General features: G+C 41.1%; 34 non-coding genes and 4 pseudogenes across 34 annotated transcripts; 9 read left to right on the top strand and 29 right to left on the bottom strand.

Moving 5' to 3' along the window:
• Positions 1-32346: 32346 nt before the first annotated feature.
• On the top strand, positions 32347-32510 carry LOC135026686 (U1 spliceosomal RNA). The gene has a single exon (XR_010223282.1). It is a non-coding gene; the product is annotated as a U1 spliceosomal RNA (small nuclear RNA).
• A 152-nt stretch (positions 32511-32662) lies between these two features.
• Positions 32663-32825, top strand: LOC135026543 (U1 spliceosomal RNA). Its single transcript, XR_010223158.1, has one exon. It is a non-coding gene; the product is annotated as a U1 spliceosomal RNA (small nuclear RNA).
• Positions 32826-33480: 655 nt separating this feature from the next.
• On the top strand, positions 33481-33643 carry LOC135026471 (U1 spliceosomal RNA). Its single transcript, XR_010223088.1, has one exon. It is a non-coding gene; the product is annotated as a U1 spliceosomal RNA (small nuclear RNA).
• A 9471-nt stretch (positions 33644-43114) lies between these two features.
• On the bottom strand, positions 43115-43277 carry LOC135026516 (U1 spliceosomal RNA). The gene has a single exon (XR_010223133.1). It is a non-coding gene; the product is annotated as a U1 spliceosomal RNA (small nuclear RNA).
• A 152-nt stretch (positions 43278-43429) lies between these two features.
• LOC135026665 (U1 spliceosomal RNA) lies at positions 43430-43593 on the bottom strand. Its single transcript, XR_010223262.1, has one exon. It is a non-coding gene; the product is annotated as a U1 spliceosomal RNA (small nuclear RNA).
• Positions 43594-44267: 674 nt separating this feature from the next.
• LOC135026515 (U1 spliceosomal RNA) lies at positions 44268-44430 on the bottom strand. The gene has a single exon (XR_010223132.1). It is a non-coding gene; the product is annotated as a U1 spliceosomal RNA (small nuclear RNA).
• Positions 44431-44582: 152 nt separating this feature from the next.
• On the bottom strand, positions 44583-44746 carry LOC135026460 (U1 spliceosomal RNA). Its single transcript, XR_010223077.1, has one exon. It is a non-coding gene; the product is annotated as a U1 spliceosomal RNA (small nuclear RNA).
• Positions 44747-45440: 694 nt separating this feature from the next.
• Positions 45441-45581, bottom strand: LOC135026591 (U1 spliceosomal RNA; annotated as a pseudogene).
• Positions 45582-45733: 152 nt separating this feature from the next.
• Positions 45734-45897, bottom strand: LOC135026491 (U1 spliceosomal RNA). The gene has a single exon (XR_010223109.1). It is a non-coding gene; the product is annotated as a U1 spliceosomal RNA (small nuclear RNA).
• A 674-nt stretch (positions 45898-46571) lies between these two features.
• LOC135026537 (U1 spliceosomal RNA) lies at positions 46572-46734 on the bottom strand. Its single transcript, XR_010223152.1, has one exon. It is a non-coding gene; the product is annotated as a U1 spliceosomal RNA (small nuclear RNA).
• A 152-nt stretch (positions 46735-46886) lies between these two features.
• Positions 46887-47050, bottom strand: LOC135026495 (U1 spliceosomal RNA). Its single transcript, XR_010223112.1, has one exon. It is a non-coding gene; the product is annotated as a U1 spliceosomal RNA (small nuclear RNA).
• Positions 47051-47720: 670 nt separating this feature from the next.
• Positions 47721-47883, bottom strand: LOC135026603 (U1 spliceosomal RNA). Its single transcript, XR_010223203.1, has one exon. It is a non-coding gene; the product is annotated as a U1 spliceosomal RNA (small nuclear RNA).
• A 152-nt stretch (positions 47884-48035) lies between these two features.
• On the bottom strand, positions 48036-48199 carry LOC135026604 (U1 spliceosomal RNA). The gene has a single exon (XR_010223204.1). It is a non-coding gene; the product is annotated as a U1 spliceosomal RNA (small nuclear RNA).
• Positions 48200-48870: 671 nt separating this feature from the next.
• On the bottom strand, positions 48871-49034 carry LOC135026541 (U1 spliceosomal RNA). Its single transcript, XR_010223156.1, has one exon. It is a non-coding gene; the product is annotated as a U1 spliceosomal RNA (small nuclear RNA).
• A 152-nt stretch (positions 49035-49186) lies between these two features.
• LOC135026489 (U1 spliceosomal RNA) lies at positions 49187-49350 on the bottom strand. Its single transcript, XR_010223107.1, has one exon. It is a non-coding gene; the product is annotated as a U1 spliceosomal RNA (small nuclear RNA).
• A 694-nt stretch (positions 49351-50044) lies between these two features.
• LOC135026559 (U1 spliceosomal RNA) lies at positions 50045-50186 on the bottom strand (annotated as a pseudogene).
• Positions 50187-50338: 152 nt separating this feature from the next.
• Positions 50339-50502, bottom strand: LOC135026545 (U1 spliceosomal RNA). Its single transcript, XR_010223160.1, has one exon. It is a non-coding gene; the product is annotated as a U1 spliceosomal RNA (small nuclear RNA).
• A 615-nt stretch (positions 50503-51117) lies between these two features.
• Positions 51118-51280, bottom strand: LOC135026546 (U1 spliceosomal RNA). Its single transcript, XR_010223161.1, has one exon. It is a non-coding gene; the product is annotated as a U1 spliceosomal RNA (small nuclear RNA).
• A 153-nt stretch (positions 51281-51433) lies between these two features.
• Positions 51434-51597, bottom strand: LOC135026503 (U1 spliceosomal RNA). Its single transcript, XR_010223120.1, has one exon. It is a non-coding gene; the product is annotated as a U1 spliceosomal RNA (small nuclear RNA).
• A 683-nt stretch (positions 51598-52280) lies between these two features.
• On the bottom strand, positions 52281-52432 carry LOC135026576 (U1 spliceosomal RNA; annotated as a pseudogene).
• Positions 52433-52584: 152 nt separating this feature from the next.
• Positions 52585-52748, bottom strand: LOC135026659 (U1 spliceosomal RNA). The gene has a single exon (XR_010223256.1). It is a non-coding gene; the product is annotated as a U1 spliceosomal RNA (small nuclear RNA).
• A 669-nt stretch (positions 52749-53417) lies between these two features.
• On the bottom strand, positions 53418-53580 carry LOC135026557 (U1 spliceosomal RNA). Its single transcript, XR_010223172.1, has one exon. It is a non-coding gene; the product is annotated as a U1 spliceosomal RNA (small nuclear RNA).
• Positions 53581-53732: 152 nt separating this feature from the next.
• On the bottom strand, positions 53733-53896 carry LOC135026687 (U1 spliceosomal RNA). The gene has a single exon (XR_010223283.1). It is a non-coding gene; the product is annotated as a U1 spliceosomal RNA (small nuclear RNA).
• Positions 53897-54511: 615 nt separating this feature from the next.
• Positions 54512-54674, bottom strand: LOC135026544 (U1 spliceosomal RNA). The gene has a single exon (XR_010223159.1). It is a non-coding gene; the product is annotated as a U1 spliceosomal RNA (small nuclear RNA).
• Positions 54675-54826: 152 nt separating this feature from the next.
• Positions 54827-54990, bottom strand: LOC135026492 (U1 spliceosomal RNA). Its single transcript, XR_010223110.1, has one exon. It is a non-coding gene; the product is annotated as a U1 spliceosomal RNA (small nuclear RNA).
• A 672-nt stretch (positions 54991-55662) lies between these two features.
• Positions 55663-55825, bottom strand: LOC135026565 (U1 spliceosomal RNA). The gene has a single exon (XR_010223179.1). It is a non-coding gene; the product is annotated as a U1 spliceosomal RNA (small nuclear RNA).
• A 152-nt stretch (positions 55826-55977) lies between these two features.
• Positions 55978-56141, bottom strand: LOC135026650 (U1 spliceosomal RNA). The gene has a single exon (XR_010223247.1). It is a non-coding gene; the product is annotated as a U1 spliceosomal RNA (small nuclear RNA).
• Positions 56142-56812: 671 nt separating this feature from the next.
• Positions 56813-56975, bottom strand: LOC135026555 (U1 spliceosomal RNA). Its single transcript, XR_010223170.1, has one exon. It is a non-coding gene; the product is annotated as a U1 spliceosomal RNA (small nuclear RNA).
• A 152-nt stretch (positions 56976-57127) lies between these two features.
• On the bottom strand, positions 57128-57291 carry LOC135026682 (U1 spliceosomal RNA). The gene has a single exon (XR_010223278.1). It is a non-coding gene; the product is annotated as a U1 spliceosomal RNA (small nuclear RNA).
• Positions 57292-57962: 671 nt separating this feature from the next.
• Positions 57963-58125, bottom strand: LOC135026575 (U1 spliceosomal RNA). The gene has a single exon (XR_010223186.1). It is a non-coding gene; the product is annotated as a U1 spliceosomal RNA (small nuclear RNA).
• A 144-nt stretch (positions 58126-58269) lies between these two features.
• On the top strand, positions 58270-58385 carry LOC135026613 (U5 spliceosomal RNA). Its single transcript, XR_010223211.1, has one exon. It is a non-coding gene; the product is annotated as a U5 spliceosomal RNA (small nuclear RNA).
• A 270-nt stretch (positions 58386-58655) lies between these two features.
• On the top strand, positions 58656-58771 carry LOC135026611 (U5 spliceosomal RNA). The gene has a single exon (XR_010223209.1). It is a non-coding gene; the product is annotated as a U5 spliceosomal RNA (small nuclear RNA).
• Positions 58772-59057: 286 nt separating this feature from the next.
• Positions 59058-59173, top strand: LOC135026614 (U5 spliceosomal RNA). Its single transcript, XR_010223212.1, has one exon. It is a non-coding gene; the product is annotated as a U5 spliceosomal RNA (small nuclear RNA).
• Positions 59174-59451: 278 nt separating this feature from the next.
• On the top strand, positions 59452-59567 carry LOC135026624 (U5 spliceosomal RNA). Its single transcript, XR_010223221.1, has one exon. It is a non-coding gene; the product is annotated as a U5 spliceosomal RNA (small nuclear RNA).
• Positions 59568-59842: 275 nt separating this feature from the next.
• LOC135026644 (U5 spliceosomal RNA) lies at positions 59843-59958 on the top strand. Its single transcript, XR_010223240.1, has one exon. It is a non-coding gene; the product is annotated as a U5 spliceosomal RNA (small nuclear RNA).
• Positions 59959-65322: 5364 nt separating this feature from the next.
• On the bottom strand, positions 65323-65396 carry TRNAN-AUU (transfer RNA asparagine (anticodon AUU)). The gene has a single exon. It is a non-coding gene; the product is annotated as a tRNA-Asn (tRNA).
• Positions 65397-87488: 22092 nt separating this feature from the next.
• Positions 87489-87667, top strand: LOC135026599 (U1 spliceosomal RNA; annotated as a pseudogene).
• Positions 87668-89748: 2081 nt separating this feature from the next.
• On the bottom strand, positions 89749-89911 carry LOC135026529 (U1 spliceosomal RNA). Its single transcript, XR_010223146.1, has one exon. It is a non-coding gene; the product is annotated as a U1 spliceosomal RNA (small nuclear RNA).
• Positions 89912-104109: the final 14198 nt, after the last annotated feature.

Here is a 104109-nt window from a genome sequence, read left to right as displayed (position 1 = left end):
CTTCATTGGTTGCTGGAAGAAACATCTTACAAAAACTCTCCAGATTATTGACTTTTTAAAGTTTTTCTAGGAAACGTTCTAGATGAATGCTTATTAGTCTTTGTCAGTATGGACTTTTTGCAAAGTGTCTCTGTGGCGCAATCGGTTAGTGTGTTCAGCTATTAGTCAAAAGGTTGGTGGTTCAATCCCACCCAGGGACGTAATTGACCTTGTGATCAGATTTTGGTGATATTTAAGTAGACAAGTCAAAATTTCGAAAACCCCTGTTATGGTGTAGGGTACCTGGCCTTCTCTGATGTAATCAGAGTTAGATTTGATTAAGTGATTTTATAAAAAATCAGCTAGGAAGCACAATTTAGCAGTGGGTTGCAGAGAAAAAGAAAAATGCTGGCAGAAAAATCCAATTGAGTGATTAAACAGCTCTTCATTTTCTGGCTTTATTTTTATGATAACAAATTTGTTCTCTGAAAAGTGTCCACAAAGCCAAGTATCTGATTAACATCTTTGTAGGGATGGTTTTTCACCTATTACTAAATTAAACTTGCTTCATTGGAAAGGCAGCAAGATGCATCCTCATTTCAATATCTACGGAAATAATACAGGTTGACACCAGGAAACATTAACGCCACTGCATCTTTGCTGTTTTCTCATGTGGAAGTCTGTTTAATGTGAAAACAAGGTGATATCTAATTAGCACACAGGTAAGGAATTAAGAAAATCTTTATTTAAGGGTGAAGATGTTTCTCACAAAATCGTTGCCCCAATGCATCATTGAAATTCAAGCTGGAAAGATGATTTTAATATATCACTTGTACATTTTGTATTGCTCTTCTGGTGACAATGTAGTTTGTTTTTGTCAATTACCATTTTAATAATCGGGTAAAGAAAATTAATTGGATTTTTGAAAGAAAACAATACTGTCAATATACTATTAAAACAAATTAAAATGGTAAAAGTTATTGTACTTTAAGTAAAAATAAAAGAGCAAAAATATCAATCCCAGTTTTGGATTACTTTAATTAACAAAAAAAATGCATATAGCAGAGGATAGTTTCAATCTGCCTACCTCTGGGTTATGGACCCAGCATGCTTCCATTACAGTACTCTGCTGCACATGTAAGTGCAAGAGATCCTGAAGCACTCACTCATCATGGGAAAGTACCAATGTGTTTCTTCATTGGTTGATGGAAGAAACATCTTACAAAAACTCTCCACATTATTGACTTTTTAAAATGTTTCTAGGAATCGTTCTAGATGAATGCTTATTAGCCTTTGTCAGTATATAGTTTTGCAAAGTGTCGCTGTGGCGCAATCAGTTAGTGTGTAAGGCTATTAACCAAAAGGTTGGTGGTTCAATCCCACCCAGGGACTTAATTGACCTTGTTATCAGATTTTGGTGATCTTTAAGTAGACAAGTCAAAATTTCAAACCCCCTGTTATGGTGTAGGGTACCTGGCCTTCTCTGATGTAATCAGAGTTAGATTTGATTCAGTGATTTTATAAAAACAGCTAGGAAGCACAATTTAGCAGTGGGTTGCAGAGAAAAAGAAATATGCTGGCAGAAAAATCCAATTGAGTGATTAAACAGCTCTTCATTTTCTGGCTTTATTTTTATGCTAACTAATTTGTTCTCTGAAAAGTGTCCACAAAGCCAAGTATCTGATTAACATATTTGTAGTGATGGTTTTTCACCTATTACTAAATTAAACTTGCTTCATTGGAAAGGCAGCAAGATGCATCCTCATTTCAATATCTACTGAAATAATACAGGTTGACACCAGGAAACATTAACGCCACTGCATCCTTGCTGCTTTCTCATGTGGAAGTCTGTTTAATGTGAAAACAAGGTGATATCTAATTAGCACACAGGTAAGGAATTAAGAAAATCTTTATTTAAGGGTGAAGATGTTTCTCACAAAATCGTTGCCCCAATGCATCATTGAAATTCAAGCTGGAAAGATGATTTTAATATATCACTTGTACATTTTGTATTGCTCTTCTGGTGACAATGTAGTTTGTTTTTGTCAATTACCATTTTAATAATCGGGTAAAGAAAATTAATTGGATTTTTGAAAGAAAACAATACTGTCAATATACTATTAAAACAAATTAAAATGGTAAAAGTTATTGTACTTTAAGTAAAAATAAAAGCTAAAATATCAATCCCAGTTTTGGATTACTTTAATGAACAAAAAAAAAATGCATATAGCAAAGGATAGTTTCAATCTGCCTACCTCTGGGTTATGGGCCCAGCATGCTTCCAGTGCAGTACTCTGCTGCACATGTAAGTGCAAGAGATCCTGAAGCACTCACTCATCATGCGAAAGTACCAATGTGTTTCTTCATTGGTTGCTGGAAGAAACATCTTACAAAAACTCTCCAGATTATTGACTTTTTAAAGTTTTTCTAGGAAACGTTCTAGATGAATGCTTATTAGTCTTTGTCAGTATGTACTTTTTGCAAAGTGTCTCTGTGGCGCAATCGGTTAGTGTGTTCAGCTATTAATCAAAAGGTTGGTGATTCAATCCCACCCAGGGACGTAATTGACCTTGTGATCAGATTTTGGTGATATTTAAGTAGACAAGTCAAAATTTCGAAAACCCCTGTTATGGTGTAAGGTACCTGGCCTTCTCTGATGTAATCAGAGTTAGATTTGATTCAGTGATTTTATAAAAACAGCTAGGAAGCACAATTTAGCAGTGGGTTGCAGAGAAAAAGAAATATGCTGGCAAAAAAATCCAATTGACTGATTAAACAGCTCTTCATTTTCTGGCTTTATTTTTATGCTAACAAATTTGTTCTCTGAAAAGTGTCCACAAAGCCAAGTATCTGATTAACATATTTGTAGTGATGGTTTTTCACCTATTACTAAATTAAACTTGCTTCATTGGAAAGGCAGCAAGATGCATCCTCATTTCAATATCTACTGAAATAATACAGGTTGACACCAGGAAACATTAACGCCACTGCATCCTTGCTGCTTTCTCATGTGGAAGTCTGTTTAATGTGAAAACAAGGTGATATCTAATTAGCACACAGGTAAGGAATTAAGAAAATCTTTATTTAAGGGTGAAGATGTTTCTCACAAAATCGTTGCCCCAATGCATCATTGAAATTCAAGCTGGAAAGATGATTTTAATATATCACTTGTACATTTTGTATTGCTCTTCTGGTGACAATGTAGTTTGTTTTTGTCAATTACCATTTTAATAATCGGGTAAAGAAAATTAATTGGATTTTTGAAAGAAAACAATACTGTCAATATACTATTAAAACAAATTAAAATGGTAAAAGTTATTGTACTTTAAGTAAAAATAAAAGAGCAAAAATATCAATCCCAGTTTTGGATTACTTTAATTAACAAAAAAAAAATGCATATAGCAGAGGATAGTTTCAATCTGCCTACCTCTGGGTTATGGACCCAGCATGCTTCCATTACAGTACTCTGCTGCACATGTAAGTGCAAGAGATCCTGAAGCACTCACTCATCATGGGAAAGTACCAATGTGTTTCTTCATTGGTTGATGGAAGAAACATCATACAAAAACTCTCCACATTATTGACTTTTTAAAATGTTTCTAGGAATCGTTCTAGATGAATGCTTATTAGCCTTTGTCAGTAAGTACTTTTGCAAAGTGTCGCGGTGGCGCAATCAGTTAGTGTGTAAGGCTATTAACCAAAAGGTTGGTGGTTCAATCCCACCCAGGGACTTAATTGACCTTGTTATCAGATTTTGGTGATCTTTAAGTAGACAAGTCAAAATTTCAAACCCCCTGTTATGGTGTAGGGTACCTGGCCTTCTCTGATGTAATCAGAGTTAGATTTGATTCAGTGATTTTATAAAAACAGCTAGGAAGCACAATTTAGCAGTGGGTTGCAGAGAAAAAGAAATATGCTGGCAGAAAAATCCAATTGAGTGATTAAACAGCTCTTCATTTTCTGGCTTTATTTTTATGCTAACTAATTTGTTCTCTGAAAAGTGTCCACAAAGCCAAGTATCTGATTAACATATTTGTAGTGATGGTTTTTCACCTATTACTAAATTAAACTTGCTTCATTGGAAAGGCAGCAAGATGCATCCTCATTTCAATATCTACTGAAATAATACAGGTTGACACCAGGAAACATTAACGCCACTGCATCCTTGCTGCTTTCTCATGTGGAAGTCTGTTTAATGTGAAAACAAGGTGATATCTAATTAGCACACAGGTAAGGAATTAAGAAAATCTTTATTTAAGGGTGAAGATGTTTCTCACAAAATCGTTGCCCCAATGCATCATTGAAATTCAAGCTGGAAAGATGATTTTAATATATCACTTGTACATTTTGTATTGCTCTTCTGGTGACAATGTAGTTTGTTTTTGTCAATTACCATTTTAATAATCGGGTAAAGAAAATTAATTGGATTTTTGAAAGAAAACAATACTGTCAATATACTATTAAAACAAATTAAAATGGTAAAAGTTATTGTACTTTAAGTAAAAATAAAAGCTAAAATATCAATCCCAGTTTTGGATTACTTTAATGAACAAAAAAAAAATGCATATAGCAAAGGATAGTTTCAATCTGCCTACCTCTGGGTTATGGGCCCAGCATGCTTCCAGTGCAGTACTCTGCTGCACATGTAAGTGCAAGAGATCCTGAAGCACTCACTCATCATGCGAAAGTACCAATGTGTTTCTTCATTGGTTGCTGGAAGAAACATCTTACAAAAACTCTCCAGATTATTGACTTTTTAAAGTTTTTCTAGGAAACGTTCTAGATGAATGCTTATTAGTCTTTGTCAGTATGTACTTTTTGCAAAGTGTCTCTGTGGCGCAATCGGTTAGTGTGTTCAGCTATTGATCAAAAGGTTGGTGGTTCAATCCCACCCAGGGACGTAATTGACCTTGTGATCAGATTTTGGTGATATTTAAGTAGACAAGTCAAAATTTCGAAAACCCCTGTTATGGTGTAGGGTACCTGGCCTTCTCTGATGTAATCAGAGTTAGATTTGATTCAGTGATTTTATAAAAACAGCTAGGAAGCACAATTTAGCAGTGGGTTGCAGAGAAAAAGAAATATGCTGGCAAAAAAATCCAATTGACTGATTAAACAGCTCTTCATTTTCTGGCTTTATTTTTATGCTAACAAATTTGTTCTCTGAAAAGTGTCCACAAAGCCAAGTATCTGATTAACATCTTTGTAGGGATGGTTTTTCACCTATTACTAAATTAAACTTTCTTCATTGGAAAGGCAGCAAGATGCATCCTCATTTCAATATCTACTGAAATAATACAGGTTGACACCAGGAAACATTAACGCCACTGCATCCTTGCTGCTTTCTCATGTGGAAGTCTGTTTAATGTGAAAACAAGGTGATATCTAATTAGCACACAGGTAAGGAATTAAGAAAATCTTTATTTAAGGGTGAAGATGTTTCTCACAAAATCGTTGCCCCAATGCATCATTGAAATTCAAGCTGGAAAGATGATTTTAATATATCACTTGTACATTTTGTATTGCTCTTCTGGTGACAATGTAGTTTGTTTTTGTCAATTACCATTTTAATAATCGGGTAAAGAAAATTAATTGGATTTTTGAAAGAAAACAATACTGTCAATATACTATTAAAACAAATTAAAATGGTAAAAGTTATTGTACTTTAAGTAAAAATAAAAGAGCAAAAATATCAATCCCAGTTTTGGATTACTTTAATTAACAAAAAAAAAATGCATATAGCAGAGGATAGTTTCAATCTGCCTACCTCTGGGTTATGGACCCAGCATGCTTCCATTACAGTACTCTGCTGCACATGTAAGTGCAAGAGATCCTGAAGCACTCACTCATCATGGGAAAGTACCAATGTGTTTCTTCATTGGTTGATGGAAGAAACATCATACAAAAACTCTCCACATTATTGACTTTTTAAAATGTTTCTAGGAATCGTTCTAGATGAATGCTTATTAGCCTTTGTCAGTATGTACTTTTGCAAAGTGTCGCGGTGGCGCAATCAGTTAGTGTGTAAGGCTATTAACCAAAAGGTTGGTGGTTCAATCCCACCCAGGGACTTAATTGACCTTGTTATCAGATTTTGGTGATCTTTAAGTAGACAAGTCAAAATTTCAAACCCCCTGTTATGGTGTAGGGTACCTGGCCTTCTCTGATGTAATCAGAGTTAGATTTGATTCAGTGATTTTATAAAAACAGCTAGGAAGCACAATTTAGCAGTGGGTTGCAGAGAAAAAGAAAAATGCTGGCAGAAAAATCCAATTGAGTGATTAAACAGCTCTTCATTTTCTGGCTTTATTTTTATGCTAACTAATTTGTTCTCTGAAAAGTGTCCACAAAGCCAAGTATCTGATTAACATATTTGTAGTGATGGTTTTTCACCTATTACTAAATTAAACTTGCTTCATTGGAAAGGCAGCAAGATGCATCCTCATTTCAATATCTACTGAAATAATACAGGTTGACACCAGGAAACATTAACGCCACTGCATCCTTGCTGCTTTCTCATGTGGAAGTCTGTTTAATGTGAAAACAAGGTGATATCTAATTAGCACACAGGTAAGGAATTAAGAAAATCTTTATTTAAGGGTGAAGATGTTTCTCACAAAATCGTTGCCCCAATGCATCATTGAAATTCAAGCTGGAAAGATGATTTTAATATATCACTTGTACATTTTGTATTGCTCTTCTGGTGACAATGTAGTTTGTTTTTGTCAATTACCATTTTAATAATAGGGTAAAGAAAATTAAGTGGATTTTTGAAAGAAAACAATACTGTCAATATACTATTAAAACAAATTAAAATGGTAAAAGTTATTGTACTTTAAGTAAAAATAAAAGCTAAAATATCAATCCCAGTTTTGGATTACTTTAATGAACAAAAAAAAATGCATATAGCAAAGGATAGTTTCAATCTGCCTACCTCTGGGTTATGGACCCAGCATGCTTCCATTGCAGTACTCTGCTGCACATGTAAGTGCAAGAGATCCTGAAGCACTCACTCATCATGCGAAAGTGCCAATGTGTTTCTTCATTGGTTGCTGGAAGAAACATCTTACAAACACTCTCCAGATTATTGACTTTTTAAAGTTTTTCTAGGAAACGTTCTAGATGAATGCTTATTAGTCTTTGTCAGTATATACTTTTTGCAAAGTGTCTCTGTGGCGCAATCGGTTAGTGTGTTCAGCTATTAATCAAAAGGTTGGTGGTTCAATCCCACCCAGGGACGTAATTGACCTTGTGATCAGATTTTGGTGATATTTAAGTAGACAAGTCAAAATTGCAAACCCCCTCTTATGGTGTAGGGTACCTGGCCTTCTCTGATGTAATCAGAGTTAGATTTGATTCAGTGATTTTATAAAAACAGCTAGGAAGCACAATTTAGCAGTGGGTTGCAAAGAAAAAGAAATATGCTGGCAGAAAAATCCAATTGAGTGATTAAACAGCTCTTCATTTTCTGGCTTTATTTTTATGCTAACTAATTTGTTCTCTGAAAAGTGTCCACAAAGCCAAGTATCTGATTAACATATTTGTAGTGATGGTTTTTCACCTATTACTAAATTAAACTTGCTTCATTGGAAAGGCAGCAAGATGCATCCTCATTTCAATATCTACTGAAATAATACAGGTTGACACCAGGAAACATTAACGCCACTGCATCCTTGCTGCTTTCTCATGTGGAAGTCTGTTTAATGTGAAAACAAGGTGATATCTAATTAGCACACAGGTAAGGAATTAAGAAAATCTTTATTTAAGGGTGAAGATGTTTCTCACAAAATCGTTGCCCCAATGCATCATTGAAATTCAAGCTGGAAAGATGATTTTAATATATCACTTGTACATTTTGTATTGCTCTTCTGGTGACAATGTAGTTTGTTTTTGTCAATTACCATTTTAATAATCGGGTAAAGAAAATTAATTGGATTTTTGAAAGAAAACAATACTGTCAATATACTATTAAAACAAATTAAAATGGTAAAAGTTATTGTACTTTAAGTAAAAATAAAAGCTAAAATATCAATCCCAGTTTTGGATTACTTTAATGAACAAAAAAAAAATGCATATAGCAAAGGATAGTTTCAATCTGCCTACCTCTGGGTTATGGGCCCAGCATGCTTCCAGTGCAGTACTCTGCTGCACATGTAAGTGCAAGAGATCCTGAAGCACTCACTCATCATGCGAAAGTACCAATGTGTTTCTTCATTGGTTGCTGGAAGAAACATCTTACAAAAACTCTCCAGATTATTGACTTTTTAAAGTTTTTCTAGGAAACGTTCTAGATGAATGCTTATTAGTCTTTGTCAGTATGGACTTTTTGCAAAGTGTCTCTGTGGCGCAATCGGTTAGTGTGTTCAGCTATTAATCAAAAGGTTGGTGGTTCAATCCCACCCAGGGACGTAATTGACCTTGTGATCAGATTTTGGTGATATTTAAGTAGACAAGTCAAAATTTCGAAAACCCCTGTTATGGTGTAGGGTACCTGGCCTTCTCTGATGTAATCAGAGTTAGATTTGATTCAGTGATTTTATAAAAACAGCTAGGAAGCACAATTTAGCAGTGGGTTGCAGAGAAAAAGAAATATGCTGGCAAAAAAATCCAATTGACTGATTAAACAGCTCTTCATTTTCTGGCTTTATTTTTATGCTAACAAATTTGTTCTCTGAAAAGTGTCCACAAAGCCAAGTATCTGATTAACATCTTTGTAGGGATGGTTTTTCACCTATTACTAAATTAAACTTGCTTCATTGGAAAGGCAGCAAGATGCATCCTCATTTCAATATCTACTGAAATAATACAGGTTGACACCAGGAAACATTAACGCCACTGCATCCTTGCTGCTTTCTCATGTGGAAGTCTGTTTAATGTGAAAACAAGGTGATATCTAATTAGCACACAGGTAAGGAATTAAGAAAATCTTTATTTAAGGGTGAAGATGTTTCTCACAAAATCGTTGCCCCAATGCATCATTGAAATTCAAGCTGGAAAGATGATTTTAATATATCACTTGTACATTTTGTATTGCTCTTCTGGTGACAATGTAGTTTGCTTTTGTCAATTACCATTTTAATAATCGGGTAAAGAAAATTAATTGGATTTTTGAAAGAAAACAATACTGTCAATATACTATTAAAACAAATTAAAATGGTAAAAGTTATTGTACTTTAAGTAAAAATAAAAGCTAAAATATCAATCCCAGTTTTGGATTACTTTAATGAACAAAAAAAAATGCATATAGCAAAGGATAGTTTCAATCTGCCTACCTCTGGGTTATGGGCCCAGCATGCTTCCAGTGCAGTACTCTGCTGCACATGTAAGTGCAAGAGATCCTGAAGCACTCACTCATCATGCGAAAGTACCAATGTGTTTCTTCATTGGTTGCTGGAAGAAACATCTTACAAAAACTCTCCAGATTATTGACTTTTTAAAGTTTTTCTAGGAAACGTTCTAGATGAATGCTTATTAGTCTTTGTCAGTATGTACTTTTTGCAAAGTGTCTCTGTGGCGCAATCGGTTAGTGTGTTCAGCTATTAATCAAAAGGTTGGTGGTTCAATCCCACCCAGTGATGTAATTGACCTTGTGATCAGATTTTGGTGATATTTAAGTAGACAAGTCAAAATTTCGAAAACCCCTGTTATGGTGTAGGGTACCTGGCCTTCTCTGATGTAATCAGAGTTAGATTTGATTCAGTGATTTTATAAAAACAGCTAGGAAGCACAATTTAGCAGTGGGTTGCAGAGAAAAAGAAATATGCTGGCAAAAAAATCCAATTGACTGATTAAACAGCTCTTCATTTTCTGGCTTTATTTTTATGCTAACAAATTTGTTCTCTGAAAAGTGTCCACAAAGCCAAGTATCTGATTAACATCTTTGTAGGGATGGTTTTTCACCTATTACTAAATTAAACTTGCTTCATTGGAAAGGCAGCAAGATGCATCCTCATTTCAATATCTACTGAAATAATACAGGTTGACACCAGGAAACATTAACGCCACTGCATCCTTGCTGCTTTCTCATGTGGAAGTCTGTTTAATGTGAAAACAAGGTGATATCTAATTAGCACACAGGTAAGGAATTAAGAAAATCTTTATTTAAGGGTGAAGATGTTTCTCACAAAATCGTTGCCCCAATGCATCATTGAAATTCAAGCTGGAAAGATGATTTTAATATATCACTTGTACATTTTGTATTGCTCTTCTGGTGACAATGTAGTTTGCTTTTGTCAATTACCATTTTAATAATCGGGTAAAGAAAATTAATTGGATTTTTGAAAGAAAACAATACTGTCAATATACTATTAAAACAAATTAAAATGGTAAAAGTTATTGTACTTTAAGTAAAAATAAAAGAGCAAAAATATCAATCCCAGTTTTGGATTACTTTAATTAACAAAAAAAAAATGCATATAGCAGAGGATAGTTTCAATCTGCCTACCTCTGGGTTATGGACCCAGCATGCTTCCATTACAGTACTCTGCTGCACATGTAAGTGCAAGAGATCCTGAAGCACTCACTCATCATGGGAAAGTACCAATGTGTTTCTTCATTGGTTGCTGGAAGAAACATCTTACAAAAACTCTCCAGATTATTGACTTTTTAAAGTTTTTCTAGGAAACGTTCTAGATGAATGCTTATTAGTCTTTGTCAGTATGGACTTTTTGCAAAGTGTCTCTGTGGCGCAATTGGTTAGTGTGTTCAGCTATTAGTCAAAAGTTTGGTGGTTCAGTCCCACCCAGGGACGTAATTGACCTTGTGATCAGATTTTGGTGATATTTAAGTAGACAAGTCAAAATTGCAAACCCCCTCTTATGGTGTAGGGTACCTGGCCTTCTCTGATGTAATCAGAGTTAGATTTGATTAAGTGATTTTATAAAAAATCAGCTAGGAAGCACAATTTAGCAGTGGGTTGCAGAGAAAAAGAAAAATGCTGGCAGAAAAATCCAATTGAGTGATTAAACAGCTCTTCATTTTCTGGCTTTATTTTTATGATAACAAATTTGTTCTCTGAAAAGTGTCCACAAAGCCAAGTATCTGATTAACATCTTTGTAGGGATGGTTTTTCACCTATTACTAAATTAAACTTGCTTCATTGGAAAGGCAGCAAGATGCATCCTCATTTCAATATCTACGGAAATAATACAGGTTGACACCAGGAAACATTAACGCCACTGCATCTTTGCTGTTTTCTCATGTGGAAGTCTGTTTAATGTGAAAACAAGGTGATATCTAATTAGCACACAGGTAAGGAATTAAGAAAATCTTTATTTAAGGGTGAAGATGTTTCTCACAAAATCGTTGCCCCAATGCATCATTGAAATTCAAGCTGGAAAGATGATTTTAATATATCACTTGTACATTTTGTATTGCTCTTCTGGTGACAATGTAGTTTGTTTTTGTCAATTACCATTTTAATAATCGGGTAAAGAAAATTAATTGGATTTTTGAAAGAAAACAATACTGTCAATATACTATTAAAACAAATTAAAATGGTAAAAGTTATTGTACTTTAAGTAAAAATAAAAGAGCAAAAATATCAATCCCAGTTTTGGATTACTTTAATTAACAAAAAAAATGCATATAGCAGAGGATAGTTTCAATCTGCCTACCTCTGGGTTATGGACCCAGCATGCTTCCATTACAGTACTCTGCTGCACATGTAAGTGCAAGAGATCCTGAAGCACTCACTCATCATGGGAAAGTACCAATGTGTTTCTTCATTGGTTGATGGAAGAAACATCTTACAAAAACTCTCCACATTATTGACTTTTTAAAATGTTTCTAGGAATCGTTCTAGATGAATGCTTATTAGCCTTTGTCAGTATATAGTTTTGCAAAGTGTCGCTGTGGCGCAATCAGTTAGTGTGTAAGGCTATTAACCAAAAGGTTGGTGGTTCAATCCCACCCAGGGACTTAATTGACCTTGTTATCAGATTTTGGTGATCTTTAAGTAGACAAGTCAAAATTTCGAAAACCCCTGTTATGGTGTAGGGTACCTGGCCTTCTCTGATGTAATCAGAGTTAGATTTGATTCAGTGATTTTATAAAAACAGCTAGGAAGCACAATTTAGCAGTGGGTTGCAGAGAAAAAGAAATATGCTGGCAGAAAAATCCAATTGAGTGATTAAACAGCTCTTCATTTTCTGGCTTTATTTTTATGCTAACTAATTTGTTCTCTGAAAAGTGTCCACAAAGCCAAGTATCTGATTAACATATTTGTAGTGATGGTTTTTCACCTATTACTAAATTAAACTTGCTTCATTGGAAAGGCAGCAAGATGCATCCTCATTTCAATATCTACTGAAATAATACAGGTTGACACCAGGAAACATTAACGCCACTGCATCCTTGCTGCTTTCTCATGTGGAAGTCTGTTTAATGTGAAAACAAGGTGATATCTAATTAGCACACAGGTAAGGAATTAAGAAAATCTTTATTTAAGGGTGAAGATGTTTCTCACAAAATCGTTGCCCCAATGCATCATTGAAATTCAAGCTGGAAAGATGATTTTAATATATCACTTGTACATTTTGTATTGCTCTTCTGGTGACAATGTAGTTTGTTTTTGTCAATTACCATTTTAATAATCGGGTAAAGAAAATTAATTGGATTTTTGAAAGAAAACAATACTGTCAATATACTATTAAAACAAATTAAAATGGTAAAAGTTATTGTACTTTAAGTAAAAATAAAAGCTAAAATATCAATCCCAGTTTTGGATTACTTTAATGAACAAAAAAAAAATGCATATAGCAAAGGATAGTTTCAATCTGCCTACCTCTGGGTTATGGGCCCAGCATGCTTCCAGTGCAGTACTCTGCTGCACATGTAAGTGCAAGAGATCCTGAAGCACTCACTCATCATGCGAAAGTACCAATATGTTTCTTCATTGGTTGCTGGAAGAAACATCTTACAAAAACTCTCCAGATTATTGACTTTTTAAAGTTTTTCTAGGAAACGTTCTAGATGAATGCTTATTAGTCTTTGTCAGTATGTACTTTTTGCAAAGTGTCTCTGTGGCGCAATCGGTTAGTGTGTTCAGCTATTAATCAAAAGGTTGGTGGTTCAATCCCACCCAGGGACGTAATTGACCTTGTGATCAGATTTTGGTGATATTTAAGTAGACAAGTCAAAATTTCGAAAACCCCTGTTATGGTGTAGGGTACCTGGCCTTCTCTGATGTAATCAGAGTTAGATTTGATTCAGTGATTTTATAAAAACAGCTAGGAAGCACAATTTAGCAGTGGGTTGCAGAGAAAAAGAAATATGCTGGCAAAAAAATCCAATTGACTGATTAAACAGCTCTTCATTTTCTGGCTTTATTTTTATGCTAACAAATTTGTTCTCTGAAAAGTGTCCACAAAGCCAAGTATCTGATTAACATCTTTGTAGGGATGGTTTTTCACCTATTACTAAATTAAACTTGCTTCATTGGAAAGGCAGCAAGATGCATCCTCATTTCAATATCTACTGAAATAATACAGGTTGACACCAGGAAACATTAACGCCACTGCATCCTTGCTGCTTTCTCATGTGGAAGTCTGTTTAATGTGAAAACAAGGTGATATCTAATTAGCACACAGGTAAGGAATTAAGAAAATCTTTATTTAAGGGTGAAGATGTTTCTCACAAAATCGTTGCCCCAATGCATCATTGAAATTCAAGCTGGAAAGATGATTTTAATATATCACTTGTACATTTTGTATTGCTCTTCTGGTGACAATGTAGTTTGCTTTTGTCAATTACCATTTTAATAATCGGGTAAAGAAAATTAATTGGATTTTTGAAAGAAAACAATACTGTCAATATACTATTAAAACAAATTAAAATGGTAAAAGTTATTGTACTTTAAGTAAAAATAAAAGCTAAAATATCAATCCCAGTTTTGGATTACTTTAATGAACAAAAAAAAAATGCATATAGCAAAGGATAGTTTCAATCTGCCTACCTCTGGGTTATGGGCCCAGCATGCTTCCAGTGCAGTACTCTGCTGCACATGTAAGTGCAAGAGATCCTGAAGCACTCACTCATCATGCGAAAGTACCAATGTGTTTCTTCATTGGTTGCTGGAAGAAACATCTTACAAAAACTCTCCAGATTATTGACTTTTTAAAGTTTTTCTAGGAAACGTTCTAGATGAATGCTTATTAGTCTTTGTCAGTATGTACTTTTTGCAAAGTGTCTCTGTGGCGCAATCGGTTAGTGTGTTCAGCTATTAGTCAAAAGTTTGGTGGTTCAGTCCCACCCAGGGACGTAATTGACCTTGTGATCAGATTTTGGTGATATTTAAGTAGACAAGTCAAAATTGCAAACCCCCTCTTATGGTGTAGGGTACCTGGCCTTCTCTGATGTAATCAGAGTTAGATTTGATTAAGTGATTTTATAAAAAATCAGCTAGGAAGCACAATTTAGCAGTGGGTTGCAGAGAAAAAGAAAAATGCTGGCAGAAAAATCCAATTGAGTGATTAAACAGCTCTTCATTTTCTGGCTTTATTTTTATGATAACAAATTTGTTCTCTGAAAAGTGTCCACAAAGCCAAGTATCTGATTAACATCTTTGTAGGGATGGTTTTTCACCTATTACTAAATTAAACTTGCTTCATTGGAAAGGCAGCAAGATGCATCCTCATTTCAATATCTACGGAAATAATACAGGTTGACACCAGGAAACATTAACGCCACTGCATCTTTGCTGTTTTCTCATGTGGAAGTCTGTTTAATGTGAAAACAAGGTGATATCTAATTAGCACACAGGTAAGGAATTAAGAAAATCTTTATTTAAGGGTGAAGATGTTTCTCACAAAATCGTTGCCCCAATGCATCATTGAAATTCAAGCTGGAAAGATGATTTTAATATATCACTTGTACATTTTGTATTGCTCTTCTGGTGACAATGTAGTTTGTTTTTGTCAATTACCATTTTAATAATCGGGTAAAGAAAATTAATTGGATTTTTGAAAGAAAACAATACTGTCAATATACTATTAAAACAAATTAAAATGGTAAAAGTTATTGTACTTTAAGTAAAAATAAAAGAGCAAAAATATCAATCCCAGTTTTGGATTACTTTAATTAACAAAAAAAATGCATATAGCAGAGGATAGTTTCAATCTGCCTACCTCTGGGTTATGGACCCAGCATGCTTCCATTACAGTACTCTGCTGCACATGTAAGTGCAAGAGATCCTGAAGCACTCACTCATCATGGGAAAGTACCAATGTGTTTCTTCATTGGTTGATGGAAGAAACATCTTACAAAAACTCTCCACATTATTGACTTTTTAAAATGTTTCTAGGAATCGTTCTAGATGAATGCTTATTAGCCTTTGTCAGTATATAGTTTTGCAAAGTGTCGCTGTGGCGCAATCAGTTAGTGTGTAAGGCTATTAACCAAAAGGTTGGTGGTTCAATCCCACCCAGGGACTTAATTGACCTTGTTATCAGATTTTGGTGATCTTTAAGTAGACAAGTCAAAATTTCAAACCCCCTGTTATGGTGTAGGGTACCTGGCCTTCTCTGATGTAATCAGAGTTAGATTTGATTCAGTGATTTTATAAAAACAGCTAGGAAGCACAATTTAGCAGTGGGTTGCAGAGAAAAAGAAATATGCTGGCAGAAAAATCCAATTGAGTGATTAAACAGCTCTTCATTTTCTGGCTTTATTTTTATGCTAACTAATTTGTTCTCTGAAAAGTGTCCACAAAGCCAAGTATCTGATTAACATATTTGTAGTGATGGTTTTTCACCTATTACTAAATTAAACTTGCTTCATTGGAAAGGCAGCAAGATGCATCCTCATTTCAATATCTACTGAAATAATACAGGTTGACACCAGGAAACATTAACGCCACTGCATCCTTGCTGCTTTCTCATGTGGAAGTCTGTTTAATGTGAAAACAAGGTGATATCTAATTAGCACACAGGTAAGGAATTAAGAAAATCTTTATTTAAGGCTGAAGATGTTTCTCACAAAATCGTTGCCCCAATGCATCATTGAAATTCAAGCTGGAAAGATGATTTTAATATATCACTTGTACATTTTGTATTGCTCTTCTGGTGACAATGTAGTTTGTTTTTGTCAATTACCATTTTAATAATCGGGTAAAGAAAATTAATTGGATTTTTGAAAGAAAACAATACTGTCAATATACTATTAAAACAAATTAAAATGGTAAAAGTTATTGTACTTTAAGTAAAAATAAAAGCTAAAATATCAATCCCAGTTTTGGATTACTTTAATGAACAAAAAAAAAATGCATATAGCAAAGGATAGTTTCAATCTGCCTACCTCTGGGTTATGGGCCCAGCATGCTTCCAGTGCAGTACTCTGCTGCACATGTAAGTGCAAGAGATCCTGAAGCACTCACTCATCATGCGAAAGTACCAATGTGTTTCTTCATTGGTTGCTGGAAGAAACATCTTACAAAAACTCTCCAGATTATTGACTTTTTAAAGTTTTTCTAGGAAACGTTCTAGATGAATGCTTATTAGTCTTTGTCAGTATGTACTTTTTGCAAAGTGTCTCTGTGGCGCAATCGGTTAGTGTGTTCAGCTATTAATCAAAAGGTTGGTGGTTCAATCCCACCCAGGGACGTAATTGACCTTGTGATCAGATTTTGGTGATATTTAAGTAGACAAGTCAAAATTTCGAAAACCCCTGTTATGGTGTAGGGTACCTGGCCTTCTCTGATGTAATCAGAGTTAGATTTGATTCAGTGATTTTATAAAAACAGCTAGGAAGCACAATTTAGCAGTGGGTTGCAGAGAAAAAGAAATATGCTGGCAAAAAAATCCAATTGACTGATTAAACAGCTCTTCATTTTCTGGCTTTATTTTTATGCTAACAAATTTGTTCTCTGAAAAGTGTCCACAAAGCCAAGTATCTGATTAACATCTTTGTAGGGATGGTTTTTCACCTATTACTAAATTAAACTTGCTTCATTGGAAAGGCAGCAAGATGCATCCTCATTTCAATATCTACTGAAATAATACAGGTTGACACCAGGAAACATTAACGCCACTGCATCCTTGCTGCTTTCTCATGTGGAAGTCTGTTTAATGTGAAAACAAGGTGATATCTAATTAGCACACAGGTAAGGAATTAAGAAAATCTTTATTTAAGGGTGAAGATGTTTCTCACAAAATCGTTGCCCCAATGCATCATTGAAATTCAAGCTGGAAAGATGATTTTAATATATCACTTGTACATTTTGTATTGCTCTTCTGGTGACAATGTAGTTTGCTTTTGTCAATTACCATTTTAATAATCGGGTAAAGAAAATTAATTGGATTTTTGAAAGAAAACAATACTGTCAATATACTATTAAAACAAATTAAAATGGTAAAAGTTATTGTACTTTAAGTAAAAATAAAAGCTAAAATATCAATCCCAGTTTTGGATTACTTTAATGAACAAAAAAAAAATGCATATAGCAAAGGATAGTTTCAATCTGCCTACCTCTGGGTTATGGGCCCAGCATGCTTCCAGTGCAGTACTCTGCTGCACATGTAAGTGCAAGAGATCCTGAAGCACTCACTCATCATGCGAAAGTACCAATGTGTTTCTTCATTGGTTGCTGGAAGAAACATCTTACAAAAACTCTCCAGATTATTGACTTTTTAAAGTTTTTCTAGGAAACGTTCTAGATGAATGCTTATTAGTCTTTGTCAGTATGTACTTTTTGCAAAGTGTCTCTGTGGCGCAATCGGTTAGTGTGTTCAGCTATTAATCAAAAGGTTGGTGGTTCAATCCCACCCAGGGATGTAATTGACCTTGTGATCAGATTTTGGTGATATTTAAGTAGACAAGTCAAAATTTCGAAAACCCCTGTTTTGGTGTAGGGTACCTGGCCTTCTCTGATGTAATCAGAGTTAGATTTGATTCAGTGATTTTATAAAAACAGCTAGGAAGCACAATTTAGCAGTGGGTTGCAGAGAAAAAGAAATATGCTGGCAAAAAAATCCAATTGACTGATTAAACAGCTCTTCATTTTCTGGCTTTATTTTTATGCTAACAAATTTGTTCTCTGAAAAGTGTCCACAAAGCCAAGTATCTGATTAACATCTTTGTAGGGATGGTTTTTCACCTATTACTAAATTAAACTTGCTTCATTGGAAAGGCAGCAAGATGCATCCTCATTTCAATATCTACTGAAATAATACAGGTTGACACCAGGAAACATTAACGCCACTGCATCCTTGCTGCTTTCTCATGTGGAAGTCTGTTTAATGTGAAAACAAGGTGATATCTAATTAGCACACAGGTAAGGAATTAAGAAAATCTTTATTTAAGGGTGAAGATGTTTCTCACAAAATCGTTGCCCCAATGCATCATTGAAATTCAAGCTGGAAAGATGATTTTAATATATCACTTGTACATTTTGTATTGCTCTTCTGGTGACAATGTAGTTTGCTTTTGTCAATTACCATTTTAATAATCGGGTAAAGAAAATTAATTGGATTTTTGAAAGAAAACAATACTGTCAATATACTATTAAAACAAATTAAAATGGTAAAAGTTATTGTACTTTAAGTAAAAATAAAAGAGCAAAAATATCAATCCCAGTTTTGGATTACTTTAATTAACAAAAAAAAAATGCATATAGCAGAGGATAGTTTCAATCTGCCTACCTCTGGGTTATGGACCCAGCATGCTTCCATTACAGTACTCTGCTGCACATGTAAGTGCAAGAGATCCTGAAGCACTCACTCATCATGGGAAAGTACCAATGTGTTTCTTCATTGGTTGCTGGAAGAAACATCTTACAAAAACTCTCCAGATTATTGACTTTTTAAAGTTTTTCTAGGAAACGTTCTAGATGAATGCTTATTAGTCTTTGTCAGTATGGACTTTTTGCAAAGTGTCTCTGTGGCGCAATTGGTTAGTGTGTTCAGCTATTAGTCAAAAGTTTGGTGGTTCAGTCCCACCCAGGGACGTAATTGACCTTGTGATCAGATTTTGGTGATATTTAAGTAGACAAGTCAAAATTGCAAACCCCCTCTTATGGTGTAGGGTACCTGGCCTTCTCTGATGTAATCAGAGTTAGATTTGATTAAGTGATTTTATAAAAAATCAGCTAGGAAGCACAATTTAGCAGTGGGTTGCAGAGAAAAAGAAAAATGCTGGCAGAAAAATCCAATTGAGTGATTAAACAGCTCTTCATTTTCTGGCTTTATTTTTATGATAACAAATTTGTTCTCTGAAAAGTGTCCACAAAGCCAAGTATCTGATTAACATCTTTGTAGGGATGGTTTTTCACCTATTACTAAATTAAACTTGCTTCATTGGAAAGGCAGCAAGATGCATCCTCATTTCAATATCTACGGAAATAATACAGGTTGACACCAGGAAACATTAACGCCACTGCATCTTTGCTGTTTTCTCATGTGGAAGTCTGTTTAATGTGAAAACAAGGTGATATCTAATTAGCACACAGGTAAGGAATTAAGAAAATCTTTATTTAAGGGTGAAGATGTTTCTCACAAAATCGTTGCCCCAATGCATCATTGAAATTCAAGCTGGAAAGATGATTTTAATATATCACTTGTACATTTTGTATTGCTCTTCTGGTGACAATGTAGTTTGTTTTTGTCAATTACCATTTTAATAATCGGGTAAAGAAAATTAATTGGATTTTTGAAAGAAAACAATACTGTCAATATACTATTAAAACAAATTAAAATGGTAAAAGTTATTGTACTTTAAGTAAAAATAAAAGAGCAAAAATATCAATCCCAGTTTTGGATTACTTTAATTAACAAAAAAAATGCATATAGCAGAGGATAGTTTCAATCTGCCTACCTCTGGGTTATGGACCCAGCATGCTTCCATTACAGTACTCTGCTGCACATGTAAGTGCAAGAGATCCTGAAGCACTCACTCATCATGGGAAAGTACCAATGTGTTTCTTCATTGGTTGATGGAAGAAACATCTTACAAAAACTCTCCACATTATTGACTTTTTAAAATGTTTCTAGGAATCGTTCTAGATGAATGCTTATTAGCCTTTGTCAGTATATAGTTTTGCAAAGTGTCGCTGTGGCGCAATCAGTTAGTGTGTAAGGCTATTAACCAAAAGGTTGGTGGTTCAATCCCACCCAGGGACTTAATTGACCTTGTTATCAGATTTTGGTGATCTTTAAGTAGACAAGTCAAAATTTCAAACCCCCTGTTATGGTGTAGGGTACCTGGCCTTCTCTGATGTAATCAGAGTTAGATTTGATTCAGTGATTTTATAAAAACAGCTAGGAAGCACAATTTAGCAGTGGGTTGCAGAGAAAAAGAAATATGCTGGCAGAAAAATCCAATTGAGTGATTAAACAGCTCTTCATTTTCTGGCTTTATTTTTATGCTAACTAATTTGTTCTCTGAAAAGTGTCCACAAAGCCAAGTATCTGATTAACATATTTGTAGTGATGGTTTTTCACCTATTACTAAATTAAACTTGCTTCATTGGAAAGGCAGCAAGATGCATCCTCATTTCAATATCTACTGAAATAATACAGGTTGACACCAGGAAACATTAACGCCACTGCATCCTTGCTGCTTTCTCATGTGGAAGTCTGTTTAATGTGAAAACAAGGTGATATCTAATTAGCACACAGGTAAGGAATTAAGAAAATCTTTATTTAAGGGTGAAGATGTTTCTCACAAAATCGTTGCCCCAATGCATCATTGAAATTCAAGCTGGAAAGATGATTTTAATATATCACTTGTACATTTTGTATTGCTCTTCTGGTGACAATGTAGTTTGTTTTTGTCAATTACCATTTTAATAATCGGGTAAAGAAAATTAATTGGATTTTTGAAAGAAAACAATACTGTCAATATACTATTAAAACAAATTAAAATGGTAAAAGTTATTGTACTTTAAGTAAAAATAAAAGCTAAAATATCAATCCCAGTTTTGGATTACTTTAATGAACAAAAAAAAAATGCATATAGCAAAGGATAGTTTCAATCTGCCTACCTCTGGGTTATGGGCCCAGCATGCTTCCAGTGCAGTACTCTGCTGCACATGTAAGTGCAAGAGATCCTGAAGCACTCACTCATCATGCGAAAGTACCAATGTGTTTCTTCATTGGTTGCTGGAAGAAACATCTTACAAAAACTCTCCAGATTATTGACTTTTTAAAGTTTTTCTAGGAAACGTTCTAGATGAATGCTTATTAGTCTTTGTCAGTATGTACTTTTTGCAAAGTGTCTCTGTGGCGCAATCGGTTAGTGTGTTCAGCTATTAATCAAAAGGTTGGTGGTTCAATCCCACCCAGGGACGTAATTGACCTTGTGATCAAATTTTGGTGATATTTAAGTAGACAAGTCAAAATTTCGAAAACCCCTGTTATGGTGTAGGGTACCTGGCCTTCTCTGATGTAATCAGAGTTAGATTTGATTCAGTGATTTTATAAAAACAGCTAGGAAGCACAATTTAGCAGTGGGTTGCAGAGAAAAAGAAATATGCTGGCAAAAAAATCCAATTGACTGATTAAACAGCTCTTCATTTTCTGGCTTTATTTTTATGCTAACAAATTTGTTCTCTGAAAAGTGTCCACAAAGCCAAGTATCTGATTAACATCTTTGTAGGGATGGTTTTTCACCTATTACTAAATTAAACTTGCTTCATTGGAAAGGCAGCAAGATGCATCCTCATTTCAATATCTACTGAAATAATACAGGTTGACACCAGGAAACATTAACGCCACTGCATCCTTGCTGCTTTCTCATGTGGAAGTCTGTTTAATGTGAAAACAAGGTGATATCTAATTAGCACACAGGTAAGGAATTAAGAAAATCTTTATTTAAGGGTGAAGATGTTTCTCACAAAATCGTTGCCCCAATGCATCATTGAAATTCAAGCTGGAAAGATGATTTTAATATATCACTTGTACATTTTGTATTGCTCTTCTGGTGACAATGTAGTTTGCTTTTGTCAATTACCATTTTAATAATCGGGTAAAGAAAATTAATTGGATTTTTGAAAGAAAACAATACTGTCAATATACTATTAAAACAAATTAAAATGGTAAAAGTTATTGTACTTTAAGTAAAAATAAAAGCTAAAATATCAATCCCAGTTTTGGATTACTTTAATGAACAAAAAAAAAAATGCATATAGCAAAGGATAGTTTCAATCTGCCTACCTCTGGGTTATGGGCCCAGCATGCTTCCAGTGCAGTACTCTGCTGCACATGTAAGTGCAAGAGATCCTGAAGCACTCACTCATCATGCGAAAGTACCAATGTGTTTCTTCATTGGTTGCTGGAAGAAACATCTTACAAAAACTCTCCAGATTATTGACTTTTTAAAGTTTTTCTAGGAAACGTTCTAGATGAATGCTTATTAGTCTTTGTCAGTATGTACTTTTTGCAAAGTGTCTCTGTGGCGCAATCGGTTAGTGTGTTCAGCTATTAATCAAAAGGTTGGTGGTTCAATCCCACCCAGGGATGTAATTGACCTTGTGATCAGATTTTGGTGATATTTAAGTAGACAAGTCAAAATTTCGAAAACCCCTGTTATGGTGTAGGGTACCTGGCCTTCTCTGATGTAATCAGAGTTAGATTTGATTCAGTGATTTTATAAAAACAGCTAGGAAGCACAATTTAGCAGTGGGTTGCAGAGAAAAAGAAATATGCTGGCAAAAAAATCCAATTGACTGATTAAACAGCTCTTCATTTTCTGGCTTTATTTTTATGCTAACAAATTTGTTCTCTGAAAAGTGTCCACAAAGCCAAGTATCTGATTAACATCTTTGTAGGGATGGTTTTTCACCTATTACTAAATTAAACTTGCTTCATTGGAAAGGCAGCAAGATGCATCCTCATTTCAATATCTACTGAAATAATACAGGTTGACACCAGGAAACATTAACGCCACTGCATCCTTGCTGCTTTCTCATGTGGAAGTCTGTTTAATGTGAAAACAAGGTGATATCTAATTAGCACACAGGTAAGGAATTAAGAAAATCTTTATTTAAGGGTGAAGATGTTTCTCACAAAATCGTTGCCCCAATGCATCATTGAAATTCAAGCTGGAAAGATGATTTTAATATATCACTTGTACATTTTGTATTGCTCTTCTGGTGACAATGTAGTTTGCTTTTGTCAATAACCATTTTAATAATCGGGTAAAGAAAATTAATTGGATTTTTGAAAGAAAACAATACTGTCAATATACTATTAAAACAAATTAAAATGGTAAAAGTTATTGTACTTTAAGTAAAAATAAAAGAGCAAAAATATCAATCCCAGTTTTGGATTACTTTAATTAACAAAAAAAAAATGCATATAGCAGAGGATAGTTTCAATCTGCCTACCTCTGGGTTATGGACCCAGCATGCTTCCATTACAGTACTCTGCTGCACATGTAAGTGCAAGAGATCCTGAAGCACTCACTCATCATGGGAAAGTACCAATGTGTTTCTTCATTGGTTGATGGAAGAAACATCATACAAAAACTCTCCACATTATTGACTTTTTAAAATGTTTCTAGGAATCGTTCTAGATGAATGCTTATTAGCCTTTGTCAGTATGTACTTTTGCAAAGTGTCGCGGTGGCGCAATCAGTTAGTGTGTAAGGCTATTAACCAAAAGGTTGGTGGTTCAATCCCACCCAGGGACTTAATTGACCTTGTTATCAGATTTTGGTGATCTTTAAGTAGACAAGTCAAAATTTCAAACCCCCTGTTATGGTATAGGGTACCTGGCCTTCTCTGATGTAATCAGAGTTAGATTTGATTCAGTGATTTTATAAAAACAGCTAGGAAGCACAATTTAGCAGTGGGTTGCAGAGAAAAAGAAAAATGCTGGCAGAAAAATCCAATTGAGTGATTAAACAGCTCTTCATTTTCTGGCTTTATTTTTATGCTAACTAATTTGTTCTCTGAAAAGTGTCCACAAAGCCAAGTATCTGATTAACATATTTGTAGGGATGGTTTTTCACCTATTACTAAATTAAACTTGCTTCATTGGAAAGGCAGCAAGATGCATCCTCATTTCAATATCTACTGAAATAATACAGGTTGACACCAGGAAACATTAACGCCACTGCATCCTTGCTGCTTTCTCATGTGGAAGTCTGTTTAATGTGAAAACAAGGTGATATCTAATTAGCACACAGGTAAGGAATTAAGAAAATCTTTATTTAAGGGTGAAGATGTTTCTCACAAAATCGTTGCCCCAATGCATCATTGAAATTCAAGCTGGAAAGATGATTTTAATATATCACTTGTACATTTTGTATTGCTCTTCTGGTGACAATGTAGTTTGTTTTTGTCAATTACCATTTTAATAATAGGGTAAAGAAAATTAATTGGATTTTTGAAAGAAAACAATACTGTCAATATACTATTAAAACAAATTAAAATGGTAAAAGTTATTGTACTTTAAGTAAAAATAAAAGCTAAAATATCAATCCCAGTTTTGGATTACTTTAATGAACAAAAAAAAATGCATATAGCAAAGGATAGTTTCAATCTGCCTACCTCTGGGTTATGGACCCAGCATGCTTCCATTGCAGTACTCTGCTGCACATGTAAGTGCAAGAGATCCTGAAGCACTCACTCATCATGCGAAAGTACCAATGTGTTTCTTCATTGGTTGCTGGAAGAAACATCTTACAAACACTCTCCAGATTATTGACTTTTTAAAGTTTTTCTAGGAAACGTTCTAGATGAATGCTTATTAGTCTTTGTCAGTATATACTTTTCGCAAAGTGTCTCTGTGGCGCAATCGGTTAGTGTGTTCAGCTATTAATCAAAAGGTTGGTGGTTCAATCCCACCCAGGGACGTAATTGACCTTGTGATCAGATTTTGGTGATATTTAAGTAGACAAGTCAAAATTGCAAACCCCCTCTTATGGTGTAGGGTACCTGGCCTTCTCTGATGTAATCAGAGTTAGATTTGATTCAGTGATTTTATAAAAACAGCTAGGAAGCACAATTTAGCAGTGGGTTGCAGAGAAAAAGAAATATGCTGGCAGAAAAATCCAATTGAATGATTAAACAGCTCTTCATTTTCTGGCTTTATTTTTATGCTAACTAATTTGTTCTCTGAAAAGTGTCCACAAAGCCAAGTATCTGATTAACATATTTGTAGTGATGGTTTTTCACCTATTACTAAATTAAACTTGCTTCATTGGAAAGGCAGCAAGATGCATCCTCATTTCAATATCTACTGAAATAATACAGGTTGACACCAGGAAACATTAACGCCACTGCATCCTTGCTGCTTTCTCATGTGGAAGTCTGTTTAATGTGAAAACAAGGTGATATCTAATTAGCACACAGGTAAGGAATTAAGAAAATCTTTATTTAAGGGTGAAGATGTTTCTCACAAAATCGTTGCCCCAATGCATCATTGAAATTCAAGCTGAAAAGATGATTTTAATATATCACTTGTACATTTTGTATTGCTCTTCTGGTGACAATGTAGTTTGTTTTTGTCAATTACCATTTTAATAATCGGGTAAAGAAAATTAATTGGATTTTTGAAAGAAAACAATACTGTCAATATACTATTAAAAAAAATTAAAATGGTAAAAGTTATTGTACTTTAAGTAAAAATAAAAGCTAAAATATCAATCCCAGTTTTGGATTACTTTAATGAACAAAAAAAAAATGCATATAGCAAAGGATAGTTTCAATCTGCCTACCTCTGGGTTATGGGCCCAGCATGCTTCCAGTGCAGTACTCTGCTGCACATGTAAGTGCAAGAGATCCTGAAGCACTCACTCATCATGCGAAAGTACCAATGTGTTTCTTCATTGGTTGCTGGAAGAAACATCTTACAAAAACTCTCCAGATTATTGACTTTTTAAAGTTTTTCTAGGAAACGTTCTAGATGAATGCTTATTAGTCTTTGTCAGTATGTACTTTTTGCAAAGTGTCTCTGTGGCGCAATCGGTTAGTGTGTTCAGCTATTAATCAAAAGGTTGGTGGTTCAATCCCACCCAGGGACGTAATTGACCTTGTGATCAGATTTTGGTGATATTTAAGTAGACAAGTCAAAATTTCGAAAACCCCTGTTATGGTGTAGGGTACCCGGCCTTCTCTGATGTAATCAGAGTTAGATTTGATTCAGTGATTTTATAAAAACAGCTAGGAAGCACAATTTAGCAGTGGGTTGCAGAGAAAAAGAAATATGCTGGCAAAAAAATCCAATTGACTGATTAAACAGCTCTTCATTTTCTGGCTTTATTTTTATGCTAACAAATTTGTTCTCTGAAAAGTGTCCACAAAGCCAAGTATCTGATTAACATCTTTGTAGGGATGGTTTTTCACCTATTACTAAATTAAACTTGCTTCATTGGAAAGGCAGCAAGATGCATCCTCATTTCAATATCTACTGAAATAATACAGGTTGACACCAGGAAACATTAACGCCACTGCATCCTTGCTGCTTTCTCATGTGGAAGTCTGTTTAATGTGAAAACAAGGTGATATCTAATTAGCACACAGGTAAGGAATTAAGAAAATCTTTATTTAAGGGTGAAGATGTTTCTCACAAAATCGTTGCCCCAATGCATCATTGAAATTCAAGCTGGAAAGATGATTTTAATATATCACTTGTACATTTTGTATTGCTCTTCTGGTGACAATGTAGTTTGCTTTTGTCAATTACCATTTTAATAATCGGGTAAAGAAAATTAATTGGATTTTTGAAAGAAAACAATACTGTCAATATACTATTAAAACAAATTAAAATGGTAAAAGTTATTGTACTTTAAGTAAAAATAAAAGAGCAAAAATATCAATCCCAGTTTTGGATTACTTTAATTAACAAAAAAAAAATGCATATAGCAGAGGATAGTTTCAATCTGCCTACCTCTGGGTTATGGACCCAGCATGCTTCCATTACAGTACTCTGCTGCACATGTAAGTGCAAGAGATCCTGAAGCACTCACTCATCATGGGAAAGTACCAATGTGTTTCTTCATTGGTTGATGGAAGAAACATCATACAAAAACTCTCCACATTATTGACTTTTTAAAATGTTTCTAGGAATCGTTCTAGATGAATGCTTATTAGCCTTTGTCAGTATGTACTTTTGCAAAGTGTCGCGGTGGCGCAATCAGTTAGTGTGTAAGGCTATTAACCAAAAGGTTGGTGGTTCAATCCCACCCAGGGACTTAATTGACCTTGTTATCAGATTTTGGTGATCTTTAAGTAGACAAGTCAAAATTTCAAACCCCCTGTTATGGTGTAGGGTACCTGGCCTTCTCTGATGTAATCAGAGTTAGATTTGATTCAGTGATTTTATAAAAACAGCTAGGAAGCACAATTTAGCAGTGGGTTGCAGAGAAAAAGAAAAATGCTGGCAGAAAAATCCAATTGAGTGATTAAACAGCTCTTCATTTTCTGGCTTTATTTTTATGCTAACTAATTTGTTCTCTGAAAAGTGTCCACAAAGCCAAGTATCTGATTAACATATTTGTAGGGATGGTTTTTCACCTATTACTAAATTAAACTTGCTTCATTGGAAAGGCAGCAAGATGCATCCTCATTTCAATATCTACTGAAATAATACAGGTTGACACCAGGAAACATTAACGCCACTGCATCCTTGCTGCTTTCTCATGTGGAAGTCTGTTTAATGTGAAAACAAGGTGATATCTAATTAGCACACAGGTAAGGAATTAAGAAAATCTTTATTTAAGGGTGAAGATGTTTCTCACAAAATCGTTGCCCCAATGCATCATTGAAATTCAAGCTGGAAAGATGATTTTAATATATCACTTGTACATTTTGTATTGCTCTTCTGGTGACAATGTAGTTTGTTTTTGTCAATTACCATTTTAATAATCGGGTAAAGAAAATTAATTGGATTTTTGAAAGAAAACAATACTGTCAATATACTATTAAAAAAATTAAAATGGTAAAAGTTATTGTACTTTAAGTAAAAATAAAAGCTAAAATATCAATCCCAGTTTTGGATTACTTTAATGAACAAAAAAAAAATGCATATAGCAAAGGATAGTTTCAATCTGCCTACCTCTGGGTTATGGGCCCAGCATGCTTCCAGTGCAGTACTCTGCTGCACATGTAAGTGCAAGAGATCCTGAAGCACTCACTCATCATGCGAAAGTACCAATGTGTTTCTTCATTGGTTGCTGGAAGAAACATCTTACAAAAACTCTCCAGATTATTGACTTTTTAAAGTTTTTCTAGGAAACGTTCTAGATGAATGCTTATTAGTCTTTGTCAGTATGTACTTTTTGCAAAGTGTCTCTGTGGCGCAATCGGTTAGTGTGTTCAGCTATTAATCAAAAGGTTGGTGGTTCAATCCCACCCAGGGATGTAATTGACCTTGTGATCAGATTTTGGTGATATTTAAGTAGACAAGTCAAAATTTCGAAAACCCCTGTTATGGTGTAGGGTACCTGGCCTTCTCTGATGTAATCAGAGTTAGATTTGATTCAGTGATTTTATAAAAACAGCTAGGAAGCACAATTTAGCAGTGGGTTGCAGAGAAAAAGAAATATGCTGGCAAAAAAATCCAATTGACTGATTAAACAGCTCTTCATTTTCTGGCTTTATTTTTATGCTAACAAATTTGTTCTCTGAAAAGTGTCCACAAAGCCAAGTATCTGATTAACATCTTTGTAGGGATGGTTTTTCACCTATTACTAAATTAAACTTGCTTCATTGGAAAGGCAGCAAGATGCATCCTCATTTCAATATCTACTGAAATAATACAGGTTGACACCAGGAAACATTAACGCCACTGCATCCTTGCTGCTTTCTCATGTGGAAGTCTGTTTAATGTGAAAACAAGGTGATATCTAATTAGCACACAGGTAAGGAATTAAGAAAATCTTTATTTAAGGCTGAAGATGTTTCTCACAAAATCGTTGCCCCAATGCATCATTGAAATTCAAGCTGGAAAGATGATTTTAATATATCACTTGTACATTTTGTATTGCTCTTCTGGTGACAATGTAGTTTGCTTTTGTCAATTACCATTTTAATAATCGGGTAAAGAAAATTAATTGGATTTTTGAAAGAAAACAATACTGTCAATATACTATTAAAACAAATTAAAATGGTAAAAGTTATTGTACTTTAAGTAAAAATAAAAGAGCAAAAATATCAATCCCAGTTTTGGATTACTTTAATTAACAAAAAAAAAATGCATATAGCAGAGGATAGTTTCAATCTGCCTACCTCTGGGTTATGGACCCAGCATGCTTCCATTACAGTACTCTGCTGCACATGTAAGTGCAAGAGATCCTGAAGCACTCACTCATCATGGGAAAGTACCAATGTGTTTCTTCATTGGTTGATGGAAGAAACATCATACAAAAACTCTCCACATTATTGACTTTTTAAAATGTTTCTAGGAATCGTTCTAGATGAATGCTTATTAGCCTTTGTCAGTATGTACTTTCGCAAAGTGTCGTGGTGGCGCAATCAGTTAGTGTGTAAGGCTATTAACCAAAAGGTTGGTGGTTCAATCCCACCCAGGGACTTAATTGACCTTGTTATCAGATTTTGGTGATCTTTAAGTAGACAAGTCAAAATTTCGAAAACCCCTGTTATGGTGTAGGGTACCTGGCCTTCTCTGATGTAATCAGAGTTAGATTTGATTCAGTGATTTTATAAAAACAGCTAGGAAGCACAATTTAGCAGTGGGTTGCAGAGAAAAAGAAATATGCTGGCAAAAAAATCCAATTGACTGATTAAACAGCTCTTCATTTTCTGGCTTTATTTTTATGCTAACAAATTTGTTCTCTGAAAAGTGTCCACAAAGCCAAGTATCTGATTAACATCTTTGTAGGGATGGTTTTTCACCTATTACTAAATTAAACTTGCTTCATTGGAAAGGCAGCAAGATGCATCCTCATTTCAATATCTACTGAAATAATACAGGTTGACACCAGGAAACATTAACGCCACTGCATCCTTGCTGCTTTCTCATGTGGAAGTCTGTTTAATGTGAAAACAAGGTGATATCTAATTAGCACACAGGTAAGGAATTAAGAAAATCTTTATTTAAGGGTGAAGATGTTTCTCACAAAATCGTTGCCCCAATGCATCATTGAAATTCAAGCTGGAAAGATGATTTTAATATATCACTTGTACATTTTGTATTGCTCTTCTGGTGACAATGTAGTTTGCTTTTGTCAATTACCATTTTAATAATCGGGTAAAGAAAATTAATTGGATTTTTGAAAGAAAACAATACTGTCAATATACTATTAAAACAAATTAAAATGGTAAAAGTTATTGTACTTTAAGTAAAAATAAAAGAGCAAAAATATCAATCCCAGTTTTGGATTACTTTAATTAACAAAAAAAAAATGCATATAGCAGAGGATAGTTTCAATCTGCCTACCTCTGGGTTATGGACCCAGCATGCTTCCATTACAGTACTCTGCTGCACATGTAAGTGCAAGAGATCCTGAAGCACTCACTCATCATGGGAAAGTACCAATGTGTTTCTTCATTGGTTGATGGAAGAAACATCATACAAAAACTCTCCACATTATTGACTTTTTAAAATGTTTCTAGGAATCGTTCTAGATGAATGCTTATTAGCCTTTGTCAGTATGTACTTTTGCAAAGTGTCGCGGTGGCGCAATCAGTTAGTGTGTAAGGCTATTAACCAAAAGGTTGGTGGTTCAATCCCACCCAGGGACTTAATTGACCTTGTTATCAGATTTTGGTGATCTTTAAGTAGACAAGTCAAAATTTCAAACCCCCTGTTATGGTGTAGGGTACCTGGCCTTCTCTGATGTAATCAGAGTTAGATTTGATTCAGTGATTTTATAAAAACAGCTAGGAAGCACAATTTAGCAGTGGGTTGCAGAGAAAAAGAAAAATGCTGGCAGAAAAATCCAATTGAGTGATTAAACAGCTCTTCATTTTCTGGCTTTATTTTTATGCTAACTAATTTGTTCTCTGAAAAGTGTCCACAAAGCCAAGTATCTGATTAACATATTTGTAGGGATGGTTTTTCACCTATTACTAAATTAAACTTGCTTCATTGGAAAGGCAGCAAGATGCATCCTCATTTCAATATCTACTGAAATAATACAGGTTGACACCAGGAAACATTAACGCCACTGCATCCTTGCTGCTTTCTCATGTGGAAGTCTGTTTAATGTGAAAACAAGGTGATATCTAATTAGCACACAGGTAAGGAATTAAGAAAATCTTTATTTAAGGGTGAAGATGTTTCTCACAAAATCGTTGCCCCAATGCATCATTGAAATTCAAGCTGGAAAGATGATTTTAATATATCACTTGTACATTTTGTATTGCCCTTCTGGTGACAATGTAGTTTGTTTTTGTCAATTACCATTTTAATAATAGGGTAAAGAAAATTAAGTGGATTTTTGAAAGAAAACAATACTGTCAATATACTATTAAAACAAATTAAAATGGTAAAAGTTATTGTACTTTAAGTAAAAATAAAAGCTAAAATATCAATCCCAGTTTTGGATTACTTTAATGAACAACAAAAAAATGCATATAGCAAAGGATAGTTTCAATCTGCCTACCTCTGGGTTATGGACCCAGCATGCTTCCATTGCAGTACTCTGCTGCACATGTAAGTGCAAGAGATCCTGAAGCACTCACTCATCATGCGAAAGTACCAATGTGTTTCTTCATTGGTTGCTGGAAGAAACATCTTACAAACACTCTCCAGATTATTGACTTTTTAAAGTTTTTCTAGGAAACATTCTAGATGAATGCTTATTAGTCTTTGTCAGTATATACTTTTTGCAAAGTGTCTCTGTGGCGCAATCGGTTAGTGTGTTCAGCTAACCCTTGTGCACTATCCTGACTTCTCCTCCTGTCTGCTTACTTTGTGCCTTCCAATGCACAATGCAAACTACAGGTAGTGCTGCAGGGCCCACACCCTTTTACTTGCCTTACGGAGCAGCTCTGGAGCTGTTTCAGTGCCAAGCTGCTGTAAGAAATAAGCTTGAATGCTTCAGAGGCTGGGGCATTGTCAACATGAGCCCCACACCAAAGGAGGGTGGAGGTGTTTAATGCGAACTAGGGGTCATCCAAGCGCCGCAAAAGGCCGCCATACCCTGCACGCCCCTTTTCTCTTTTCATATGCAGATGAGGATTGAAGCCAACTTTGACCCACTGCTTGGATGACATCACCATATGCAAATCCATCTGCTGCAGGCCTTCCCCCCGGAATGCTTGCACTAGTTGTTGCATTTGGTTTGTTGTTTGGGGGTGCTTCAGTATTAGGCAGCCTTCTGCCCTCCCATGTTCATCTGAAAATATGTGTTCTCCCTGCAGTTGTTGTCCCCAGATGAGAGTTCCCTTGTGCTGCCTCAGTTGAATCTCCTTTACTTGACAGAGATGTGCCTGAGCAGCGGCCCTCCCCAGCCCTATCCCAAATCATACTTATTTTGCATAGGAGATACCATGGTCATGAAGATTGTTCTCCCAGGGTGAGGTTCATTCATTGCATTTTGGGTATGCTGACCCCTGTGATTTCCCCAAATGTGGGTAACTCGACTGCATTATTTGTGGTAGTGGGGGACTGTGTTTGTGTTTTCCTCTGGTCAGCTCTGGTAAAAGTCAGATTTCTTTGTTTCAGATCTTCCTCTAGCCTTGTTCTTCTTTCGAGAGTTCCCTTGTGCTTCCTCAGTTGGATCTCCTTCAGTTGACAGGGCGGTGCCCGAGCAGCGACCCTCCCCAGCTCAAGCCCAACTCCTACTTACCTGCCAGGTGAGATACTATGATCATGAAGGTGCTTCTTCCAGGGCAAGGCTTACCCATTGCACTCTGGGTGTGCTGCCCCTGCGATTTCCCCAAATGTGGGAAACTTGACTGCATAATTTGTGTTTCCCCTGGTCGGCTCTCGTATAATTCAGATCTCTTTGTCTCAGGTCTCTCTCCAGCCTAGTTTGCTGTCTGTTTCCACTTCTTTTTTCTTGAGCCCCTCCCTTTTATACCCTTGTGCACTATCCTGACTTCTCCTCCTGTCTGCTTACTTTGTGCCTTCCAATGCACAATGCAAACTACACACCCTTTTACTTGCCTTACAGAGCAGCTCTGGAGCTGTTACAGTGCCAAGCTGCTGTAAGAAATCAGCTTGAATGCTTCAGGGGCTGGGGCATTGTCAACATGAGCCCCACACCGAAGGAGGGTGGGGGTGTTTAATGCGAACTAAGGGTCATCCAAGCGCCGCAAAAGGCCGCCATGCCCTGCATGCCCCTTTTCTCTTTTCATATGCAGATGAGGGTTCCAGCCAACTTTGGCCCACTGCTTGGATGACATCACCGTATGCAAATCCGTCTTCTGCAGAACTTCCCCCAGGAATGCTTGTACTAGTTGTTGCATTTGGTTTGTTGTTTGGGGGTGCTTCAGTATTAGGCAGCCTTCTGCCCTCCCATGTTCATCTGAAAATATGTGTTCTCCCTGCAGTTGTTGTCCCCAGATGAGAGTTCCCTTGTGCTGCCTCAGTTGAATCTCCTATACTTGACAGAGATGTGCCTGAGCAGCGGCCCTCCCCAGCCCTATCCCAAATCATACTTATTTTGCATAGGCGATACCATGGTCATGAAGATTGTTCTCCCAGGGTGAGGTTCATTCATTGCATTCTGGGTATGCTGACCCCTGTGATTTCCAAAATGTGGGAAACTCGACTGCATTATTTGTGGTAGTGGGGGACTGTGTTTGTGCTTTCCTCTGGTCAGCTCTGGTAAAAGTCAGATTTCTTTGTCTCAGATCTTCCTCTAGCCTTGTTCTTCTTTCGAGAGTTCCCTTGTGCTGCCTCAGTTGGATCTCCTTCACTTCACAGGGGGTGCCCGAGCAGCAATCCTCCACAGCTCTGGCCCAACTCCTACTTACCTGCCAGGTGAGATACTATGATCTTCACTGTTAGGGCAATCAGGATGTGGAATTCCCTGCCAGGGAAGGTGGTAATGGCGGACTCTGTAATTGGATTTAAAAAAGGAATGGATACATTTCTGAATGAAAAAGCTATCCAAGTTTATAATACTTAAAATATCAACATGGTTAATCCGGGGGTAACATGAGTTGTAGTAGCTAACTAGTCATAATACATTATTAAGCAAGTATGTAGAATCATCACAACTTAAAACAGGTTGAACACGATGGGCAATTTGCCTCTATTCAACCTCAAAAACTATGTTACTATATGTTACTATATTACTATGTTACTGTAGTATACAGAACACCACAATGCAATGAGCAGTGATAGTGAGCACTGATGAGGATACTAGAACTGACACTGAGCAGCAAGATGCAGCACTGGACTATTAGTAATGTACTGTAGTATGCTGAGCACAACAATGCAGCACAAGACAATGAGCAGTGATACTGAGCACTGATGAGGATACTACTGAGAACTGACACTGAGCAGGAGAGACACACTACTAGTATTACTGAGCAGCAATAAGTATCCACTGATACTGAGCACTGATATTGAGATTTCCACTGAGAGAACATAGCCACGTCCTCTCCGCTCTCTCTTCAATGCACGAGTAAAAATGGCGGCAACGCGCAGCTCTTTATATGGAATCCGAATCTCGCGAGAATCCGACAGCGGGATGATGACATTTTCCCTTGTTCATAGAATTTGGGAGTCATTTTGATCCCAAAGTATTATTAACCTCAATAACCATAATTTCCACTCATTTTCAGTCTATTCTTAACACCTTACACCTCACAATATTATTTTTAGTCCTAAAATTTGCACCGAGGTCGCTGGATGACTAAGCTCAGCGACCCAAGTGGCCGACACAAACACCTGGCCCATCTAGGAGTGGCACTGCAGTGTCACGCAGGATAGCCCTTCCAAAAAACACTCCCCAAACAGCACATGACGCAAAGAAAAAAAGAGGCGCAATGAGGTAGCTGTGTGACTAAGCTCAGCGACCCAAGTGGCCGACACAAACACCTGGCCCATCTAGGAGTGGCACTGCAGTGTCACGCAGGATGGCCCTTCCAAAAAACACTCCCCAAACAGCACATGACGCAAAGAAAAAAAGAGGCGCAATGAGGTAGCTGTGTGACTAAGCTCAGCGACCCAAGTGGCCGACACAAACACCTGGCCCATCTAGGAGTGGCACTGCAGTGTCACGCAGGATGGCCCTTCCAAAAACACTCCCCAAACAGCACATGACGCAAAGAAAAAAAGAGGCGCAATGAGGTAGCTGTGTGACTAAGCTCAGCGACCCAAGTGGCCGACACAAACACCTGGCCCATCTAGGAGTGGCACTGCAGTGTCACGCAGGATGGCCCTTCCAAAAAACACTCCCCAAACAGCACATGACGCAAAGAAAAAAAGAGGCGCAATGAGGTAGCTGTGTGACTAAGCTCAGCGACCCAAGTGGCCGACACAAACACCTGGCCCATCTAGGAGTGTCACTGCAGTGTCACGCAGGATGGCCCTTCCAAAAAACACTCCCCAAACAGCACATGACGCAAAGAAAAAAAGAGGCGCAATGAGGTAGCTGTGTGACTAAGCTCAGCGACCCAAGTGGCCGACACAAACACCTGGCCCATCTAGGAGTGGCACTGCAGTGTCACGCAGGATGGCCCTTCCAAAAAACACTCCCCAAACAGCACATGACGCAAAGAAAAATGAAAGAAAAAAGAGGTGCAAGATGGAATTGTCCTTGGGCACTCCCACCCACCCTTATGTTGTATAAACAGGACATGCACACTTTAACCAACCCATCATTTCAGTGACAGGGTCTGCCACACGACTGTGACTGAAATGACGGGTTGGTTTGGACCCCCACCAAAAAAGAAGCAATTAATCTCTCCTTGCACAAACTGGCTCTACAGAGGCAAGATGTCCACCTCATCATCATCCTCCGATTCATCACCGTGTACATCCCCCTCCTCACAGATTATCAATTCGTCCCCACTGGAATCTACCATCTCAGCTCCCTGTGTACTTTGTGGAGGCAATTGCTGCTGGTCAATGTCTCCACGGAGCAATTGATTATAATTCATTTTAATGAACATCATCTTCTCCACATTTTCTGGAAGTAACCTCGTACGCCGATTGCTGACAAGGTGAGCGGCGGCACTAAACACTCTTTCGGAGTACTACTTGTGGGAGGGCAACTTAGGTAGAATAAAGCCAGTTTGTCCAAGGGCCTCCAAATTGCCTCTTTTTCCTGCCAGTATACGTACGGACTGTCTGACGTGCCTACTTGGATGCGGTCACTCATATAATCCTCCACCATTCTTTCAATGGTGAGAGAATCATATGCAGTGACAGTAGACGTCATGTCCGTAATCGTTGGCAGGTCCTTCAGTCCGGACCAGATGTCAGCATCAGCAGTCGCTCCAGACTGCCCTGCATCACCGCCAGCGGGTGGGCTCGGAATTCTGAGCCTTTTCCTCGCACCCCCAATTGCGGGAGAATGTGAAGGAGGAGCTGTTGACCGATCAAGTTCCACTTGACTTGATAATTTTCTCACCAGCAGGTCTTTGAACCCCTGCAGACTTGTGTCTGCCGGAAAGAGAGATACAACGTAGGTTTTAAATCTAGGATCGAGCACGGTGGCCAAAATGTAGTGCTCTGATTTCAACAGATTGACCACCCGTGAATCCTGGTTAAGCGAATGAAGGGCTCCATCCACAAGTCCCACATGCCTAGCGGAATCGCTCTGTCTTAGCTCCTCCTTCAATGTCTCCAGCTTCTTCTGCAAAAGCCTGATGACGGGAATGACCTGACTCAGGCTGGCAGTGTCTGAACTGACTTCACGTGTGGCAAGTTCAAAAGGTTGCAGAACCTTGCACAACGTTGAAATCATTCTCCACTGCGCTTGAGACAGGTGCATTCCACCTCCTATATCGTGGTCAGATGTATAGGCTTGAATGGCCTTTTGCTGCTCCTCCATCCTCTGAAGCATATAGAGGGTTGAATTCCACCTCGTTACCACTTCTTGCTTCAGATGATGGCAGGGCAGGTTCAGGCGTTTTTGGTGTTGCTCCAGTCTTCTGTACGTGGTGCCTGTACGCCGAAAGTGTCCCGCAATTCTTCTGGCCACCGACAGCATCTCTTGCACACCCCTGTCGTTTTTTAAATAATTCTGCACCACCAAATTCAAGGTATGTGCAAAACATGGGACGTGCTGGAATTTGCCCAGATATAATGCACGCACAATATTGCTGGCGTTGTCCGATGCCACAAATCCACAGGAGAGTCCAATTGGGGTAAGCCATTCTGCGATGATCTTCCTCAGTTGCCGTAAGAGGTTTTCAGCTGTGTGCGTATTCTGGAAAGCGGTGATACAAAGCGTAGCCTGCCTAGGAAAGAGTTGGCGTTTGCGAGATGCTGCTACTGGTGCCGCCGCTGCTGTTCTTGCGGCGGGAGTCAATACATCTACCCAGTGGGCTGTCACAGTCATATAGTCCTGAGTCTGCCCTGCCCCATTTGTCCACATGTCCGTGGTTAAGTGGACATTGGGTACAACTGCATTTTTTAGGACACTGGTGAGTCTTTTTCTGAGGTCTGTGTACATTTTCGGTATCGCCTGCCTAGAGAAATGGAACCTAGATGGTATTTGGTACCGGGGACACAGTACCTCAATCAAGTCTATAGTTGGCTCTGAAGTAATGATGGATACCGGAACCACGTTTCTCACCGCCCAGGATGCCAAGGCCTCAGTTATCCGCTTTGCAGCAGGATGACTGCTGTGATATTTCATCTTCCTTGCAAAGGACTGTTGGACAGTCAATTGCTTGGTGGAAGTAGTAAAAGTGGTCTTACGACTTCCCCTCTGGGATGACCATCGACTCCCAGCAGCAACAACAGCAGCGCCAGCAGCAGTAGGCGTTACACTCAAGGATGCATCGGAGGAATCCCAGGCAGGAGAGAACTCGTCAGAATTGCCAGTGACATGGCCTGCAGGACTATTGGCATTCCTGGGGAAGGAGGAAATTGACACTGAGGGAGTTGGTGGGGTGGTTTGCGTGAGCTTGGTTACAAGAGGAAGGGATTTACTGGTCAGTGGACTGCTTCCGCTGTCGCCCAAAGTTTTTGAACTTGTCACTGACTTATGATGAATGCGCTGCAGGTGACGTATAAGGGAGGATGTTCCGAGGTGGTTAACGTCCTTACCCCTACTTATTACAGCTTGACAAAGGCAACACACGGCTTGACACCTGTTGTTCGCATTTCTGTTGAAATACTTCCACACCGAAGAGCAGTTTTTTTTGGTATTTTCACCAGGCATGTCAATGGCCATATTCCTCCCACGGACAACAGGTGTCTCCCCGGGTGCCTGACTTAAACAAACCACCTCACCTCCCCAGCGCCAGCAACACCCATATCCTCCTCATCCTGGTGTACTTCAACACTGACATCTTCAATCTGACTATCAGGAACTGGACTGCGGGTGCTCCTTCCAGCACTTGCAGGGGGTGTGCAAATGGTGGAAGGTGCATGCTCTTCACGTCCAGTGTTGGGAAGGTCAGGCATCGCAACCGACACAATTGGACTCTCCTTGTGGATTTGTGATTTTGAAGAACGCACAGTTCTTTGCTGTGCTTTTGCCAGCTTAAGTCTTTTCATTTTTCTAGCGAGAGGCTGAGTGCTTCCATCCTCATGTGAAGCTGAACCACTAGCCATGAACATAGGCCAGGGCCTCAGCCGTTCCTTGCCACTCCGTGTGGTAAATGGCATATTGGCAAGTTTACGCTTCTCCTCCGACGATTTTTATTTAGATTTTTGAGTCCTTTTTTTTACTGATCTTTTGTGTTTTGAATTTTACATGCTCTGTACTATGACATTGGGCATCGGCCTCGGCAGACGACGTTGATGGAATTTCATCGTCTCGGCCATGACTAGTGGCAGCAGCTTCAGCACGAGGTGGAAGTGGATCTTGATCTTTCCCTATTTTTGGAACCTCAACATTTTTGTTCTCCATATTTTAATAGGCACAACTAAAAGGCACCTCAGGTAAACAATGGAGATGGATGGATACTAGTATACTTATGGATGACGAGTGACTGACGACACAGAGGTAGCTACAGCCGTGGACTACCGTACTGCGTCTGCTAGTATAGAGATGATAATTAATGATATAAAAAAAATATATATATAACTACTGTAGGTATATATTATATAATGACGGACCTGGTGGACACTGTCAGCAGACTGCTAAACTACTAGTATGATGAAGATAGAAAAAAAAACCCCACCACAGGTAGGTAGGTATACAATTATGGACGAGCACTGACGACACAGAGATAGCCACAGCCGTGGCCTACCGTACTGCGTCTGCTAGTATAGAGATGATAATTAATGATATAAAAAAAATATATATAACTACTGTAGGTATATATAATGTAATGACGGACCTGGTGGACACTGTCAGCAGACTGCTAAACTACTAGTATGAAGAAGATAGAAAAAAAACTTCACCACAGGTAGGTATACAATTATGGACGAGTGACGACACAGAGGTAGGTACAGCCGTGGACTACCGTACTGCGTCTGCTAGTATAGATAATATACTAAATATATTACTACTGTAGGTATATAATATAATGACGGACCTGGTGGACACTGTCAGCAGACTCCTAAACTACTAGTATGAAGAAGATAGAAAAAAAAACCCACCACAGGTAGGTAGGTATACAATTATGGACGAGCACTGACGACACAGAGATAGCCACAGCCGTGGCCTACCGTACTGTGTCTGCTAGCATAGATAATATACTAAATATATTACTACTGTAGGTATATAATATAATGACGGACCTGGTGGACACTGTCAGCAGACTGCTAAACTACTAGTATGAAGAAGATAGAAAAAAAAACCCCACCACAGGTAGGTATACAATTATGGACGAGTGACGACACAGAGGTAGGTACAGCCGTGGACTACAGTACTGCGTCTGCTAGTATAGATAATATACTAAATATATTACTACTGTAGGTATATAATATAATGACGGACCTGGTGGACACTGTCAGCAGACTCCTAAACTACTAGTATGAAGAAGATAGAAAAAAAAACCCCACCACAGTTAGGTATACAATTATGGACGAGTGACGACACAGAGGTAGGTACAGCCGTGGACTACCGTACTGCGTCTGCTAGTATAGATAATATACTAAATATATTACTACTGTAGGTATATAATATAATGACGGACCTGGTGGACACTGTCAGCAGACTCCTAAACTACTAGTATGAAGAAGATAGAAAAAAAACACCCCACCACAGGTAGGTATACAATTATGGACGAGCACTGACGACACAGAGATAGCCACAGCCGTGGACTACCGTACTGCGTCTGCTAGTATAGATAATATAATAAATATATTACTACTGTAGGTATATAATATAATGATGGACCTGGTGGACACTGTCAGCAGACTCCTAAACTACTAGTATGAAGAAGATAGAAAAAAAAAAACCACCACAGGTAGGTAGGTATACAATTATGGACGAGCACTGACGACACAGAGATAGCCACAGCCGTGGACTACCGTACTGCGTCTGCTAATATAGAGATGATAAAGATGATAGAGATGAAAAAAAAATATAACACTACTGCAGGTAAATATTTATATAATATAATGTATGACCGACCTGCTGGACACTGTCAGCAGAATGCGTTTATAGAATAAAAAAAAAAAAACACCACAGGAGTGTTTAACTTTTTCAGGCAGACAATATACTGGTGGTCACACTGGCAGCAAAAGTGTGCACTGTACTCCTGCTATAACTGCTCCCCAGTCTCCCCCACAATTAAGCTGTGTGAGCAGTGAGCACTCAGCACAGTCAGATATACATAGATGATATATCATGCAGCACACTGAGGCTGAGCACATATATGGTATGTGTATCGTTTTTTTTCAGGCAGAGAACGGATTATAAATAATAAAACTGGTGGTCACTATCAGCAAAACTCTGCACTACTGAGTACTCCTGACAAGTTCAACTGCTCCCCAAATTAGTAGTAAATCAAATGTCACTCGTCTCTATCTTCTAATCTAAACGGAGAGGACGCCAGCCACGTCCTCTCCCTATCAATCTCAATGCACGTGTGAAAATGGCGGCGACGCGCGGCTCCTTATATAGAATCCGAGTCTCGTGAGAATCCGACAGCGGGATGATGACGTTCGGGCGCGCTCGGGATAACCGAGCAAGGCGGGAGGATCCGAGTCTGCTCGGACCCGTGCAAAAAAGGGTGAAGTTCGGGCGGGTTCGGATTCCGAGGAACCGAACCCGCTCATCTCTAATGGCCACCCAGCATGACGCCTCCCTTCTTGACCATGCTGTAATTGCAGTCGCACTGCAGTTCAGCGTGATCATAAAAAATGGTGTAGCCTCCTGCTGGTGCAGACTGTATGTGCGCGCAGGAAGCCGCCTCCATTTTTGTGATCACAGCGGCTGAATGTGATGTAATACAGCCGCTGTGACCACGCCCCCTGTGTCTCCTCCATTGCAGACCCCATTTTGAAGCATTGCCCCCGCACCGCTCCATCCCTGACTTGGAAATGGAGTGTTGCTGACCCCCCTCTCCCCCCCTGCCCCGATTGACAGGCAGAGGCGATCGCATTCTCTGCGGGGTGCCGCAGAAAATGCAGGCACATGCGTATGCTCTTAGCAATTTTTGCAGTTGGATCGCTTATTGTGATTGCAATCCAACCTGAATCAGGCCCTATTACCTATCACAATGCGCTGCGGGCAGTACAAAATTGGTTTAATATAGGAGAAAAACCCCCAGACCTGTGCTCCTTAACTGTACCTGGTGGCTAGTGGAGCGGCTGCCCAGTAATCAGTGTCCACGCCAGTGCGCACACGGTCCACCCCCTACGGCCACGCTCCCCTTCATCAGCGGCCTTGTGATCCGGAAGGGCGGTGTGTGTGTGACTGACCTTAGGAAGAAACCGGAGCCTCCGCTGCAGTGACCCAGCAACCAGGGCACGGGAGTATACAGCGCCGCTGGGAGTGATGAAGCTGCAGTAAAGATGTCTATTAGACCTAGCCTGCTGCAGCCCTTGTAGATTCTCATAAAACAAGTTCTTCTTTTCTTGTCAAAATTAATAGCTAAGAATAGGCTGCCTGAGGCAGGCCCCTGTTAAGTGGCCTGCTACTGAAGGCACCAACTGCAAACTGAGCTCCCTGTTCATGGAAGCGGGGTTATAGAGGAGAATGCACTGAGCTTCTTGGGAACAGTCAAAAGCTTTGAGCCGGTTGGTGCCTCAGATCAAGATCCTACTCTACACCCCAATGTGAATCCTTGTGGAGTCCAGTGTACCCCACAGAAGAAATTAATGTGTCACACCCATTGGCAGCAACCTTAGAATAGCTGCTGACGGGCACAATTGAGAAAGGAAGGGGGGGGGGGACATTTGAATCCAACACATAGATGCAATTCAAATATGTAATTTGTACCTTCCTATTTTAAAATATAATGGATGAACCTCACCCTGTGAGAACAATCTTCATGATCAAGAGATCTCATATGCAAAATAAGTATGAGTTGGGATAGGGCTGGGGAGGGTGGCTGCTCGGGCAGCCCCTCCCCCGTCAAGTTAAGGAGATTCAACTGAGGAAGCACAAGGGAACTTTCGTCTGGGGACAACAACTGCAGGGAGACCACATCTTTTCAGATGAACATGGGAGGGCGGAAGGCTGCCTAATACTGAAGCACCATCAAATATCAAACCATATGCAACAACTAGTACAAGCATTCCTGGGGGAAGGTATGCAGAAGACGGATTTGCATACGGTGATGTCATCCAAGCAGTGGGCCAAAGTTGGCTGGAACCCTCATCTGCATATGAAAAGAGAAAAGGGGCATGCAGGGCATGGCGGCCTTTTGCGGTGCTTGGATGACCCTTAGTTCGCATTAAACACCCCCACCCTCCTTTTGTGTGGGGCTCATGTTGGCTCTGCCCCAGCCCCTGAAGCATTCAAGCTGATTTCTTGCAGCAGCTGGGCACTGTAACAGCTCCAGAGCTGCTCTGTAAGGCAACTAAAAGGGTGTGGGCCCTGCAGCACTACCTGTAGTTCGCATTGTGCGTTTGAAGGCACAAAGTAAGCAGACAGGAGGATAAGTCAGGATAGTGCGCAAGGGCATAGAAGGGAGCGGCTCAAGAAAAGAGAAGTGGAAACAGACAGCAAACTAGGCTGGAGAGAGACCTGAGACAAAGAGATCTGAATTATACGAGAGCCGACCAGGGGAAACACAAATTATGCAGTCAAGTTTCCCACATTTGGGGAAATCGCAGGGGCAGCACACCCAGAGTGCAATGGGTGAGCCTTGCCCTGGGAGAAGCACCTTCATGATCATAGTATCTCACCTGGCAGGTAAGTAGGAGTTGGGCTAGAGCTGGGGAGGGTCGCTGCTCGGGTACCCCCCTGTAAAGTGAAGGAGATCCAACTGAGGCAGCACAAGGGAACTCTCGAAAGAAGAACAAGGCTAGAGGAAAATCTGAGACAAAGAAATCTGACTTTTACCAGAGCTGACCAGAGGAAAGCACAAACACAGTCCCCCACTACCAAAAATAATGCAGTCAAGTTTCCCACATTTGGGGAAATCACAGGGGTCAGCATACCCAAAATGCAATGAATGAACCTCACCCTGGGAGAACAATCTTCATGACCATGGTATCTCCTATGCAAAATAAGTATGATTTGGAATAGGGCTGGGGAGGGCCGCTGCTCAGGCACATCTCTGTCAAGTAAAGGAGATTCAACTGAGGCAGCACAAGGGAACTCTCATCTGGGGACAACAACTGCAGGGAGAACACATATTTTCAGATGAACATGGGAGGGCAGAAGGCTGCCTAATACTGAAGCACCCCCAAACAACAAACCAAATGCAACAACTAGTGCAAGCATTCCTGGGGGAAGTTCTGCAGAAGACGGATTTGCATACGGTGATGTCATCCAAGCAGTGGGTCAAAGTTGGCTTCAACCCTCATCTGCATATGAAAAGAGAAAAGGGGCGTGCAGGGCTTGGCGGCCTTTTGCGGTGCTTGGATGACCCCTAGTTCGCATTAAACTCCTCCACCCTCCTTTGGTGTGGGGCTCATGTTGGCCATGCCCCATCCCCTGAAGCATTCAAGCTGATTTCTTGCAGCAGCTGGGCACTGTAACAGCTCCAGAGCTGCTCTGTAAGGCAAGTAAAAGGGTGTGGGCCCTGCAGCACTACCTGTAGTTTGCATTGTGCATTGGAAGGCACAAAGTAAGCAGACGGGAGGAGAAGTCAGGATAGTGCACAAGGGTATAGAAGGGAGCGGCTAAAGAAAAGAGAAGTGGAAACAGACAGCAAACTAGGCTGGAGAGAGACCTGAGACAAAGAGATCTGAATTATACGAGAGCCGACCAGGGGAAACACAAATTATGCAGTCAAGTTTCCCACATTTGGGGAAATCGCAGGGGCAGCACACCCAGAGTGCAATGGGTGAGCCTTGCCCTGGGAGAAGCACCTTCATGATCATAGTATCTCACCTGGCAGGTAAGTAGGAGTTGGGCTAGAGCTGGGGAGGGTCGCTGCTCGGGCACCCCCCTGTCAAGTGAAGGAGATCCAACTGAGGCAGCACAAGGGAACTCTTGAAAGAAGAACAAGGCTAGAGGAAGATCTGAAACAAAGAAATCTGACTTTTACCAGAGCTGACCAGAGGAAAACACAAACACAGTCCCCCACTACCACAAATAAAGCAGTCGAGTTTCCCACATTTGGGGAAATCACAGGGGTCAGCATACCCAGAATGCAATGAATGAACCTCACCCTGGGAGAATAATCTTCATGACCATGGTATCTCCTATGCAAAATAAGTATGATTTGGGATAGAGCTGGGGAGGGCCGCTGCTCAGGCACATCTCTGTCAAGTAAAGGAGATTCAACTGAGGCAGCACAAGGGAACTCTCATCTGGGGATAACAACTGCAGGGAGAACACATATTTTCAGATGAACATGGAGGGCAGAAGGCTGCCTAATACTGAAGCACCCCCAAACAACAAACCAAATGCAACAACTAGTGCAAGCATTCCTGGGGGAAGGCCTGCCGCAGATGGATTTGCATATGGTGATGTCATCCAAGCAGTGGGTCAAAGTTGGCTTCAACCCTCGTCTGCATATGAAAAGAGAAAAGGGGCGTGCAGGGCATGGTGGCCTTTTGCGGCGCTTGGCTGACCCCTAGTTTGCATTAAACACCTCCACCCTCCTTCGGTGTGGGGCTCATGTTGGCTATGCCCCAGCCCCTGAAGCATTCAAGCTGATTTCTTGCAGCAGCTGGGCACTGTAACAGCTCCAGAGCTGCTCTGTAAGGCAAGTAAAAGGGTGTGGGCCCTGCAGCACTACCTGTAGTTTGCATTGTGCATTGGAAGGCACAAAGTAAGCAGACGGGAGGAGAAGTCAGGATAGTGCACAAGGGTATAGATGGGAGGGGCTCAAGAAAAAAGAAGTGGAAACAGACAGCAAACTAGGCTGGAGAGAGACCTGAGACAAAGAGATCTAAATTATACGAGAGCCGACCAGGGGAAACACAAATTATGCAGTCAAGTTTCCCACATTTCGGGAAATCGCAGGGGCAGCACACCCAGAGTGCAATGGTGGGCCTTGCCCTGGGAGAAGCACCTTCATGATCATAGTATCTCACCTGGCAGGTAAGTAGGAGTTGGGCTAGAGCTGGGGAGGGTCGCTGCTCGGGCACCCCCCTGTCAAGTGAAGGAGATCCAACTGAGGCAGCACAAGGGAACTCTCGAAAGAAGAACAAGGCTAGAGGAAGATCTGAAACAAAGAAATCTGACTTTTACCAGAGCTGACCAGAGGAAAATACAAACACAGTCCCCCACTACCACAAATAAAGCAGTCGCGTTTCCCACATTTGGGGAAATCACAGAGGTCAGCATACCCAGAATGCAATGAATGAACCTCACCCTGGGAGAATAATCTTCATGACCATGGTATCTCCTATGCAAAATAAGTATGATTTGGGATAGAGCTGGGGAGGGCCGCTGCTCAGGCACATCTCTGTATAGTTAAGGAGATTCAACTGAGGCAGCACAAGGGAACTCTCATCTGGGGACAACAACTGCAGGGAGAACACATATTTTCAGATGAACATGGGAGGGCAGAAGGCTGCCTAATACTGAAGCACCCCCAAACAACAAACCAAATGCAACAACTAGTGCAAGCATTCCTGGGGGAAGGCCTGCCGCAGATGGATTTGCATATGGTGATGTCATCCAAGCAGTGGGTCAAAGTTGGCTTCAACCCTCGTCTGCATATGAAAACAGAAAAGGGGCGTGCAGGGCATGGTGGCCTTTTGCGGCGCTTGTCTGACCCCTTGTTTGCATTAAACACCTCCACCCTCCTTCGGTGTGGGGCTCATGTTGGCTATGCCCCAGCCCTTGAAGCATTCAAGCTGATTTCTTGCAGGAGCTGGGCACTGTAACAGCTCCAGAGCTGCTCTGTAAGGCAAGTAAAAGGGTGTGGGCCCTGCAGCACTACCTGTAGTTTGCATTGTGCATTGGAAGGCACAAAGTAAGCAGACGGGAGGAGAAGTCAGGATAGTGCACAAGGGTATAGAAGGGAGCGGCTGAAGAAAAGAGAAGTGGAAACAGACAGCAAACTAGGCTGGAGAGAGACCTGAGACAAAGAGATCTGAATTATACGAGAGCCGACCAGGGGAAACACAAATTATGCAGTCAAGTTTCCCACATTTGGGGAAATCGCAGGAGCAGCACACCCAGAGTACAATGGGTGAGCCTTGCCCTGGGAGAAGCACCTTCATGATCATAGTATCTCACCTGGCAGGTAAGTAGGAGTTGGGCTAGAGCTGGGGAGGGTCGCTGCTCGTGTACCCCCCTGTAAAGTGAAGGAGATCAAACTGAGGCAGCACAAGGGAACTCTCGAAAGAAGAACAAGGCTAAAGGAAAATCTGAGACAAAGAAATCTGACTTTTACCAGAGCTGACCAGAGGAAAGCACAAACACAGTCTCCCACTACCACAAATAATGCAGTCAAGTTTCCCACATTTGGGGAAATCACAGCGGTCAGCATACCCAAAATGCAATGAATGAACCTCACCCTGGGAGAAAAATCTTCATGACCATGGTATCTCCTATGCAAAATAAGTATGATTTGGAATAGGGCTGGGGAGGGCCGCTGCTCATGCACATCTCTGTCAAGTAAAGGAGATTCAACTGAGGCAGCACAAGGGAACTCTCATCTTGGGACAACAACTGCAGGGAGAACATATATTTTCAGATGAACATGGGAGGGCAGAAGGCTGCCTAATACTGAAGCACCCCCAAACAACAAACCAAATGCAACAATTAGTGCAAGCATTCCTGGGGGAAGGCCTGCCACAGATGGATTTGCATATGGTGATGTCATCCAAGCAGTGGGTCAAAGTTGGCTTCAACCCTCGTCTGCATATGAAAATAAAAAAGGGGTGTGCAGGGCATGGCGGCCTTTTGCGGCGCTTGGATGACCCCTAGTTCGCATTAAACACCTCCACCCTCCTTCGGTGTGGGGCTCATGTTGGCTATGCCCCAGCCCCTGAAGCATTCAAGCTGATTTCTTGCAGCAGCTGGGCACTGTAACAGCTCCAGAGCTGCTCTGTAAAGCAAGTAAAAGGGTGTGGGCCCTGCAGCACTACCTGTAGTTTGCATTGTGCGTTGGAAGGCACAAAGTAAGCAGACGGGGAAGTCAGGATAGTGCACAAGGGCATAGAAGGGAGCGGCTCAAGAAAAGAGAAGTGGAAACAGACAGCAAACTAGGCTGGAGAGAGACCTGAGACAAAGAGATCTGAATTATACGAGAGCCGACCAGAGGAAACACAAATTATGTAATCAAGTGTCCCACATTTGGGGAAATCTTAGGAGCAGCACACCCAGAGTGCATTGGGTGAGCCTTGCCCTGGGAGAAGCACCTTCCTGATCATAGTATCTCACCTGGCAGGTAAGTAGGAGTTGGGCTAGAGCTGGGGAGGGTCGCTGTTCGGGCACCCCCCTGCCAAGTGAAGGAGATCCATCTGAGGCAGCACAAGGAAACTCTCGAAAAAAGAACAAGGCTAGAGGAAGATCTGAGACAAAGAAATCTGACTTTTACCAGAGCTGACCAGAGGAAAGCACAAACACAGTCCCCCACTACCACAAATAATGCAGTCGAGTTTCCCACATTTGGGGAAATCACAGGGGTCAGCATACCCAGAATGCAATGAATGAACCTCACCCTGGGAGAACAATCTTCATGATAATGGTATCTCCTATGCAAAATAAGTATGATTTGGGATAGGGCTGGGGAGGGCCGCTGCTCAGGCACATCTCTGTCAAGTAAAGGAGATTCAACTGAGGCAGCACAAGGGAACTCTCATCTGGGGACAACAACAGCAGGGAGAACACATATTTTCAGATGAAAATGGGAGAGCAGAAGGCTGCCTAATACTGAAGCACCCCCAAACAACAAACCAAATGCAACAACTAGTACAAGCATTCCTGGGAAAAGGTCTGCAGAAGACGGATTTGCATACGGTGATGTCATCCAAGCAGTGGGCCAAGGTTGGCTGGAACCCTCATCTGCATATGAAAAGAGAAAAGGGTTATGCAGGGCATGGCGGCCTTTTGCGGTGCTTGGATGACCCTTAGTTCGCATTAAACACCTCCACCCTCCGTCGGTGTGGGGCTCATGTTGGCTATGCCCCAGCCCCTGAAGCATTCAAGCTGATTTCTTGCAGCAGCTGGGCACTGTAACAGCTCCAGAGCTGCTCTGTAAGGCAAGTAAAAGGGTGTTGGCCCTGCAGCACTACCTGTAGTTTGCATTGTGCGTTGGAAGGCACAAAATAAGCAGACAGGAGAAGTCAGGAGAGTGCACAAGGGCATAGAAGGCAGGGGCTCAAGAAAAGAGAAGTGGAAACAGACAGCAAACTAGGCTAAAGAGAGACCTGAGACAAAGAGATCTGAATTATACGAGTAGCCGACCAGAGGAAACACAAATTATGCAATCAAGTGTCCCACATTTGGGGAAATCGTAGGAGCAGCACACCCAGAGTGCAATGGGTGAGCCTTGCCCTGGGAGAAGCACCTTCCTGATCATAGTATCTCACCTGGCAGGTAAGTAGGAGTTGGGCTTGAGCTGGGGAGGGTCGCTGCTCGGGCACCCCCCTGTCAAGTGAAGGAGATCCAACTGAAGCAGCACAAGGAAACTCTCAAAAAGAGAACAAGGCTAGAGGAAGATCTGAGACAAAGAAATCTGACTTTTACCAGAGCTGACCAGAGGAAAGCACAAACACAGTCCCCCACTACCACAAATAATGCAGTCGAGTTTCCCACATTTGGGGAAATCACAGGGGTCAGCATACCCAGAATGCAATGAATGAACCTCACCCTGGGAGAACAATCTTCATGACCATGGTATCTCCTATGCAAAATAAGTATGATTTGGGATAGGGCTGGGGAGGGCCGCTGCTCAGGCACATCTCTGTCAAGTAAAGGAGATTCAACTGAGGCAGCACAAGGGAACTCTCATCTGGGGACAACAACTGCAGGGAGAACACATATTTTCAGATGAACATGGGAGAGCAGAAGGCTGCCTAATACTGAAGCACCCCAAACAACAAACCAAATGCAACAAATAGTACAAGCATTCCTGGGGGAAGGTCTGCAGAAGACGGATTTGCATACGGTGATGTCATCCAAGCAGTGGGCCAAAGTTGGCTGGAACCCTCATCTGCATATGAAAAGAGAAAAGGGGTATGCAGGGCATGGCGGCCTTTTGCGGCGCTTGGATGACCCTTAGTTCGCATTAAACACCTCCACCCTCCGTCGGTGTGGGGCTCATGTTGGCTATGCCCCAGCCCCTGAAGCATTCAAGCTGATTTCTTGCAGCAGCTGGGCACTGTAACAGCTCCAGAGCTGCTCTGAAAGGCAAGTAAAAGGGTGTGGGCCCTGCAGCACTACCTGTAGTTTGCATTGTGCGTTGGAAGGCACAAAGTAAGCAGACAGGAGGAGAAGTCAAGAGAGTCCACAAGGGTATAGAAGGGAGGGGCTCAAGAAAAAAGAAGTGGAAACAGACAGCAAACTAGGCTGGAGAGAGACCTGAGACAAAGAGATCTGAATTATATGAGAGCCGACCAGGGGAAACACAAATTATGCAGTCAAGTTTCCCACATTTGGGGAAATCGCAGGGGCAGCACACCCAGAGTGCAATGGGTGAGCCTTGCCCTGGGAGAAGCACCTACATGATCATAGTATCTCACCTGGCAGGTAAGTAGGAGTTGGGCTAGAGCTGGGGAGGGTCGCTGCTCGGGCACCCCCCTGTCAAGTGAAGGAGATCCAACTGAGGCAACACAAGGGAACTCTCGAAAGAAGAACAAGGCTAGAGGAAGATCTGAGACAAAGAAATCTGACTTTTACCAGAGCTGACCAGAGGAAAGCACAAACACAGTCCCCCACTACCACAAATAATGCAGTTGAGTTTCCCACATTTGGGGAAATCACAGGGGTCAGCATACCCAGAATGCAATGAATGAACCTAACCCTGGGAGAACAATCTTCATGACCATGGTATCTCCTATGCAAAATAAGTATGATTTGGGATAGGGCTGGGGAGGGCCGCTGCTCAGGCACATCTCTGTCAAGTAAAGGAGATTCAACTGAGGCAGCACAAGGGAACTCTCATCTGGGGACAACAACTGCAGGGAGAACACATATTTTCAGATGAACATGGGAGGGCAGAAGGCTGCCTAATACTGAAGCACCCCCAAACAACAAACCAAATGCAACAACTAGTAAAAGCATTCCTGGGAGAAGGTCTGCAGAAGACGGATTTGCATACGGTGATGTCATCCAAGCAGTGGGCCAAAGTTGGCTGGAACCCTCATCTGCATATGCAAAGAAAAAAGGGTTATGCAGGGCATGGCGGCCTTTTGCGGTGCTTGGATGACCCCTAGTTCGCATTAAACACCTCCATTCTCCTTCGGTGTGGGGCTCATGTTGGCTATGCCCCAGCCCCTGAAGTATTCAAGCTGATTTCTTGCAGCAGCTGGGCACTGTAACAGCTCCAGAGCTGCTCTGTAAGGCAAGTAAAAGGGTGTGGGCCCTGCAGCACTACCTGTAGTTTGCATTGTGCATTGGAAGGCACTTAAGAAAAGAGAAGTGGAAACAGACAGCAAACTAGGCTGGAGAGAGACCTGAGACAAAGAGATCTGAATTATACGAGAGCCGACCAGGGGAAACACAAATTATGCAGTCAAGTTTCCCACATTTGGGGAAATCGCAGGAGCAGCACACCCAGAGTGCAATGGGTGAGCCTTGCCCTGGGAGAAGCACCTACGTGATCATAGTATCTCACCTGGCAGGTAAGTAGAAGTTGGGCTAGAGCTGGGGAGGGTCGCTGCTCGGGTACCCCCCCTGTCAAGTGAAGGAGATCCAACTGAGGCAGCACAAGGGAATTCTCGAAAGAAGAACAAGGCTAGAGGAAGATCTGAGACAAAGAAATCTGACTTTTACCAGAGCTGACCAGAGGAAAACACAAACACAGTCCCCCACTACCACAAATAATGCTGTCGAGTTTCCCACATTTGGGGAAATCACAGGGGTCAGCATACCCAGAATGCAATGAATGAACCTCATACTGGGAGAATAATCTTCATGACCATGGTCTCTCCTATGCAAAATAAGTATGATTTGGGATAGGGCTGGGGAGGGCCGCTGCTCAGGCACATCTCTGTCAAGTAAAGGAGATTCAACTGAGGCAGCATAAAGGAACTCTCATCTGGGGACAACAACTGCAGGGAGAACACATATTTTCAGATGAACATGGGAGGGCAGAAGGCTGCCTAATACTGAAGCACCCCCAAACAACAAACCAAATGCAACAACTAGTGCAAGCATTCCTGGGGGAAGGCCTGCAGCAGATGGATTTGCATATGGTGATGTCATCCAAAGCAGTGGGTCAAAGTTGGCTTCAACCCTCGTCTTTATATGAAAAGAGAAAAGGGGCGTGCAGGGCATGGCGGCCTTTTGCGGCGCTTGGATGACCCCTAGTTCGCATTAAACACCTCCACCCTCCTTCGGTGTGGGGCTCATGTTGGCTATGCCCCAGCCCCTGAAGCATTCAAGCTGATTTCTTGCATTAGCTGGGCACTGTAACTGCTCCAGAGCTGCTCTGTACGGCAAGTAAAAGGGTGTGGGCCCTGCAGCACTACCTGTAGTTTGCATTGTGCATTGGAAGGCACAAAGTAAGCAGACGGGAGAAGTAAGGATAGTGCGCAAGGCCATAGAATGGAGCGGCTTAAGAAAAGAGAAGTGGAAACAGACAGCAAACTAGGCTGGAGAGAGACCTGAGACAAAGAGATCTGAATTATACCAGAGCCGATCAGGGGAAACACAAATTATGCAGTCAAGTTTCCCACATTTGGGGAAATCGCAGGGGCAGCACATCCAGAGTGCAATGGGTGAGCCTTGCCCTGGGAGAAGCACCTTCATGATTATAGCATCTCACCTGGCAGGTAAGTAGAAGTTGGGCTAGAGCTGGGGAGAGTCGCTGCACGGGCACCCCCCTGTCAAGTGAAGGAGATCCAACTGAGGCAGCACAAGGGAACTCTCGAAAGAAGAACAAGGCTAGAGGAAGATCTGAAACAAAGAAATCTGACTTTTACCAGAGCTGACCAGAGGAAAGCACAAACACAGTCCCCCACTACCACAAATAATGCAGTTGAGTTTCCCACATTTGGGGAAATCACAGGGGTCAGCATACCCAGAATGCAATGAATGAACCTCACCCTGGGAGAACAATCTTCAAGACCATGGTCTCTCCTATGCAAAATAAGTATGATTTGGGATAGGGCTGGGGAGGGCCGCTGCTCAGGCACATCTCTGTCAAGTAAAGGAGATTCAACTGAGGCAGCACAAGGGAACTCTCATCTGGGGACAACAACTGCAGGGAGAACACATATTTTCAGATGAACATGGGAGGGCAGAAGGCTGCCTAATACTGAAGCACCCCCAAACAACAAACCAAATGCAACAACTAGTGCAAGCATTCCTGGGGGAAGGCCTGCAGCAGATAGATTTGCATATGGTGATGCCATCCAAGCAGTGGGTCAGTTGGCTTCAACCCTCGTCTGCATATGAAAAGAGAAAAGGGGCGTGCAGGGCATGGCGGCCTTTTGCGGCGCTTGGATGACCCCTAGTTCGCATTACACACCTCCACCCTCCTTCGGTGTGGGGCTCATGTTGGCTATGCCCCAGCCCCTGAAGCATTCAAGCTGATTTCTTGCAGCAGCTGGGCACTGTAACTGCTCCAGAGCTGCTCTGTAAGGCAAGTAAAAGGGTGTGGGCCCTGCAGCACTACCTGTAGTTTGCATTGTGCGTTGGAAGGCACGAAGTAAGCAGACGGGAGAAGTCAGGATAGTGCGCAAGGGCATAGAACGGAGCGGCTCAAGAAAAGAGAAGTGGAAACAGACAGCAAACTAGGCTGGAGAGAGACCTGAGACAAAGAGATCTGAATTATACGAGAGATGACCAAGGGAAACACAAATTATGCAGTCAAGTTTCCCACATTTGGGGAAATCGCAGGGGCAGCACAACCAGAGTGCAATGGGTGAGCCTTGCCCTGGGAGAAGCACCTTCATGATCATAGTATCTCACCTGGCAGGTAAGTAGGAGTTGGGCTAGAGCTGGGGAGGGTCACTGCTCGGGCACCCCCCTCTCAAGTGAAAGAGATCCAACTGAGGCAGCACAAGGGAACTCTCGAAAGAAGAACAAGGCTAGAGGAAGATCTGATATAAAGAAATCTGATTTTTACCAGAGCTGACCAGAGGAAAGCACAAACACAGTCCCCCACTACCACAAATAATGCAGTCGAGTTTCCCACATTTGGGGAAATCACAGGGGTCAGCATACCCAAAATGCAATGAATGAACCTCACCCTCGGAGAACAATCTTCATGAAAATGGTATCTCCTATGCAAAATAAGTATGATTTGGGATAGGGCTGGGGAGGGCCGCTGCTCAGGCACATCTCTGTCAAGTAAAGGAGATTCAACTGAGGCAGCACAAGGGAACTCCCATCTGGGGACAACAACTGCAGGGAGAACACATATTTTCAGATGAACATGGGAGGGCAGAAGGCTGCCTAATACTGAAGCACCCCCAAACAACAAACCAAATGCAACAACTAGTACAAGCATTCCTGGGGGAAGTTCTGCAGAAGACGGATTTGCATACGGTGATGTCATCCAAGCAGTGGGCCAAAGTTGGCTGGAACCCTCATCTGCATATGAAAAGAGAAAAGGGGTATGCAGGGCATGGCGGCCTTTTGCGGCGCTTGGATGACCCTTAGTTCACATTAAACACCCCCACCCTCCTTCGGTGTGGGGCTCATGTTTGCTATGCCCCAGCCCCTGAAGCATTCAAGCTGATTTCTTGCAGCAGCTGGGCACTGTAACAGCTCCAGAGCTGCTCTGTACGGCAAGTAAAAGGGTGTGGGCCCTGCAGCACTACCTGTAGTTTGCATTGTGCATTGGAAGGCACTTAAGAAAAGAGAAGTGGAAACAGACAGCAAACTAGGCTGGAGAGAGACCTGAGACAAAGAGATCTGAATTATACGAGAGCCGACCAGGGGAAACACAAATTATGCAGTCAAGTTTCCCACATTTGGGGAAATCGCAGGAGCAGCACACCCAGAGTGCAATGGGTGAGCCTTGCCCTGGGAGAAGCACCTACGTGATCATAGTATCTCACCTGGCAGGTAAGTAGGAGTTGGGCTAGAGCTGGGGAGGGTCGCTGCTCGGATACCCCCCTGTCAAGTGAAGGAGATCCAACTGAGGCAGCACAAGGGAATTCTCGAAAGAAGAACAAGGCTAGAGGAAGATCTGAGACAAAGAAATCTGACTTTTACCAGAGCTGACCAGAGGAAAACACAAACACAGTCCCCCACTACCACAAATAATGCTGTCGAGTTTCCCACATTTGGGGAAATCACAGGGGTCAGCATACCCAGAATGCAATGAATGAACCTCACACTGGGAGAATAATCTTCATGACCATGGTATCTCCTATGCAAAATAAGTATGATTTGGGATAGGGCTGCGGAGGGCCGCTGCTCAGGCACATCTCTTTCAAGTAAAGGAGATTCAACTGAGGCAGCATAAGGGAACTCTCATCTGGGGACAACAACTGCAGGGAGAACACATATTTTCAGATGAACATGGGAGGGCAGAAGGCTGCCTAATACTGAAGCACCCCCAAACAACAAACCAAATGCAACAACTAGTGCAAGCATTCCTGGGGGAAGGCCTGCAGCAGATGGATTTGCATATGGTGATGTCATCCAAAGCAGTGGGTCAAAGTTGGCTTCAACCCTCGTCTGCATATGAAAAGAGAAAAGGGGCGTGCAGGGCATGGCGGCCTTTTGCGGCGCTTGGATGACCCCTAGTTCGCATTAAACACCTCCACCCTCCTTCGGTGTGGGGCTCATGTTGGCTATGCCCCAGCCCCTGAAGCATTCAAGCTGATTTCTTGCAGTAGCTGGGCACTGTAACTGCTCCAGAGCTGCTCTGTACGGCAAGTAAAAGGGTGTGGGCCCTGCAGCACTACCTGTAGTTTGCATTGTGCATTGGAAGGCACAAAGTAAGCAGACGGGAGAAGTAAGGATAGTGCGCAAGGCCATAGAATGGAGCGGCTTAAGAAAAGAGAAGTGGAAACAGACAGCAAACTAGGCTGGAGAGAGACCTGAGACAAAGAGATCTGAATTATACGAGAGCCGACCAGGGGAAACACAAATTATGCAGTCAAGTTTCCCACATTTGGGGAAATCGCAGGGGCAGCACATCCAGAGTGCAATGGGTGAGCCTTGCCCTGGGAGAAGCACCTTCATGATTATAGTATCTCACCTGGCAGGTAAGTAGAAGTTGGGCTAGAGCTGGGGAGAGTCGCTGCACGGGCACCCCCCTGTCAAGTGAAGGAGATCCAACTGAGGCAGCACAAGGGAACTCTCGAAAGAAGAACAAGGCTAGAGGAAGATCTGAAACAAAGAAATCTGACTTTTACCAGAGCTGACCAGAGGAAAGCACAAACACAGTCCCCCACTACCACAAATAATGCAGTTGAGTTTCCCACATTTGGGGAAATCACAGGGGTCAGCATACCCAGAATGCAATGAATGAACCTCACCCTGGGAGAACAATCTTCAAGACCATGGTCTCTCCTATGCAAAATAAGTATGATTTGGGATAGGGCTGGGGAGGGCCGCTGCTCAGGCACATCTCTTTCAAGTAAAGGAGATTCAACTGAGGCAGCACAAGGGAACTCTCATCTGGGGACAACAACTGCAGGGAGAACACATATTTTCAGATGAACATGGGAGGGCAGAAGGCTGCCTAATACTGAAGCACCCCCAAACAACTAACCAAATGCAACAACCAGTGCAAGCATTCCTGGGGGAAGGCCTGCAGCAGATGGATTTGCATATGGTGATGCCATCCAAGCAGTGGGTCAAAGTTGGCTTCAACCCTCGTCTGCATATGAAAAGAGAAAAGGGGCGTGCAGGGCATGGCGGCCTTTTGCGGCGCTTGGATGACCCCTAGTTCGCATTACACACCTCCACCCTCCTTCGGTGTGGGGCTCATGTTGGCTATGCCCCAGCCCCTGAAGCATTCAAGCTGATTTCTTGCAGCAGCTGGGCACTGTAACTGCTCCAGAGCTGCTCTGTAAGGCAAGTAAAAGGGTGTGGGCCCTGCAGCACTACCTGTAGTTTGCATTGTGCGTTGGAAGGCACGAAGTAAGCAGACGGGAGAAGTCAGGATAGTGCGCAAGGGCATAGAAGGGAGCGGCTCAAGAAAAGAGAAGTGGAAACAGACAGCAAACTAGGCTGGAGAGAGACCTGAGACAAAGAGATCTGAATTATACGAGAGATGACCAAGGGAAACACAAATTATGCAGTCAAGTTTCCCACATTTGGGGAAATCGCAGGGGCAGCACAACCAGAGTGCAATGGGTGAGCCTTGCCCTGGGAGAAGCACCTTCATGATCATAGTATCTCACCTGGCAGGTAAGTAGGAGTTGGGCTAGAGCTGGGGAGGGTCGCTGCTCGGGCACCCCCCTCTCAAGTGAAAGAGATCCAACTGAGGCAGCACAAGGGAACTCTCGAAAGAAGAACAAGGCTAGAGGAAGATCTGATATAAAGAAATCTGATTTTTACCAGAGCTGACCAGAGGAAAGCACAAACACAGTCCCCCACTACCACAAATAATGCAGTCGAGTTTCCCACATTTGGGGAAATCACAGGGGTCAGCATACCCAGAATGCAATGAATGAACCTCACCCTGGGAGAACAATCTTCATGACCATGGTATCGCCTATGCAAAATAAGTATGATTTGGGATAGGGCTGGGGAGGGCCGCTGCTCAGGCACATCTCTGTCAAGTAAAGGAGATTCAACTGAGGCAGCACAAGGGAACTCTCATCTGGGGACAACAACTGCAGGGAGAACACATATTTTCAGATGAACATGGGAGGGCAGAAGGCTGCCTAATACTGAAGCACCCCCAAACAACAAACCAAATGCAACAACTAGTGCAAGCATTCCTGGGGGAAGGCCTGCAGCAGATGGATTTGCATATGGTGATGTCATCCAAACAGTGGGTCAAAGTTGGCTTCAACCCTCGTCTGCATATGAAAAGAGACAAGGGGCGTGCAGGGCATGGCGGCCTTTTGCGGCGCTTGGATGACCCCTAGTTCGCATTACACACCTCCACCCTCCTTCGGTGTGGGGCTCATGTTGGCTATGCCCCAGCCCCTGAAGCATTCAAGCTGATTTCTTGCAGCAGCTGGGCACTGTAACTGCTCCAGAGACGCTCTGTAAGGCAAGTAAAAGGGTGTGGGCCCTGCAGCACTACCTGTAGTTTGCATTGTGCGTTGGAAGGCACGAAGTAAGCAGACGGTAGAAGTCAGGATAGTGCGCAAGGGCATAGAAGGGAGCGGCTCAAGAAAAGAGAAGTGGAAACAGACAGCAAACTAGGCTGGAGAGAGACCTGAGACAAAGAGATCTGAATTATACGAGAGCCGACCAGGGGAAACACAAATTATGCAGTCAAGTTTCCCACATTTGGGGAAAACGCAGAAGCAGCACACCCAGAGTGCAATGGGTGAGCCTTGCCCTGGGAGAAGCACCTTCATGATCATAGTATCTCACCTGGCAGGTAAGTAGGAGTTGGGCTAGAGCTGGGGAGGGTCGCTGCTCGAGCATCCCCCTGTCAAGTAAAGGAGATTCAACTGAGGCAGCACAAGGGAACTCTCATCTGGGGACAACAACTGCAGGGAGAACACATATTTTCAGATAAAAATCTTGGTCATGCTCTGGTTTCTCTTCAGAACGAACAAATCTTTCGCCTTTTACTAAAGATTTCCGTGGAGAGGAGCAAAACCGAGTTTTATCTCAATTTTTGCATGCCCCATCTTTTTGGGGTTTCTTTTATCGGTTTAAAGATAGAATGAGTGTGCTTTAATGTAAGCTCATTTGCATAGAAATGACAGTAAATGTTTGTTTCTTTTCAAACAGAACTTTCTTGACCATGCTACTTGCTTGAAAGATCTGGGAGCACATGGAATACAGTACAAACCATGCTTATAGCAAGGAGAAGACAGGTGAGAAATCTGCTTTCTTTCAAATTGGGCGCTCACTTTGATCTGAATGAGGACTGCTGGCACGGCACTCAGGCGACAGGTGGAATCTTGGTCATGCTCTGGTTTCTCTTCAGAACGAACAAATCTTTCGCCTTTTACTAAAGATTTCCGTGGAGAGGAGCAAAACTGAGTTTTATCTCAATTTTTGCATGCCCCATATTATTGGGGTTTCTTTTATCGGATTAAAGACAGAACGAGTGTGCTTTCTTGTTAGCTTTAATGTAAGTTTATTTGCATAACAATGACAATAAATGTCTGTTTCTTTTCAAGCAGAACTTTCTTGACCATACTAATTGCTTGAAAGATCTGGGAGCACATGGAAAAGAGTACAAACCATGCTTATAGCAAGGGGAAGCCTGGTGAGAAATCTGCTTTCTTTCTTTCAAATTGGGTGCTCACTTTGAGCTGAATGAGGACTGCTGGCATGGCACTCAGGCGACAGGTGGAATCTTGGTCATGCTCTGGTTTCTCTTCAGAACGAACAAATCTTTCGCCTTTTACTAAAGATTTCCGTGGAGAGTAGCAAAACTGAGTTTTATCTCAATTTTTGCATGCCCCGTCTTATTGGGGTTTCTTTTATCAGTTTAAAGATAGAACGAGTGTGCTTTAATGTAAGCACATTTGCATAGAAATGACAGTAAATGTTTGTTTCTTTTCAAACATAACTTTCTTGACTATACTAATTGCTTGAAAGATGTGGGAGCACATGGAAAAGAGTACAAACCATGTTTATAGCAAGGGGAAGCCTGGTGAGAAATCTGCTTTCTTTCTTTCTTTCAAATTGGGTGCTCACTTTGAGCTGAATGAGGACTGCTGGCATGGCACTCAGGCGACAGGTAGAATCTTGGTCATGCTGTGGTTTCTCTTCAGAACGAACAAATCTTTCGCCTTTTACTAAAGATTTCCGTGAAGAGGAGCAAAACTGAGTTTTATCTCAATTTTTGCATGCCCCATCTTATTGGGGTTTTATTTTATCGGTTTAAAGATAGAACGAGTGTGCTTTAATGTAAGCTCATTTGCATAGAAATGACAGTCAATGTTTGTTTCTTTTCAAACAGAACTTTCTTGACCACACTAATTGTTTGAAAGATCTGGGAGCACATGGAAAAGAGTACAAACCATGTTTATAGCAAGTGGAAGCCTGGTGAGAAATCTGCTTTCTTTCATTCAAATTGGGTGCTCACTTTGAGCTGAATGAGAACTGCTGGCATGGCACTCAGGCGACAGGTGGAATCTTGGTCATGCTCTGGTTTCTCTTCAGAACTAACAAATATTTCGCCTTTTATTAAAGATTTCCGTGGAGAGGAGCAAAACTGAGTTTTATCTCAATTTTTGCATGCCCCATATTATTGGGGTTTCTTTTATCAGTTTAAAGACAGAACGAGTGTGCTTTCTTGTTAGCTTTAATGTAAGTTTATTTGCATAACAATGACAGTAAATGTTTGTTTCTTTTCAAACAGAACTTTCTTGACCATGCTACTTGCTTGAAAGATCTGGGAGCACATGGAAAACAGTACAAACCATGCAGTATCACAAGAGCCTTTATTTGATCTTTCATGAAGATAGAGCAGAATTGAGGACACGTCAACAATTTCTGCCAAAGGTGGTTCATCTTTCCACATGGTGCCTTTGGCCACTGACACCTTCGTTGAGTCAAAGTCTCTGGCTGTGGTCAGAACTTTGAAAATTTATGTCACCAGAACGGTTCAGATTAGGAAAACAGAGGCTCTGTTTGTCCTGTATGCTCCCAACAGGATTGGGTGTCCTGCTTCCATGCAGACCATTATGCGCTGAATCTGTGGTAAGATTCAGCATGCTCATTCCACGGCAGGATTGCCGTTACTGAATTAGGTGAAGACCCATTCTACTAGAAAGGTGGGTTCATCCTGGGCAGCTGGTCGGGGAGTCTCAGCATTGCAACTTTGCCGAGCAGCTATTTAGTAAACACTTTTGCTAAGTTTTACAAGTTTGATACCTTGGCTGATGATAACCTCAAGTTGGGTCATTCGGTGCTGCAGAGTCGTACGCACTCTCCCACCCGTTCAAGAGCTTTGGTATAACCCCATGGTTCTTAATGTGACCCCAGCATCCTCTAGGTCGTATGAGAAAATAGGATTTTAATACCTACCGGTAAATCCTTTTCTCTTAGTACGTAGAGGATGCTGGGCACCCGTCCCAGTCCATACTGTGTCTGCAGTTATTACTTGTGGTTATACACATGTTGTGTTACGGTTCTGGTCAGCTTTTTGCTGCAATTGTTCATGCCGTTGGCTTGTGTTCTGTTGAATGCCACGTTCTGCGGCATGCTTAAGGTGTGAGCTGGTAAGATGCTCACCTTAGTTTAACAATAAATCCTTTCCTCGAAATGTCCGTCTCCCTGGGCACAGTTCCTATAACTGGAGTCTGGAGGAGGGGCATAGAGGGAGGAGCCAGTTCACACCCTTTGAAAGTCTTAAAGTGCCCATGTCTCTTGCGGATCCCGTCTATACCCCATGGTTCTTAATGTGACCCCAGCATCCTTTACGGACTAAGAGAAAAGGATGCCCTTGTGTACTATCCTGACTTCTCCTCCCGTCTGCTTACTTTGTGCCTTCCAACGCACAATGCGAACTACAGGTGGTGCTGCAGGGCCCACACCCTTTTACTTGCCTTACAGAGCAGCTCTGGAGCTGTTACAGTGCCCAGCTGCTGCAAGAAATCAGCATGAATGCTTCAGGGGATGGGGCATGGCCAACATGAGCCCCACACCAAAGGAGGGTGGGGGTGTTTAATGCAAACTAGGGGTCATCCAAGCACTGCAAAAGGCCGCCATGCCCTGCATGCCCCTTTTCTCTTTTTATATGCAGATGAGGGTTCCAGCCAACTTTGGCCCACTGCTTGGATGACATCACCGTATGCAAATCCGTCTGCTGCAGACCTTCCCCCAGGAATGCTTGTACTAGTTGTTGGATATGGTTTGATATTTGATGGTGCTTCAGTATTAGGCAGCCTTCCGCCCTCCCATGTTCATCTGAAAAGATGTGGTCTCCCTGCAGTTGTTGTCCCCAGACGAGAGTTCCCTTGTGCTTCCTCAGTTGAATCTCCTTAACTTGACGGGGGAGGGGCTGCCCGAGCTGCCACCCTCCCCAGCCCTATCCCAACTCATACTTATTTTACATATTAGATCTCTTGATCATGAAGATTGTTCTCACAGGGTGAGGTTCATCCATTATATTTTAAAATAGGAAGGTACAAATTACATATTTGAATTGCATCTATGTGCTGGATTCAAATGCCCCCCCCCCCCTTCCTTTCTCAATTGTGCCCGTCAGCAGCTATTCTAAGGTTGCTGCCAATGGGTGTGACACATTAATTTCTTCTGTGGGGTACACTGGACTCCACAAGGATTCACATTGGGGTGTAGAGTAGGATCTTGATCTGAGGCACCAACCGGCTCAAAGCTTTTGACTGTTCCCAAGATGCTCAGCGCATCCTCCTCTATAACCCCGCTTCCATGAACAGGGAGCTCAGTTTGTAGTTGGTGCCTTCAGTAGCAGGCCACTTAACAGGGGCCTGCCTCAGGCAGCCTATTCTTAGCTATTAATTTTGACAAGAAAAGAAGAACTTGTTTTATGAGAATCTACAAGGGCTGCAGCAGGCTAGGTCTAAAAGACATCTTTACTGCAGCTTCATCACTCCCAGCGGCGCTGTATACTCCCGTGCCCTGGTTGCTGGGTCACTGCAGCGGAGGCTCCGGTTTCTTCCTAAGGTCAGTCACACACACACACCGCCCTTCCGGATCACGAGGCCGCTGATTAAGGGGAGCGTGGCCGTAGGGGGTGGGCCGTGTGCGCACTGGGGTGGACACTGATTACTGGGCAGCCGCTCCACTAGCCACCAGGTACAGTTAAGGAGCACAGGTCTGGGGGTTTTTCTCCTATATTAACCCAATTTTGTACTGCCCGCAGCGCATTGTGATAGGTAATAGGGCCTGATTCAGGTTGGATTGCAATCACAATAAGCGATCCAACTGCAAAAATTGCTAAGAGCATACGCATGTGCCTGCATGCGATCGCCTCTGCCTGTCAATCGGGGCAGGGGGGGAGAGTGGGGTCAGCAACACTCCATTTCCAAGTCAGGGATGGAGCAGTGCGGGGGCAAGGCTTCAAAATGGGGTCTGCAATGGAGGAGACACAGGGGGCGTGGTCACAGCGGCTGTATGACATCACATTCAGCCGCTGTGATCACAAAAATGGTGGCGGCTTCCTGCGCGCACATACAGTCTGCACCAGCAGGAGGCTACACCATTGTTTATGATCACGCTGAACTGCAGTGCGACTGCAATTACAGCATGGTCAAGAAGGGAGGTGTCATACTGGGTGGCCATGCCCTGTCACTGTGCAGGAGCCAGCACCGCTTACACACTAGTCCCCGGGTGCAGCACCCAACCCCCGGGACACCCGGAGCAACAAAATGTAGATTCAGGCCACCAGGCCACGCCCCTACCTATGAAATCATGCCTCCTTTTTACCATTGCGCTGCTTATTTGCACGCACTGCATTACAATCTCCCTCGACACCTCTCTGGGTGTCACCAGTGATAGTGACACCTCTGCCATGCTTGTAGCAGCTAGTCCAAAGATCTATGCCTCAAGCCCTGAGTGTTTGCCCTTGTGACTTGTTGATCATCATAGCGAAGCAGATGCTTACAGAAAACTGCAGGGGCTTAGATTGAAAATAAAAAAAATTGATGGGTATAAGGTAGAGAGGAGCGGGTTCGGTTCTCCGAGAACCGAATTCCCCACGAACTCCACGTGGTTTACACTGGTCTGAGGCAGGCTCGGTTGTTCCCGCCTGACTCGGAAAACCTGAACAAGGGAAAATGTCATCATCCCGCTGTCGGATTCTCGCGAGATTCGGATATTATATATAGAGCTGCGCGTTGCCGCCATTTTTACTCGTGCATTGAAGAGAGAGCGGAGAGGACGTGGCTATGTTCTCTCAGTGGAAATCTCAATATCAGTGCTCAGTATCAGTGGTTACTTATTGCTGCTCAGTAATACTAGTAGTGTGTCTCTCCTGCTCAGTGTCAGTTCTCAGTAGTATCCTCATCAGTGCTCAGTATCACTGCTCATTGTCTTGTGCTGCATTGTGGTGCTCAGCATACTACAGTACATTACTAATAGTCCAGTGCTGCATCTTGCTGCTCAGTGTCAGTTCTAGTATCCTCATCAGTGCTCACTATCACTGCTCATTGCATTGTGGTGTTCTGTATACTACAGTAATATAGTAACATATAGTAACATAGTTTTTGAGGTTGAATAGAGGCAAATTGCCCATCGTGTTCAACCTGTTTTAAGTTGTGATGATTCTACATACTTGCTGAATAATGTTTTATGACTAGTTAGCTACTATAACTCATGTTACCCCCGGATTAACCATGTTGATATTTTAAGTATTATAACCTTGGATAGCTTTTTCATTCAGAAATGTATCCATTCCTTTTTTAAATCCAATTACAGAGTCCGCCATTACCACCTTCCCTGGCAGGGAATTCCACATCCTGATTGCCCTAACAGTGAAGAAACCTTTCCTCCATTGCGTTCTGAACTTTCCTCCAGTCGCAGCGAGTGACCACGTGTTCTTTTAATAAATAATTCCTCTGATAACTCTTTGTTATGTATCTTTACATATTTGAAGATATTAATAATATCTCCTCTTAGGCACCTCTTTTCTAGTGTATACATATTCAGCCTAGTAAGTCTTTCCTTATAGTCCAGTACTTTTAGGCCTTTAATCAATTTAGTCTTCAGGATCTCTCGGACTTCCATGAGCAGCAGAGTAGTGCAATGGAAGGATGCTGGGCGCATAACCCAGAGGTCGATTAATCGAAACTATCCTCTGCTATGTGCATTTTTTTTTATAATTAAAGTAATCAAAAACTGGGATTGATATTTTGGCTCTTTTATTTTTACTTAAAGTACAATAACTTTTATCATTTTAATTTGTTTTAATAGTATATTGACAGCATTGTTTTCTTTAAAAAATCCACTTAATTTTCTTTACCCTATTACTGAAATGGTAATTGACAAAAACAAACTACATTGTCACCAGAAGAGCAATGCAAAATGTACAAGTGATATATTAAAATCATCTTCCATCTTGAATTTCAATGATGCATTGGGACAACAATTTTGTGAGAAACATCTTCACCCATAAAGAAAGATTTTCTTAATTCCTTATCTGTGTGCTGATTAGATATTACCTTGTTTTCACATTAAACAGACTTCCACATGAGAAAGCAGCAAGGATGCAGTAACGTTTATGTTTCCTGGTGTCAACCTGTATTATTTCAGTAGACATTGAAATGAGGATGCATCTTGCTGCCTTTCCAATGTAGCAAGTTTAATTCAGTAATAGGTGAAAAAACATTCCTACAAAGGTGTTAATCAGAGACTTGGCTTTGTGGACACTTTTCAGAGAGCAAATTTGTTAGCATAAAAATAAAGTCAGAAAATGAAGAGCTGTTTAATCACTCAATTGGACTTTTCTGCCAGCATAATTTTTTTTTCTCTGCAACCCACTGCTAAATTGTGCTTCCTAGCTGTTTTTTATAAAATCACTTAATCAAATCTAACTCTGATTACATCAGAGAAGGCCAGGTACCCTACACCATAAGAGGGGGTTTGAAATTTTGACTTGTCTATTTAAAGATCACCAAAATCTGATCACAAGGTCAATTACATCCCTGGGTGGGATTGAACCACCAACCTTTTGGTTAATAGCCAAACATGCTAACCGATTGCACCACAGAGACACCTTGTAAAAGTCCATTCTGACAAAGGCTAATAAGCATTCATCTAGAACGTTTCCTAGAAAAACTTTAAAAAGTCAATAATCTGGAGAGTTTTTGTAAGAAACACATTGCTACTTTCCCATGATGAGTGAGTGCTTCAGGATCTCTTGCACTTACATGAGCAGCAGAGTACTGCAACGGAAGCATGCTGGGCCCATAACCCAGATGTAGGCAGATTGAAACTATCTTCTGCTATATGCATTGTTTTTTGTTAATTAAAGTAATCCAAAACTGGGATTGATATTTTGGCTCTTTTATTTTTACTTAAAGTACAATAACTTTTACCATTTTAATTTGTTTTAATAGTAAATTGACAGTATTGTTTTCTTTCAAAAATCCACTTAATTTTCTTTACCCTATTATTAAAATGGTAATTGACAAAAACAAACTACATTGTCACCAGAAGAGCAGTATAAAATGTACAAGTGATATATTAAAATCATCATTCCAGCTTGAATTTCAATGATGCTTTGGTGCAACAATTTTGTGAGAAACATCTTCACCCATAAAGAAAGATTTTCTTAATTCCTTACCTGTGTGCTGATTAGATATCACCTTGTTTTCACATTAAACAGACTTCCCCATGAGGAAGCAGCAAGGATGCAGTGACGTTTATGTTTCCTGGTGTCAACCTGTATTATTTCAGTAGACATTGAAATGAGGATGCATCTTGCTGCCTTTCCAATGAAGCAAGTTTAATTCAGTAATAGGTGAAAAACCATTCCTACAAAGGTGTTAATCAGAGACTTTACTTTGTGGACACTTTTCAGAGAGCAAATTTGTTAGCATAAACATAAAATCAGAAAATGAAGAGCTGTTTAATCACTCAATTGGACTTTTCTGCCAGCATAGTTTTTTTTCTCTGCAACCCACTGCTAAATTGTGCTTCCTAGCTGTTTTTTATAAAATCACTTAATCAAATCTAACTCTGATTACATCAGAGAAGGCCAGGTACCCTACACCATAAGAGGGAGTTTGACATTTTGACTTGTCTACTTAAAGATTACCAAAATCTAATCACAAGGTCAATTACATCCATGGGTGGGATTGAACCACCAACCTTTTGGTTAATAGCCAAACATGCTAACCGATTGCACCACAGAGACACCTCGTAAAAGTATATACTGACAAAGGCTAATAAGCATTCATCTAGAACGTTTCCTAGAAAAACTTTAAAAAGTCAATAATCTGGAGAGTTTTTGTAAGAAACACATTGGTACTTTCCCATGATGAGTGAGTGCTTCAGGATCTCTTGCACTTACATGAGCAGCAGAGTACTGCAACGGAAGCATGCTGGGCCCATAACCCAGAGGTAGGCAGATTGAAACTATCCTCTGCTATATGCATTGTTTTTTGTTAATTAAAGTAATCCAAAACTGGGATTGATATTTTGGCTCTTTTATTTTTACTTAAAGTACAATAACTTTTACCATTTTAATTTGTTTTAATAGTATATTGACAGTATTGTTTTCTTTCAAAAATCCACTTAATTTTCTTTACCCTATTATTAAAATGGTAATTGACAAAAACAAACTACATTGTCACCAGAAGAGCAGTACAAAATGTACAAGTGATATATTAAAATCATCTTTCCAGCTTGAATTTCAATGATGCTTTGGTGCAACAATTTTGTGAGAAACATCTTCACCCATAAAGAAAGATTTTCTTAATTACTTACCTGTGTGCTGATTAGATATCACCTTGTTTTCACATTAAACAGACTTCCCCATGAGGAAGCAGCAAGGATGCAGTGACGTTTATGTTTCCTGGTGTCAACCTGTATTATTTCAGTAGACATTGAAATGAGGATGCATCTTGCTGCCTTTCCAATGAAGCAAGTTTAATTCAGTAATAGGTGAAAAACCATCCCTACAAAGGTGTTAATCAGAGACTTGGCTTTGTGGACACTTTTCAGAGAGCAAATTTGTTAGCATAAACATAAAATCAGAAAATGAAGAGCTGTTTCGTCACTAAATTGGACTTTTCTGCCAGCATAATTTTTTTTCTCTGCAACCCACTGCTAAATTGTGCTTCCTAGCTGTTTTTTTATAAAATCACTTAATCAAATCTAACTCTGATTACATCAGAGAAGGCCAGGTACCCTACACCATAAGAGGGGGTTTGAAATTTTGACTTGTCTATTTAAAGATCACCAAAATCTGATTACAAGGTTATTTACATCCCTGGGTGGGATTGAACCACCAACCTTTTGGTTAATAGCCAAACATGCTAACCGATTGCGCCACATAGACACCTTGCAAAAGTAGATACTGACAAAGGCTAATAAGCATTTATCTAGAACGTTTCCTAGAAAAACTTTAAAAAGTCAATAATCTGGAGAATTTTTGTAAGAAACACATTGGTACTTTCCCATGATGAGTGAGTGCTTCAGGATCTCTTTCACTTACATGGGCTATTAACCAAAAGGTTGGTGGTTCAATCCCACCCAGGGATGTAATTGACCTTGTGATCAGATTTTGGTGATCTTTAAGTAGACAAGTCAAAATGTCAAACCCCCTCTTATGGTGTAGGGTACCTGGCCTTCTCTGACGTAATCAGAGTTAGATTTAATTAAGTGATTTTATAAAAAACAGCTAGGAAGCACAATTTAGCAGTGGGTTGCAGAGAAAAAAATAACATTTTAAACCTACCGGTAAATTTTTTTTCTCGTAGTCCGTAGAGGATGATGGGGACTCCGTAAGGACCATGGGGGATAGACGGGCTCCGCAGCAGACATGGGCACTTTAAGAAAGACTTTAGATCTGGGTGTGCACTGGCTCCTCCCTCTATGCCCCTCCTCCATACCTCAGTTAGAGAAACTGTGCCCAGAGGAGACGGACAGTACGAGGAAAGGATTTTTGTTAATCCAAGGTCAAGATTCATACCAGCCACACCAATCACACCGTATAACTTGTGATATACTACCCAGTTAACAGTATGAAAACAACATAGCATCAGTCCAAGACCGATGAAAACTAACATATAACCCTTATGTAAGCAATAACTATATACAAGTCTTGCAGAAGTAGTCCGCACTTGGGACGGGCACCCAGCATCCTCTACGGACTACGAGAAAAAGATTTACCGGTAGGTTTAAAATCTTATTTTCTCTTACGTCCTAAAAGATGCTGGGGACTCCGTAAGGACCATGGGGATTATACCAAAGCTCCCAAACGGGCTCCTGCGGATGACTCTGCAGCACCGATTGAGCAAACAGGAGGTCCTCCTCAGCCAGGGTATCAAACTTATAGAACTTTGCAAAGGTGTTTGAACCCGACCAAGTAGCAGCTCGGCACAGCTGTAGTGCCGAGACCCCCGGGCAGCTGCCCAAGAAGAGCCCACCTTCCTAGTGGAATGGGCCTTGACTGAATTAGGCAACGGCAATCCCGCCATAGAATGCGCCTGCTGAATCGTGTTACAGATCCAGAGAGCAATAGTCTGATTTGAAGCAGGGGTGCCAATCTTGTTGGCTGCATACAGGACAAACAGTGCTTCTGTTTTTCTGACTCTAGCCGTTCTGGCCACGTAAATTTTCAAAGCCCTGACCACATCAAGGGACTCGGAATCCTCCAAGTCACGCGTAGCCACAGGCACCACAATAGGTTGGTTCATATGAAAGGATGAGTCCACTTTTAGCAGGAATTGAGGACGGGTCTGCAATTCCGCTCTATCCATATGGAAAACCAGATAGGGGATTTTATGTGATAAAGCTGCTAATTCCGACACTCGCCTAGCGGAAGCCAAGGCTAATAACATGACCACCTTCCAAGTGAGATATTTAAACTCCACCATTTTAAGTGGTTCAAACCATAACCTTAACACCACGTTAAGGTCCCAAGGGACCACCGGAGGTACAAAAGGAGGCTGAATATGCAGTACTCCCTTCACAAAAGTTTGTACTTACTTCAGGAAGAGAGGCCAATTCCTTTTGAAAGAAAATGGATAAGGCCAAAATCTGAACCTTAATAGAGCCTAATTTTAGGCCCAAATTCACTCCAGTTTGTAGGAAGTGAAGGAAGTGGCCCAGGTGGAATTCTTACGTATGAGCATTCCTGGCCTCACACAAAGAAACATATTTTCGCCATATACAGTGATAATGTTTAGATGTCACGTCCTTCCTAGCCTTTATTAGCGTAGGAATGACCTCATCTGGAATACCCTTTTCCGCTAGGATCCGGCGTTCAACCGCCATGCCGTCAAACGCAGCCGCGGTAAGTCTTGGAACAGACAGGGCCCCTGTTGCAACAGGTCCTGTCTTAGAGGAAGTGGCCACGGATCTTCTGTGAGCATTTCCTGCAGATCTGGATACCAGGTCCTTCGCGGCCAATCTGGAACAATGAGAATTGTTCTTACTCCTCTTTTTCTTACTATTATCAACACCTTGGGTATGAGAGGTAGAGGAGGAAATACATAGACCGACCGGAACACCCACGGTGTCACTAGGGCGTCTACAGCTACTGCCCGAGGGTCTCTTGACCTGTTGCAATACCTCTGTAGCTTTTTGTTGAGGCGGGACGCCATCATGTCTATCTGGAACAGTCCCCACCGACTTGCAATCTGTGCGAAGACTTCCTGATGGAGTCCCCACTCTCCTGGATGTAGGTCGTGTCTGCTGAGGAAGTCTGCATCCCAGTTGTCCACTCCCGGAATGAACACTGCTGACAGTGCGCTTTGATAAAGCTAAATATTTATCTTATTTAAAACCCTTTGTGAGGTCTAAGAACACTGTACGCTATTTGCGTATGGAGTACCGTAAGGGTACGCTCGTTGCGTAACAATCGCTTAGCCGTGGTCGAGACGCTCAAGCTTCACGTTCGCTCACGGCCAAGAGATCACAGGCAGGCACGCTATTGGCTGCTGACTAACGTAATGGTTCGCTATAGCGTAACGGACGCTGTATCGGGAGCGGGCTGCTCGAGCGATACAGACGCTCACGAGAATACGCTGTTGGTATCGGGCACACTTATAGGTGAGCGACTACCGTAATGCTACGCTATCAGCGTAGCGGACGCTCGAGACCACGAGGAGATCACGAGCGGCGCCGACGCTCACAATGTTAAACCTTTATGTCTAAACCACAAACAATGTAATTTGCTGTAAAACCTTAGTGTAGAGATAGGGTGTAAATGCAACACTGTATAACCTTATTAACTCAAAAGCTGTTCGAGCGTCACCGACGCTCTGAGAATACTTAACACTATAAGAAATACACAAATACCGTGCTTAGGGTCCAACGCCTAATATATATATTATGAATGTTATACTTGCAAAAGAATTAATACAATACAAGTCATACACTACAATATAACATAGACTAACTAACCAGGTAACTACACAGTAAATACAATACAAGTACGTTTAAGAGAAAATGAGAGAAAGAGAAGAGAGAGAGAGAAAGATATGGCCCATAATAACAAGAAAAGACAATATGATTACGGAGAAAACTTACGCACAAAGGAAACGATCGCATGCGCCTCTGGACATCCAGCTCCCGATTTTCAGCAATGATAACCGATGAAGAGTGAGTGCTGGATGTGATCGGCCTGTCTATTTATGCCCCACACACAATACAATTCAATGGTCCCTACAATCTCATTGTTCATTGGACACAGGAATTCGTCTTCGCATTATAACAAAAGGTCATAGGTTGATTCATACAGGTGGGCTGTGACTATTTCCAACAGCTCAGGTGGGAGGGAAACTGGGTTTCCCGCCGCATGGATAAGTAAGTGCAAATACAGTAAATGTTCATAAACTTCTTATGTCCATAACTATTCGCACGAGCGATTGATCCGCTTCAAACCAACACCGGAATATTGCTAATTAAATACTCTTCCGATGGATACTAAACACCACTGTATTACTCCTGTCTGACCCTTCGTATCAAACAATGAGGGATCTCTCTGTCCAGGAACATACTACATTAACTAAACTTTCAGAATCTATCAAAGGGACCATAATCTACAAAATGCATTATATGGTGAAAATATGTAACGAAAGAGTCGCCCGCTAGACGCACACAATCTCTACCGTAAATGTGCATACCGTGCGCCTGCGGGTGCCCGCAACAGCGAGTATGCGCACGCACGGTAGAGCGCACGCATGCGCAGCAGGGACACATATGAGGTGCAAATATGGCAGTGTGCATCGTGATATTTTTCTGACTTTGACAGTCCACCCTTTGGCAGTCAACAATAACTGCCACTTCCTAAAACATTTCAAAAAGAGAAAAATATATGTCAGGGGTTAATACATTTACATGGTTGGGTAGGGGAGGAGAGGAGAAGGTAGGAAAAGGGTATGACCTAGTGAGATAGCAGAAGCATGTGTGTATGAATCCATGTTTGGGGGGTCATGTATCATCGTGCCGTACGTGTTTTAAATCAAGCTTTGAGGTATTGCGAAGTATACATTTGAATTCCTTCTTATCCCGTGGTACGGGTCTGTGGATGGGCTGTCAAACTTTACCGAGCTTTTTTCGGATTTTGGTTGTAACAAAAATGGGGAGCACATTTTAGTTGATGATACATGAATGGGGGAATATGTGATTGCTGATATCTGTGCCTGTATTCCCTATACTATGTGTGTAATTACCTGAAGGTTGTAGAGATGAAGAAAATACATAGTTACGGTAAATGCAGTGGTATTCTATGTCAGGTTAATGAACATTCGTCGATTGAGGTCTTGTTTGGTGTCTGTTGAATGCAGTCTTCTTTGTGCTTTTGCCCATAAGGTGCGAGCAAAAAGCTTTGTCAATGTCCATAGATTTACAAAAGTGTTGGGCTAGAGTAATTTTAAAATTTCTAGGGAAACTGGGGATCTATGGCATAGTTCATCAAAAATCTGTGTATAAGGTTGTCAAAACTTCTTCTTTAATCCATCTGTTGTCTGTATATCGGCTCATCAAATTCCTCGTCCAAGTGGGTCTTTTTACCTCAGAGGAAAACGGAAAAACAGGTGAAAGAAACGGACCGTAGAAATCGCATTACAATTTCCTCACTCCTTAAACTCATCACCCTGGTACTTCGTTTGCACTTCGTTAAAGCCTGACCGCATCTAAATATCAAGCCAATCGTTATGATAACACCTAAGATACATAGGAGAAACTTCCCTACATCCATTATAACTCCTTGAGCCCATTCTCCTAAACCGGAGAACCAATTTCGCGGGTTCAACCATGACACCCAACTAGTCAGCTCATTACTCACAGCAGCAAGGGTGAGATTGTGTCTCCTGCGAAATTCCCACTTCAATTGGAGAATATCGTCCATCTTTTGGTCTATGACCTCGACCGGGTCCTCGGTACTATTCGTTATATATGTGCAGCATTTCACGCCGTACTGCGTTGCCAGTGTGACACAATATCCACCTGTTACTGCTGTGAGATAATTGAGAATCATTCTATGCTGAACTAGTTCTGTTTTATAAGCTTGAAGTTCTCTTCCAGTATACCTAAACGTGTCATCATACATTTCTGTGATATTGTCTAACAAATTTGCGAGCGCAGATATGTATTTATAATTCAACACTCCTCTGGCGGTGCGAGTGAGGTCTAACGCAAGTAGAAACTGAATCCCGGTGGATTCATGGATCATGTCAGAGGCCGGGTGCTCTGTTCTTTCTATCAGGTGCCGTTTAACTACGTGCTCGTAATGGGTGTGAGTATAAGGAGTTTGGGCAACACGGTGTATGTCTTTCATTTTGGCATGTGATACAGTCATTACCTCAGGCAATACTTTTCCAATATAACACAATCCTTCAGAGTTTGGGGCAAGCCACTTATACGCCTTCCTCCCGCATATGAAATATGCATCATCGGGGAGAACATATGGGACGGAGTAGGACATAACCATATTACACATTTTCCATGTGAAATCTCCTAACCCTAATTCTCCCATCTGTCTAGTACACGTATCAGCTTGTACGATATGTGCACAGTATCCTGGTGATACCTCTCCAACTCTCGTAATCCTACTTCCTAGGGTATACCTATACCGGAAAGATTTTCCTCTACTGGCTATGTGGCGTATAAGCTCTGTATCTGTCGGCATTCTATCTGCTCTATATGAAAAGGTCATGGTTTGGTTACTCCATGACACTTCCCAATTTCCCGGCTTTCGGGGATTGGAAATGTTAAAACATATGAGGGATCTATCCACATGATATTGGTGGAGCTTCAAACTAGGAGGACTGGAGATATTAAACCTCCTGTCCACCGGTCTCCCACCACTTAGCTCAAGTACCTCCCCTATCGTTAAAGGAAATGGTACTAGTCCTGATTTGCTATGACCTTGAGGTACTTGAGAGCATACCCAACAATCTGTTTGATTTAACACGCTACCCACTAAGGAGTGATAGTCACTCAAGGGATGCCGGTCCATGTGGATATTAAAACTGGATTGGCATTTCTTAATGCACCCATCCTCGACTACGTTGTCACAGAGCCTACAGATACAGTTTTCTTCAGCTAACAATCCTTCACAATTCCTTCTATTGTCAATGCTATCGGATCGTTTTCTGATACTCGCCTTTGCTTGTTGATTATGTTGTTCTCGGAAAACTACGCCTCCATCTCTGTCATCAGAACCCATTCCAGAACCTCTCTCGACCTCCATGGTACTCTCGCCGGAACAGACTGCTCTGGTCAACATCATGGTCAACAGGAAAATCCGGATCACAGTCTCTTGGGGCAAGTCCATCTTATAGGAGGAAACGAAGAAGAATGAGAAGGGGGGGAAAATAATTTGAGGGAGAGGGGATGGGAAGTTGGAGAAAAACAATAAAAGGGAACAGGGAATCGACAACTGCTTTTGATCTTGTGATTTTCAATGCTCAGGTGCCGCCTCAGTCCTCCTGGAACAGACACTCCAGTGATACAACGTCCTCTACCGTCTGTTCCTTATCACGGGACCTCTCTGGATCAGCAACCTTCTTACAATGGGACGAATGAACCCAAGTCTCTCTCTCGGCAACTTTCAATGCTGTAGTGCTAGTCAATAAGACTTGGTATGGTCCTTCCCATCTGTCAATAAGGCAACCTGAGCGTAGAAAATTTCGTATCATTACATACTCCCCAGGTTCAATGTCATGACAATTACTATCTGGTAAATCAGGAATCACCAACTTCAAATTATTATTTTGATTCCTTAGCTGTTTACTCATATTAACCAGGTACTTTACAGTCACTTCATTGTTACACTTCAAATCATCCTGAGGGTTAATCATAACATGCGGTTGTCGACCAAACAAGATTTCAAAAGGGGACAGATTAAGAGGGGACCTGGGAGTGGTTCTGATGCTGTACAGTACAATGGGTAAAGCTTCTGGCCATGTCAATCCTGTTTCTGCCATAACTTTGCTCAAATTATTTTTAATAGTGCTATTCACTCTTTCCACCTTCGCACTCGCCTGTGGACGGTATGGAGTGTGCAGCTTGCTATCAATTCCCATCAACTTACACATTCCTTGAAAGACATCACCTGTAAAATGGGTACCCCTATCACTTTCGATAATTCTAGGGATACCATATCTACATACAAATTCCTGCACAATTTTCTTAGCAGTAAACATAGCGGTATTTGTGGCCGCCGGGAATGCTTCAACCCAATTTGAGAACACATCTATACAAACAAGTACATATTTCAAATTTCGACAAGGGGGTAATTGAATGAAGTCAATCTGTATTGCCTGGAAAGGACCGCCTGCAGGTGGGATATGAGATGGTTCTGTTGGTATTGCCTTTCCGATATTCTTTCTCAAACAGGTAAGGCATGACATTGCTCTCTTACTTGCATGAGATGAAAATCCTGGGGCGCACCAATATGCTCTTACCAACTTGCACATTCCTTCCTTGCCCAGATGAGTCAGCCCGTGAGCTGCCTCAGCTAAACATGGAAGATATGCTCTGGGGGCCACCGGTTTACCTTGTCCATCCGTCCAGAGTCCTGAGGACTCCTGGCCATATCCCTTCGCCTTCCAGACTGCCTTTTCCTGTGTGGAACACAAATTTTGCATTTCACACAACTTCTGTGTGTTGATGGTATTAAATACCATCAGTTGTGTGGTGTCTGTCTGTCTGGGGGTACCAGCTGCTAACTTAGCTGCTTCGTCTGCTCGGCTGTTACCAAGTGATACTGGGTCCTGGCTATATGTGTGTGCTTTACACTTGATAACAGCCACTCTGTCGGGTTCCTGTATCGCTGTTAGAAGCCTTTTGATGTGAGCTGCATGCGCTACCGGTGTACCAGCTGCCGTCATGAAATTTCTGAGGCGCCATAGGGCTCCGAAATCATGGACTACCCCGAATGCGTATCTAGAGTCGGTGTAGATATTGGCTGATTTGCCCTTAGCCAATTCACATGCTCTGGTTAGGGCGACCAGTTCAGCAACCTGGGCTGAGTGAGGTGGGCCTAGCGGTTCCGCTTCTATGGTGCCTTGGTCATCTACGACTGCGTATCCAGTACACAAGTCTCCCGAGTCTGACTGTCTGTGACAACTACCGTCCGTGTAGAAAGTTAGATCTACATTTTCCAGCGGGTTGTCACTGATGTCAGGCCTTGCGGTAAAATTTTGGGTCAAATATTCCATACAATCATGTGTGTCCTCCTGTGTGTTAAATTCTCCTTCCCCACCACTCTCATCCTCCACCCTTTGTGCCTGTCCAGGCACACCTGGGAGATATGTTGCAGGATTTAATGCACTGCATCTCCTTATGGTGATGTTTACGGGGGCCATTAGTGCCAATTCCCATCTTGTAAACCGCGCTGATGAGACGTGCCTGGTTTGGGCAGAATTTAGCAAGGCTGACACTGCATGTGGTGTATGAATTGTGAGGTTGTGACCTAGCACTACATCTTCGCTTTTCGTTACTAGCAATGCTATCGCAGCGACGCTTCGCAAGCATGTGGGGAGGGATCGCGCTACCGTGTCTAGCTGAGCGCTGTAGTATGCTACTGGCCTGCTGGCATCACCGTGCTTTTGGGTTAAGACGCCTGCCGCGCAACCAGCACTTTCTGTTCCGTACAGCTCAAAGGGTTTCCCATAGTCTGGCATACCTAATGCTGGTGCCTGCGTTAGGCACTGTTTAAGTCTCTCAAATGCCATCTCAGACTCGTCTGTATGCGAAATCCGATCAGGTTTGTTTGAGGAGACCATCTCCTGCAGAGGTAACGCTAGAATGGAAAACCCTGGGATCCAGTTACGGCAATACCCACACATTCCTAAAAATGTTCTGATCTGTTGCTGGGTTTTTGGCAGAGTCATGTCTCTAATTGCTTGAATTCTATCAGTGGTCAGGTGTCTCAGTCCTTGTGTTAGACAGTGTCCCAAATATTTTACCTTAGTTTGGCATAATTGCAACTTGTCTTTGGAAACCTTGTGTCCTGTGTCTGAAAGATGAAACAGGAGCTGTTTCGTATCCTTCAGGGATGCTTCCAATGAATCAGAACACAGTAGTAGATCATCCACGTACTGTATTAATACTGATCCACTCTCTGGTTGGAAAGACTGTAAACAATCATGCAAAGCCTGGGAAAATATACTTGGACTGTCTATGAAACCTTGTGGTAATCGAGTCCATGTGTATTGGACTCCTCTGTATGTGAATGCAAACAAATATTGGCTGTCAGGGTGCAGAGGTACCGAAAAGAAAGCGGAGCAGAGGTCAATAACAGTGAAAAATTTCGCAGTGGGAGGGATTTGCATAAGGATGACAGCTGGATTTGGCACTACGGGGAACTGACTCTCAACTATTTTGTTGATCCCCCTTAGATCCTGCACTAGCCGGTAACCCCTCCCCCCACTCTTTTTCACAGGGAAGATGGGACTATTGGCAGTGCTGGACGTTCTTACCAGAATACCCTGTTGTAGCAAGCGCTCTATTACGGGATACACTCCTAACTCCACCTCTGGCTTCAGAGGGTACTGTGGGATTTTTGGAGCTATCCTACCATCTTTTACTTGTACAACTACTGGAGCTACGTTTGCCATTAATCCAGTGTCCTGTCCATCTTTAGTCCAAAGTGACTCTGGTATCTGGGATGTCATTTCTTCTACTTTGGATGGAGTCCTATTTGTCATAATGGTATGTGACATTAATTTTGATGGGGAGTCTAACATGTCTCGCACTTCCTGAGCGTGATTCTCAGGTATGTCCAAGAATACACCTTCAGGAGTACAATAAATGACGCACCCCATTTTACACAATAAGTCTCTTCCCAGGAGATTAGTCGGTGCCGATGCAGCCAGCAAAAAGGAATGCTTGGTATGTAAAGGCCCTACTGTAATCTCGGCTGGTTTGCTAACAGGGTAGTGCTGGACTACTCCCGTTACCCCTATGGCTGGAATTGTCTTACCAGTGGTTCTCATGCCCACTGTCGAATTTATCACTGATTTGGCCGCCCCTGTGTCTACAAGAAAGTTTAATGATTTACCAGCTACATTGATTGCAATTTCAGGTTCACTCCCAAGGCTTGCAATCAATTTTACTGGCTGCAGATTACAGGTATGGCTACACCCCTATTGGGTATGGTGACCTCCCTGAATCCCGCTGGCAGCAACTACTTGTGAAGGGGTTAAATGGGAACTGCCAGGAGTTTGCCAGTCTCTGTTCGGGGGGTATCTTTTTGTTTCTCCTGCATGTGGCTCATAACTCCGTCTCTGCGGACCTTGCTCCCAATGTCGTGTGTCGTGTCGTTGTCTAGGGGGTTGGTAAGATCTTTGCGAATTTTTCGCTCTACAGTCTCGTGCTATGTGTCCCTGTTTATGACAAAAATAACATGTTACCACATTTGACTTACCCACAGGGTTTGGTGATATAAACACAGGCTGTTTTGTGGTCAGGGCCTGTATACTTACTGACATTAACTTATCACCTTGCGACTCCCTGTGTCTGGTGATATTCCGGTCGTGATCAATAGCAGCCTCTCTCAAAGTAGCCACTGACAGACCTCGCCAACATGGTTGCGTGGTCTGTACCCTTGTCTTTAATGCTTCTTTTAAACCATCCATTAGCACAGATACTGCTACTTCTTGATGGTTTGCATTGGTCCTAATGTCCTCTATGCCAGTGTACTTTGCCATTTCTAATAATGCCCGGTGAAAATAATCAGCAGCTGTTTCTGTCTCTTTTTGTTTAATGGAAAAAATTCTATTCCATTTGGCTACAGCTGGGAAATACTCCTTTAACTGTAAATTTATTCTTTTTACGTTATCTTTGTTGTACACATCTGTAAGAGGTACATCCAGATCCAATCCACAGTCAGCTAAAAATTGAGCTGAGTCGACATTGGAGGGTAAACATGCCCTCAGCAATATCTGCCAGTCTTTGTTATTGGGCTCTAAAGTGTTTCCTAGGTCTCTGATGTATTTTTGGCTAGCAACTAAGTCTTTTCTGGGGTCAGGGAATTCAGACACTATGGTCCTTAATTCCATTCTGGAAAATGGGATATACATGGCAATGTTCCTGATAGGAGTGACTCCTGATGTGTCAGTTTTCCCATTTGGAACAGCTATTACCCTAACAGGATCAAGTCTACTAACATCATTCTGTGTAGATTCTACAGCCTGTGGTGAAATGGTTTCAGCATAGTGTAAGGTGCCGTACTTACCCGTTGATACGACCTCACCTGTCCCTCCGCTAGGGGGCTTTGTTACTAATCTTATGGGTTGGGCCGTGCCTACTGTCGTTTCTGATATAGTGGCTGCTAGAGAGAGCGCCGATATTGTTGCCGATTCGTCCTCTTGATCACACTCCTGGGGAAAGTTCAAAACAGGGTACAACTTGCACGGGTTAATGCTTGCATTGGTTAACTTATTAACATTATCCTTAACATTTATACAGTTGCTAAGTGCCTGTTTGTTACCCCCTGATGCGTCATTCTCCGCAACCAATTTCTCTCCTGATATGTATGGTGGCGGCGGGGCCGTGGCTATCAGTTTCCTGATAGGGCCAGATCCCGCCGCCAGAGCCAATCCTCTCTGTATTTCACCCTCCTGTTGCCATAGCTGCAAATAATCATAATGTTGGATTTGTCTCTTTGTTGATTTAATGAGACATATCCTCCTCCTTAAATTCATTAACACTTCTGGGCTGAAGCTACCTACTCTTGGGAATTTCTCCCCGTCATGTACTGTCATTCTCTCCCATTCATCACATAAAATTTCTGTATGTAAACCATATTTTTCACACATTACATACCTTGCCGACCCGACTGGTCGGTTTACTGAATCAACCCGAACCGAGGTTGATCGCCCCCTTCCTGAACAACTGGCCCCCATAATTTGCAGGTGTTGCTTGCTCTACCTCTGACCTTTATCTCAGGGTCTTCAGCGAACCCTTACAAAAAACCAAAATATTAAAAGATAGGTTGACGGTGAAGTTTACCGAGCACCTCACTCACTCGCCCACGCCGACCAATACGCCCACACACTGATATAGCGCTGGCGTACTCGACCCAGGGCCCCTATGAACCTCTATTTACTGGAACATGCGAGAGATATCCGAAGAACACTTACTCTTTCCAGTAACTATTGGTTGTTGGACAATTCCTGAGTGACCAGCGAACTTCCCTTCAGAAAATAAAAAATTACACAAATAACGTCAGAATGTACAAATAGTTTTATGACCGGGTTTGTACACAAATGGTACTGGTCAGACTAACTTAATGCACACAATTACGTGCGGTACAATCGTTCAGCACATAAGCAACTAATCTTATGTACGGAGCGACCAGTGGAATCGACATTCAGCAGCTGCGAATTCCTTCAGCCTGAGCTTTTTATGGCCTATATGGGTGTCGCACCAACCCTTCTTGGTGTTGTGCCTTGTCTCTATAGCGGACTTCCTTGTCTGCTGTACTTGGACCTCCTGGTCTGTTATGCGACCTCCTGGTCTGACCTCCTGGTCTGTTACAGTATGACCTCCTGGTCTGCTACACTCTAATGCTCAAATTTTATGTTTAACCAGAGATGCCTCCCTAGCCACCACGTATGTCACTTACACGTATGTACTTCACGAGAACTCGATGATTTCTGTGGTTCAATCCCCAAAATTGTAAAAACAAACACTCACTCACCACATACACACTTTTGTTTCTATTTCTATTTCTGCGCAGAAATTTTTCTTTAGACCAGATGTGTTGTAAATTTGGAGAAGGATCTGTTAATTTAAATTTCGGATTTAAAATAGATTTGCGCTATTTATCGCCTGTTGCGCTATTTATCGCTTGTTGCGCTATTTATCGCCTGTTGCGATATTTATCGCTTATTGCGCTATTTATCGCTTATTGTGCTATTTAAAAATCAACACTATCGTGTGATTTGAGTTACGTGGGCGTACCCAGACGCTCCGTTGCATAATTTACGCTGCGTGCGTCGGCCTTTGCGTACGCGAGTCTCAGCCTTTTGTTAGAGACACGTGTATACAAAACCAATGTCCACCGTAACACAACTAACACGTTTTATCAATGTAGATGATCCTCAGTCGTCTACCGTGCAACACACCAATCTCTCCTTTTACCTTTAGGTAGAGCTGCGTGTGTGCTTTACACTTTATCCCTTAACGCATTACTTTTACACTTTAACTATGAAATAGCGACAAATCTCTCTTAGCACGTTTTATCAATTATAAAATGGCAAACAGGAGAGTGATATATGAAAATACACGAATGAAAAAGAAATGCAGATATGCGTGTGTGCGTACGCAAGATAGAAATAAACAGTTTTAAAAGACACTAGTGTGTTGTTCTTACCTCCGGTTCCCGGATTCCTTCAGCACCCTTTACTAAGCGAAACAGACGCTTATCCCGTCAGCACTGCGAAGAATATGATCTCCCGCCCTTTGCTGATGGATAATGTCTGCTGAAATTACCTAGCAGAGATATGTGAAGGACAGGACGAGCCGCCAATTGATAAAGCTAAATATTTATCTTATTTAAAACCCTTTGTGAGGTCTAAGAACACTGTACGCTATTTGCGTATGGAGTACCGTAAGGGTACGCTCGTTGCGTAACAATCGCTTAGCCGTGGTCGAGACGCTCAAGCGTCACGTTCGCTCACGGCCAAGAGATCACAGGCAGGCACGCTATTGGCTGCTGACTAACGTAATGGTTCGCTATAGCGTAACGGACGCTGTATCGGGAGCGGGCTGCTCAAGCGATACAGACGCTCACGAGAATACGCTGTTGGTATCGGGCACACTTATAGGTGAGCGACTACCGTAATGCTACGCTATCAGCGTAGCGGACGCTCGAGACCACGAGGAGATCACGAGCGGCGCCGACGCTCACAATGTTAAACCTTTATGTCTAAACCACAAACAATGTAATTTGCTGTAAAACCTTAGTGTAGAGATAGGGTGTAAATGCAACACTGTATAACCTTATTAACTCAAAAGCTGTTCGAGCGTCACCGACGCTCTGAGAATACTTAACACTATAAGAAATACACAAATACCGTGCTTAGGGTCCAACGCCTAATATATATATTATGAATGTTATACTTGCAAAAGAATTAATACAATACAAGTCATACACTACAATATAACATAGACTAACTAACCAGGTAACTACACAGTAAATACAATACAAGTACGTTTAAGAGAAAATGAGAGAAAGAGAAGAGAGAGAGAGAAAGATATGGCCCATAATAACAAGAAAAGACAATATGATTACGGAGAAAACTTACGCACAAAGGAAACGATCGCATGCGCCTCTGGACATCCAGCTCCCGATTTTCAGCAATGATAACCGATGAAGAGTGAGTGCTGGATGTGATCGGCCTGTCTATTTATGCCCCACACACAATACAATTCAATGGTCCCTACAATCTCATTGTTCATTGGACACAGGAATTCGTCTTCGCATTATAACAAAAGGTCATAGGTTGATTCATACAGGTGGGCTGTGACTATTTCCAACAGCTCAGGTGGGAGGGAAACTGGGTTTCCCGCCGCATGGATAAGTAAGTGCAAATACAGTAAATGTTCATAAACTTCTTATGTCCATAACTATTCGCACGAGCGATTGATCCGCTTCAAACCAACACCGGAATATTGCTAATTAAATACTCTTCCGATGGATACTAAACACCACTGTATTACTCCTGTCTGACCCTTCGTATCAAACAATGAGGGATCTCTCTGTCCAGGAACATACTACATTAACTAAACTTTCAGACTCTATCAAAGGGACCATAATCTACAAAATGCATTATATGGTGAAAATATGTAACGAAAGAGTCGCCCGCTAGACGCACACAATCTCTACCGTAAATGCGCATACCGTGCGCCTGCGGGTGCCCGCAACAGCGAGTATGCGCACGCACGGGAGAGCGCACGCATGCGCAGCAGGGACACATATGAGGTGCAAATATGGCAGTGTGCATCGTGATATTTTTCTGACTTTGACAGCTTACATGATTCTCCGCCCAGCGAAGAATTCTGGTGGCTTCCGCCATCGCCACTCTGCTCCTTGTGCCGCCTTGGCGGTTTACATGAACTAGTGCGGTGACGTTGTCTGACTGGATCAGAACTGGTTGGTCGCGAAGTAAGGTCTCCGCTTGACATAGGGCGTTGTATATGGCCATTAGCTCCAGGATGTTGATGTGAAGACAAGTCTCCTGACTTGACCAAAGACCTTGGAAATTTCTTCCCTGTGTGGCTGCTCCCCAACCTCGGAGGCTCGCGTTCGTGGTCACCAGGATCCAGTCCTGAATGCCGAACCTGCGGCCCTCTAGAAGGTGAGCACTCTGCAGCCACCACAGGAGAGATACCCTGGCCCTGGGGGACAGGGTGATCAACTGATGAATCTGTAGATGTGACCCGGACCACTTGTCCAGTAGGTCCCATTGCAAGATCCTCGCATGGAACCTGCCGAAGGGAATGGCCTCGTATGATGCCACCATCATTCCCAGGACTCGAGTGCAGTGATGCACTGACACCTGTTTTGGTTTCAATAGGTTCCTGACCAGAGTCATGAGTTCCTGGGCCTTTTCTATCGGAAGATAAACCCTTTTCTGGTCCGTATCCAGAATAATGCCCAAGCAAAGTCAGACGAGTCGTAGGAACCAACTGCGACTTCGGGATATTGAGAATCCAGCCGTGTTGCTGTAACACCTTCAGTGAAAGTTATACGCTGTTCAGCAACTGCTCTCTTGATCTCGCTTTTATGAGGAGATCGTTCAAGTACGGGATAATTGTGACACCTTGCTTTCGCAGGAGCACCATAATTTCCGTCATTACCTTGGTGAAAATTCTCGGAGAAAATTCTGGAGAGACCAAACGGCAACGTCTGAAATTGGTAATGACAATACTGTACCGCAAATCTTAGGTACGCCTGATGAGGTGGATAAATGAGTACATGAAGGTATGCATCCTTTATGTCCAGAGATATCATAAAATCCCCCCCTTCTAGGCTGGCGATGACCGCTCTTAGCGATTCCATCTTGAACTTGAACCTTTTCAAGTATAGGTTCAGGGATTTTAAATTTAATATGGGTCTGACCAAACCGTCCGGTTTTGGGACTACAAACAGGGTCGAATAATTTCCATTTCCTTGTTGAAGCAGGGGAACCTTGACCACCACCTGTTGAAGATACAATTTGTGAATTGCATTTAACACTATCTCCCTTTCCTGGGGAGAAGATGGTAGGGCCGATTTGAAAAACCGGCGAGGAGGCACCTCTTCGAATTTCAGCTTGTAACCCTGAGAAACAATTTCTATTGCCTAGGGATCCACCTGCGAATGAACCCAGATGTGGCTGAAAACTCGAAGACGTGCCCCCAACTGGGCGGACTCCTTTAGCGGAGCCCCAGCGTCATGCGGTGGATTTTGTAGAGGCCGGGGAGGACTTCTGTTCCTGGGAACTAGCTGTGTTGTGCAGCTTCTTCCCTCTGCCCTTACCTCTGGCAAGAAAGGACACACCTCGTACTTTCTTGTTTCTCTGTGATCGAAAGGACTGCATTTGATAATGTGGTGCTTTCTTAGGCTGTGAGGGAATATAAGGCAAAAAATTTGATTTACCAGCTGTAGCTGTGGAGACTAGGTCCGAGAGACCTTCCCCAAACAATTCCTCACCCCTGTAAGGTAAAACCTCCATATACCTTTTTGAGTCGGCATCACCTGTCCATTGCCGGGTCCATAGGACTCGTCTAGCAGAAATTGACATAGCGTTTATTCTAGAACCCAGTAGACTAATGTCACTTTGAGCATCTCTTATATATAGGACAGCATCTTTTATATGCCCTATGGTCAATAACATAGCATCCTTATCTAGGGTCTCAATCTCTGCTGATAAGGTATCTGTCCATGCTGCCACCGCGCTACAACCCCGGCCGACGCAATTGCCGGTCTGAGTAAGGTACCAGAATGTGTGTAAATGGACTTTAGGGTAACCTCCTGCTTGCGGTCAGCATGGTCCCTGATGGTAGCCGTATCCTGGGATGGCAGCGCTACCTTTTTGGATAAGCGTGTCAATGCTTTATCCACCCTAGGGGAGGATTCCCACCGTATCCTGTCCATTGGCGGGAAAGGATACGCCATAAGAATCCTTTTGGGAATCAGCAGCTTTTTGTCTGGAGATTCCCAAGCTTTTTCACATAATTCGTTCAACTCATGTGAGGGGGGAAAGGTTATCTCAGGTTTCTTTCCCTTATAGATGTGTACCCTCGTGTCAGGGACAGGGGACTCTGTGATGTGCAAAACATCTTTTATTGCAATAATCATATATCGAATACATTTAGCCAATTTTGGCTGTAACTTTGCATCATCGTAGTCGACACTGGAGTCAGAATCCGTGTCGGTATCTGTGTCAACTATTTGGGATAGTGGGCGCTTTTGAGACCCCGAAGGTCCCTGCGACATAGGGACAGGCATGGGTTGACTCCCTGACTGTTCCCTAGCTTCTGCTTTGTCTAATCTCTTGTGTAATAAGTTTACATTAGCACTTAAAACATTTCACATATCCATTCAGTCAGGTGTCGGTGTTGTCGATGGAGACACCACATTAATTTGCTCCTGCTCCTCTCTAGGAGAGCCTTCTACCTCAGACATGTCGACACACGTGTACCGACACACCATACACTCAGGGAATCCTCTTATCTGAGGACAGTTCCCCAACAAGGCCCTTTGGAGAGACAGAGAGAGAGAGTATGCCAGCACACACCCCAGCGCTATATGACCCAGGAAAAAAACACAATAATTTTATGTTTACCCAGTAGCGCTGTATTTCCATATATATATGCGCCTAATTATGTGCCCCCCTCTTCTTTAAGACCCTCTTTCTACCGTGGTATAAGCAGGGGAGAGTCCGTGGAGCTTCCCCTCAGCGGTGCTGTGGAGAAAATGGTGCTGGTGAGTGCTGAGGGAGAAGCCCCACCCCCTCAGCGACGGGCTTCTGTCCCGCTCAAATATAGTAAAAAAATGGCTGGGGCTCTTATATATATATACAGTGCCTAGCTGCATATATATTTATTTTGCCAAAGAGAGGTCTATATTGCTGCCCAGGGCGTCCCCCCTGAGCCCTTCACCCTTACACTGACTGCCGTGTGTGAGGTGTATGGGAGCAATGGAGCACAGCTTTACTGCTGTGCGTTACCTCAGTGAAGATCATGAAGTCTTCCGCCGCCTCTGAAGTCTTCTTTTCTTCTCATACTCACCCGGCTTCTATCTTCCGGCTCTGCGAGGGGGACGGCGGCGCGGCTCTGGGACGGACGGCGAGGGTGAGACCTGCGTACCGATCCCTCTGGAGCTAATGCTGTACAGTAGCCTAAGAAGCAGAGCCTATCAACTCACAGAAGTAGGTGTGCATCTCTCCCCTCCGCCCCTCGATGCAGGGAGTCTGTTGCCAGCAGGCTCCCTGAAAATAAAAAAATCTAACAAATATACTTTCTGTCAGGAAACTCAGGAGAGCTCCCTGAAAAGCACCCAGTCTCCTCTGGGCACAGTAGTAAACTGAGGTCTGGAGGAGGGGCATAGAGGGAGGAGCCAGTGCACACCCAGATCTAAAGTCTTTCTTTAAGTGCCCATGTCTCCTGCGGAGCCCGTCTATCCCCCATGGTCCTTACGGAGTCCCCAGCATCCTCTAGGACGTAAGAGAAAAATTATGCTGGCAGAAAAATCCAATTGAGTGATTAAACAGCTCCAGAGCTGCTCTGTAAGGCAAGTAAAAGGGTGTGGGCCCTGCAGCACTACCTGTAGTTTGCATTGTGCATTGGAAGCCTAGTTTGCTGTCTGTTTCCACTTCTTTTTTCTTGAGCCCCTCCCGTCTATACCCTTGTGCACTATCCTGACTTCTCCTCCCGTCTGCTTACTTTGTGCCTTCCAATGCACAATGCAAACTACAGGTAGTGCTGCAGGGCCCACACCCTTTTACTTGCCTTACAGAGCAGCTCTTGAGCTGTTACAGTGCCCAGCTGCTGCAAGAAATCAGCGTGAATGCTTCAGGGGCTGGGGCATGGCCAACATGAGCCCCACACCGAAGGAGGGTGGGGGTGTTTAATGCGAACTAGGGGTCTCGCACAATGCGAACTACAGGTAGTGCTGCAGGGCCCACACCCTTTTACTTGCCTTACAGAGCAGCTCTGGAGCTGTTACAGTGCCCAGCTGCTGCAAGAAATCAGCTTGAATGCTTCAGGGGCTGGGGCATAGCCAACATGAGCCCCACACCGACGGAGGGTGGAGGTGTTTAATGCAAACTAGGGGTCATCCAAGTGCCGCAAAAGGCCGCCATGCCCTGCACGCCCCTTTTCTCTTTTCATATGCAGACGAGGGTTGAAGCCAACTTTGACCCACTGCTTGGATGACATCGCCATATGCAAATCCATCTGCTGCAGGCCTTCCCCCAGGAATGCTTGCACTAGTTGTTGCATTTGGTTTGTTGTTTGGGGGTGCTTCAGTATTAGGCAGCCTTCTGCCCTCCCATGTTCATCTGAAAATATGTGTTCTCCCTGCAGTTGTTGTCCCCAGATGAGAGTTCCCTTGTGCTGCCTCAGTTGAATCTCCTTTACTTGACAGAGATGTGCCTGAGCAGCGGCCCTCCCCAGCCCTATCCCAAATCATACTTATTTTGCATAGGAGATACCATGGTCATGAAGACTGTTCTCCCAGGGTGCGGTTCATTCATTGCATTCTGGGTATGCTGACCCCTGTGATTTCCCCAAATGTGGGAAACTCGACTGCATTATTTAATGCGAACTAGGGGTCATCCAAGCACCGCAAAAGGCCGCCATGCCCTGCATACCCCTTTTCTCTTTTCATAAGCAGACGAGGTTTGAAGCCAACTTTGACCCACTGCTTGGATGACATCACTTGCTGCCTTTCCAATGAAGCAAGTTTAATTTAATAATAGGTGAAAAACCATCCCTACAAAGGTGTTAATCAGATACTTGGCTTTGTGGACACTTTTCAGAGCACAAATTTGTTATCATAAAAATAAAGCCAGAAAATGAAGAGCTGTTTAATCACTCAATTGGATTTTTCTGCCAGCATATTTCTTTTTCTCTGCAACCCACTGCTAAATTGTGCTTCGTGGCTGTTTTTTTTATAAAATCACTTAATCAAATCTAACTCTGATTACATCAGAGAAGGCCAGGTACCCTACACCATAAGAGGTGGTTTGAAATTTTTACTTGTCTACTTAAAGATCACCAAAATCTGATAACGAGGTCAATTACGTCCCTAGGTGGGATTGAACCACCAACCTTTTGGTTAACAACTGAACACGCTAACTGTTTGCGCCTCAGAGACACTTTGCAAAAGTACATACTGACAAAGGTTAATAAGCATTCATCTAGAACGTTTCCTAGAAAAACTTTAAAAAGTCAATAATCTGGAGAGTTTTTGTAAGATGTTCCTTCCATCAACCAATGAAGAAACACATTGGTACTTCCCCATGATGAGTGAGTGCTTCAGGATCTCTTGCACTTACATGTGCAGCAAAGGACTACAATGGAAGCATGCTGGGCCTATAACCCAGAGGTAGGCAGATTGCAACTGTCCTCTGCTATATGCATTTTTTTTGTTAATTAAAGTAATCCAAAACTGGGATTGATATTTTGGCTCTTTTATTTTTACTTAAAGTACAATAACTTTTACTGTTTTAATTTGTTTTAATAGTATATTGACAGTATTGTTTTCTTTCAAAAATCCAATTAATTTTCTTTACCCGATTATTAAAATGGTAATTGACAAAAACAATCTACATTGTCACCAGAAGAGCAGTACAAAATGTACAAGTGATATATTAAAATCATCTTTCCAGCTTGAATTTCAATGATGCCTTGGTGCAACAATTTTGTGAGAAACATCTTCACCCATAAAGAAAGATTTTCTTAATTCCTTACCTGTGTGCTGATTAGATATCACCTTGTTTTCACATTAAACAGACTTCCCCATGAGGAAGCAGCAAGGATGCAGTGACGTTTATGTTTCCTGGTGTCAACCTGTATTATTTCAGTAGACATTGAAATGAGGATGCATCTTGCTGCCTTTCCAATGAAGCAAGTTTAATTCAGTAATAGGTGAAAAACCATTCCTACAAAGGTGTTAATCAGAGACTTGGCTTTGTGGACACTTTTCAGAGAGCAAATTTGTTAGCATAAACATAAAATCAGAAAATGAAGAGCTGTTTAATCACTCAATTGGACTTTTCTGCCAGCATAATTTTTTTTCTCTGCAACCCACTGCTAAATTGTGCTTCCTAGCTGTTTTTTATAAAATCACTTAATCAAATCTAATTCTGATTACATCAGAGAAGGCCGGGTACCCTACACCATAAGAGGGGGTTTGAAATTTTGACTTGTCTACTTAAAGATCACCAAAATCTGATAACAAGGTCTATTACGTCCCTGGGTGGGATTGAATCACCAACCTTTAGGTTAATAGCCATACACACTAACTGATTGCGCCACAGCGACACTTTGCAAAAGTACATACTGACAAAGGCTAATAAGCATTCATCTAGAATGTTTCCTAGAAAAACTTTAAAAAGTCAATAATCTGGAGAATTTTTGTAAGAAACACATTGGTACATTCCCATGATGAGTGAGTGCTTCAGGATCTCTTGCACTTACATGGGCTATTAACCAAAAGGTTCCCACCCAGTGATGTAATTGACCTTGTGATCAGATTTTGGTGATCTTTAAGTAGACAAGTCAAAATTTCAAACCCCCTCTTATGGTGTAGGGTACCTGGCCTTCTCTGACGTAATCAGAGTTAGATTTAATTAAGGTGCACTAGGGAATAGAAGGGAGCGGTTTAAGAAAAGAGAAGTGGAAACAGACAGCAAACTAGGCTGGAGAGAGACCTGAGACAAAGAGATCTGAATTATACGAGAGCCGACCAGGGGAAACACAAATTATGCAGTCAAGTTTCCCACATTTGGGGAAATCGCAGGAGCAGCACACCCAGAGTGCAATGGGTGAGCCTTTCCCTGGGAGAAGCACCTTCCTGATCATAGTATCTCACCTGGCAGGTAAGTAGGAGTTGGGCTAGTGCTGGGGAGGGTCGCTGCTCGGGTACCCCCCTGTCAAGTGAAGGAGATCCAACTGAGGCAGCACAAGGGAACTCTCGAAAGAAGAACAAGGCTAGAGGAAGATCTGAGACAAAGAAATCTGACTTTTACCAGAGCTGACCAGAGGAAAGCACAAACACAGTACCCCACTACCACCAGGAAACATTAACGCCACTGCATCCTTGCTGCTTTCTCATGTGGAAGTCTATTTAATGTGAAAACAAGGTGATATCTAATTAGCACACAGAAAAGAAAATTAAGTGAATTTTTGAAAGAAAACAATACTGTCAATATACTATTAAAACAAATTAAAATGGTAAAAGTTATTGTACTTTAAGTAAAAATAAAAGAGCAAAAATATCAATCCCAGTTTTGGATTACTTTAATTAACAAAAAAAATGCATATAGCAGAGGATAGTATAAATCTTTCTACCTCTGGGTTATGGGCCCAGCATGCTTCCATTGCAGTACTCTGCTGCACATGTAAGTGCAAGAGATCCTGAAGCACTCACTCATCATGGGAAAGTACCAATGTGTTTCTTCATTGGTTGATGGCAGAAACATCTTACAAAAACACTCCAGATTATTGACTTTTTAAAGTTTTTCTAGGAAACGTTCTAGATGATTGTTTATTAGCCTTTGTCAGTATGTAATTTTGCAAAGTGTCGCTGTGGCGCAATCAGTTAGTGTGTATGGCTATTAACCAAAAGGTTGGTGGTTCAATCCCACCCAGGGATGTAATTGACTTTGTTATCAGATTTTGGTGATCTTTAAGTAGACAAGTCAAAATTTCAAACCCCCTGTTATGGTGTTAGGTATTTAGACTTCTCTGATGTAATCAGAGTTAGATTTGATTCAGTGATTTTATAAAAACAGCTAGGAAGCACAATTTAGCAGTGGGTTGCAGAGAAAAAGAAATATGCTGGCAAAAAAATCCAATTGAGTGATTAAACAGCTCTTGGATGGTTTTTCACCTATTACTAAATTAAACTTGCTTCATTGGAAAGGCAGCAAGATGCATCCTCATTTCAATATCTACTGAAATAATACAGGTTGACACCAGGAAACATTAACGCCACTGCATCCTTGCTGCTTTCTCATGTGGAAGTCTGTTTAATGTGAAAACAAGGTGATATCTAATTAGCACACAGGTAAGGAATTAAGAAAATCTTTATTAAAGGGTGAAGATGTTTCTCACAAAATCGTTGCCCCAATGCATCATTGAAATTCAAGCTGGAAAGATGATTTTAATATATCACTTGTACATTTTGTATTGCTCTTCTGGTGACAATGTAGTTTGTTTTTGTCAATTACCATTTTAATAATCGGGTAAAGAAAATTAATTGGATTTTTGAAAGAAAACAATACTGTAAATATACTATTAAAACAAATTAAAATGGTAAAAGTTATTGTACTTTAAGTAAAAATAAAAGAGCAAAAATATCAATCCCAGTTTTGGATTACTTTAATTAACAAAAAAAAATGCATATAGCAGAGGATAGTTTCAATCTGCCTACCTCTGGGTTATGGACCCAGCATGCTTCCATTACAGTACTCTGCTGCACATGTAAGTGCAAGAGGTCCTGAAGCACTCACTTATCATGGGAAAGTTCCAATGTGTTTCTTCATTGGTTGATGGAAGAAACATCTTACAAAAACTCTCCACATTATTGACTTTTTAAAATGTTTCTAGGAAACGTTCTAGATGAATGCTTATTAGCATTTGTCAGTATGTACTTTTGCAAAGTGTCGCTGTGGCGCAATCAGTCTGTGTGTATGGTTATTAACCAAAAGGTTGGTGGTTCAATCCCACCCAGGGACGTAATTGACCTTGTTATCAGATTTTGGTGATCTTTAAGTAGACTAGTCAAAATTTCAAACCCCCTCTTATGGTGTAGGGTACCTGGCCTTCTCTGATGTAATCAGAGTTAGATTTGATTAAGTGATTTTATAAAAAAACAGCTAGGAAGCACAATTTAGCAGTGGGTTGCAGAGAAAAAGAAATATGCTGGCAGAAAAATCCAATTGAGTGATTAAACTGCTCTTCATTTTCTGGCTTTATTTTTATGCTAACTAATTTGTTCTCTGAAAAGTGTCCACAAAGCCAAGTGTCTGATTAACATCTTTGTAGGGATGGTTTTTCACCTATTACTAAATTAAACTTGCTTCATTGGAAAGGCAGCAAGATGCATCCTCATTTCAATATCTACGGAAATAATACAGGTTGACACCAGGAAACATTAACGCCACTGCATCTTTGCTGTTTTCTCATGTGGAAGTCTGTTTAATGTGAAAACAAGGTGATATCTAATTAGCACACAGGTAAGGAATTAAGAAAATCTTTATTTAAGGGTGAAGATGTTTCTCACAAAATCGTTGCCCCAATGCATCATTGAAATTCAAGCTGGAAAGATGATTTTAATATATCACTTGTACATTTTGTATTGCTCTTCTGGTGACAATGTAGTTTGTTTTTGTCAATTACCATTTTAATAATCGGGTAAAGAAAATTAATTGGATTTTTGAAAGAAAACAATACTGTCAATATACTATTAAAACAAATTAAAATGGTAAAAGTTATTGTACTTTAAGTAAAAATAAAAGAGCACAAATATCAATCCCAGTTTTGGATTACTTTAATTAACAAAAAAAAGGCATATAGCAGAGGATAGTTTCAATCTGCCTACCTCTGGGTTATGGACCCAGCATGCTTCCATTACAGTACTCTGCTGCACATGTAAGTGCAAGAGATCCTGAAGCACTCACTCATCATGGGAAAGTACCAATGTGTTTCTTCATTGGTTGATGGAAGAAACATCTTACAAAAACTCTCCAGATTATTGACTATTTAAAGTTTTTATAGGAAACGTTCTAGATGAATGCTTATTAGCCTTTGTCAGTAAGTACTTTTGCAAAGTGTCGCTGTGGCTCAATCAGTTAGTGTGTATGGCTATTAACCAAAAGGTTGTTGGTTCAACCCCACCCAGGGACATAATTGACCTTGTTATCAGATTTTGTTGATCTTTAAGTAGACAAGTCAAAATTTCGAAAACCGCTGTTATGGTGTAGGGTACCTGGCCTTCTCTGATGTAATCAGAGTTAGATTTGATTCAGTGATTTTATAAAAACAGCTAGGAAGCACAATTTAGCAGTGGGTTGCAGAGAAAAAGAAATATGCTGGCAAAAAAATCCAATTGAGTGATTAAACAGCTCTTCATTTTCTGGCTTTATTTTTATGCTAACAAATTTGTTCTCTGAAAAGTGTCCACAAAGCCAAGTATCTGATTAACATCTTTGTAGGGATGGTTTTTCACCTATTACTAAATTAAACTTGCTTCATTGGAAAGGCAGCAAGATGCATCCTCATTTCAATATCTACTGAAATAATACAGGTTGACACCAGGAAACATTAACGCCACTGCATCCTTGCTGCTTTCTCATGTGGAAGTCTGTTTAATGTGAAAACAAGGTGATATCTAATTAGCACACAGGTAAGGAATTAAGAAAATCTTTATTTAAGGGTGAAGATTTTTCTCACAAAATCGTTGCCCCAATGCATCATTGAAATTCAAGCTGGAAAGATGATTTTAATATATCACTTGTACATTTTGTATTGCTCTTCTGGTGACAATGTAGTTTGCTTTTGTCAATTACCATTTTAATAATCGGGTAAAGAAAATTAATTGGATTTTTGAAAGAAAACAATACTGTCAATATACTATTAAAACAAATTAAAATGGTAAAAGTTATTGTACTTTAAGTAAAAATAAAAGAGCAAAAATATCAATCCCAGTTTTGGATTACTTTAATTAACAAAAAAAATGCATATAACAGAGGATAGTTTCAATCTGCCTACCTCTGGGTTATGGACCCAGCATGCTTCCATTACAGTACTCTGCTGCACATGTAAGTGCAAGAGATCCTGAAGCACTCACTCATCATGGGAAAGTACCAATGTGTTTCTTCATTGGTTGATGGAAGAAACATCTTACAAAAACTCTCCACATTATTGACTTTTTAAAATGTTTCTAGGAATCGTTCTAGATGAATGCGTATTAGTCTTTGTCAGTAAGTACTTTTACAAAGTGTCGCTGTGGCGCAATCAGTTAGTGTGTGAGGCTATTAACCAAAAGGTTGGTGGTTCAATCCCACCCAGGGACTTAATTGACCTTGTTATCAGATTTTGGTGATTTTTAAGTAGACAAGTCAAAATTTCAAACCCCCTGTTATGGTGTAGGGTACCTGTCCTTCTCTGATGTAATCAGAGTTAGATTTGATTTAGTGATTTTATAAAAACAGCTAGGAAGCACAATTTAGCAGTGAGTTGCAGAGAAAAAGAAATATGCTGGCAAAAAAATCCAATTGAGTGATTAAACAGCTCTTCATTTTCTGGCTTTATTTTTATGCTAACAAATTTGTTCTCTGAAAAGTGTCCACAAAGCCAAGTCTCTGATTAACATCTTTGTAGGGATGGTTTTTCACCTATTACTAAATTAAACTTGCTTCATTGGAAAGGCAGCAAGATGCATCCTCATTTCAATGTCTACTGAAATAATACAGGTTGACACCAGGAAACATTAACGCCACTGCATCCTTGCTGCTTTCGCATGTGGAAGTCTGTTTAATGTGAAAACAAGGTGATATCTAATTAGCACACAGGTAAGGAATTAAGAAAATCTTTATTTAAGGGTGAAGGTGTTTCTCACAAAATCGTTGCCCCAATGCATCATTGAAATTCAAGCTGGAAAGATGATTTTAATATATCACTTGTACATTTTGTATTGCTCTTCTGGTGACAATGTAGTTTGTTTTTGTCAATTACCATTATAATAATAGGGTAAAGAAAATTAATTGGATTTTTGAAAGAAAACAATACTGTCAATATACTATTAAAACAAATTAAAATGGTAAAAGTTATTGTACTTTAAGTAAAAATAAAAGAGCAAAAATATCAATCCCAGTTTTGGATTACTTTAATTAACAATAAAAAATGCATATAGCAGAGGATAGTTTCAATCTGCCTACCTCTGGGTTATGGGCCCAGCATGTTTCCAATGCAGTACTCTGCTGCACATGTAAGTGCAAGAGATCCTGAAGCACTCACTCATCATGGGAAAGTACCAATGTGTTTCTTCGTTGGTTGATGGAAGAAACATCTTACAAAAACTCTCCAGATTATTGACTTTTTAAAGTTTTTCTAGGAAACGTTCTAGATGAATGCTTATTAGCCTTTGTCAGTATGTAAGTTTGCAAAGTGTCTCTGTGGCGCAATCGGTTAGTGTGTTTGGTTATTAATCAAAGGGTTGGTGGTTCAATACCACCCAGGGATGTAATTGACCTTGTTATCAGATTTTGGTGATCTTTAAGTAGACAAGTCAAAATTTCAAACCCCCTCTTATGGTGTAGGGTACCTGGCCTTCTCTGATGTAATCAGAGTTAGATTTGATTAAGTGATTTTATAAAAAAACAGCTAGGAAGCACAATTTAGCAGTGGGTTGCAGAGAAAAAGAAATATGCTGGCAGAAAAATCCAATTGAGTGATTAAACAGCTCTTCATTTTCTGGCTTTATTTTTATGCTAACTAATTTGTTCTCTGAAAAGTGTCCACAAAGCCAAGTGTCTGATTAACATCTTTGTAGGGATGGTTTTTAACCTATTACTAAATTAAACTTGCTTCATTGGAAAGGCAGCAAGATGCATCCTCATTTCAATATCTACGGAAATAATACAGGTTGACACCAGGAAACATTAACGCCACTGCATCTTTGCTGTTTTCTCATGTGGAAGTCTGTTTAATGTGAAAACAAGGTGATATCTAATTAGCACACAGGTAAGGAATTAAGAAAATCTTTATTTAAGGGTGAAGATGTTTCTCACAAAATCGTTGCCCCAATGCATCATTGAAATTCAAGCTGGAAAGATGATTTTAATATATCACTTGTACATTTTGTATTGCTCTTCTGGTGACAATGTAGTTTGTTTTTGTCAATTACCATTATAATAATAGGGTAAAGAAAATTAAGTGGATTTTTGAAAGAAAACAATACTGTCAATATACTATTAAAACAAATTAAAATGGTAAAAGTTATTGTACTTTAAGTAAAAATAAAAGAGCAAAAATATCAATCCCAGTTTTGGATTACTTTAATTAACAATAAAAAATGCATATAGCAGAGGATAGTTTCATTCTGCCTACCTCTGGGTTATGGGCCCAGCATGTTTCCAATGCAGTACTCTGCTGCACATGTAAGTGCAAGAGATCCTGAAGCACTCACTCATCATGGGAAAGTACCAATGTGTTTCTTCGTTGGTTGATGGAAGAAACATCTTACAAAAACTCTCCAGATTATTGACTTTTTAAAGTTTTTCTAGGAAACATTCTAGATGAATGCTTATTAGCCTTTGTCAGTAAGGACTTTTGCAAAGTGTCGCTGTGGCGCAATCAGTTAGTGTGTACGGCTATTAACCAAAAGGTTGGTGGTTCAATCCCACCCAGGGACGTAATTGACCTTGTTATCAGATTTTGTTGATCTTTAAGTAGACAAGTCAAAATTTCGAAAACCCCTGTTATGGTGTAGGGTACCTGGCCTTCTCTGATGTAATCAGAGTTAGATTTGATTCAGTGATTTTATAAAAACAGCTAGGAAGCACAATTTAGCAGTGGGTTGCAGAGAAAAAGAAATATGCTGGCAAAAAAATCCAATTGAGTGATTAAACAGCTCTTCATTTTCTGGCTTTATTTTTATGCTAACAAATTTGTTCTCTGAAAAGTGTCCACAAAGCCAAGTATCTAATTAACATCTTTGTAGGGATGGTTTTTCACCTATTACTAAATTAAACTTGCTTCATTGGAAAGGCAGCAAGATGCATCCTCATTTCAATATCTACTGAAATAATACAGGTTGACACCAGGAAACATTAACGCCACTGCATCCTTGCTGCTTTCTCATGTGGAAGTCTGTTTAATGTGAAAACAAGGTGATATCTAATTAGCACACAGGTAAGGAATTAAGAAAATCTTTATTTAAGGGTGAAGATGTTTCTCACAAAATCGTTGCCCCAATGCATCATTGAAATTCAAGCTGGAAAGATGATTTTAATATATCACTTGTACATTTTGTATTGCTCTTCTGGTGACAATGTAGTTTGCTTTTGTCAATTACCATTTTAATAATCGGGTAAAGAAAATTAATTGGATTTTTGAAAGAAAACAATACTGTCAATATACTATTAAAACAAATTAAAATGGTAAAAGTTAATGTACTTTAAGTAAAAATAAAAGAGCAAAAATATCAATCCCAGTTTTGGATTACTTTAATTAACAAAAAAAAAATGCATATAGCAGAGGATAGTTTCAATCTGCCTACCTCTGGGTTATGGACCCAGCATGCTTCCATTACAGTACTCTGCTGCACATGTAAGTGCAAGAGATCCTGAAGCACTCACTCATCATGGGAAAGTACCAATGTGTTTCTTCATTGGTTGATGGAAGAAACATCTTACAAAAACTCTCCACATTATTGACTTTTTAAAATGTTTCTAGGAATCGTTCTAGATGAATGCTTATTAGCCTTTGTCAGTAAGTACTTTCGCAAAGTGTCACTGTGGCGCAATCAGTTAGTGTGTAAGGCTATTAACCAAAAAGTTGGTGGTTCAATCCCACCCAGGGACTTAATTGATCTTGTTATCAGATTTTGGTGATCTTTAAGTAGACAAGTCAAAATTTCAAACCCCCTGTTATGGTGTAGGGTACCTGGCCTTCTCTGATGTAATCAGAGTTAGATTTGATTCAGTGATTTTATAAAAACAGCTAGGAAGCACAATTTAGCAGTGGGTTGCAGAGAAAAAGAAATATGCTGGCAGAAAAATCCAATTGAGTGATTAAACAGCTCTTCATTTTCTGGCTTTATTTTTATGCTAACTAATTTGTTCTCTGAAAAGTGTCCACAAAGCCAAGTATCTGATTAACATATTTGTAGGGATGGTTTTTCACCTATTACTAAATTAAACTTGCTTCATTGGAAAGGCAGCAAGATGCATCCTCATTTCAATATCTACTGAAATAATACAGGTTGACACCAGGAAACATTAACGCCACTGCATCCTTGCTGCTTTCTCATGTGGAAGTCTGTTTAATGTGAAAACAAGGTGATATCTAATTAGCACACAGGTAAGGAATTAAGAAAATCTTTATTTAAGGGTGAAGATGTTTCTCACAAAATCGTTGCCCCAATGCATCATTGAAATTCAAGCTGGAAAGATGATTTTAATATATCACTTGTACATTTTGTATTGCTCTTCTGGTGACAATGTAGTTTGTTTTTGTCAATTACCATTTTAATAATAGGGTAAAGAAAATTAAGTGGATTTTTGAAAGAAAACAATACTGTCAATATACTATTAAAACAAATTAAAATGGTAAAAGTTATTGTACTTTAAGTAAAAATAAAAGCTAAAATATCAATCCCAGTTTTGGATTACTTTAATGAACAAAAAAAAAAAATGCATATAGCAAAGGATAGTTTCAATCTGCCTACCTCTGGGTTATGGGCCCAGCATGCTTTCATTGCAGTACTCTGCTGCACATGTAAGTGCAAGAGATCCTGAAGCACTCACTCATCATGCGAAAGTACCAATGTGTTTCTTCATTGGTTGCTGGAAGAAACATCTTACAAAAACTCTCCAGATTATTGATTTTTTAAAGTTTTTCTAGGAAACGTTCTAGATGAATGCTTATTAGTCTTTGTCAGTATGTACTTTTTGCAAAGTGTCTCTGTGGCGCAATCGGTTAGTGTGTTCAGCTATTAATCAAAAGGTTGGTGGTTCAATCCCTCCCAGGGACATAATTGACCTTGTGATCAGATTTTGGTGATATTTAAGTAGACAAGTCAAAATTGCAAACCCCCTGTTATGGTGTAGGGTACCTGGCCTTCTCTGATGTAATCAGAGTTAGATTTGATTAAGTGATTTTATAAAAAAACAGCTAGGAAGCACAATTTAGCAGTGGGTTGCAGAGAAAAAGAATAATGCTGGCAGAAAAATCCAATTGAGTGATTAAACAGCTCTTCATTTTCTGGCTTTATTTTTATGATAACAAATTTGTTCTCTGAAAAGTGTCCACAAAGCCAAGTATCTGATTAACATATTTGTAGGGATGGTTTTTCACCTATTACTAAATTAAACTTGCTTCATTGGAAAGGCAGCAAGATGCATCCTCATTTCAATATCTACGGAAATAATACAGGTTGACACCAGGAAACATTAACGCCACTGCATCTTTACTGTTTTCTCATGTGGAAGTCTGTTTAATGTGAAAACAAGGTGATATCTAATTAGCACACAGGTAAGGAATTAAGAAAATCTTTATTTAAGGGTGAAGATGTTTCTCACAAAATCGTTGCCCCAATGCATCATTGAAATTCAAGCTGGAAAGATGATTTTAATATATCACTTGTACATTTTGTATTGCTCTTCTGGTGACAATGTAGTTTGTTTTTGTCAATTACCATTTTAATAATCGGGTAAAGAAAATTAAGTGGATTTTTGAAAGAAAACAATACTGTCAATATACTATTAAAACAAATTAAAATGGTAAAAGTTATTGTACTTTAAGTAAAAATAAAAGAGCAAAAATATCAATCCCAGTTTTGGATTACGTTAATTAACAAAAAAAAATGCATATAGCAGAGGATAGTTTCAATCTGCCTACCTCTGGGTTATGGACCCAGCATGCTTCCATTACAGTACTCTGCTGCACATGTAAGTGCAAAAGATCCTGAAGCACTCACTCATCATGGGAAAGTACCAATGTGTTTCTTCATTGGTTGATGGAAGAAACATCTTACAAAAACTCTCCACATTATTGACTTTTTAAAATGTTTCTAGGAATCGTTCTAGATGAATGCTTATTAGCCTTTGTCAGTATGTACTTTTGCAAAGTGTCGCTGTGGCGCAATCAGTTAGTGTGTAAGGCTATTAACCAAAAGGTTGGTGGTTCAATCCCACCCAGGGACTTAATTGACCTTGTTATCAGATTTTGGTGATCTTTAAGTAGACAAGTCAAAATTTCAAACCCCCTGTTATGGTGTAGGGTACCTGGCCTTCTCTGATGTAGTTAGATTTGATTCAGTGATTTTATAAAAACAGCTAGGAAGCACAATTTAGCAGTGGGTTGCAGAGAAAAAGAAATATGCTGGCAGAAAAATCCAATTGAGTGATTAAACAGCTCTTCATTTTCTGGCTTTATTTTTATGCTAACTAATTTGTTCTCTGAAAAGTGTCCACAAAGCCAAGTATCTGATTAACATATTTGTAGGGATGGTTTTTCATCTATTACTAAATTAAACTTGCTTCATTGGAAAGGCAGCAAGATGCATCCTCATTTCAATATCTACTGAAATAATACAGGTTGACACCAGGAAACATTAACGCCACTGCATCCTTGCTGCTTTCTCATGTGGAAGTCTGTTTAATGTGAAAACAAGGTGATATCTAATTAGCACACAGGTAAGGAATTAAGAAAATCTTTATTTAAGGGTGAAGATGTTTCTCACGTAATAGTTGCCCCAATGCATCATTGAAATTCAAGCTGGAAAGATGATTTTAATGTATCACTTGTACATTTTGTATTGCTCTTCTGGTGACAATGTAGTTTGTTTTTGTCAATTACCATTTTAATAATCGGGTAAAGAAAATTAATTGGATTTTTGAAAGAAAACAATACTGTCAATATACTATTAAAACAAATTAAAATGGTAAAAGTTATTGTACTTTAAGTAAAAATAAAAGCTAAAATATCAATCCCAGTTTTGGATTACTTTAATGAACAAAAAAAAATGCATATAGCAAAGGATAGTTTCAATCTGCCTACCTCTGGGTTATGGGCCCAGCATGCTTCCATTGCAGTACTCTGCTGCACATGTAAGTGCAAGAGATCCTGAAGCACTCACTCATCATGCGAAAGTACCAATGTGTTTCTTCGTTGGTTGCTGGAAGAAACATCTTACAAAAACTCTCCAGATTATTGACTTTTTAAAGTTTTTTTAGGAAACGTTCTAGATGAATGCTTATTAGTCTTTGTCAGTATGTACTTTTTGCAAAGTGTCTCTGTGGCGCAATTGGTTAGTGTGTTCAGCTATTAATCAAAAAGTTGGTGGTTCAATCCCACCCAGGGACATAATTGACCTTGTGATCAGATTTTGGTGATATTTAAGTAGACAAGTCAAAATTGCAAACCCCCTCTTATGGTGTAGGGTACCTGGCCTTCTCTGATGTAATCAGAGTTAGATTTGATTAAGTGATTTTATAAAAAAAACAGCTAGGAAGCACAATTTAGCAGTGGGTTGCAGAGAAAAAGAAAAATGCTGGCAGAAAAATCCAATTGAGTGATTAAACAGCTCTTCATTTTCTGGCTTTATTTTTATGATAACAAATTTGTTCTCTGAAAAGTGTCCACAAAGCCAAGTATCTGATTAACATTTTTGTAGGGATGGTTTTTCACCTATTACTAAATTAAACTTGCTTCATTGGAAAGGCAGCAAGATGCATCCTCATTTCAATATCTACGGAAATAATACAGGTTGACACCAGGAAACATTAACGCCACTGCATCTTTGCTGTTTTCTCATGTGGAAGTCTGTTTAATGTGAAAACAAGGTGATATCTAATTAGCACACAGGTAAGGAATTAAGAAAATCTTTATTTAAGGGTGAAGATGTTTCTCACAAAATCGTTGCCCCAATGCATCATTGAAATTCAAGCTGGAAAGATGATTTTAATATATCACTTGTACATTTTGTATTGCTCTTCTGGTGACAATGTAGTTTGTTTTTGTCAATTACCATTTTAAAAATCGGGTAAAGAAAATTAATTGGATTTTTGAAAGAAAACAATACTGTCAATATACTATTAAAACAAATTAAAATGGTAAAAGTTATTGTACTTTAAGTAAAAATAAAAGCTAAAATATCAATCCCAGTTTTGGATTACTTTAATGAACAAAAAAAAATGCATATAGCAAAGGATAGTTTCAATCTGCCTACCTCTGGGTTATGGGCCCAGCATGCTTCCAGTGCAGTACTCTGCTGCACATGTAAGTGCAAGAGATCCTGAAGCACTCACTCATCATGCGAAAGTACCAATGTGTTTCTTCATTGGTTGCTGGAAGAAACATCTTACAAAAACTCTCCAGATTATTGACTTTTTAAAGTTTTTCTAGGAAACGTTCTAGATGAATGCTTATTAGTCTTTGTCAGTATGTACTTTTTGCAAAGTGTCTCTGTGGCGCAATCGGTTAGTGTGTTCAGCTATTAATCAGAAGGTTGGTGGTTCAATCCCACCCAGGGACGTAATTGACCTTGTGATCAGATTTTGGTAATATTTAAGTAGACAAGTCAAAATTGCAAAACCCCTCTTATGGTGTAGGGTACCTGGCCTTCTCTGATGTAATCAGAGTTAGATTTGATTAAGTGATTTTATAAAAAAAACAGCTAGGAAGCACAATTTAGCAGTGGGTTGCAGAGAAAAAGAAATATGCTATCAAAAAAATCCAATTGAGTGATTAAACAGCTCTTCATTTTCTGGCTTTATTTTTATGCTAACAAATTTGTTCTCTGAAAAGTGTCCACAAAGCCAAGTCTCTGATTAACACCTTTGTAGGGATGGTTTTTCACCTATTACTAAATTAAACTTGCTTCATTGGAAAGGCAGCAAGATGCATCCTCATTTCAATATCTACTGAAATAATACAGGTTGACACCAGGAAACATTAACGCCACTGCATCCTTGCTGCTTTCTCATGTGGAAGTCTGTTTAATGTGAAAACAAGGTGATATCTAATTAGCACACAGGTAAGGAATTAAGAAAATCTTTATTTAAGGGTGAAGATGTTTCTCACAAAATCGTTGCCCCAATGCATCATTGAAATTCAAGCTGGAAAGATGATTTTAATATATCACTTGTACATTTTGTATTGCTCTTCTGGTGACAATGTAGTTTGTTTTTGTCAGTTACCATTTTAATAATCGGGTAAAGAAAATTAATTGGATTTTTGAAAGAAAACAATACTGTCAATATACTATTAAAACAAATTAAAATGGTAAAAGTTATTGTACTTTAAGTAAAAATAAAAGCTAAAATATCAATCCCAGTTTTGGATTACTTTAATGAACAAAAAAAAATGCATATAGCAGAGGATAGTTTCAATCTGCCTACCTCTGGGTTATGGACCCAGCATGCTTCCATTACAGTACTCTGCTGCACATGTAAGTGCAAGAGATCCTGAAGCACTCACTCATCATGGGAAAGTACCAATGTGTTTCTTCATTGGTTGATGGAAGAAACATCTTACAAAAACTCTCCACATTATTGACTTTTTAAAATGTTTCTATGAATCGTTCTTGATGAATGCTTATTAGCCTTTGTCAGTAAGTACTTTTGCAAAGTGTCGCTGTGGCGCAATCAGTTAGTGTGTAAGGCTATTAACCAAAAGGTTGGTGGTTCAATCCCACCCAGGGACTTAATTGACCTTGTTATCAGATTTTGGTGATCTTTAAGCAGACAAGTCAAAATTTCAAACCCCCTGTTATGGTGTAGGGTACCTGGCCTTCTCTGATGTAATCAGAGTTAGATTTGATTCAGTGATTTTATAAAAACAGCTAGGAAGCACAATTTAGCAGTGGGTTGCAGAGAAAAAGAAATATGCTGGCAGAAAAATCCAATTGAGTGATTAAACAGCTCTTCATTTTCTGGCTTTATTTTTATGCTAACTAATTTGTTCTCTGAAAAGTGTCCACAAAGCCAAGTATCTGATTAACATATTTGTAGGGATGGTTTTTCACCTATTACTAAATTAAACTTGCTTCATTGGAAAGGCAGCAAGATGCATCCTCATTTCAATATCTACTGAAATAATACAGGTTGACACCAGGAAACATTAACGCCACTGCATCCTTGCTGCTTTCTCATGTGGAAGTCTGTTTAATGTGAAAACAAGGTGATATCTAATTAGCACACAGGTAAGGAATTAAGAAAATCTTTATTTAAGGGTAAAGATGTTTCTCACAAAATCATTGCCCCAATGCATCATTGAAATTCAAGCTGGAAAGATGATTTTAATATATCACTTGTACATTTTGTATTGCTCTTCTGGTGACAATGTAGTTTGTTT

This window comes from Pseudophryne corroboree, unplaced genomic scaffold, assembly GCF_028390025.1.
Source record: "Pseudophryne corroboree isolate aPseCor3 unplaced genomic scaffold, aPseCor3.hap2 scaffold_445, whole genome shotgun sequence".
In the NCBI taxonomy this organism is placed as follows: domain Eukaryota; kingdom Metazoa; phylum Chordata; class Amphibia; order Anura; family Myobatrachidae; genus Pseudophryne; species Pseudophryne corroboree.
The sequence above is the reverse complement of the archived record's forward strand: the minus strand, read 5'-3'. Positions and strand labels throughout refer to the sequence as shown.